Here is a 113,876-nt window from a genome sequence, read left to right as displayed (position 1 = left end):
AAGCCAAAGTTAGCACAGGCTGCCAGAACTGAGAGGTTCACCTGGCTGTCACCGTTGCTGAGCTCAAAGGCAAGTGGCCAACATGGGGCTGAAGCATCTTTTGCTGTGGATGTTAGCTGTGTTGCTGGTAGAGCTGAGCATCCGGGTTGCTTCAAAACCTGGAGCAGAAGTACCCTTGAGAGAGGCAGTTAAAAGAAACATCCATAAAATATGTGGCCCAGACTTCCGAAGAGCAATTGTGCATGCCTGTGGAGCATCGCGGTGGAAGAGGATGTCTCTACGGGGGAAAGGAAATCCATCTGTTTCAGGTATGTGATAAGGCAACTGGTGAGTCATTTACTCTTCTGCTGCTTGGATTCTTTTTTTCTTGTAGAGGCACCAAAATGGTGTCAAACCTGCACTTCATCTGTAAATGGACCAGTTGTGAGTGGTAAAGAATAATCTCAATAACTAATGTGTAGTCAATATTTCTGAATATGTGCATTTGGAAAGTGCTGTGGGCATCCAGTTTGCTTGCTTCCAGTTGTAAAAAAAGGATGTCATCAACAATTTGGGACCTTACTTTGGTAACTTCTAGGCTGGACTCATTTAATGCTCTTTGCAAATTACTCACTGCCATCAGCTAGAGGGGGTTTACGACACCCATTCAAAGACAGTACCACTGGCTTTTAGGTTCTAAAGGCTGGTTTTTATAATTAACAGCTTAAAGGTTTTGGACTTGGCGTACCAGAAGGACTATTCTCTCTTATCGGAGACTCTTTGTGGACTCAGGCCATTGGAGGTCAATTATGATCTCAAGTCCTCAGACTCCTGAAGTGAGGCTGTAAGTGAAAGCCAGTGTGGTGTGGTGGTTAAGAGTGTGGGACTGGGACTCAGGAGAGCTGGGTTCTAGTCCCACTTGGCCATAGAACAAACCGGGTCTCCTTGGGCCAGTCACAGACTCTCAGCCCAACCTATCTCACAGAGTTGTTGAGGACAAGTTTGAGAGCAGCAGCAGCGGAATGATGCAAGCAGCTTTGAGTTCATTGGAAACAAATGGGATATAAATCTAATAAATTAAAATAAGATAATAAAAATAGGGAACAAGGCCCTCTCAACTATGGTATTCCCCGTATTAAATCCTCTACCCAGAGGGAGTCCCTTGGCCTGTTGCTTCTTTTTGGTTTCAGCACTTATTCTTATTATTACGAAAGCCTTTATGAGAGCTTTGAGATTATTTTGAACCACGTTGTCAAAATAATCGCAAATGTCATGTTGACAGAGGAAGGTAGCCTGCCCTTTGATAAACTAGCCTCACAGAAGTCCGTACACTCTGGAAGCATATGAGCCAGTCCACCTAAGAACAGCTGCTTTCCCTTTTCTTATCATCTGAAGGCAACATGACAAGAACAAAATGCTTGTGAGGCAAGGCAACTGAGCAGCAGTAGTCCAAGGACGTTTCCAGACAAGTTTTTTTTATCTCACCTTCACACATGCCTCATTCATGACATTTTAGGGTGGCTCTCAATAGCAGCTTGCATTCATCCATCATCCTACTGTGGTTTCCAATTGATCCTTCAATCTTATTTCTTACTGCCAAAAATTGCTCATATTAGGAGGCCAAACTTTGGAAGCACACCAAGACAGATGTACTGGATTCCTCTAAACAAGATGAGGTAATGGAAGACTACATGGAAGGGGCAGCGGCAGAATGGATCGGCTGAAGCAAGAGCATTGAGTTGGACCCACTGCATGAGTTAGGGGCCCGGAGAGACAGTCCGCCTGCCTACAGACCTATCTAGAGCCCTTCAATGAATCATTTTCTTATGGGCAACGAAACCAGAAAGGGATTTTCTGGCCTAACCTTTCCCTAAGGAACCCTGGTAACAGTAAACACAGTTGCAAACAAATTCAGAGGCATTAGCAACACTTTTCTTAGTTTAAGACACAAAACACTAATGTAGTGGAGTGCTACACTCATACAGGTGTAGCACCAGGACTCTTTGATTAGCAAGAACAGCAACATCTTTAGAATTCCCTGTTCCTTTTGAACTTAACTGTAATTCAACAGCAAAAAGCTGGATTTTCTCAGCAACAATATAATCCTCCTGTGGTAAAGTGACAGGTTTTGAGGGCTTGATCTTCAATGGGAAATTCTGACCCTTTCGCTTCCCAAAAGTCCTCTTCCTGATGCACAAGAAAAGCGCTAGAACTAGTTTGATATGGCTCAGTTGCTTCAGTTTTCAGATTCTCCTTGAGATCACTGGGAACTGTCATGATGAGCAAAATGCACTACTACAACCATAGCACAAGATTCAGGATTATATTATGGATGAATTCTCCAGACCTAGATCAGAGTAGGCTTCAAACAATCTAATTTCACCGAAATAGCTAACCCTGGTCTTTTCTATTTAACTGTCTGATTTAACTGGAAGCAGAATAACCCAGTTTCATATTGACTGCGCCTGTGGCCTCCAGTGCCCCAGCAGAGCCAGGTAGGGCTGGAAAAATTCTTGCCTGATACCCTGGAGAGCTGCCATCAGTCAGTGTTACAATACTCGGAATGGACCAAAGGACCGATTCCCATTTAAGGCAGTTTCGGATGTGCCCTATGATGTTCTGCTGAAGGTTATACTGAGAAGCGATACTGAAATCATGTCCATGTAACATGCTCTAGACAGGGTAGGTCTGCCAAGGATGATTCAGCAGCATACATACATGTTCTAACATCATTTATGTATGTTTGGTCTTTTCTTCTATCTCAACAGGGTTAGTTCAAACCAACGGAAATGAAGGCATTGAGAATGTGAAGGATTATTACACTCAAGCTTCAGTCCAGCTTCAAGGGGACCACAAACCAAAGCAGAGTCACCATCAGAAAATGTTCTCAGATAAGGCTTACAAAAAGCATATTTTCGCATCTGCAGGTGATGTTGGACAGAATGCTGATCCGATAAGGACAGCCAATGCTATTGGGTCTGGTTTCCCACAGGTCAAGTATTTCATAAGAAAACGTCAAGCTGCTTCTGAGTTGGAAAACAAATGTTGCAATGAAGGATGCAGCTTTGAAGAAATTACTCAGGCTTACTGTTAATGTCAAGATTCTGGCACTCCCCCCATTTTAGAAAGTGATTCTGCCTGCAGTCGTACACAAAGGAGAAGCAAGAATAATTTTTCATCCCTTCTTGTCTGCAATATAATTCCTAGGTTCTCTAGTGCTTTTCCTGAGAGGCACAAACTAATTTTTCTGAGGAAGATGTTTCCACTTTTAATTAAATAAAAAGCTTCACAGTTTAATGGTTGGTGGTTGTGGTTTATTTTTCATGTATATTTATTGTATTTGTATGCTGCCCCATAGACCAGGGGCTCTCTGGGGAGCTCACAAGAAAGCAGAATGCCGGTTGCATGTACAGCAACATGAATCCCTGCCCAAGAGGCAGTTTTAATAAGCAGGTTGCAGAGGCAAAGGGCAGCAACTCTGGGGAGCGCTTAGACCTCTGCCGAGATGTGACCCCTTCTGTCTGCGGTGCAAGCCCTGCTGTAAACGGGAGGCCTCAACTTGATTTTAGCATTTATAGATCAGCACCCCTTGCTTTGCAGCTGATTCTTGGCTAATAAACATCCACACCCATACATATACCAAAGCAAAAACATCTAACCTGGACAGGGCCAGTTTTCCTAACACTATTTGAAAAGGACTTAGACATCCCAGTTTAATTTACACTGCATAAAGTTTTGCTTTGGTCTTTTATTTTTATTTGCAGCAGAGTTAATTCAAACCAACAGCAAAAGAAGGCTCCGGGAAGGTTATGTTTCAGTCAGCTCAAAATCCTGAATTACAGTAGCCCCAAAGTGACCGCTCAGCAGATGGAGTCCTCATGGAGGGATTCCTTTGATGTTTATAGATCTAATAATTATAACAGACAAATTGCTGTAGCTGCAGAAGACAGTGGCTCAAAGATCTGAGTGTGCTGGACAACCAGATCGTATCAGAATTTTCATAGGTCTAGCATGTGCTAGAAATGAAAAAAAATGGGATGTAGGGGGAAATGCCCCAGTAAAGGATGCAATATCCACATTTTAAAATGAACTTTCTTAACAATACGGTAGTACAGTACTTTGTTTTAGAAATGCTGGTCTATTTGATTACTATTTAAGCAAAGACGAGGATAATTTTAAATCACTTTTTGTTTGCAATTAGTTATAGGATTCCTAGGATCTTGTTAAAATATCTCCAACTTCATGTTGGGGTCAGGCTTTAAAGTACTACAGGAGTGTCTAAAAGTTTGGTTAGTATTTGTGCGCATGCACAGAGTTACTCTTCTCAAATCACAGAATCATAGACTAGTAGAGCTGGAGTCTGATGCAGGACTGCAAGTTAAAGCATCTCTAACAGATGACTGTCCAACTGCTTCTTGCTTGCCTCCAGTGTTGGAACGCCCACAACCTCCCTAGCTCAATGGCTCCATTGCTGTTGTTTGTTGTTTAGTCACAAAGCCATGCCCGACCCATCACGACCCCATGGTCAACATTCCTCCAGGCTCTCCTGTCCTCCACCATCCCTCAGAGTCCACCCATACCCACTGCCCCAGTGACTCCATCCAGCCACCTCATCCTCTGCTGTCCCCTTCTCCTTTTGCCATCAATTGTTCCCAGCATCAGGGGGCACCATTGCTACACTGCTCTGAATCAGGAAGGTTTTCCCTGTGTGCAGCTGGAAGCTGCCTTCCTGTAACCTGAGCCCATTATTCTGTGCCCTGCACTCTGAGATGATCAAGCAGCAATCCTGGGCCTCGTTTCAAGTATTTGAAATATGTTATCATATCTCCCATCTTCACTTCTCCAGGCTAAACATGTCCAGTTCTTGCAACCTTGCCTCCTAAGTTTTTTTCCCCAGATCCCAATCTCAACCAAGAATAGTATAAAGGACCAGAGGACCCCATTTTTCCAAGTAATTGTTCTCTACTTTTGGAAGGGGTCATAAATCTTAGGCTTCATTTAATTCAGCAAAAATTGATGATTCACGCATACTAGAAGCTGCGACATCTCATTAAGGGCTTAATTAAATTGGCCAGTTGTTGGAAGTGCAATGCCTCTAATGTCTTCCGTTAATATTCTTTGGCAATGCTCAACTGCAGCTTCCTTTTAGGAAGAGGTAAGAATCTGACTAAATCTTGTGGTATAAAATTCTTTAATACTGAATGCTACATGTCCTTTTGAGTTGCCTACTTCTCCCTTGGAATTTAATGCAAGATCAGTGCAAATAGATTCTCTGCACCCTTTTGGCAGCTAAAAGAAATACATTATTGGAAGTTTAAACAGCCACATACAATATATCATGACACAAGCCTTAATGAAACTCAATTTTTGAATGAGTGGTCTTCAGATGCTATTTACAGATGGATAATATAGGATGTCCCCAAAAATTGACATCATTGGCTATGTTATTAGACTACGAATGTCAATTTTTTGGGGACACTCTGTACTGTATATGGATATTTGGGCTGTTGAAGTTTATGAATAATTGTTTGAACAATGTGTTTTTGTTCTATAGCAGGGGTCTCAAACTCGCGGCCCGTGGCTGGGATGGGCAGGGCACGGGGGAGGGGCCCTGCAGCCTTCAAAGCGCCGGCGGCGCCCGGGCCGGCCTCCAGGAGCGCCGCGGGATGAGCGGCCCACCACCACCGCTCGATGCGGCCCAGCCTCACCGACTCTACTTCCAGCGGCCCCCAGGTAAGTTGAGACCCCTGTTCTATACTAATACATAGGGACATAAAACATAAATGTAACTAGTGTTATGAATCTTGTTAATTCTTACCCAAACAAAAATTTGCATATTTTACTCTGAGCATTATAATGGCTACTACACAGGAAGAGTGGCTATACTTCAAAATGACTAGTTAGAGTAAGATTTTTTTCCCTAGTCACATTATTAGGTGCTACAATATTTTAGGCAACAATTTATACTCAGAAAGTATTTTCAATGTCACCTCTGGCCCACAGTTTGCTCTTGGTGTTGACAAGACCTTTTTGATACCGTAGGGGACATTTTGTTCTCAGCGCATCATGTGTGCTGAATGTTCTGCTCACAGTGGCCATCAGTCTCAGACTTGCATAATATTCATAGTACTGATGTAAAATCATGTATGTGCATTCTCTAGGTGGAGTAGTTGAAACTTTCCACCTGAGCACATTACATCAAAAAGTTTAAGGTAGGCCTACTTCTATCAAACTTGGGGCTCTTTTTATTATTGGCTAGAGAAACAGGACTTGGCTTAGATTTAAATATGTTTCTAAATTATCATAAATGGAAAAAGAAGGGTGTGGGGACTGACCCAGCGGGCTCAATGTTTTTGATGATGGATGTTGTTTGTAGTTTTCTTTTTTTTTAGGATTATAATTTCAAATAAAACTTATTTAAAAAAAAAGTTTAAGGTAGGCCTGAAAGTCCTCAACCAATGGTTTTCTGCAGACATTGCATTTCCCAGTTCATGCTATTGACTTTCTTTAGCAATGAGCTTGTATGGATATCTTCTCACCAGAGCAGAGCTATAACAGGCTGTTGGGTGGTAGCTATCATTGTGATACCCTGTCCAAAAAAATAGAAGAAACTGACAGATTTTAAAAAATATTTAATATCTTGGTACAGCAATATACAGTAGCAAGTGCCCAAACACTGGAAGGGCTTTATCAATTGCAATTTGTACAAAATCAAGACCAGCTATTCATTTCATGGTTTTCTGTTCAGGCCACAGCTTTATGTAAACTTGCCCTCTGATGCTTAACAGGTGACTGTTTCCATTCTCTGGAACATATTAAAAGCAAGTTATTTTGAAATTCATTATAATGGACCACAGACCAGTTAAAGTAGGACATTAAAAAAGAGAGATCTGAGAAATGTTTCACGATATATAATCTATTTATATAAAAATTGTAGTTTTGTTTTTTAAAAAAATTCTAAAAAGCAGTAGTTGAGATAAAATTTTCACTTTACTCAAGAGCAGCACTCCCATATGTGTAGCAATTTTTCCACAGCAATTTTTGGTATCATGATAAACAAAACACGGTGGTAACTGAATGACAGCTGTGGAAAAGGAAAATAATGTTTAACTGCTTCTGTTAATACACTGATCAAATAATGCAATGTCAGGTAATAACTATGTCCAGAATTACCATCATAGTGAACAGAGCTTTCTGTAGTGTATTGATTGTTTAAAGGTACATTTGGTATTATCACTGCTCTTGAATGATGTGGACAGCCAACATTAGTGGCTCTAAGTCACAGTTGAACTGAAGATCTCGAACACTCAGAGGTGTGAGGGCCTCTGTGGGAGCCACTTGTGCCTCCTTGAAATGAGGGAACCCTCAAAAGTACAAAGGTACACAGCCAGAAATACTTTGGCAAAGTCTCCAGGCACACATGAAAGCACTGTTGCCAAATTCACAGGGCTGAATGCTCAGTTCCCTAAAAGGTAACCTATATTTTGATCATATTCTAACTCCTAAACTTCAAGCAGTCACACAGCTTCAGCAGGTTGAAGGATTCTAAACTACAGGTCTCCAATATGCTCCACTTATAGGAAAAAAGCATCCAAATAGATCCAAGAATGGAGTTCCCCTACTCCTCGCTGTGGTGGCAACTCTCTAGAACAGCATTTGATGTAGCATGGGTGGCTGTAACGGGGTGGAGGACTGGAAGAAATCAGAGACCCCACCCTTGCATGAGCAGATGTACCTTCCACTCCTACTAGGGCTCCACTGAATCCAAGCCAAAAACTTTAGTAGTAAGTTTCACATACCACCTTCTTGACTGTTCCATCCAGAATTGCAAACTTAGTCTCCTGCCCAGCAACATGAATCATGAACTCTAAGTACAATAAAACTTAACTTTTTGACAGACAATTCTATACATCTCTTAGAAACAAGTCCGCTAAAATCAAAGTGTGCAGAAGATTACAGCCTCAAAAACTCACAATGGCATATTTTTAAACATCCTTTTTCGAATACCTAAAATACAGAAATGCAAAAGCCTAACCTCTTGTGATCATGTTTAGGATATTAGAATACAACTCAACCCTATTATGCCATACTGAACAAAGATTTTTTTATTCACAAAAAACTCCACAACACTATGGAAGATCTCTTAATTGCATTTCACAAAATTCCCTGAGGTTGTTTTTCTTTTTTCTTTTAACATGGGACATGACATCCTTGATCAAATAGAAAATGTATTTCTGTTACTGCTGGATTGCTGCACTGTTTACCCTGATGCCTAAAGTTGCTTTAAACCTTATGCTACAGTTATTTTGGTTAACGAGGAACTTAAACAAAACCCATATACATAATATTCTACAAAAGCAAAAGACATTTACTTTACAATAGATTTCAAAATCAGCTTCAAAGCAATCAAAAATATACATTGGGAAACTGTCCTATTAATGCTAATTATTTGAAATTTTTGAACTGCTGAAGCCTATCATAAAATATAACTACTTATAATTTTGACCCCCAGATTCTGTCCCCATTCCATCCTGTTTGGCACAACTCTCTTAAAAACAAAAGAAAGGTTTCACCTAATAAAAGTTTTCAAGATAGATACTGGGACCTCTTTCATGAAGGGGATTCCTATCTCTTCCTACAAACTAAATTGTTCTGCATGCACATGGATTGCCAGAAGTGCACATAAGACACACCTGCTTGTAAGACAGAATGTGGAAGCATTTGCATTGTGGAACAGGAGCATCATGAGCACATCAAAGCCAGCAGATACTCCAGGTCCCACTGTGACACAAAACATTCTTAGTCTGGCACTGACAAGATGAACCTCTGCAACATTTTGAGGTACTATTTAATCCTATACAAAACTTACATCACTGCATCCTCTTCCATGTTTGAGGTAGGTAAATAAACTAACTAGGGTTGTATGGCACAGATGCCATCTCAGCCACATTCTGCAAAAGCCAAAGTACACTTCAAGTTTTCATCCCATTCCCAGAGTGAAGAGCAACTTCTTTCACCCAATTACTCCTTTGAATTTGGGAAGTAAGGACCTGTATCTGAACACAAATTTGCCAGAGATGAATCCCTAGCTTTTAAACATCTAAAGAAAGGATGGCCAACTTGTGTCTCCCACCATGCTTTGGGCTACAATTCTGCTTAGTCCTAGCTAGCCTTGCCAATGGTGAGAACTCATGGCAGGTAGGTCAAAATATCTAGAGGACCACAAGTTCCCTACTCTGGATCTAAACCAAGGGCAAGTGGTGGGATGAGGTGAAATATCCAGTGTACTTTGCTTCCACCGAACTATTTGTAAACAGCCGACATCCAAATCAAGACCAATGAGAGTTCCTGATGTGACTGCTGTTCAGTACTACCCACCTTCTTAGGCCAACAAACAGGAATTTGTGCCACTGAGCCTGGTATGCAAGGAGTTGCAGTAATCTTTAAATTTAGTTCACAATTGAGGCTGTGTGACATTGAGCAGGCAGTATCACATCGCTGCAGTTACACACAGCCAAATAACCTAAAGGTAAATAGTGCGAACAGATTGGCTGCATTTGCTCTTTGCAATATCGGAGGCATGACTTCCGTTTCTGGTTGCAAAACTTAACAAGGCAGCAGGGAAAACTGCAGCATCTGACAGGGTTGGCAAGGCTAATGAAGTTTCGCATCGGAATATAGTAAGCTGCTTGCTACGCGGGAGTTCAGCGGCTTGTACCTTTAGGAGACATGGACAGAGCAGAACAACACCCAGAGTACACATGTAGGAAAATAGACTGTTATGTATGTGTTCATCCCAAAATGCAGCTTTCAGCAAGTGTTTAAAAATATATATATCCTCTTATTTGTTCCCGTCCCTTCAAAATATTTACAGTACATCACACTGCCTCAACATGCATTGCTGCTTCTATTGCTGGCCACTGATTGGCTCAGACAGGCACACAGAAAGTTGTTCAAGCAACTATTTTGAAAAAGTCTGACTTACTCTACAGCATCGTGTGAAGCCATCGTGCTTTGACAATATAAAAACTACGAAACCCCATTCATAGGACACGAGCCCTTGCGCAATGCAGTGAAAAAGGATGCCGAGCCACTCTTCCTTCTTTGCAGAAAAGGTTAACATGCATTTGGCGGGCTCCCTGGGCTGTGGCCCATCGCCACTCAGGCTGGCTCACTGATGGTGCGCAAGCTGCATTCCTTTCGCAACTGAGCCTCTCTAACCTGGAAGGCTGGCACAGCAACTGACTTTTCTGTGACACAAAGGCTGTCTCCCTGAAAGTCACCGTTATTTTCTCCTCTCGCTACGAGTGGCTTCTCTGCTACACTTAGGATTGCATTTGAAAAATTTAAATCTCTTTGAAAATTATGCGACTACACACAACTAAAAAAATGCACATTTACGCAAGGGAACACGTATCTGAACTAGGTGAAAATTAGCCTTATCTGGTACATGATCACCCTTTATAGCAGGCAGGATGAGCACAAGTCGCAGGGGTGTGAGTGTGAAATGCAGGAGTGCAAGAGGAAGTAGCAATGCACAGTGATCATGACGGTGACTGGCACAAGGTGACTCTGGATGTCCATCTGCATTGTTCAGTTTAAGTGCAAATATTTGCTCCTCTTGAAAGTGGTGCAACTGGGAATGTGAAACCTTTCCGCAGCTGTGCTGGAACAGAACCTCAGTTGTTTCAGGTCATATATAAATTCTGCAGGTCAGCTGCAACTTAATAGCACAACCCCACACTTGTCTACTCAAAAGTAAATTCCACTGAAGTCAGCAGGGCTTGCTTATAGGTAAGTGGATACAGGATTGTAGCCTAAATTACTTTCAACTCAGTGATGACTTCAAAGGAAATTATGTAGACCTATTCTTCATCCAGTCTTCTCATCCATTAATCATTTCCCTGGTTGGCAACTTCTTTTTGCAACTGCCTATTAGGTAAATCACGGTGGTACTGACAGAACACATTTTACACTATTTTGCTTAAAAAAGCAATGTCTTTTACAGTCAAAGTGCTTTCTATCGGTGCATCATCAAGTCCTTCACCATCATGTGCAAGTTCTGATGGGATGCTTTCCCTTTCGGCTCTAGGCTTTAGTCCTTGAAGATGAATGTGTGAAGGGAAGGCCAACCACCCAAAGAAGAAAATGCATCTGTTACGCATGTCAATGTGTCCCTCTGGATGAACTGGAACACTTTCATCCACCCAAGCTCTCCCTTATGAGGTCCACTCTCTGAGCAAGATCCTTAAAAGAGGGCCGCAGGCTTGTATTATTGTTCCAGCACTCTGTCATGATGACATAAACCTTGGCAAGAGAAAAAAGATCAGTATGAGATGAGCAGAAATTAACAAGTGTCATGTGTCATAACAAACACTTATGGCAGCTGACGCAACCAGAGGTCTGGCATCGAAACACCACAGAGCATTTATGCACATCTTGTGCACAACCATATATAAAATTCTCTTTCCCAGCACATTCCATATCCTCACACTTTTTACCATACACACTCATTAGCCAACAGTAAATGAGGAGCTACAGCTATTATCCTTCTAGATAGTGGCAAATTAAAGCAGGGCAGGTGGTGGTGCAAAAGCAAGCATAGATTTTGTCATCCCACTGAGGTTTCTGGTATAGGACACAATTCTTTGGCTGACTCAGCTGTGTTAATTTTACAGCTTGTCCTACAGAGACACCTGATGTAATAAATGACAAATTCTAAGACTTCCCAAGTTGACAGCAAGCCTGAACAGAGAGATCAGCAGTACGGGAAGGCCAGCCAGGCGTGGTTTCCACCAACTAGCGTCTCTTTCCCCAGCTCTCTTGAAAACAGGGTTGGCTCAATCTGACCATTTTGGTTTCTTTCATTTTTCTTATCCTAAATTTGGATTGTCCCAAACTTTCAGAATAAAATTCGCATGGAAATTGTGCACATTCGTTCTAATATATTTTTGTCAAAAATACATGTTTTGCAGACAACGCATTTTCCTAACATTACGGTTTTGACTGAACCATTCTGAAAATTCAGAAGCGTGCAAAATGGGAAGGATGCCTGAGTTGCAGTTCATATGTAAGTTTGAACGTTTAAAGTTAGTTAAGATTGCATTAAAATGTCAACTGACCAATTTCTCTCCCATCCCTACTTGAAAGCTTCCTCCATCCCTAATATGACTAATATTGGAAAACATCAAAAGTCCTATTCTGTCAGAGGAGTTATTTCTACCTAAGACAGTCACTTGGCATGCTTAATCTAGGGCATTTCTGTCAGCTGTTTAAGGCCATTCCCAGTTTCCAAAGGGTTATTTATTTTTCCTTACAGTTCTTTTGAGAGAATCTTATAACATTCTATACTGTCCTTTTGAAAGGCCCCTGTCAAATGCAAAACTAAAAAACAAAGTGCTTGGCTCTCCTACCATAGTTCAGGCTAACTGGACTTAGAAATGCTGAAAGTAAAACAGTGAAGGCGTCCCTAATAAAATATCCACTGAATTCTTAAGAATTATCTGGAACACTTGGTTTGTAAAGTATCTGGTGGCAATGTATTTCTAGTCAACAACCTAAGATCTTACCAGTATTTTTTTTCATTTGTAAGCAGCTGTTCACAAGCAGTCTTTGTAAATAGAAAACTGCTAGTGGATTCTAGACTGGATTACATTTCTAAACTACTTTTTAAAAAAAATCTAGGTTACTAATGAGTTAAACATTCAACACTGTCTTGGTTTTGAACAAAATTAACTGCAAGATAGAAACCGACCACAATACTAGCTACCAGACCTCCAAGTAACACAAGTAAATATTTTCTGATGCAACAATTCCCACCACAGGAGCATCCATTTACAGGAACAATTGTGACCAGCAGAGGAACAGCTAAATAAAAATGTTATGTTCTAGTACCTCATCAGGACATCCATCAGGTCTCGGCAGCCTTCCATTATTCTTCAAAAGCTCTATCAAATGGAACACAATCATCTGGTTTTGCTTATCATTACCAATCATGCGCATGAACTCCTAAAACAAAAAATACACATTTCAATTTCTATAACATTAATAACTACTCGATGTGTCACAGTTCTAGGTAAAAAACTAACTTTTGTCGTCAAAGGCAATTGTTCCTGAAGCAGGTTATGATGAAAGAAAAATCAAGGTGTAGTTAGACCATACAACTAATAAAGCATAGAGGCTAAAGTATAGGCTAGCCATGTAGTCAGGACTGCAGTAGGCCTGATTTAGCACTGGACATGCTGGTCCGGGGCTTGTGTGAATCAGTAATAGGTAACAAACAGGTACTGGGTTATCCATCCCATACATTAAAAACACACACCCTTCAAAAATAAGTTAACTCTGGACTGGCGTTGAAAGACAGCCACTTGAGGGAGCATTTCTATACTGCTTGCATACAGAAGGAAATGATGGGCCTCTCTCTTCCAGGGCCATAGCGCAGCATTTTGCATTTTCTCCTAAAGAACACCCGTGTAACCATGCTGGCTCTAACCACCACCTGTCCATGAACTTGGCTGAGAACTCTCTAGCATTCCTGCAGGTGGGATTCTTCCTCTCCCTGAACTGGTTCCATTCAACCTTATCATTACAAAAACTCTCTGTTTTCCTCTTCTCTTCTCATCCCCTTTTTCTCTTTAAGTCATGTCTTTTAGGTTTTAAGCTTGAGGACAGGGATGGTCTTGTCTGTTATTGATCTCATGTAAGCAGAACAGCAGCACAAAAAGCTTCAAATAAAACAACACCTAGTACCTTAAGGCATAAAAAGCTGTGTTCTGTTCTCATGATTCAGAATATAAGCTGAGATGTGGGGCAAGAGTGGGGGAATGGATAGCATGCTGCCACTGACCTTCTATGCAATTTAAAGATGTGCCAATTCCAAGCACTCCATCAACACACACCACACACATTTACTAACCGTTGGGGGGCTTTTGTTCTTGTCTATATATGTGAAAAGTTCATACAGGACTACCCCAAAGCTCCACATGTCTGAGGCCACAGAAAACTTGTTGTCCATCAGTGATTCTGGAGCATACCTGTAGCAAAACGGGGCACTGGGATCAGTGTCAAAAAACTATAAAACTAAAGCATTTTAATGCAAGTTCTAGAATGTTCTTTCATGTAGCCCACAGTATTTTTCTAATTTGGATTCAAGCAGCAAAAAGAAACATACCAAAATATTGGACTTTCTCCTGGTTCCTTTACTTTGTAGTATTCTTTGTCCTGTGGCAAAACTTTTGTCAAGCCAAAGTCTCCAATTTTAACTCTGTTTTCATTCTCCACCAGGATATTCCGTGTTGCTAGATCTCTATGTACATATCTTTTAGAACCCAGGTACTCCATACCCTGAAAGTAAGCAACATTATGAAATCTAACTTAAGTGGCTTCACAAATACCAGAGATAAAGTGGAAGATATAATGACCTATGTAATTAGTGCCCAGAGGACATATGTCTCCCCCTCCCAGTATCAGAAGCTCAGGAACCTGTTAGTGAATAAAGCACTAACACTTCTGGCACACGTAAAGAGGACATTGGGCTGCAGTTCTCCAAAAGCTGGTACCATGGCCAACATCACACCTATTACCACTAGATGTCACCATTGTGTCTGCTGCCAAGTGACCAGACAACCTGCTGAGATAAACCTGTCTCCATGGCCCACTGAAAAGGTGGGTGTCTGTTCGGCGGCAGGAGCGGTGTTGCACATGCTTAACGTTCTGTTTTTTCTTTAATGGTATTTGTTTACATGATGCTTCTTTTTTCAATCTGATATGATACTGATATGATTCAATAGTAACAGCAGCCAAGGTTTTTTTCCCCCCAGAAATAGAGAGAAAAAGGGTACTGGAATGGAGATTACTGAGAATCTCATATAGGAGCAGGTTGCAAGTATAATACTTTAAATAAATGATAAGCTTTATCTCTAAGAATTATAACTATCCTAGTGCTGTTAATAAACAAAGTTAATGCTGTGATGCAAATCAAGTGAATATAATTTCACCAACTAACTGTGGTAAGCTGGGAAATGGAGGGGCAAGGGGGAGGAAGTGGAGGAGGAGGGGGAGTTGTTCCTCTCTCTCTTTGCCCTCTGATTTACCCTTCTGTTCAAGCTTTCCTCCCTCACTGGGCCGATGTGCTAGCCATATGGTAGACTGCCAAGGAGATTTTGGATGCCCTGCCATTAACAGAACTGGAGAGTTGTCCAGTCACAGCAAGTGGCCTGCAGTTGGTATCACTCTTGCTTTCCCTATGGGGCTGGTACCTTTGCACTTTTCAGCATTTGAGCTGCCTGCCAGCTGGCCCCCAATATCGCTGGGAAGCAGCAACAGACATCCAATCACTCAAGACTGATGTGGTGCTCCAAAGTGCATTCTGCCACTGTAGCCACCAATGCTCCTGCCAGCCACCCTGTGATGCTGCAAATGAGCCCAGATTTCAGTCGAAGGGACATGGTATTAGTGCACCATGAACAGGAAGCTGGGCCTCACTCAGAATGCCTTCCACCTGACATTTTAGTAACTTATAACAGAAGGGTCATCAGTTTGTAGACCTTACAGCTTCTCATGAAGACTATCCTTTTAAAAAAGCTATCCCAGGAATGAATGACTTGTGAAATTCAACGAGTCCCAGAAACTAGCAGAAACACTCATTTTCAGATCAAGGCAGGGGAATGGAGCTCCCTTCTGCATGCTCTGCTGACTTTCCCTTTCCCAGAAATGAGAGTTTCTGCTCACTTTGGATTGCTTTCACTGCTAACTCCTCGGAGTGCTAGCAGTGAGGCCCATTGGTGTGCAGGCAGGACAAGATACTGTCAAATGTCTTTATTCCTATCACTGACAAAAAGAATAGTGAAGTTTATGCAATGACTTGCATGCTTCATGCCAGGATAGGCTCCATTGCCTGATAACTACACAAATCTGAAATGAAACTCTAGAGCACAACATAACAATGTTGCTGCCATCTCTATACAACTTGCCAGCTAATACACACAGGCAGGTCCTGTACCATGTTGGAGGCATAAGCCAGTGAAGCTTCTTTCTTCAGTGCCTTCTCATGCACTGCACTCAGAGCAACCATCAGTCTATCTGTGCATCTAGAATTTGTGGGAAACTGTTAAGGCTGTGAGCAGTTCTCAAATTATGCCACAGTTTATTACCTTACATATCTGAAAAGCATACTGCAGGAGTTTCTTATGATCCAGGCAGTCCTTGTGCTTCTGAAGATAGTCACGTAAACTTCCATAGGGTAAGTACTCCATTATCAACTTGAGATTTCTCCGGCCTTTCCAAATAAACAAATGAAGACATTTCACGTTATGGATCACAGTGATTCCTTCAGAAAGAGGCTTTGTTCTGAGCTTCTCCCTCTTAGCAATGAAGTAAAACAGAACATATATCTGGCAAGCAGCATTCCACTTATCTATCTGGCCAAATGTCTAATTTAATTGCCTGTCATCTTCCTGTAGCATAAATTACAAACCTTGAATGTGAAATAACTAACTGTATAACTTTATAGGGTATGTTTGCTGGCTAGTACACAGAGCAGCTAACTTAACATTGGCACACTAAAGATAACATTCTAAACACCAACAGCCCAAGTGGCTGCACTGGCACATATGTCTTTGGGATGAGATCTAACACCTTTTTCTCTTGCACTGGAAGTTGAAACTACAGGGCGGTAAGAACTTACTGTATCTCTCACTGTACAGGGAGCAGCTACCACTGCCAATTCCAAGAGAGATGGGGCACAGCATGGACTGCAGCCTGTACACTTGGAAGACTGGCAACTTCTACAGCAATATGTGACCAGAGATGCAACCTGATTACAGACCAGCCCAAAAAGTTTAATTGCTGTAGAGATAATGCAGCTGAAGCCATGTAAATGCAAACTTTCTGTGTATGCTTGTTTCTGGGACTCTGCTAGCAACCTGCTGGATGGCAGTCAAAGTATGTAGAGTTTGTTGCACCTGTGCCGGCAAAGCGCTTTGATGCATAGATAAAGACATGGAGGTGGCAAGGAGGCAGCAAGCAGGGGATGGGAATGGGATATATGCACCCTTTTGGAGTAGCAGGCATGTCCTCAACAAGTGAAGCAAGCCTCATTAAAAAATCTCTTCCAGGTAAATACTTGCTCAAGCTCCAAAACATGAAGAAACATCCAGTAGATAATAAGAGGAAAGTACTTTGTCCAGAGACAAAGTATTTAAAACTTCAACTCTTCTGAGCCATGCTGGCATAATGAGTAATAGCTACAAGCTGAACAGAGGCTCAGTAACCTGCAAGAGCACACAAAACTACAGTATGGAACAGGACAAAAGGAAAGTGGCAGCAGTGCCAGTTCCTGCTGTTTTTTGACTAGTGGAACAAGAATTGCGGGGGGCACTTTCTCAGCACAGCAATGGCCTTCTGTGAAGTAAATGGTTAAAAGGAAAGGGTATCCATGCCTCTCAGGTGCCCTGTGCTATGCGTGGCATATACACACATGCATGCATGTGTAAATATGTTGCATCTGAATGTTCTCCATGTCTATTCATGAGCTTGATTGTTAAAGTAAACAAAAAGTAGCAAGATTAGACCAACTGAGTTTGAAATAAATTATTCTGCTTCTTGCATTGATCAGCCAATCAGAAGCTTTACAGGCAGGCAAAGCTAATCTCAGTCCTAACTGTGCATGTTCTCAAGCAAGTATGAATACATGCAAGGGACAAGATACATTCTTCTCTAGCACCACAGCAGAGAATCATTATGCAATCACCCTGATACGTAGATAGTCAATCTGCAGACCTTTCATGCAAGAAAATGTAGTAGTCAACAATCTCTCCAGGGAAGGGACAGTGAAATCTACTCAATTTTTTCATGCACATTTGCATGAAAGTAAATGATTGGAAGTACTCGTGAGATACATTTCATTAACTTCTTCCCAGTCCTGTTTTTTAGTAATTTAGGAGGAAGATAAGGGAGGAATTTAAAAAATGCTGCACTCCTACTCCTATACTAAAGAACTGCTTTTATGTTTCTAATGCCTAGGGGCCAGGCTGCCAAATACCACATTTACAAAAATACGTAGATTAAACTTTCCTTTTATGTTTGGGCTTTATGTGTCATTTTGCTTTACTCTGAATAGTAGTGTTAGTGTTTGCCTTTTGGACTCATGATGTGGAAATTAGTACATCTGTGCCATGCTACTGCTAGTAGATAAATTCTGGATAATGACTAAGATATAGACTTAAAATAAAAGGAAAACAATAATTACTATGACTATATCTGCATCTGGTTAATACATGGGGAATTATACTGAGTATAAACTATGGACTGCATAAACTTCCAAACTGTAATTGTGGTTGCTGCTATAAAATACAAAGAGGTAAGGTCAGATTCTAAGAGTTCATTCTGACTTCTACATTGATGGATTCATGCTAATCAGGAACACCTGATTAAAAAAGGTCATCAACTCGGAGTAGGGCCTTCTCTGCTGTGGCGCCCAGACTCTGGAATGTCCTTCCCAGAGAGAGTACGCCTGGCGCCAAGTTTATACTCTTTTCGGCACCAGGCCAAACCCTTTTTATTTAAATAGTATTTTAAAATTTAACAGCTTTTAAGTTTAATCACTCTGTTTTGTGATTTATTATTTTGTTCTATTATTTATTGAAATTGTTGTTTTGTTTTTAAATATTGTAAGCCATCCTGAGATCTTGTATAATAGAACGGCATACAAAAGCTTTTAATGAATGAATGAATGAATTGCTTAGTAAATAACATTAATGAAGAATGACTCTTAAATGCTCGCTATACCAGCACTGTAGCACACTCCTTTGTACTTGACAATGTTGTCATGTTGCAGAGATTTGAGAATTTCTATTTCTCTCTCGAAGTCTCGCAAGTGTTCCTCTGTGCTGTGCTGCAGCTTTTTAACAGCCACCACTTCCCCTGTGTTGTCCTGCAGTGGGTCATAGCGGCACATCTCCACACTGCCAAAATTACCCTAGAATGCAAATGAAAAGCAAGATTTAGGACAAAAAATGCCCCCCACAACAGTACACATGACAGGTTGCTCTCCAAGGCCAGTGTGTGAATCAAACCCACTAGCCATGAATGGTTCAATAAATGTTCTGGTTTTCTGCTAGCTTGGAATGGCATAGCACTGTAACATTTCTAAGAGTGTACAAAAGAATGACTGTTTTTATCAGTTTCTTTTTTTGGAGGATGGGTAAGAAGCAAGCCCCACTTTGCACCATAAGGAATAGTTTGCACAGCCCTCACACATTCAATATATATCAAAGTTAAAAGTAAACCAAAACCCACAGGAAAAGAATACTTTCTCTTCAAGGCAAATGCAAGCTAAGTCATGGAGTGAAAGAGGATAAATCTGCAGTGAAGGCTTTTTGAACCTTGATGGCTGCAACTAAACAAAGCTGAAAAGCTCACATAGAAACAGTAGCTTATGCTGAAGGCTCACAGATATACGAGGAAAGAATACAGTCCCAAATTCACTGTATTCTTCTTGTCAAGTAATTTACTGCGTAAGAGAAAGTTGACAACAAAGCCAAAAAATAAAAAGGGAGCAGACAACAACAGAAGAAGCGAGTAAATCTACAGGTAAACAAAATGAGTACTTTTGTTAAAAAGAATATAATGCAAGGCCAAGGGGAAGTGGCAGGTGTATCACACCTTGACATTCTTCAATATTGTAAGATTTCTGGATTTACTTCAGGATTTCTTTCTTTCCATGCTTCAAATGAACTTTGCTTTTAAAGTGCCGTTCCAACACGTAAGACCCAGTGGCCTAGGGGAGCATACATGGGAACAGGAAGAATAGCTGGGAAATTGTTTTTTATGAACTTCCCTGGAAATATTTATAATGAAAGGATGCATTTTAACAAGGATAATCGATCGTACAATTTAGATAGTATTTGTCTGGGAGGGATTGTGCTCCCTACATTAGGACAGCAAACTTCCTACCTTGCCAAGTTGCTGTAAGAACTTGAGGTGTCTCTCTTCAAAATATGTTGGGTCCCTGCTTTCAAAGGCCTCAGAAAATCCAAGCGCACCAATTCTCATGTTTGGCAACATGTCGTTCTCTGTCAAAAGCTCATAATCTTGAAATAATAAAAAACAAACACTACTGCAGCTACATTCTCCACAGGATCTGAACAGACACAGCTGGAAACAGACAGCTTAATTTTTATTAGCCCATGAACATCTGAAATCCAGTTTTCTGTCATAGAAACATTAAGTTACTAGCAGGCAGATAACAGAAACAACCCAGTCTTTAGTGTTTTTCTAGGCTCCTTTACTTGGATCTGCTCCACTCATTTTAACTTGACACATGCTAACAAATGTTCCCACGAAAATGTGAACTGTGTATTGAAAGCTGCATTTCCCTAATGGCCAGTATTCTGGCTTTGCTTGTTTCCTTTGGTAGCGACTTCTGCAAATACCCCTTTTTGTATCACAAGGCCAGCCTTGCCATTCAGCTTCAACATAATCAAGACTTTAATGAGAAAGACTGTCTGGCTTGATCTGCCTGGAAAGAGGGAGAGACCTGCCACAACTACTGCATGAGAATGAAAAGGCTTGCCTGTGTGAGTCTACAGCAGAGATCTGAACCCAGGTCTTCTAAATGTGTAACTCAGGCTCACTGTGCTACACCAGTTCTCCGAAAAATCATTGAGATGAAGACACCTTTCTCACCCTCAGTACTGCCTACACAGTAGAACTTGCTTTAACCTCCATTATATAATTCAAGGCTTCCAGAACAGCTTGCGACTGATGAAACAAGACAGTTCCTGCCCACAGGCTTACAATTTAAGAAGACATGATACACAAAGAATAAGGGATGGGTAGGGAAGAGGAAAAAAAATGAAGCCGCCTTAACAGATTGCACTTGCAATCAAAATTAGCCAACTTTTCCACATTTAACATACCTGGAGTAAACAAACTGTTAAGATCACGTATAATTGCTCTGAAAGAAGGCCTGAAGTCTGGTTCATAATCCATACAGTTGTTTATAAGATTTGCCAGTTCTGTCCAGTTGGGAGCAGGAAGCTGGTGCCTATCTTCATAAAACTGTAGTTTCTAGAATTCAAGAAATGATAAAGATTATAGAAATAGTTTTGGGGGACAATTCTAAGAAGTCTTCAAACTAACTTGATCCTTTCAACAGCAAGGGAGATTTATTTATGCCTCTGACCAAGCAACTTGTGCTATAGAGCTATGGTTCCCTGTCTCTTATGCAAACAAATGCAAACAAACTAATGGTCAAATGGCAGCTGCTGCCACACAGAGCAATTAAAAGTGGGCCCTGTGAGCTTCCTGTAATCTATTACCCTGGCCTAAAGAGCCCCAGGGTAGCTAACCTCAGATGAAGCTGCTCAAGGACCAAGGTTTAAGCACAAGTTTCTTTGCAAGGCAAAGGGATTACTGGGAGATGATTTGGTAACCGAAACTGATTTACAGGAGGAATTTTGTCTCTTTCTTATCTCAGTTTCTTTAAAAAAGACGTATCAAGCCTTGTAAATTCCAGTGCAAGTTAGCTACCGTATTTTTTGCTCTATAAGACGCACTTTTCCCCCCCTCAAAAGTAAGGGGAAATGTCTGTGTGTCTTATAGAGCGAATATGTGTGTGCAGTAAGTCTGTCAGATGTGCAGCCCATGGGGAAGTGATGGGGAATGTGCCTGTGATTATGTGCCCATTTGATTCAGAATATTTTTTTCTTGTTTTCCTCCTCTAAAAACTAGGTGCGTCTTATGGTCAGGTGTGTCTTATAGAGCAAAAAATACAGTATATTCCAAATAGCATACTCTTACGTAGTCATGAGAGGTTTAGTTAAGAACAGGTTCTTCTTTGTGGTTGTACAAGAAAAATGGAAACATGACTGAAGCCTTTCTCAAGGCTTGGAAAAAGGACAATGCAAGGATTACATCACAGATCTTACATCTTTCAAGTTCATTGTAAGCATATAGTGAGCCCTAAACATTTAACCAGACTTTGTCAGTATCTACTTTTTTTACCCATTACGGTAGGCCCATTACTGTGTTTCCACTATACATCTAGTGTTCTTCTGATGGAAAGTTTTGTCAGATTAGTTTTGTAAGCTTACAAGGAAGGGAATGATGGTAAATCAATACTGCAATCAAGTTCTGGAAATCTGTATAAAATTGCTGCTTTAGAGACAATGGGGCTTCAGGCTGATGTCTTTTAAAATTGCCTGTTTTCATTGTTTATACAATTTGCTTCTTAGATGTTAGTGTCAGAACAGACTACTGTTATCTAGATTTAATACAGATTAAAATGAGAAGTCTAAGGTAGCAACCCTATACATGTTTAGAGTAAATTTAAGCCCTACAACTTCCAGCATTCCCCAGCAAGAATGATAAGAGTTGTCAGTCTACACATTCATAAGCTTGTGCCCTCAATAACCTAGTATATGTTAAATGATGTAGAATCATCAATGGTTATTACTATGAAATATAACAGACATTGTGAAAACCTTAGTTTAGTGCTGTTTAGTGCATTCTATCTCCTACCCCAAAATGAAAATGCCCTCCCAGCATTAAAGGAACACAGCTAACGTGAGGGTAAGTGTGGGGATTAATTCGTCTTTGCTGCAAAAAATAAAGCGGCTCTGAGTTACTACTGATAAGAGAGACAAGAAATCATATCTCCCAGGATACCAAGAACTCTTCTTCATCAGAATAAAAATGTATCCAAGAGCTTGAACAGAATTTGTGTTGCTGATCACAACACACAAAAGCTCACTGCCAGCACCTCCTGACAGAAATACTTAGCTCCACATGGCTCTTACTCTCTGAGAATCCAGTGCACTAAGAGGCTTGTCTCCGCCACTGCAGATCTCCCACAGAGTGGTCCCAAAACTCCACTTGTCTGTTGCCAAACTCAACTGTTTGGGATTCTCAATGCATTCAGGTGGAACCCAGGGTATTCTTTCAAGAAGAACTAGACAGTTATGAAACAAGAAACTCATTAATAGGAATTCATTAGAAAACTTTAGTTAAAAGATCTTGAGGATATGTTAATTGTTGCTCAATGGTATTATGCAAATTTCTTCAAGAACTTTTGCTAAAACTTAGTATAGAAACTTTCCAAATTAAGATGCAAAATAAAATTCTGTAATGCTTTAAAATAAAACACACATGCATACATATGGAATGATAGTGTTGTAGAAACGCTTACTCAGAGACCAAAATATAACAAGCATGAGCTGAAGCACTAACATCACAGAGCTTTCAGGTTTTTTTATATCCATGATTCAAGAAGCTTGCCCTCCAGCAAAAATCAGAGATTCTCTGGCAGGTGCATAATTAGCAGCCAGCTATTGTGGTCACTGTACACATTCTCTCAAAAGTACTCTTTGTATTCATTACTGTTTCTTTTGTGTGGATTCACAGCTACTGTGGAGAAGCACCTACCTAATGTCAACATGTTTGCCAAGGAGTTCTGATGCCCAGCCTGGATCACTCTTCAAACTAGTATTTCATAGTAGGCCATTTCCCATGAAAGAAACTGTTTATCTTGTATTACATCATTACATTTATCCATAAAATAAACACTGAAAGATTATCGGTTGAACACATAAATCCTTTTATTTCAGTTAGCAGATCCTCAATAGTATGTTTTAAGCCCTCCACAACTCATACTAGAAGGAGAAGTGACTTTAATGCCGGTTTTTCGACTATCTCACCTACAGCTTCCAGTTTATGAAGATACAAAGATAAAGAGAAGTAAAGAAAGATGTGTTGCTTTGGCTCCTACAGTTAACACCAGCGTCCCAGTGAACTCTAAAAACTTTAAAGGGGAATGCCTCACATAATTAGAACAATAGTTCTCAATGTGTTGGATTGGATGGATGCTCTGAAACAGATCAACACCATCATTTTATTATTACATCATGGCCAAGACTGGCTTGATCTCCAGCATCAATAAATGTATCTACTAATTTTTTACCAGTGAACATATTTATTTGGTTTTGTGTGTGTGAGTGTACATGTGCTTGTGTGTGTATAACATCACTAGGTTAGAAAGCAAGATTAATTGCCAAAGGGGAAAAAAATGCTGGATTTGGAACAAGACATCAAGAATATTTTGAAGTCTTTGGCAAATCTTACATTTAATACTTTACTACACACAATTCTTTAAGATATGTCAGCATAAAATTGTTTGAGTCTGTGTTGCAATTCCTGTTATTTTTAGGTAATTGAGGGGATTATATTGTCCAATTTATTTTTATACTTGGACAGCACCCTAGGCTGTTCAAAGGGAGCGAAACAGAAACAAGCAAAAATGTTCATTCCCAGAACAGAACAAATAAGTGAGCAGAACTCACAGAAAGCGAGTTCCACAGACCTGTTTGTACTCATTTCTGAGGTAGCTTTAAGGAACATTAGTTCTCACTGTGCTGATGGCGGGTCCTGCTGGTGCTACAGAATTAGCAGAAGTGTAATAGGATACTGTCTCTTGTTTCAGTGCAACATTTGCTGTTCCTTTCATATGACCGGCACACTTTCTGGGTTATAAACAAGGATCTAAAATATTGAGTAGCAAAAGATGTTATGTAGCAGAAGTATGATAATGAGACCATGATTTAGATTTATGGGCATTTCATAGCCCCCACAACACACGCACAATGGTGGAACTCACTGGAGTAAAATAATCAGAGCAATGAAAGGAAAGAGCTATCTACTCACTGACATTTTCAAGGTATCCCACAAACTGCTGAAATGGAAGAATCAGAGACTTACTGTCTTTTGGCAAAACTGTGATGCTGATACCAGGATCACTAAGCTTGATAAAAGGAAGGTTCCCGGACTTCCTATCTTCTTCTCTGATAAGCAAGATATTTTTTGCACATACATTCCCATGAATTAGGCCTTTATCTTCCTGATAAAGACAAACACTATGGCTTAATTTTTTCCGCTCAAAAAAATCAATGGTCAAACTTTAACTGCATTTCTCAAGCAGACATTTTTAATTCAGCAAGCACAATAACTGTAATTTCAAAATACAGAGCAGAAAACATGGAACTATTACATTCCTGCCATGAAAATGGGTTTCTATATCCTGTTTTAAGGATCTGATTGAGAACTCCATGGCTGCACACCAATTGCTCACAGGAGTCCAATGTGCACTGAAGAAGCAGATCCTGTCCTATGGTCTTTGAATTCTAGGAAAGCTCTGCATAATGGGGGTAGGTGGGCAGACACAGAAAGGACAAAGTGCATTTTTTGGAAGGGACTGACTTTTGTTCCATAAGAGAAGAAATGGAATATTCACACTGACTCGTATTTTTTCTTAAATATCAATGACCATCTGGTTGACTACTGTGGGAAAGGAAAGCTGGATTAGATAAACTTTTGGTCTGCTTCAGTATGGCTCTTCTTGTTGGTTATATCCCACATAAGCATGCTTAGGATTGTATTAAAATATCCAAATGCTGATTCAGATATCTCCCCAATATGAGAAAAGGGCATGCCTTTTCTTCAAGGGACAACAGAGGTCCAGCAGTGGGGGAGAGGTTGTACCTCCAGTCCCATTTCCCAGAAATACCCGTATGCCAATTTTATCATATTCTCCTTGCGCAAGATGAATTACACTGACACACCAGAACACTGGCTTCCTGAATTAAGAATGGTTTTAGTTAGAGGTTTCTGAAAACTAGTCAGTCTGACTCAGAGAAGCCACTTCCCCTAACATAGCTGCTCCCTTGGCTCACCACCCCTCACCCCAGGGTTCAAGTGCCTGTGTTGCTTCTCTCTCCTCTGCCCCTTTGCTCTCTGTACATTACTTAATGCACACTTGTTATGGACTGCCATTTGTCACAGGTTGACAGGATCCAGAAGAAATTTTATTTGTCTTCTTCACTGGCCTGTGACAAATAACAAAATGCAACAAAACACTCCTTCCTCCATCAGTAGGTAAAACAGAAGTTTTCTGCATTTGTTTAGCAGCAACATTCAGATTACAGTATTATACACAAGCTGAGATACCAGTTTGTAAAAAAGTAATTTTAAGAACAAGATGCTTATGAAAATAGTCGTGTGCCTGCAATCAAAGTTCATGTAGCAGCACTCATGAAAAATCATGCAAAATCTTTACTAATTTCAATAATGGGAGGCAGGGCAGAGCAAGACCCTTTGATCTGGGAACGAAAACAAGGTACTTACCAGAAAATGCATTGCCATTGACAGCTGCTTTGCAACCTCCAGTTTCCACAAGATGTTTATAGAACTTTTATTCTTCTTCAAATATGTATCCAGTGATCCAAATTTTACATACTCCTGTACCAGAATATCTGATTTGAAATATATGTACATAGGCAATAATTAATAAAGCAAGTGATTACCTTGAAAGCCAACAATACTACAAAGGTATCAAGCCATTTAATTAAACTCTGAGTCATATTTGAAAAAACAGCTGCTCCTCTTTTTCAATTCCTAGGCACAGTTAATGTTCAATGGTTGTTGGGAATCTGACCAAACTCTGGAGAGATTTTACCTTACCATTATTGTTAATGTTAACGACATGATTTATTTTCAACTGTCCAGAGAATGCCACCATAGAAAAAGGAGCAAACAGACTAAAGTGCAATTCTATCATATTCTCTAGTATAATATATAGAGTACAATAATAGTATATATTGTATACTTTGCAACAAATATTTACATTTCAAGTTTCATATCAAACACTTCTCAATTACTTAAAATCCTGAATTGGGATAAGGTGTTATGACAAAAAATGGAAAAAGGCTACAAAAAGGCTACAGAAACAAGGAATATGGATGCATCACATTATTACTTTTCCTGTGCTTTGGAGAGTTATAAAAATCTCTGCAAGTAGTTGATAACTTCATTGATCAGTGAACCAAGCTACGATATAACAAAAAGGCAAGGACTGATATGTTTCTATCCTCTCCCCTACAAATTTGCTATCACAACAGTACATATAACTGACTGAGTTCAAACCACTCTGTCCTTCTCTCTGTGTTCTGTGAAGGCAGGAAGTTTGCAGAAATGTGAGGTTTCTGCAACTTCCCTTTTCTCATGGCGCAAGATCTAAGGAGCCTGCCAGGTGCAAAAAGGTACCCATCAGCCACTGAAGACAAAATAAGTGAGCAGTGGACTGGGCAGCAATGTCAATCCAGATTTGGGGCACGCATTTCTCACTTTTTATTACTGCATTGCATTCTTGGAGTTAAATGACCTGAAATGTGTAGGCTTACATGCCATTACCAGAGGTATTGTTACCTCTGAAGGCCTAATTTTTCAAGGTCTCAGAAAAGAAAGTATTTGAAATGTTGCTGCATTCAATTATCAAAGTAATTACCAGAAAAGTTTATGAAGCCACATAGATTCTTTCTAAGAAATCTTATGAAATCTAAGCTCTCCAGAACACATCAAGGGTTAACTCTGAAGTGTTTAGTCTCTAACCAACCCAGAAGGACTGGGTCTGGATATCACATTAACAACATACAATCAGGGAAGTGAGGAGTCGCTGGAGGCAGATTGCTTGTTTCTCCTCATACCTGGCAAATGATTTGTTCTTGGGTTAACTCAGAGTTGTTTAATTACTAAACAACCAGCAGCAGCTAGGTTCTGATGTCACAATTGCAACCTATAATCAGGATAATTCTATTAATTGAAAATGGAAGTGAGGAGCGTGCCAAAGGGAGCACTCCTTCTTGTGTCCAGTAAATCTTTGATGTTACATTATTTACAAACTGGCTTCAATACTTCAGACTGGTCACCAACCTCAAATCACTGGCAAATTGTTTTAAAAAGTTTAAAAGTCTAAGTTTAAAATTCACTAAGGAAGCTTTTAAACAAAGGCAACACCCAGGTGTAAAGCTACTGAGATTAGGGCAGAAAATGGAAATGGAATCCTTTCCGTTAAGCCAGCCAAGCAGTATGCATCTCCTGTTGTTTCATGCTAACACCTTGTAAGGCAATCTGTACTTGACAAAGATGTAAATAAATTCAAATATAACTATTTTCACAGACGGAAATAAGAAAAGTTTTCTAATCAATGTGCGCAAATCAATTATTTTAGCTTGCTTACTTTCATCTCCACAGACACACACTCCATAATTAAATACCAAATGCTTGTAAGAAAGTTGGCTCATCATGCTTGCTGCTTCAAAGAAAGACTGCAAGAGAAAGGGAACAACATTAGCAAAGAAAAGCCTAATGGGAATTAGATCTAATTAAAAACCACCTATATTTTCACCTAGTTTTATCTTCCCATTTTCTGCAACAATATTGAGTGATTGATTCTGCAGGATTTCGAAGAGGCAGAAAAACTAGAGATCAAATTGCCAACATATGCTGGATCATGGAGAAAGCTAGGGAGTTCCAGAAAAACATCTACTTCTGCTTCATTGACTATGCTAAAGCCTTTGATTGTGTGGATCACAACAAACTGTGGCAAGTTCCTAAAGAGATGGGAGTACCAGACCATCTTATTTGTCTCTTGAGAAACCTATATGCGGGTCAAGAAGCAACAGTGAGAACTGGACACGGAACCACTGATTGGTTCAAAATTGAGAAAGGAGATCAGCAAGGCTGTATACTGTCGCCCTGCCTATTTAACTTATATGCAGAGCACATCATGAGAAAGGCGGGGCTGGATGAATCACCAGTTGGAATTAAGATTGCTTGGAGAAATAGCAACAACCTCAGATATGCAGATGATACCACTCTAATGGCAGAAAGTGAAGAGGAACTAAAGAGCCTCTTGATGCGGGTGAAGGAGAAAAGCGCAAAAGTTGGCTTGAAACTCAACATCAAGAAAACTAAGATCAGGGCATCCGGTCCTCTCACTTCCTGGCAAATAGATGGGGAAGAAATGGAGGTAGTGACAGATTTCATTTTCCTGGGCTCCAAGATCACCGCAGATGGGGACTGCAGCCAAGAAATTAAAAGATGCTTGCTCCTTGGGAGGAAAGCTATGACAAATCTAGCCAGCATACTAAAAAGCAGAGACATCTTCGCAGCCTGAAAAGCTTAGGGCAACAATAAAAATTCATTCACTGACACTTGGGACTTTTCATCATTTCTTCTCTGTTTCCTTCTTTCTTACCAGAATAAAATGCTAGATTTCTAACCAATAGAAATTTTGCAGTGCCTTGGCAGAGTGCATATTCTTCCAGGCCATTTCCAACAAAGGATAATATAATGTTTATTTTATCTATATCTCACTTTTTTCCTTTCAAAGAACTCAAAATAACTTACATAATTCCCCTCCTCCTACCAATTTCATCCTCACAACAAGAACCCTGTGAGACAGGTAGGGCTGAGAGTCTGTGTCTGGTCCAAAATGATCCAGTGAGCTTCATGGCCAAAGAGAGACTAGAACCCAAATCTCCGGAGTCCCAGTCCCACACTCTTAACCACTGTACCACACTGGTCCCTGTAATGCAGTCAAGCCTACAAGTCCAATGTACTAATGAAAACCTAATTAGAGAGGTCTCTGACTTACAGCACCATCCCATGGCTGATAGACAGCATCTAGACAGCTGTAGGATTCTTCAAGCCCCAGCTTCAAACCTAGAAACTTTTACTCTAAAGCTAAAGCTGGGACTCCAAGCCTGGAGCAGCCTCTCCCCAGATCCTGCAGCCAGCACAAAAAGAACAATGCTTCTCTGAGGCTGCCACTGTGATCTGATTCAGGATGGCGGAGAGGAGAGAAGGAGGCTAGTGCCACTATAATATAAGGAATCCCAATGGCAAATCAAACTCCTTCCTTTGCGCTCCAAGGTGCAACATTCAGACACCCAAAATCAGCCATCTAAATGTTCTGCATGGTGGGAAGAGCACAGATATAATGCTTGTTTCCTTCCTGCTCAGGGTGGGAACAGAATTACAGGATTCCAGATTACACTGCACTGTTGATTACGCATTCACAGAACTCAGAAATTTTTATGTGTTGAGTTACTGCCTTTTCATCCATGGAAAAACCAAGGGAATGGCTGAAACTTATTTCTGTAAGTACATTTGGCTTTACTGGTTTTTCCATTCTGATGAAACACTGTCCTGCTGCATACTTTGCAACCCTGAGCATAAAAATGGAATCTGAAAGAGAAGCTGAGACTCCTGAAGTGCTAAACTCGGCAGTTAAATACTGTTGCATCAGCTGTGCATATTCATTCTGCCTATTGTCCAAGGAGTGCTCTAACAGATGCACAAACCTCTGAGTAGTTCCTGTGTACTTTATCCAGAACCTTAAGCAGGACTTCAGTCTGATACAGCTTCCCATAATCTCCTACTTCTTTCCTTATACCTTTGGATATCTTGGTGAAGGTGCCCTGCCCCAGGCTTTCAGTCTGGAAAAAAGGGAATACTGGGATGAGGAAGAACTAGGAAAAGTATAAAACCTCTTCATGTTAAACAATTATAAACAAATAATTCATGAGAATTTAAAAATTTAGTTCACGAATGGCAATACATGAAGAAAACAATTATGATATAGCTTGTTTTAGCCTAATAACTGACTAGATTAAAATGCTGCAGGTTGCAAAAGAGGCTTTCAACATGCTCCTGTGTATATTTACTGAAAATGAGTCCTTCTAAGTTTACTTCCATTTAACTGCACAGGGCACAGTCTTACTTGCTCATCTTCACCATCCTGTACTAGGAAAAGTAAATGTAACCCCGACATTGTTCCTGGTTCTCTAACCCCATGGTTTATCCTTTGTTCTGGCAGCAGCCCCATCTTGAGAAAAGCTGGTGCAAAGCAACTGCAATACGAGCAGAGCTACCAAGAATGGATGAGAGTTCCATTTTTGTTTCTGGAAACAGGATGGGACATGTGAAGATTGTGACCCTATGCAAAATTACACGAGGAGCAAGATCCACTGCATCCAACAAGATTTACTTCAGGGTAAATTGCCTAGCTAAAGCGGATGTCTCATAAATTGAGACTTCAGTAGTAGGTGGCATATAAATGGAAATATAAATAAATACAAAATAGCCATCCCTCTGACTCTTTCTTTCCTTGCTAGAGCCTGCACTGCTGATGAAGAAGATTCTTCTCAGGAATTCAGTGCATTATTGAAGATTAAAAGCAACAAAGCAAATTTGTTGTTTGCTTGAGAATGACGAATGAAAGGTGGGAAAAATCTTCACAAGCTTTTGAAAAGCAAGGTGAATAAATTAGAGTGACTCAATGATGAATCATCATGATAACAATAATGATAAATTATTAAAACATCATGTAGTTTCAGCTTCTACATTTATCAATAAAATATGAAACTACACTAGAATAAGCAAATAAAAACACATCCCAATTCTTAATTAATTTACTCATACAGCAAATTAATTTCATTTCTCGATATATAATGAAATGAACATTTGCACTCTGTATTCTGTGTGCATTTATCACAGTAAGAATATTCTCCACCATATGAATTATTCCCAGTAACACACATCTGAGAACCAGTTCTATTCCACTTAAATTAATAAGATTTCATTCAAAGGAGCTACATTTGGGATCAACGTGTTTTATGGACAAGGACACCAGCCTAGTGAACTTACAAAGACCAGGTCTTCATTCCGGATTTTGTGAAAAACCATCTGGTTGACATTATTCTGCCTCTGCAAAGTGGGTGATGTTGGCACATCAGAGGCTCCATTGCTCCTGAAGACCAGAAGGTTGGACTTACCTATAAAGAAAAAAGCCAAGAGAGGGTGTGTTCACATATGGATATACTTCACTTGCCACCTCCCAGTCAGATGTGCAGTTAGTCTCTATAGAAAAAGAACTATCTGAGGTGACAGCAGCATTGCAGGAAACTGTTTATGCACAGACAAATTATATCAATCTGGTATTACATATAGCATCCTCAGTTTCAAAAGTGGCACCATGCAGTATTTTGGGGTGCCCAAACCGACGGTTGAAGAAACATCAATGTCCTTGGATGTGTGCTGAAGTTGCACGATTCTTTAGATAGTTCAGAATACTGTTATCACAGCCTTCTTTTCATTTCAGCAACACTGAAGCTCCATTTTCAGCCACAAAATACAACAAAGCAGTTGCCTATCTTTTCTACTAACCTAAGAGAATGGTTCAGCCTCATTTTCACACTGTAGGACAAACAATGGCTAGAGCACTGGAGCTAATGCCTGCATCCAGAGTAGGCATTACTTAGTTTTCTCTCCTTAGTTTTCCCATCTTCCCTCTTCCTTGACCCCTTTTTCAGTCCCCATAGTTCTTATATGGTTAAGAAGGCCAACAGAACACTTCTTCCCCTTTCCCAAAGTACCATGAGAACCAGAGCATAAATGTTGATTACTGCATCTGTGTTGTTCTGTCCCCAGGGCCAAGGAGCACACTGTACATTTAAAAGTGTTCAGGGAGCACTTAACTATGTGAGCTGCAGTCCTTATAGGGTGGTATAGCAAAAGAAGCCATCTATTTACATTAAGATTACAGAATTCTCTAAAGTGGAAAATCAGAAAATTAACTTGGGAGCATCTTCCTTCTTATCCTCCATCGCAATACATCACAGATCCCCAATGCTTATCTTTTTGCATTTCCCCTCTTTGTAACAGTTTTACCTATAGCTGCTTTTATTCTTGTGGATGTATTTTGTTACAGAAAAGTAAGACCTAAAACAACCACAATGCTTGAGAAGTTATACTTTACCTTTTGGCTTTGGAGGGCAACATCTAGTAAATTGGAAAACTATATTATCTGATCGGACAGTTTCTGTTCGATAACAATTCAACAGATCCACGAGGTTTGTAAAATTTCTTCTAGTTCCAGTGAGATTATACTCTCCATTCTCATTTTTCGTTATCAAGCAATGCTTATAATCAGCAATGCCATTTTGCTGCAGAATTTAAAGAAGGGAACATATGTTACTTTAAAATTGCACTTCACAGAATCATAAGATAGTAGAGTTAGAAGGGGCCATGAGGCCCACTGGGTCCAACCCCCTGCTATTGCAGGACACCAAGTTACACCATCCTACTCAGATGGCTGGCCAGTTTCTTTTTGATTGTGCTATTTGTGCTTTGCTAATCAGGAATCATATATGCCAACAGCAAATCCATTCTCCAAATACATAATCCATGGCCATGGAACACTGAGTATCTGATGGGAAGGAAATGGAAAAATGAGGATGGGTACAGCATAGAGTTTCCTGGAAAGGTCATGGTTGGCTTGCTGGCATCCTGAACAGGAGAAGTCTATACTGAACATTTTGTTACAGGTTCCACTTGTACCTATTTGTATTCCTCAGTATCCCTAATAAAGATTTGAAATGTCACCACACAGAACTGCATACTTTGAAGGATGGAAGAAAACCTATTCTTGACTTACACTTCAGTCAAGCGTAATAGCAAGAGTTATAATAGCAGGGGCAGACACTGGAGGATACGTACCACCTGCTGAAATCACCAACATTTTTGTTGAAATGCAGTGTCAGAAAAAAAGCAAGATTTTCATTCAAAGCATGACACATAGACAGCACGCACTTCTAAAGCAAAAACACTCGTGTTCTTTTAATGTGAAAGTGCAGTCTTGAAAATCTCAAGGGAGCAGTTTTGCTCCCTGTACATTTTTTATTAAATAGAAAGTGTGACTTTGCCACTACTGAAATTCAGCAACAATCTGACTAAAAAGCATCAGCAAATTGGGAGCAGTGAAACCAACCAACCACAAAAAAAAAAAAAAAAAAGGAATGGTGACACAAGCAGCTGCTTGCAGGCAACACTTGGGTTCAAGGAGGAGTGTGAACTCTAAGGTCCAAAAGTCTTACCGGGCAATTTGGGGTCACCTAGTGCAGTCTGCTGCACCACTAATATGTATCAATTCATCCCGGGCATTAGTAAAGTGACAAAGTGGCTCTTTATCACATTTACACTAAAGGACAGATACTTTATAAGAGCTACAGAAACTATTTTTAAAAATAGATTTTAGAGGATAATTCTATGCAAATTTAAACAGAAATAAGTTCTACAACTCCTGGCACCGAGCATGCTGGGAATTGTTTAACTCATTTCTGTTTAAACATACATAGGTTTGTTCTTAGTTGGAATTGAGAATTTTGGGGCAAAGGACCTATTTTTGGAAGATAAATTTATAGAAATTTATAGACTCTATTTATCAGTAAAATAGGGAATTTATTCTTTTAACTCATTTGTGTTCAACACCCTTAACTTAAACAATGTTAAACAGTATCTAAAACATAGTAATTGCTATTCTGTCCCATGGCTTAAATTCTACCAGTATCCATTTTCTAGCAAAGCCTCTGAGCCAAGGGGAAGGCCAAGTTAATGAAGCTCTAGTTCTAGAAGTAAACACGCTTCTCACCTATAGTCAAATGCAGTTAATCATATTATTGAACCAATTTCAAAGCCAGAAAGAAAAAATACCCTACAAAAATAGGATTCTTTTGAATAATTTTTCAGTGACAACAAGGATAAGGAGTAAAAAGTAATAGATGTGAGGGCCTCAAAGGAATTTGACAAACACAGGAACTTAACAGATACACTCATTATCAAAGAAATTCTGAATGTCTTCTTTATCACAGTTAAAACAGTTGTGAATTTTGATCCTCATTACTTACCTGCACTGCAAAAGTAAGAAAGTACTTATTAAACTCCTTTGGACTGCAACGAAGAACATAACAGCCAGTTTGATTGTTGGCTTTCTTCAGTTTATTGACTGCGAAGTCCATGCTGTATTTTTTGTTAATGAAAGGAAAAACAATAATTAAAAAGTGCTATCAAGTTTGGAGCTCCACACCACAGCAATGGATTATCAGATTTTAATCCTACATATATGTTTTTCCTCTCAAATACAGGTGATTATCTACTTAGGACTACTTCCACCATCAGTGCACATGCTGCAGCCTCCTTTTGACAAAGTGAGCAGAAGTTTTACTTAATTGTAATTCAGATCCACATGTCTGTTCTCTCATTTAGAGGCATGGGGGCAGGGGGGAGAGAAGGAAAAATTGATATCCCTAATTTCTGTTCTCAAGAAATACCAGGCAGTGATTCCTCTTGGAGGAAGTCAGAACTGAATTCTGACTTAAGTGCTCCCTTCAATCACAGCATGCAGCAGCAGCAGCTCTTCACCCTCCAGCACTATTGTCATGTTAATTAAAAATAAGAGCACTCTGATAAGGAAATTGGGTCTTAACTGTAAGGTCATCTACCTCCCCTGGGGAATGTACCAGCATCAAATACTCACTGGGCTAGGTAGAACATTACTCTAGCATTAAGAGTTTGGAAACTGTCAAGAGTGTTGACCTTCCTTTCAATGAGACCAGAGCGCAATGTTTACCTTTGAGTAGAATCAAACCAGTGTCATTTCCCATGATTTGGACTTTATGGGCGGCACTTTAGTTAACGCTCAAGAACCTTTCTCACAATTAGAGAAAAATGCAATCCTGTAATGGTGAGGTTCAGATGCGCAGAAGCCTCCCACTCAGAACTTTCTGGAAATGGCCAGAATGCGAAATTTGGAAGTTATTTAACTAGCACTACATTGGCCGCAGATGCCTTGATTTCTGAAGCTGTAATGCCTGCCTCAAAGACACAGGGAGATTCCAGGAAGCACATGCTGTGGCAGGGGCCAGTACATCATCTTCACCCAGGCCTGTTTCTGCCAATAGTCTGAGCTAAAAAAGTAAAAGCTCTTCAGTGGGTGTGGTCTAATCTTACAGCTTCTCAGGGATCCTACTAGCAGAGTCTAGGATGAGAAATCAAAAGGTACACAAGAACCACACGTTCCTCCCCTGCCCAAACAGCCTAGTGAGGCACACCTGTGTTTATGACCCAGAGGTCTCAGAGACCAATGGCTGCGCTGCTTCACACCTGTACCAGTGCGGCTTTACTCTGACCAAAATGGCTGAATGGCTTGGTTGAGACCTCTATGCCAAGTGTGCTGGTGCACTCCTGCCATAAAGAATTGTGAGCAGGAGGAGAGTGGTCCAGTCAGGACTTAAAAGATTACGTTTTTTCCTTCTGTCTTACCGAGGGGTGGGTAAGACAGCAGTTGATGCTCAAAGCTGTTCAAATATCCATGATTTTCGTCCAGTTCCAATGGATTTTTTTTGGGGGGGGGGAGTTAGACCATGTTTTGTTTCCTCAGCTTCCTGCCATGAAGACAGGAGGGGGATAGAACTAAAACAGGGTAGTTCAATATTGATCAGCAGCAGTCTTCGATCGTAGGACAGAGAATGGGATGAAGAAAGAAGGAAGAGAAAGAATAGCATCCAGTGGGTGTCTTTCCACTGATGGAAGATATCCAACAGTGGAACTGGGAGGAGCTAGTTTCAGCCTCTCACACATGGTTCAAGAGTACGTGAAAATGCCAACTCCGCCGCCAAAGCTATCTTCCATCAACAAAGGGAACCCAACAGGAAAATACCAAAAGACAGTAGTGGGGAAGAAGGTCACTCCACCCTCCTTTTTCCTCTGATACTGTTTAGTGCTCAAATCCCCCGCCAGATGGAGTGGGAAGGGAGGGGAAAGCAACAAGGAACTTTGCAAATATAAAATGAAGACAATAAAAAGTAGATTGCAAAGAAGCCCCAAACAAACTCATAAACCTTGGGCCAAAGTCAGGCCCAAGCTTTGCAGATGTGGAGACTCCTGCCCAGAGGAACTCAGAGAGAAACCTTGCATTCTACTGGTAGGATTTCCTGAAGATGGACACTGTTCTCTGGCTTCAATAAATCTTATCCTGTGTAACTCTGTTTTATTAAGCATGGTTATCTTAACTAAAGTGCATCACACAAGTTCACAACAAGGAAAACAAGGAAATGCTATACAAAAGTACATTTGCATAGCCTGGAACAATTTCTTCCCAAGTCCATACAGAAAAGTTAACAAGAAATTAACATTTATACCAAAAGCAATTTCCTTTGCTAGCAATTTTCTGTGCTCCCCCACAATTATTCAGGATACTGATATCTGATTTCCCTTTTCTTTCTCCACAATGTAAATTCTATTTCTGCTAGAGGAACACATTAAGAAGTTCTCTGCTTTTGACATTATACATCAACCTCACAATTATGACTGGGGATTCTTAAAGATTGCGAACAGAACAGAGAATGTAAGCACCTATTTAAGACTCTGCATTAAGTTTTGAGGGTGAATTAAACAAGATTGAGTGTATTGCAAAAGGAAACAGGGAGACCTTCCCTAAAAGCCCTTTGATGTTTCTGCTTATAGAAACTGATTCTGGATGGGGATAGGCACCTACCCAATTAATGGGGCACAAAATGAATGTTGTAAGGCACATATCTAGGTCAAAATCTGCACTGGCTACATGCATGAAAGACCAATTTTTCAACCCAAATCTTGATTGGAAAAGGGAAATTATAGAAAGTAGAATTCCCTTTTCCTGTGGTTCTAGGAAAACCCCTTGCAAAGTGTTAACACAAATTGCTACTTACGAAATTGGCCCATGGCAGTTGCTCTGGATATTTTCAAGAACTGAAGGAGGTACTACTTCTTTACAGAGATAATGATGAGAATCTACAGTTAATCTATAGTATCCATCAATTAATGAAACAAAGGAAAGAGCATCTCTTAATGAATGAAATTCAGCTTCCTGCAAAGATAAGGGGGAAAGACAGAGAAAGGACTTGAGACATATTTTATTAGGTATATATAAAACTTATATGAATATCATATGTATTAAATTGTTGACTTGCCCATGTACCAAACACTGAAAAGAGCAGTCAATAAATTTCTAAGCTGGCATCGGTGAATTCTTCTTTTGTGAGTAGATTAAGATTTATTTGCTACAATAATCCTTTATTACACTAGAGAAAACAGACGTTTTGAAAAGCCTAGATAGATTGAAGGGCAAAGGTTTGTTTATGTTTCAGGAGAACAAAAAAATTATCAAGATAAAAACAAAAACCTTCCATCATGTTATTGAGTAATGTTGAACTTAACACTGAGTACCAGTAAGAGATTTGAACAGCCTGCATGAAAAGCATGAAAATATTTGTTGCTCTAGCAGAGCTTGGACATTGTATCAAAACAAAGTGAACAAGTTCATATATCATGCTAACCCAACCCTGCCAATAAGCCATGGTGGGTCACCATGGGTCGTTATTTCCTTGCTTCCCATTCAGTACTCCAGACCATATCCCAGAGATGCCACAGCTTAAGCTGACCTGTCTCCTTTCCTTGCCATAACTTCAAGCCACTTTTGGCTTACCACAGCTTTCCCCCCTTTTTTCTTTTACTTTTTCTTCTCTCTCTCTCTCTCTGGCAATTGCCCTTTGAAATCTCCAATTTGACAACTGATGATATTCCCTGCAAACGCCCAAAAGGCGCATTAGGGAGGGTTTCACTAGATACACCCTCTTTAATTGTGCTCCAAATGTGCCCAAATTGTCTTTTTATAAAAATTTGTACAAGTGTCTCCTGCACATCAGCAGGTACCAAGAAGCTGTAAGTTTATTTTTTCTAATTAAAAATAAGTCTATTTTAAATGTTGCTTTCCATAGATAACTATCAAAAGATGAGCTGTCAAGGGAAAGCAAAGTCGTGAGTAATCTTTGCTTGTGAAAAGGAGCAGCAGTGTTTTCCCTTCCTTTGCAGTGAGATCCTCAGGAGTTTGAGCATTCCACTTTGGTCCCGTTGTTCCCCACTGTCCCCCACTCCTAAAACCCTGGGTGCTTGGGAAGATGGAAAAGTACATCACGACCCATTTTTGCTGACACAATTGATAGCTGTAAGATTTTATTTTATTTTATTTTTTTGGAAAGAGGGATTTAGGCATGGAATGATAGGGTAGTTTGGAGAAGAAAGTATACATATGAAATCTGAATGCATCAGGTGGGTTGCTGCCCAGAAACAAGCTACTGTGCTGAAACTGGTCTGAGTTTACATGACATGGCAATCCAGAGTGGCTTGTCACCAATGATGGGTAGCTGTACTGTGTAAACCCAATCTACATAACAGAATAATGCAAATTACACAAAGCACTCAGTCCAATTTAGCCAATTAATACATACAAATACAATATAACCAAAAGAGTAAGCTACTATACCAGATTCTTGCTGTCTTGCTTGTGAATGGTTACAATTCTACTCTCACCAGAGCCTTCCTGGCTTGCTTGCTTAATACTGACATCAATAATATCAGGAAAATCGCAGTAGGATTGTATGTCCTAAGAAAGATAGAGATTTATTGCAGAACCATTTAATTATGAGTGTTTAAGCTAAACGTTTAGAAGCTACTAACTTAAATGGATACAATTCTAACATTATATTAGATAGCCAAGTTTCCCATTTCTAAAACAAGCAGCAGAAAATCTTATACTTATGTATCCCCTTTCTTCTGTGCTCCTGTGGCTTCAAAACAGTACCAAAAACTTCTGTTTTCAATTTTAAACTATTTGAAATCAGGAAACTGTGGTTTGTTTAAACCATTATTTAAGGTAAACAAGCATCTGAAACCATGATTCAATCCTAACTAGCTTTCATTAACCATAGCTTAAACAAGTCACAGTTCCCCAATTAGATGCCAGAGGGAAGTTAGTGTCAAATCAAATGCTTATCCTCCTCGGAGTTTCCAGTTTGCAAAGAGGAGAAAAGTGGAGCACATGAGTCCATGACTCATCATGTCCCCTTTAATAATGGGAAACCATTATTTCTTATTAGGCCTTAAGTGAGCGATGGAGAGTTTTTCCACATCTTCCAATGAAAGTCTAGCCTCATAGTTGCTTCGGCATTTTAAAACCTATCATTTTACTTCTAGAAACATTAATAAATGCAGAGACAGAAAGTGAATGCCAAAAATTCTAGGGGAAAAATATGCAGATGCAATGGATAAAAAGCTAACCACACCATGCCCATGTCCTGTGCACAGAATGCCCTATTTCAAGCAATGCTGACAGAAGATATGGCCAGCTTATGTTCTTTCTGTGGATGTCACTGAGCCCTATCTAAGGGGATAGATAATAGGCATGAATGGAGTTGTTGTTCAATTCCTCCTGTTCATACTTGGATGTAATGCTATATATGGGGATAGGTATAATAAAGAGCTATTTTTTAAAATCCACCAGTTTCTAACTAGCCATGTATTGGCTAATATCAGTGATATTTTATAAGACTTTATAGTAATCGATATGAAACAGCGTTAGTAGAGATTACTTGTTCCGCCAGTTCTTCACAGTCTTTGTGTCTCCCTCTGGAGCACCGAATCCCATCATTTCCAGATATAATAATGGTTGCAAAACCATCTTCCTCTGAAGGTTCTTTCCCAGGCTCCTTTACTTCAAATACTTCTGAGTAGAAAGCAGACTGGAGGTTCTCCAAATTAATGAGATACTTCAGTTTCAAGTTTCTGGCAGTTGCTTTGCACTGGCTAAACTGCTGAATAAATTTGCGGAACCTGTATCGTATTCTCTTTCGTGTTAGAATATGATAATCTTGGATTTTCTCTCTGATGCATTTGGGCAAAAACAGTTTGTAGCTGTGAATACAAAACCAAATTCCAGTGAGTGGCAAAATATCCACGATAACGGAAAAAAGTGCGCATGCATGTGTTGGACAAGGGGTGATCTCTTTCCTATATTTTTCAACCAAACCATCAGATCTCTTTAAAAATAAGGATTTATGTTTACTGCACCAATGTGCTTGGGAAAGGGTTAGAACAACATGTATTTTGGAAAATTGGCTTGAACCCTAATTTCTTGAACAGAATGGGGCTACCTCAACTCTCCTGTCCTAGCATAAGCCCTAAAACCCTCTATCTGTTTCTAAGGAATGGGAAGCTCTCTAATACAACAACCCCAGTAATTGGCATAAGATACTGCTGAAGGAAGAAGGAACAACCAAAAAACTGTGGACTTTCCTTTCTGTTTCTGCAACTACATATCTGGATCTTGGCCAACAAATCTGAATATTTCATCTATCATTTCTGAAAGATCATTGCAATTGTCAGATACAGTAATTTTTCTAATCCTCGTGACTGTATAAAGGGATTTTTGTTGGCAAATTCAAAACAAGGATTAGTAACTGCCATTGGACAATTCTGCATCCCACCCACATCCTACCACTTCTGTCCATCACTATTAGAGATGTCTTTAGAAACCCCATGTATGCTCCACTTTGTACCAACACCCATGTATTGGTGGAAATGTTCCATTTGGATTGCCCAGATGAGGAACATCCCCAAGAGGCATTTCACAGGGAATTTCTTTGGAATATGTATGTGTATTAGGTGTACAGCTGCAAAAATAATTACCTCATAGAATTGTAGATGGCTAATGGAGTTTGGTCCGTTTCTTTAGCTCTTCTCATCATATCAAGAACAGCCATGCCAAGACATTCTTCTTGTGATTCGTGAGTAACAGGCATCTTTACCCAACCATGGACAAAATCATCTCGCCACTGAATGCAAGCAGAGGGCAAAGAAATGAGGATTAATGCCTGCATGCCTCTCTTTTTATTTACTTTTTATTTCAGCAGTGATTGAATCAGACAGAAGATAGGAGTTTTAGAGAGACACAAGAATCAGTCCAGAACTCACAGTACATCAGTGTATTGCTGTTACTCTTAGGTCTGTTCTGTTTTTTTTAATTCAATGAGATAATGGCCTACGAGTCTCATGAAACCATCAACACTCCCTGGGCTTCACTGCAAGGCCCACACACACTACTGGCAGCCCATAAAAGCTTCCAGAGTGCCCCAACCTTTCCTTCTCTCTGCTCAATTTAAGAACATGAACTGGGGTAAATCCTGCCCTCATGTGCCAGGAAGATCTGCTGCCACTGCCACAAATTTCTCCAAACCCCTACACACACCCTCTGCAAATCCTCTCAGACAGCACCAGCATGCAGCCAAGCTCTCCTGAAGAGCTGCATGGGCAAGAAAGGTGCCCATGCCGAAACAGTTCTGGCTCTAACAGTTCTTTCCTTACAACCAGACTTTGCAGTACCAGGAATATTTCTGGAGATCCCCTATGCCATGGTAAAGTTCCAGGGGCATCCCTCCTTCCATGGTTTAGGCAGGTGAGAAGAGGGAGACAAACTGGCAGGCAGGTGGATGTGGAGAGGGAGAGGGGAAGGTGGGGAGAGAGAGAGAGAGAGGGATTGTAAGTCGTCCCGAGATGTTCTATAGGGGATAGGATAGAATAGCTTTTAATTAATTAATTAATTAATTAATATGGAGGTGGTAAGGCAAAGAGCAGTTCTCATACTGATTTTCTTTTTTTGCCAGAATTGTTTCCACTCGGAGAATAATGAATAGCCCTGGTCTACCAAGACCTTCTAATTCATTAGTAAAGGCACAGAGAGCAGACCCAAATACATACAGACTCAAATAATACTATTTCATTCAGTGTTACCTGAGCATACAAATAGGACATGACAACATCATCAAGGACAGGATTCTCTGTGCCTCGGGAAACTCCATACCGATACGCTCGCTTATTGCTGCTGCAATACCAGTGTGGAAAATAAAACCTGTTGGGAGACATGCTGTGTCATATATCCATGTTTGTACAAGATGAGACATGATCAAACATGATGCTAAAATAAAACAAAGGCTACTCCTATATAAAATTCAGAATCTGTGTATTTTCACACACTTTCAATTTGCCACTGAATTCAAAGCTGTGCCTGTTGCTTTTAAAAAATGAAGTCTGAATTCAAACTCAATGCTCATTAAAGCCAACTATTACCGAGCTTACACAACCAGATTAAGTTTCAGTTGAGTCAAATTCTACCAAACATCAAGTATATAAAGCAGGGGTCTCCAACACAGTGCTCACAGGGACCTCTGCACCCACCTGGCAGAGCTGAGGCACCCACAAAGTTATTTTCACTTCTCAGTACTCCTATGAAGAACTACTCCCTGGGCTTCTATATGGGAGCAAAACAGCTGACCTGTAGAAAAATGATGTGGGGGGCGTTAGGTGTTTTGTGGTGGATGGCCTTTTTAACCCCCATGCAAACAAATGGAAAAATTGCTCCATTCAGTTACATGGGCATGGGGAGAGAAAGGTGAAGCAGGGAGGGAGGAAAGAAGACAGACAGAAAGAATCAGAGAAAGTAAGGAGGTAAGAAGGGAGGGCCAAAGAGAGACAAAGGTGAGGGAGGGAGGGAGGGAGGGAGGGAGCGAGGCTAGAGGAGAAACAGAAATAGACCTGATGTGGGAAAGGAACCAGAGAGGGAGTGAGGAACTCAGGGAGGCAGAGCAGCCAAAGCGATCGATGGAGAAATGGAAGGAAGGGCCGAAGGGACAGAAAGAAAGGGGAAGAATTCAGGAAGGAAAACAAAGCGGTGGTGCTGGGGGGAGAATCTATGTGTAGCATGCACAAGATGCACATCCATGAACACACACTGGAACTCCTAGTTTTGTGATTGCCACCCCAACAGTCAAGCTGTAGTGGTGCCTAGGGAAATAAGAGAGTTTGGTGCAGTGGTTAAGACCACAGGACTGGAACTCAGGAGACCTGATTTCTAAATCCCTGCTTAGTCATGGAGCCAATTGGATGACTTTGGACCATAGATTCTTGGTTCAACATACTCGCAAGGTTGTTATTGTGCAGATAAGACTGACAACAGAAGGAGGAAAACTATGTAAGCCACTCTGCCTTCTTCGTAAGAAAAAAAGGTGGGATATAAATCTAATAAATAAATAAATATATAAACTTTAATCATGTCAAATAAGCCCACAGGTTTTGCAGACAAAAAAGGCTGGAAAACCCCTGCTGTGCAGCAACACTTTATTCATCAGAATAAAAACAAACCATAAACAAATGGTGCTAATTATGAAAAACTGTTTCCTGGAAAATGCCAGAATTCACTGCCTCCCAGAAAATCTGTACCAGATCATGTGGAAACTTCTTATTGCCACAGCAAAGATGTTGCACCATGATCTGATTTATGTCACCACCATAAAGCAGATTTATTCATCATTTTGTCAAACAGCTTGGCCTCTGCCAAAGCTACTTTTAGTTCATATCTTTCTGGCGTTGCCTGATAGCAATAGCAAGATTGTTCTCTGTAGGACTCAGGATCGCATGGAGGCATACTCCTTATTCAAGAGAAGGCTCACCATGTCCAGGGAGTGTCTCATGCTTTTTTTCCTAATTAACACAAACTGACCAGGTTCATATAATCGGGAAATGAAAAGATGTGACGATGGCTTCTTTTTCCTGCCTTGTAAATGACAGCCACACACTGCCTCATTTCCACGTGGAGATTGCTGCACGCATAGGAACTGACTAATTTGGCAATACATCAAGGCATACTTTTTGAAAAAAAATCTCCAATCACATTTATATTCACATGCTGTGAAAGCTGGACCATAAGGAAGGCTGACCGCCGAAGCATTGAGGCCTTTGGATTGTGGTGCTGGAAAAGACTCCTGCGAGTCCCTTAGACTGCGAGGCAATCAAACCAGTCCATCCTAGAGGAGATCAACCCTGACTGCTCTTTAGAAGGCCAGATACTGAAGATGAAACTCAAATACTTTGGCCACCTAATGAGAAGGAAGGACTCACTGGAGAAGAGCCTAATGCTGGGAACAATTGAAGGCAAAAGAAGAAGGGGATGGCAGAGAATGAGGCAGCCAGATGGAGTCACTGAAGCAGTTGATGTGAGCTTAAGTGGACTTGGGGGATGGTGCAGGACAGGAAGGCCTGGAGGAACGTTGTCCATGGGGTTGCGATGGGTCGGATACGACTTCACAACTATCAACAACAAAAAGCTGTGTTATTGTTGAATTGTGAGTTGTCATTACCAGCACACCCTGCACTATTATTCAACCATGTTAAGAACCCAGGGTTCACAACCAAAGAACCAACCATGGGTTTTATTCTTGGGTTTCCCATGATTAGCAACCCACAGCTAAACCACAGAGCAGGGGTTGCATATAATGATGACCGACATAGAATGACAATTAGCTGTTAATTAACTGTGCACTGCTTGGTCCAAGATTAACCCACAATGCCCAGGTCACAGAATAACTTCTAATTGGTTATTGTATTTGCAAAATGGTGGCAGCACATGCCAAGCACATGCCCCAACAAATCACAGCTAAATAACTCGTGATCTGTTGCTACCATATGCTAACAGAGACATAATCTCAGATTAAGATTGCTACTTGAACATGTGAAGCAGCAATCTAATTGCAAATCAATGCAATGTTCTAATTTTACACATCAATGCATACATGTGCGCATACATGCACACACACTATAGATAGTATGCATACATGCATGCATATGTGTCTCTCCTTTGGGCCTGACTGCTTGGGGAGGGGTTCCACTCTGGAAGAAGAAAACAGCCACCAAAAGCAAAGTGGAAGAAGCTAGCTCAGTTATTAGAGAGGCTGCTACACATTCTTGTTGCCTTGGCAACATGGCGAGAGTCTCAGGTAAACCTCAAAGCTTTGAGGGAGGCCAAAGAACACAAACACACACAAACAATAAATAAGGGAGGCAAGCTACTAAGCAGAAAACACCACCAGTTCCTCTCTCACCCCTAAAAGTTGTGGAAAGAAGGTGGCTTAGACTTCTTCAGCCACCTCAGTTCATTTATGTCTTAATTCCAATCTGAGGTAAAAGGAAATTAAGAAAAGGGACCCAGAAGATGGCAAGTGGGGATCTTCCCAATCACTAGGCACCAAAAAAAGTGTGCACACTAGAGTATTGTGATCCAGCTCCTAAAATATGCTGATGAAAGTGACCACAGATGCTTTCCCTGCTCAGAGTTCCAAGGTCTATCCCAGCTTCTCCAGGTAAACCATCTCTACTATCAGGGCAGGAAAGATCCCTGCCCCAAACTTCTGAGTGTTTCTGCCAGTCAAAGTAGACAAGAAGGGACTAGAAGGACCAAATCTCTCCGTAAGACAGCCAGTATGTTAATATATAAAAATATTCCATAGTCATTCTGACTAAAGAAATGTTCAAGTCTGAAAACAATCCATTAATTGACACCATGATACATTTGATAAGAGCTAAGATCCTTACTCAATCCTATTGAACCAGGCTATATTAGCCAACACAAATATTATTCAGAAACAGCACCTTTGTTACCAGAAACAGAAAGCTGCAACCTTACACATACTTCTTTGAGAATAATTTCTACCAAATACAATCTCATTTACTTCGAGGTAAATATTGCACAGGATTGTAGTGTAACTGCAATTCAAGCCACCCTGTGTTTCACTAAATTCGATGTATCCATAAAAGAAATTACTAAATGAATGAACGCAAGTACTCTTGATTTAAGCAAGTCAGTAATGGGCTATGGCTGGCCATAAAATGTAAATAGAATACATGGATAAACAGCATAATTCCCATTATAAACCTCGCTGAAAATGAAGTGAAATGAAAAAACATAGATTACAAGAATTGTTTGATTTCTTATATTACCCTTTTAAAAAAGACAACTGATTAACAAATAGTTATTTGTACATAAAGTACCAATACTACCTTATTCGGTATAGTACAGTGAGAGTTGCTGATCCCTCTATTTGGAAGGTATGATTTGGAGGATACCAGCTTCGGTCTGTCTGATTCATTAATGCAAACATGTTGTGGTACACTGGCAGGATACCTGGTAAATCAACAGAGGAAAAATGTCTAGTTACAATGTCCTTTTAAAAATATGGTACTTTTAAAAGTAATATGAAGTGTGTTGACCTTGGTAGCACTAGCAAGGATTCACTATTTTCAGTTGGATTTTAAATCTCAAAAGGCTACCATAGTGAAGCTTAAGAAAACACTCAGATTACAATAAATTTAGTCCCTGTAAAGGAATAAATGGAAACATTGATCAGTTTTCACACAGGTATGGTAATCATGGTCAAACTTTAGAGAGAGTATCTTGAGAGACATGCTCAGCTCTCAAAGTAGCAGCCATTCCATAAAATGCTGTCATCACAGACTTCAACTTCACATGTTAGACATACTTTTGCAACTCAAAACAACAGAAATTAAGGGTACCATCCTAGCATATTTAGATAGATAACAGTCTTACAACTTCCAGCATTTCTTTTTTCTGCCTAAACATTATTCTTGGGGAAGGTGTTTTATAAACTATAGCCCACTTTATCAAATGTGTGTAATGTTAATCTCAAACTGGCAGTTTTACATACACATGTTGGCAGGGGCAGCTAGAGTGCAGGGAAGTGGACATGTGCAAAACAGTGGATGCCAAAATACAGGTGCAGCTATATGGAAAGCTTGCTGGGAGTTGTAGAAGATTTTCTGTGTAAATATATGCAGGATTATAGCCTAAAGCAGAAAGTTCCTCTGCTGACAGAAAGTGCTCTGAGCCAGCTTATTTCTGTAGTTTGTTATGTGTATGACTTTCCAACATTCACCACTCCCCTTGCAATTCCTGACTCCTCTGAATCTGCTGCAGCTGGCTGAAGACTCCTTTAGAATCATGTGGCGCGCGCTCTCTCTCTCTCTCTCCCTCTCCCTCTCTCTCTGTACGTGTGTGTTTAAACTGCCAAACCTGACAGAAGCTTCCACTGCATCAAGGTACATAAACATGTGAGCCGCCCCGAGGCTTTGTTATGATGGGGGCAGCATAGAAATGTTTTAAATAAATAAATAAATAAATAAATAAATAAATAAATAAATAAATAAATAAATGATATCTTTATTGTCAAAGCAACAATAACAAACACCCATGAAAAAAGAGAAACAGGAATCATTTTGGAAAATTATTTAATATTTAGTAAAATAATCAATTTCACTGATGATCATGCTGTCCCCTACTCTAGCATCTAAGAATTTCTCACATCATCAACTGACAGAAAAACTCTATTTTCTGTAGATGAGATGAGCATCTGACTATTATCCAAATCTGGACTAACAGCAGTGGCGAGGAGCACTTTCCTCCAGCTTCAGCTGATTCATCAGCTGCACCCCTACCTGGAGTACGACTGCCTGGCGACAGTGACACATGCACTGGTGACTTCCCGTCTTGACTTCTGTAACGTGCTCTACGTGGGGCTACCCTTGAAGACGGTCCGGATACTTCAATTGGTTCAAAATAGAGCTGCCAGGCTGCTGACGGGGACTGGGCGTTATGTCCACATGACTCCAGTTCTCCGTCAGCTTCACTGGCTTCCCATTGAAGTCCGGGCCCAATTCAAGGTGTTGGTGATGACCTATAAAGCCCTAAACGGCTTGGGTCCTGGTTACCTAAAGGAGCGCTTATGTCCATATATGCCCAGCTGCCCCCTGAGATTGGCGGGAGAGGCCCTTCTCCAGGAACCCTCCATGAAAGAAATTAGAAGGGTGGGTACTCGGAGGAGGGCTTTCTCTGCAGTGGCGCCTAAGTTATGGAATGCGCTCCCCAGAGAGGTCCGCCTGGCGCCGTCATTATTTGTTTTTCGGTGCCAGGCGAAGACCTTTTTATTTAAGCGGCATTTTAAATGTTAATATTATTGAATTTTATCTGGCCAGGGCGGCTTATTTTATATTGTATGTTTGTATTTTATTCTAATGTTTATATTTTTAATTTATTATTATTATTTAATTTATTGTTGTAAGCCGCCCCGAGGCTTCGGCGAATGGGGCAGCATAAAAATGTTTTAATAAATAAATAAATAAATAAATGTTTTTTCAGTCTTGTAAACAGGACAACTGATCAAATAAGGGGAGAACTGATCAAATAGGGCATGTTTGCAAACAAATAAAGAATAACCATGTTTTAAAACAGTTTCCTCTAAAATACCTTCCAAGGCAGAATCTAGGCATTTTTGAAAATTAATTGTTATACTTATTGTTGGATTTGAACTTGAAAGACCTAGAGGCTGTTTGGCCACAGCCTATCATGTTGGTTTTCCCTTCTTTTCCAGCAGCTTCTAGTGTACCCCTTTAAATATATGATCTGTGAAACTCAGGATAATGATAATGATATCCTGATGGTAGGCTTTGGCATCTACTGAAGAAACTCACCACAGCAATGCTGAAACATCATCCTCTCAATTTGCCATTTCAAAATCTGAAATTCTCCAACAGCCTTATTTCCTCAATAGCACTATTTGGCCTCCACAAAGAATCTGCATTGGATGAATCAGAATAGGAGCAGCCTTTCAGTAATCAGAAGGCCTGCTTTTGAAATACTTTAACTAGAAATCTGCACTTAGTTGTTAAAACAAAGACTGGCATAGTTCCGGGCAGCCCATGGATGTATATGTAATTTTCTTCTACCTCCTCTGACTGGAGAGAAAAATGTAGCAACTGAGCTATAATTCATCAGTTATCAGGGATCAAAATCCACACTCCACCATGTTTGAATTACATGTGTATATGCATTAAATCCATTTAATATATTTATTTATTTCATTTTTATTTCACCCAATAATCAATTGTAGGCTGCTTAGGGATTCAGTATTGAAAACGTAACTGAAGAATAGGAAAAAAAAATAGGAATATATCTTCTGCCTCTTTAACTAAGACACAGAAAGAATCAGAAATCATGCCAAAAATCCTGAGACATGTTTTTATCAACCATCACCTTATAAACAGTGGGCAATATGATTGCTCTGGGAAGCAGATGACCGCCATTTTGTCAGGCTCCCACAGCCAGTCACAGCCCCCCAACTACTGCTCAGGCTGTGGTCTTTTCACAGATCAACATGCCTCTGCCCCCACAGTCCCAGAAGAGTAAGAAAGAGCTGGAGAAGGAAGTTAATAACACATGCAAAAAAGACGGCCAGATACTTCAATATACATGCTAAGTTATCTAGAAAAGGAAAGAGCATATGTAAGGGTAACTCCAATCTACCTGTTCATCATACCTACCCATCTAGCCTAAGTCTTTGAACTCCACCAGGTTATGATGTGACAGTAGACTAAAGTAGTCAAACCTAGGCAGAGGTAGTGGTAATTTTTTCCTTTAACTTAATGGATCCTCATACTTTTTCTTTCTTTATGTTTTCTTATAACAGCTGTGCCTCTTGTCCACTTGGGGTTGGGTGCATGGTTTGGGGTAGTGGCTGCTCACTGGTGGAAAAACTCAGCCTATATAATAATCCCCTGAGAAGATAAGATCAACCAATTCAGCAACAGGTATTCAGCAAAGGGCAGGCTCGTTTTAAGTATCAGTGGTCTGCACTAATCAGCATGTGCAAAAGATTTGTCTGGCAAGGTCTTGTTTCTCAAATCAACTATTCATGCCTCCTTACTATTCCTCCAGAAATATACATTGAATAAAAAAAGAAAAGCTGCAGGAGGATATGTGGAAACACTAATGTAGGAACAATGCTTGACTTTGTCAGGACCAAGTGCAAAGATGTACAGTACTAAATGTGCCCTTTTAAAAATATCAAATATTCAACTGTTTCTCTTTTGGTAGAGTCTCTTCACATGTTGCATGGATCTTTCACTGGGCAAAAGATGACTCATTTGTGAGTCACTCTGGTCATCAATTCAGCGAACAGCCTTTATCAGATCCAGAGCAATGAAGCTTAAAAAAAACTGCTTACTGCTAAAAGAATGGCAGAACTCTGGCATTCTTTGGACTTGAGTCCAAAGAATGGACTAAACACCAATCAAGAAGATTATTTTAAATTCAGGGAAAGTCAGAGCTTTATATGTGGATGACTAATTAGCTTATAATCCTACCTGAAGCAAAATATTCCAGAACAATGACAAAAAACCAATCTAAGTTTAACTAGCAATTGACATAAAACATATTCTTTAACCAACTGGACTTCTGACTTAAATAGGATTTTTTAATAAAATGTTTTTTGAGGAAAAAAATTATCTAAAGATAGTTTTCTATTTAAGATACGTAATAGTTCCAAGGTTATTAATCAGGAAATAAGGATTAGTTTTTAATTATGTAGCATAAGGCTGTATATTTATGCAATGTTTAACTTTTTGATAAATGAATTCCATTAATCTGTTCACAACGCCATGCTCTTCCAGAGGTTTCTGTAAGATTACTGGGCAATTTTTCTGTCTAGAAGATATTATCATAGATGCTTGGTTTTACAGTTCTAAAAACAGTGAATTTGTGTCTTGAAAGATTACATGACTCTTCTTCACAGCAAAAATTTTATACCATAAACATACAGAGTTGATAAAGACCTTAATCCCATTGTTCCTTTGCAAATCAATGTATACAGAATCAACCCCTTGCCTCTTAAATGCTGAGTTTCAAGAAATTCAGTGATTAGAAGATTGTTGGGAGTGATCTACACAAGAAGCGAAGTGAGAGAGAGCAGTAAAAATGAAAGTGAACCCTTTTGAGCAGAACACTCTCCAAGGCTTTGGATCCTTTTGTGTATAGCTTGAGGTTTATCATATGATTCCTTCCATGGAGGGGAAAACCTATAACAGCAACAGGTCATAAAAGAGACCCAGTTTGGGAATATTTTAATGAAGTTCCTCTACCTACTGGCAGACATGCATGCAAATTCTGTAGAAAACCATGATTTAAATCTAATGACTAGTGATTTAAATCAATAGGATTTAAATCCAATCTACCCTTGGTTCATCATCATGCTAGGCATTACCTCTGCCTCCAAGATGGAGTGGCAATACAAGTTCAGTTAGTGATGGACACAGGGATTGTTAAGTCTATTAATCACAAATTCTGTTCCGATTAAGTGTATAATGAGTCAACTACTAATTTGAGAGGAAATTTATACAAGAAACTAAGAATGTGAAAAACATTTGTCCCATGCATCCTTCTATGCCAGTCAGGATAGGCTTCTGAAACCCATGCATAGTCCTTTAGTATGTAAGCAGGTGTACCCTAGCTTTCTATGGGCTGCAGCTTGAGTGGAAAAGCTTAGGCTTAGGGGCCAAATTCAGAATTTAGGCTTATAGATGGCCAAATCCAGCCATCCAGGGTAGCCCACCCTCTTTTCCTTCACCCATTAATAGTTGGGTAGTTTCTGAGCCTTTGAGCACAATAATCCCTATTCTAAAATTTTAAAATGCTTCTCCTAGTCTATGACAGAAATGAATGAATGAATGAAGGCAGGCTTGGTTACCACAAGTAAGAGTTTTAAACGAAAAACCTTTTTGTATGTTTCATCCCACTCACTGTCTTTGCCTGTTCCCACCACTGGAATGTAGCTGCTGAGAACTTAACAGGGTGAAAAGGGTTCCTTATCCCTAGCCTGGACACCAGTTTTAAGTAATAGCTTTCTGCATGGGAACCCACGTCTTGCACAAATTGGCACCAATAAAATGCTACTGGAGCTGTTTTTTAGAAGCAAAGCCTCCAACACAGCAGCATAGCAGACCAGTAAGTTATCTACCTTAAACAACTAAATGACTGACACAGCTGTGGCCTTTACACAGATACTTATGAGATCTTTAAAGGCCACATTACTTTGCAAGGTGGAAAAAATCTGTTTCAATTTAATGTCTTATTAGTCTTGAAAATTCACACAAGACACAAGCAAGGAACTGAACTGCTGATCAACAGACCGACCTGCTGGCTTGAAATACAAGAAAGCTTTTGTCAACCTCTGTACTTCAAGTACAGGTTTTGCACTCAAGTCCCAATGTTTGAGTTCAGTTTGAGCATTCCAACTGCAAAAGAAACACATGGAAGGACAACATCCTTGAGGTAACTACACCCAACTCTCTCAAATTAGCAAAGTTTTTCCGCTCCTGCCTAAAATATATAAATTACTCTCAACCACACTTTTGTTTTCTTCATCTGGATAACGAAGCAAATAAAGCAGGTCTGTTACACACGCACGCACACACGCACGCACACATGAGGATAACTTAAACTATTTAGGACACAATCCTAGGCACTGGATTGACAGAAGAAAGCGTGGCAAGCTGGAGATTACTATCTGCAGGGAAAAGAACCTGAGGTCTAACAGACAAATGGTAGTCTCCCTTGACAGGCTGATGATTTTTCTTCAGTTTAATCATAAAGTAGATCAATATATCTTTGTCTACATTTTGGCTCTGTGGCAAGGACTTTGTTAGCTTGAAACACATACAACAATTTATCAAAAATAGGAGCCAGCACCTTGACTTAATTTGGAAAACTGAAGCAAAGACAATGTTTGGCAGATAGTGAGCTACATTTTTTTGCTGCTTCAAGAAATGTTTTATATTGGCAACCAGATGGACACAATATAGGCAGTCCCCGGGTTACAAATGAGTTCCAGAGAAAATGGGAAATCATCTTTAAGCTGAATTTGTATGTAAGTTGGATCACATTTAGTCAGATCTCCATATTCAAGGGGGTTAGGGGCACAGGACCCCTGTGAAACTGCAAAAAATGTGACTAAATCTTATCTTCCACCACCCAGACTCACCAGTACCTCTTATTTGCAGCTAGGAAATGCAGAAGAGATTTCCCTCTCCAGATGGGCAGGGCAGGAAGCCATACTCTGGAGGCTTCCCTCTTTCTCCCCTTTCACTCCCTTTCTCTCTACGGCGATGATGATTTTCCACAGTAATTTTTTAAAATTAATAGGCTGTATGGCAGCTTGTCTGTACGTACAGATTGTTCTTAACTCAGATGTTTGTAACTTGGGGGCTGCCTGTACGCAAGACAATAATTAATAGCTGCAAAGAAATTTAGAACATGTTAAGCCACCATAAGTAATAGTCCAGCCTGAGAGCAGATAGCAGTGTGGAAGGAAGGATTAAGGAATGGAAGATTACAACCATTTTTTCATACTAAAGAAATTGCCCCCCTTTATTTCTGCCTGGCACACAATAGCTTAAAGGTACAGAAATCTTGCAGCAAAATTGTTAGAAAGACAAGTGACTTTTCATCAGTCCTATACTTTTCTGGGAACACTGCCAGTGGAATCCAATGTTGCATAATTATGCTAAATACCCAAACCCCAATATGTATTTTGCAGAAGGCTTTAAAAATAACTGAGTGTAGTCCATAGAACAGAAAAGAATTCTTATGTGCTAAGATTATCTATCTGGAATGACAACCAAGTCAAGCTGAGGATTAAGATGTGTCTGTGACCTCTAGCATTCTTGTCATCTTTTCCCACAGCCAGCTAGTTTCACTTACAGTTTTCCATAACAATTGCCAAAGTGAGCAAACCTTGTTTTGCTATTGCAAACCTTGCTATCTGGGTTAAGAACTGCTCTAAAATCATGGATGGGTGGTGGTGAGTCTCCAATCAACACCCCCCCCAAAATAAAATTTATTCTTGTTCATAACAAACTTGTTACAAATACAGTTCATCCTAAAATCTCTGCAGTGTTGGATCATTCTGCTCCTATTCTCATCTTTTTCAAGGAGAATGAATATTGTAGACCAAGGGCAGGAAAACTTATTTAGCCCAAAGACTGCATTCCCCCTTCTGGAGGACAGATACCAGCAGTGGCAGGGAGCCAAAATGATATGCACACTGCATTTACAAACACAAATATGAAAATCTCTGTCACGCACAGGGTAGTATCCAATGGAGCACTGCACTGGTGTAAATTACTTGAGCACAACACCAATAGTGTTAGTGCATCAATTGCCCTGTTGATTTTGGTGAGCAACTGCACCTTGTTGCATGTTTTCCTAGCAATTAGGCTTGAAAAAGCTGCCTCAAACAGGCAGAAAACCCTACTGCAGGAGTGTTGCATTAAAAAAAATGTTCTGTGCTGTTGCTTTTAAAATACACTTGTCTTTATCATTATGCATTTTAAATTCTGTGCTGTTATGAAGTTGAAGCAGAGCCCTGAACCCTGAATAAAGAGGAAATGATAAGCTACGGGAGTACTTGCCAACTTCCATCTCAGCTGCCATAATACAGGGCAAAGGCCAAGAATACAAGGAAGAACACAGAGGTATAAAAGTTAACCGAAGCACCTATAGGCACAGAAAGGGTCACATGACCCAAGACACAATGCAAAGCATGGTTCAGACGGTTAGCATAAAGCCTGAACTCAATGGATAGTCACATACCACACTTCTAAATGGTGCAATACTCAGCAGAGAAGAGGCAGAATACAGGCAAGGAAGAAAATGACTAGCCTCCTTCAAAGAAGCACTGGCAGAAGAATAGATAGGTCATACCCACAAGTCCTGACCAAAATAAAATCACAAGAGTCAGGAATGTGCAATGCACCTTCATGCAGAGATGAATGCTAACTTAATGTAGAGAGAATTGCCATAATCAGAGGCCAAAAATATGGCTAAAAGGTAAAGGTTTCCCCTTGACGTGAAGTTCAGTCATGCCTGACTCTAGGGGGCGGTGCTCATCTCTGTTTCCTAGCAGAGGGAGCCAGCATTTGTCTGCAGACAGTCTCTGTGGTCATGTGGACGGCGTGACTAAACACCGAGGTGCGCGGAACGCTGTTACCTGCCCATCGAAGTGGCACCTTTTTATCTACTTGCATTTGCATGCTTTCGAACTACAAGGTCAGCAGGAGTTGGGACGGAGCAACGGAAACTCACCCCGTTGTGCAGATTTGAACCGATGACCTTTCAATCAACCAGCCCAGCAGCACAGCGGTTTAAACCACTGTGCCACCTGCATTCCTTAAAAATATGGCTGCTACAAGATAAAATCAGTTTGTGTAAGCATAACACAAGGGCAGAGGCAAAGGAGTCAAAATGCAACTACTTGTGGTACCTGTAATCACACTGTAATATTTTTTCTTACTGTTTGCTCACTCTTGTGCATGTGTGCACTCTCTCTCGCTCTCGCTCTCTCACACACACACACAAACACGGATGTATGTACAGAGAGAGGGGGCATTTACATGTACTAAATAGGCATTAAAGTATTATATATCCTGATCTTCTTAAAAGAGTGAGTTCTAAGATTAGCCCATTCTATCTTTGCAGTACCACTGAAATGTTGGTTAGCAGGAGATAAATGCAAAACCATAGTTTGCACTAGCCACAGATTACATCTCCAGCAATGTGAGCTTCCAAACATACAACTGACAAACTGTACAGTGGCTTGCCTTGTTTTTGTCTTCCCATCTTGTGACCATTTATGTTCATAAATTCACTCCCATCTCCAGAGTGCAGCAGCCTGAGGATGCAATGTTGGCAGCCATAATTACAGTCACTCAATTTGTACATCTTGCTGACTCATTCTTGACACAAATTCTACGTGGCCCAGCTGATCAGAAAGCATGGCTTGTTAGTTGAGAGATAATGCCAGACCACCATTCATCTTCCTTAACAGTGGTGAGGTGAGCCATGATGTCTGAACAGCAGCACTGTAACTCATCCAGGGCACTCTGAACTTTCTGTCTGAAAGTGATCAAAATTCAACATTAATCCCTCTGTGCCAACTCACTGCACAAATCTGTTTGCAGTCCTCAAACACCTTGTCATCCAAGAACCAAGCCTGACAAGGCGAAGCACAGACAGGAGCAATGGCACGGACACTCACTTGCAGAGATTTAGTGAAAACAGACTTCCAAAAAAAGAGCATTCATAGAATCATAGAATAGTAGAGTTGGAGGGGGCCATGAAGGCCATTGGGTCCAACCCATTGCTGCTGCAGGACACCAATTTATACCATCTCACTCAGATGGCTGTCCAGTTTCTTTTTAAATGTCTCTAATGTGGGAGAGCCCACAACCTCTTTAGGAAACTGTTTCTACTGCCATATTGCTCTGACAGTGAGGAAACTTTTCCTGATATCTAGCCTTTTCCTGATATCATTGTATTCATGCAATATATTTTGGGTTAAAGCAAAGCCTTAAGGCTCAAATGAAGTGCAGTCTGGTGAAAAGGGGGAGGGGGGCGGAGTATGCAAGAGTATTATTTTCTTTCTGTTTGATATAGCCCCACATGCGATCAATTTGGGATTTTGATTTTAGCTGGTGCGCATAAAGGCATCTGATTTAAATACTTACCAGGCTTGAAGGGGGCAGCTGAATTTATTTATTTGATTTGTGTGTTGCCCAATTAGCAATAATGCTCTCTGGAAAGCTTACAATATAAGCAATATTTATTGAACTGTACAATAAAATCAACAGTTATGTAAGCTGTCCTAAGGCTTTTGCAATAGGACAGCATATAAATATCACAAATAAATAAATAAATAATCATAAATTGTTTGTTTACAATACAATAAAACCAAGAATTATGATAAAACCAATAATAATGAAATGAAATGAAGTGAAGTGAGAGATACAACATATTAGACCAATTAAAACTACCAATAACATACAAGCAGCCAATCATAATTAATCCTTAATATTGCAAAAATATAAATTATAAACTGGCAGCAGCAATTAACATTATTCAAAAACCTTTAAAACCATCCATTAAAATTGAGCCAATGGATTCAACCAATGAAGTGCCTGCAAAGCAGGAGAGTCTTTAGTTGGTGCCTAAAGAAATATAAGCATGATTTCAACCTACTCTCAAGTGGCATTGAGTTCTATAATTGGGGTGGCACGATTGAAAAAGCCCTTCTCCTTGCCACTCCCCCTTCATTTCATGGGCGGGGGGAATGCAGAGAAGGGCCTTGGATGACAACTGCAGTGACAGGGTAGGTATATATGAAGAGAGGCACTCCCTCAAATAGCCCAGCTCCAAGCCATTTAGGGCTTTATGTGTTATTGTAAGCATTTTGAATTGGGCCCAGACAGCAACCAGAAGCCAATGTAGCCTGGGTGAGACCAGCATGCCATACTCACAAATGCCAATCCTTGTTAGCAGGTGTGCTGCCCAATTTTGGATGAGTTGCAGTGTCTGGGCCATTTTCAAAGGCAGCCCCACGTAAAGCATGTTGCACTAATCCAAGCAGGAGGTTACCTGCACATGGATAAACATGGCAATGTGCTACTTGTCCAAGTGGGGATGCAGTTGATAAATCAGCCAAAGCTGATAAAAGGTGTTCCTGGAAACTGAATCCACCTGAGCAACAACACCTAGGTGTTGACTTAACACCCAGTATTATCTACAACCCAATCCTGGCAACCTCAGAATCATAGCTATGGATGGGACTTCTGTGGTCATCCAATGCAATGCCCACTCGTTCCAAGAAATTCAGAGCTGAAGGGACTTTGCTTGTAGAGGCTCCCATCTAGTGAGGGAAAGCCCAGTAATGGACTACATTATCAAATTGTCCTTACCAAAGGTGTAGTGGAGAGGGCCATGAGAGGGGACTGTTGGATCCGTGAAGCCAGGGTCATTGTCCCTCCCCCTGACCTCCCAAGAGACTTAATTTTGCTGGTTCATGGCTGACAGCTGCCACTGTGTTGAAGTCCTGAGTTGAACTGGTTAAGAACAAGGGTGTTTTTTCAACAGTTCCCAACAGTTAGGGAACTATCTATCTGGAGAAGCCTGCCAGGTATGCATATGTGCTTTCTGTGACACTTTCTCTCATGTTTAGCCTCTGCTCCTTGGCAACATGCAGTCAACTTGCCTTTGCTGTTCCAAAAACTCCCTCCCATTCCCCCTGCACTCACACCACACATCTATAACACTCCGATTCCACTTTAAATAGCTGATATTTCTCCAAAGAATCTGGGCAACAGCAGTTTGTCAAGGGTCCCAATGTCATTAGTGGACAATTCCTCACACAGAGAGGCAATTTCCAGAGTTCCTAGGGAAGAGGGATTGACTGATAAAGCATTCTGAAAATTGCAGCTCTGTGGGGCAAACAGGGTGTTTTCTAGTGACTCTTAGCCCCAGAATTATTTAGGAGAAATAATGGCTTAAGTGGAATAAAGGATCGTAACTGGGGTATATTCATTTGAATCAACGGGAAAAAGTAGCCATGGCTTCTGATAGCCTTAAGTTCCTCTCACTTCATTGAGGCTACTTTATGCATGGTTCAGCATAGATCCAATGAGAGTGCAATACAAGATGACTGGATATTTTGAGAAACTGGAACCCCTAAACTATGGACTCTGGATCTCCCGCACATATGTACACTCAAAGTCATTGCTTACAGAGGCCACAGAAAATTAAAAGAAACTAAACAGTGACTGTCAATCCAGACTGCTGCTCTTGGAGAATATAACTACATAGGTTTCCTTTTCTTCCCTCCCTGTTCCCTTCCCTTTGTATGTCTTGTTTTTACAAATGAAGCCTGTGGGCAGTAACTGCCTTATTAATTCCACATAAGCCATTCTGGGAGCTTTTTGGTTGGAAAGCAGGGTACGAACATAATTTTAAAAATCATTCATTCATAAGAAATAAGATAATAAGAGTTAACTTCTACAAGCTGTCATTGTTTCACCTCAAAAAAGATACCCTCATCTTGCATTCATTACTCAACAGAAATTCAAACAAAGAGACAAAACTCATTTTTACTGTATAATCATAGGTTGCATAATCTTGAAAACAGGTGTGGCTTAAGGTATGTGGCTTTGATGAGGGGGTGGCTTTGAGATGCGGCTCAAACTATCATGAAGCGTCCCCCCACACATACACTTTAAAGTTTCCATTGCACCATTGCCCTTACCAGATTATCAGATTTAGTTATGCTTGCTTGGGAAAGAGAACAAGTTTTTCCCCTCTCTTTTATGTGAGTGTCCTTCAGGTATTTGAGGAATACAGTGATATCTCCTCTGTTCCTGACAGCTGCCCAATTCCTTCAGTCTTCTGTTCCCCAGGCTAAATATAATTTCTTCCATCTTTCCTTACAGGACTTGTTTTCCAAAACCCTGCATTGTTCCTATGATGCGCAAACCTCACAAAAATCTCTGGGTTGGTCAGTGCTACACAATCCAGAGTGCTGGGTCCTCGTGTCATGACAATAATCCCGAGTGTTCCTGGCTTGCTTCTGAAATGGGAAGTGGTGGGAAGGTGGGAGGCTGTGCACTCACTTGCTTCCACATAAACCATGCCAATTCCTAGGTGTTTACTCCAGAAATGTGCAATCCAAGTCAATGGCTAAGACAGCAAAGCCCACATGTATGATGCACAGAGACCACAACGAAGAATTTCAGTTTTCCAATAGGCTGTGAATCCACCAATAATATCACCATCTGACCACAGATAACCAGTTTAATAACCAAAAAAATGAAGAACTCAAGTCAGGCACTTCATAGAAATAAAGTTAAGTTTTGCCTTGACAAATCTATACGAATTTGTACAAATCACTGCATTGTAGTCAAGAAGGTTACAGATTAACTTCTTTATCATCTGTTGTAGTATATTCCTTGCCATTATAATCAGGCTGACTAAGCCCGGATCTCCCTTTCCTCCTGTCTGAAGGAAGAAAGACATTACATTTGCCAGTCACATGATACTTTATCTGTTCTCCAGGAAGCAGAATGGAAGTTCTAAGGGAAGTGTAGCACCTAGGAATTTACCCGGCCCCATCATTACCTTCCCAAAAAGGGTTTAAAACAGCCAAAACCTGACATGTGCCTCATCAGAAAACACCTGGTAAAGTTAAATAAGAAATAGCCATAAAGGAGTTGCAAAGAGAAAGTATCTAGCAGCAGATGATATTATGCTAAAATATGATTTTAACAGAGATTTTGCATTCTATAAGCATGTTCCATGATGGAAATACTTTAAAATGTTTTAGAAATATTTTCTACAAAACAGAATATTTTTAGTGACTTCAGCATGCCCCTTATGCTGGATAGTTTTGCTCAAATAGTGAGCAATAGTGAGAAAAATGTGCAGTCTCCAGGCTCTATTATACCTTCTACTGAACACATGTTGAAAGGATGCAAATTCTTCCTCAGTTGCTTGAAATTTTGAGATGAGGGAAAGTTAGGTATAGCTTGCTGTCACCTCACCACCCCCTCTGATAAACAGAGGGTCTTTTTTAAGTATCTTTTTTCCCTTGTTGACTGTGAACAATATCCCGTTTTATTCAGAGAATGTCAATTGCTGCTAGAATAAATGGAGTCCAGGCTTTCAAAAAGAGGTCACTGTTTCCAAAAAGCATGGGTTACAGTGGGTACTGCCTGCAGCATCTGCTCTTTTCCTTTTCCTTCCAAGAGGACAGACAAGCATTATGTTTGGATACCACACTAAACCATGGTTTAGCATTGTATGCACCAGCCTTGGTCTAGTACATTCCCGTCTCCTGTGCCAGCACACTCATTTTCATAGAATCATAGAATTAAAGAATAGTAGAACTGGAATGGGCCAGAAAGCCATCGTGTCCAACCCCCTGCTATTGCAGAACACTAAGAGTTGAGCACTTCCAACTTTTCTTTGTCATCTGTTATCATTGTTCCACCATGGTGAGTAGCTGAACTCCCTTCTCTTTCATCTGTCATGTGCTTTGGATGTATTTGAAAAAGGTTTTGTTGTTGTTTTTAGCTACCCTCACTAGCCTCAGTTCATTCATCACTTTATCCTTCCTGACGTCATCCCTACAGTTCCTTGCTACCTGCTTATATTCCTCCTTTGCAGCCTGGCCTTCCTTCCACCTCCCATACACGTCTTATTTTTCCAGATTATCTCTTACTTTTTTGTGAAGCCACATGGGCTTCCTCTGTTATCTACTACTCTTTTTCCTTGTTGGAACTGTAGTTGTAGCAGTTACATTGTCCACTATGTCTGCCCTGTTAGTTAGAACTGGGTTGAGTAAAGCTATATGTCTCATTCCTACTTCTACTTTCTGCTGGAGTAAGTTATCAACAACACATGTTAGGAATCTCTTAGAAGGGCCATGTTTGGCAGAGTTTGACTCGCAACAGATATCAGGGAAATTGAAGCCCCCATAATGACAACATCATGCCTTCTTGAAATACTAGCAATTTGATTTTGGAAAGATTCATCTTTATACTTGACTGGGTGGACTAACCAGAGATAATTGATTTTGACTAACCACAGACAACTGTTATAAACAAACCCAAACAAACTGGGTTAGTTTTATCTATGATTTACTTTAAAAAAATCCACTTTAGATCATCATTTATGAAGTTAACTTTTACACTACAGCACAGTTTACATTAGATTTATATAACTAATAATTTTAAACTATAGTGAATGGAAGTTACCCTCTGGCATTACCAGAAAAAGAGGTAAATGCAGACTCCAGAGGTTCATCCCTACAGTGTTAAACCATAGTTTAGTATTTCATCTGAACAAATCTCATTTATTATGCTGCCAAATAGCAAACTTAACAACCTCAGAGAAAACCTGAACTGAGCCACAAAACACAATTGTGATATGCATTTCTTTTCAAATCCCCACAAAAGCAAAATGCAATGGCTTTACCAGATAGAAAATTGGCTATGATCTTACCACAAGCCTCACAAGCAGCAACACAGATCTCTTCAGCAACATACTGCCCAGCTGGAAATTGCAGATAATTGCCTTCAGTTTTTCCTGGGGAATGATAAAGATAAACCTGAAAGAGTGGCTCCATTTGTCTAGAAATGGATGGATTGCCAATGATGCCACCATTCTGGTGAATAGTAGACGATGCTGTCTCTTCCATCTCTGTCATTGTAAGGCAGGCCATGATATCTTTATGTTCTGTTCAAAGTATTCCCCTGTAAGATAGTAAAAAGAGATGCCTTAAGAGGGCAGTAGCAATATTTTGCATTAGTTTGCAATAGCAGAGAAGATGTAATGCAATACCACTGAGCTTAGATTCCACAGGTGAGAGTTTATTTGAGATTCAAGTGCTGCTCTCTCATGGCAGGTTAAGTTATATGCTCCTCTTTAAGCTCCATGTGGGAGGTGTATTTTGTTTACCAGTTTAGAAAAATATGGGAATGAAACGAATAAAAGTTCTCTATTCTAGGTACATAATGTGATTAATCTGCTTTGTTTTTAAAAATTCAAGAAGTCAATCATCATCATCATCAACATTGTTTTAAAAGATAAAGTTTTGGCTTTCTGTTGGCAAATGGGCTGCTTGCATTGTTGCCAATTTCCAGTGGCTATTAAAGAACAGGAAGAAGAGATTAAAAATAGGGCTCAAATCTTAAAGACGAAAAAGAACTTGGGCATCTGTGACTGCAGATTCAAGCTGGGATACAAGTTAGAGCAGCTGAAACTCTCTGGGTGGTTTATAACAGCTCATAAAATACTAGAAGCCTACATTATTGAAAACAATAAAGGTAAACAGTCATACAATTATACTACAAATTATAAAAGACAGATTTAAAATTAAACAAGTATAATAAGTAACACAAATTAAGACATAAGACCTGTTAGACAGCTAAATATATACCCTAATATTTTATTTATTTATTTAGCACACTTATATGCCACCCCATTCGCTGGAGCCTTGGATGGATTACTTGGGTTGATTAAATTCCCTTTCAAAGAGGACTATCTTAACCTGCTGCTGAAAAGATAAGTAAGAGCCCTGGAATACAACTGGTTTGCAGGCTATGAAGCAGACTGGGAGATGACAAGAGCACAGGCGGAAAAAAACCCCATGCTGAATCTGACCAAATGTGTCTTAGAGCTCATTACTGACCCTATACTCTGGTGGGTGAGGGCAGTGACAAAGAAATTCTCTGCTAACATTGCATCTCACAATGTTATCCAGTGGAGCTTTTCTGAGTGGTTCACGGTCTTGTACATTCTGGGCCCAAGATGGGTCCTGTTGAATCCTTGGGGACCCAGTATACCAAATTCACAGAGCATTTCAAGGATAAAGTTGCTCAGATTCATCACAAACTGAAGTCTACAGTTAGTAATGTTCCTGTAGCGGAGGTGTCTAGTCCACCTTTGCTGGATAAGTTTCAATGATTGAGGCCTGAAGGTGTGGAAAAGGTGCCTGAACAAGTTCAACCCACCACCTGCAAACTTGACCCTGGCCCTTCATGGCTAATCAGCAAAGTCAAGGAGGGGCTTCATGCCTCAATCCAGAAAGTAGTAAATGCCTTTCTGACAGAGGGACAAGTGCCTGTCCCTTTTGAAGGACGTAGTCATCAGACCTCTGAAGAGGATGAACCTGGACCTGGAAGTTGCCACTAGTGATAGGCCAGTGGCCAATTGTTTGTTTGTTTATTAGATTTAACATGCCCCATTAGTCACACAGCAATATCCCCTTTGTTGGGCAAAGCATTAGAGCAGGTGGTAGTCAGCAAACTTGAGCTGCTCTTGGAGAAATTGATCACATGGATCCACTTCAGTCCAGCTTACAGCCTGGTTTTGCCAAGAAAAAGACAAGGGAAATATGTCCCTGTTGGTTCTCCTGGACGTCTTGGTGGTTATTGATACCATTGACCATGGTATCCTTTTGGATAGGCTGGCCAAGTTGGGAGTCAGCCACTCCTATGTGGCTGGCCAATTTCCCAAAGAGGTGCTGATGGATTAAGGCTCTGTGCCATAGAGTTCCACAGGGTTGCATTCTATCCCCTACACTATCTAACATCTACATGAAACTGCTGGGAGAGGTCATCAAGAGGTTTAGGCTGAGATGTCAGCAGTACCCTGATGACATCTAGCTCTATCTCTCCTTTTCATCTACTCCTTTTCAGGTGAGTGGTGATGGTTCTAAATCAGCGCTTGGACAGTGTGATGGACTGGATGAGGGCCAATAAATTGAGGTTTAATCCAGATAAGATGGAGGTACTGCTGGTAGGCAGGTCACCTTTCCTGGTGAACTATATTCATTCTGTGCTGGATGGGGTTGCAATCTCTCTAAAGGACAGGGCACGCAGTTTGGGAGTGCTCCTTGATCCAGAGCTGTTTCTAGAATCTCAGGTGACTTCTGTGGCAAGGAGCACCTTCCACCAGCTTTGGCTGGTCCATCAACTGCATCCTTACCTGGACAGACAATGCCTAGCAACAGTGATTCATGCTCTGGTAACCTCCTGATTGGACTACTGTAAAGTGTTCTATGTGGGGTTAACCCTTGAAAATGGTTTGAATACAGAATTGGTACAGAATAGAGCCACAAGACTGCTTACTAGGACTGGCAGTTGAGATCACATAACACCAGTCCTATTCCAATTTGACTGGCTTCCAATTGACGTCTGGGCCTGATTTAAGGTGATAGCTTTGACATACAAAGTTCTAAATTGTTTAGGGCCAGGATATCTGAAGGGTTATCTCCTTCAGTACTTTAAGATCTTCCACTGAGGTCCATTTTGGGAAGCCCTCTTTGAAAGAGGTTAGAAAAGTAGCTACCCAGGGAATGGCCTTTTCTGTGGTACCACCTGCCTATGGAATCTGCTCCTCAGAGAGATGCATCTGCTGCTGATGCACCCCTTTATTCATTTTGGTGCCAGGACAAAAGGTATGAGATGTCTTGGTCTTTTGTAAGCAGCCTAGAGATCCATTTTCAGATGTACAATGGGAAAAATGTTTTAAATAAATAGGGTTGGTGCCACATGGGCCACAGTGGAAAGTTTGTTCCATGCTTGTGGGGCAGCCACTGAAAAGGCCTTTCTCCTAGTTGTTACTACCCAAACTTCCCTCAGAGGTGGCAGAGGCAGGCCCCAACTGGAGAAGCATTCTGTTATGTCTTACGGTAACAAGTCTTTAGGGTTTAAGGGTTAAACTAGGACCTTGAATAGGGCTTGGAAACATATTGGCAACCAATGCAAAGTGGGCCAGAGGTAGTGTTATATGTTTGAATCTTATGATCCTGATTATTATTTTGTGCAAGCTGTTACTTCCAAACATTTTTTCAAGGATGGCCTGAAGTAGAGTACTTTGCAATAGTCTCATTTAGAGATTAAGGTAAAGGTAAAGGTTTCCCCGTGACATTAAAGTCCCATCATGTCTGACTCTTGGGGGCAGTGCTCATCTCCATTTCCTAGCTGAGGGAGCCAACATTTGTCCGCAGTTTCCATGGTCATGTGGCCACCGTGACTAAACACCAAGGTGCACAGAACACTGTTACCTTCCCACCGAAGTGGTACATATTTTTCTACTTGCATTTATATGCTTTCAAACTGCAAGGTTGTTGTCAGAAGCTGGGACAAAGCATGGGAGCTCACTCTGTCATGTGTAAACTACTAAAACCATGCTATCCATGTTCCGATAAAAAGACTTAACTGGGCCACTAGCCAAAGTTAGCAGAAGGGATTCCATGCCACTGAGGCACCAAAGTCTCAAGTGAAAAAGAGGACTCAAGGAGCACCCCCAAGCTATGAACTTGCTCTTTCAAAGGGAGTGCAACCTCAACCAGAACAGACTGAACTTTCTCCATACCACATTGTTAAGACCCAATCTTTACATTTATTACTTTGCCAGAAAGTACATAATTTACTAGAAGATACAGAGAACCAAATTAGGTTTTTTTAGGAAACAGCTAACCTTGTTTTTAAGCAAACATCTTTGCTCATGATGTCTTGGTTGGGTTAATTTGCAAGGAATTGTTAAAATCTGATCTCTGAGAATACAGCATTGCACTCAAGCAATTTAATTGAAATGTGGACTAAATGAAGATCTTAACAAGAATGCGTCATCTTAACATTTCTGAAATTAAGTTAATTTGGGGGAGCCTATACTATTCCAATGATGCACCATTTTTTCTGGTTAAACTTTCCTGAAAACTTGAGATATTTTGCAGGTCTCATGAATATAATTTGGTAGCATTTAAAATAAATATGATGAATGGGAACCCCAACTGAAATGGTTAGAGCAGACTTCTATCATCTCCACTCTTCCTTCTGCTTCTGAAGCTCACTCCTTAGCCAATAGTTAGCAGATATCAGGCAACTTGGATTGCATCTCTTGCTAATTTTCTCTCTGCTTGAACAAGACACTATTATACACAATGGGCCAGTTCATGTAAACAAATGGCCCACTGTGGCAAGCCATGATGAGCTGCAGCACAGGCTGGGAGTTATTTCAAATGCTCATGTTGTAGCCAGGGCTTACTGTGGGCTGTGGCTTACGCAAGGGTTAAACCTGACTTACACACAAAACCCATACTTCCTGTATTTGGAAGACATGAGAAGTCACAGCTTGAATATTCAGGATAGCACTTGTGGATGCCATATAAGCCATGACCAAGTGCATGGGTGAACCCAGGGTGAACCCAGTCGTTGTGTGATCCTACCCAAGGCCATACAGACAGAGGACATTCCTGAGCTAGTCTACTGTTTCTCACCTTACCATTTAAGCAATCTGTAGCAACACTGTTCCAAGTTGATGGATTTCTGAAATATGCTTTTTATGTGAACTTCCTCATGTATAGAATACACAGATGCTAGAAGAACACATTATACATGGCATGAGCAAACGAAAGGGGAAATGGTTTTGGCTGTTATGCTTCTGTAGTTGAAAAAGTGTTTTCAATATTTTGAATGTTTTCAAGAAAATATTTTAAAAGGAGTTAATTAACCAAGAAGAGAGTATACCTAAGAATTTTAAAGTTTAAGTATTAATTAAATTAAGTACTTAAGTATTAAATTAATTACTAATTAAGTATTTTAACTCTAATGGAAATCCATCTTTGAGACTGACTAGGAGTTATATGACTCAAGATTCAAGAAGAGTCTCTAAAGCTGCTTCACAAACTCTTCCCATGTAAGGAAGCTAAACACAGAGGCAAAACAGATCCCACATGTGCATGTCATAGATACAAAATGGTTTTTAAATGGCAGCAGTCATAGATTCTAGAAAAGCACAATTGAAGAGTTTTATTTTATTTAACACTGAACTATTAATCAAGCATTAAAGGTACTGGGGAAGTACTAATGATGTACTCATCTGTTTTGTAACTGCTGTAGAAACTATAAGGGCCAAATACCTTGGGAAAATGTTCCCTAAGATGTTGCAATTATCAATGATCCAAATAGTTCTGACACTTTAGACTGGCTCATTACAGTCTAGTATTGATAGTCAAGTGAAAAAATGTGCACATACCGCACTGATTATGAAATGCTTACAGCAATTTTAAGAACAGACTTTCATTTCAGAATTCAGAAGGAAGCAGCAGAGAATTAAGCCTCTGCTTGTATGTATTTTTAAAAAGCATAATAAATCTCATTTGTTGTTAATATTCATCCTTCACAGCTCATATGCTACATAATTATTTTGAACTTGGGTATTCCCAGCAGCCAGAACTTAAGTTTTCACAGAATTTTAACCTAGTTTCATGCCATGGCTATACTTCAGGAATTTGTAATGTAGTTCCAGGAGCACCAAAGACATTTTGAATTAGTATCATAATCCATGGTGCTCAATTCATAATAGTTTAACAAAATGATTGCAAGATTGTGCCAACTGTGATCAAAGTTTTTGGCTTAAAATTTAGCATGCACCACATATCAATTAACAGTATACGATATTCATGTTGTAGAAAAAGCATGGTAACTGATAATCTAGAATAAGTTATTTCTCTTAACATGGGTATTACATTCAAGATTAATTCCCCATTTCATTAGACAAATGGCTTCCTCTGTTTTGTCAACAGATACTGAACTATTAATCACATATCCATTTCTTTCATAATGTTCTCCCCTACTATATTAAATAACACTTAGCAATTTAAGATGAAGAAAGCAGGGCTGGGGGGATTCAGTGAGGAACAGATATTCTTCACTTTTCACTGCACCTGCCTGTGAATGACTTGACTAGGAGCTCCTTTTCCTTGCCACATGAAGTTGGCACTGAACTGGCTTGCCCTTAATGCAACCACTGAAGTGCAATGACACAGAGCACGACTACATTAAAAAAGAACAGTACATGGTATCCAGATCCTAATGCTTAAGAACCACATCCATAGAAATAAGAAGTGGTAGCACTGTGCAATGTGGGCAGTTCATTGCTCTGATAACCAAGGCTTCCACAAGTCACATAAATTAAATGAAATTTTTAAGCAGCTTCCTCTTTTCACATGGGATAAGGGAGCCACATGGATCCGGCCAAATGCCAACCAGCCCTGTGTGTGTCTCTGAAGCTTTCCCTTTTCTGGCAAAGAAACTGCCCAGAGCAGGAGGGGTGTACTGTACATGTTTCTTATCTGTCCCTCTTCCTCAAGATCGCACACATCCATGTGCAGTTTTCCTTTTCTTTCATTTCTTTTTAGGATTTTTAAATTCTGTCTTCTGTTTGCTGTTTTCTTTCTTTCTTTTTTGTATGGCTTAATCACAGTTTATTTGCTGAATGGTTAGAATAAATGGAAACAAAATATAATTGTTTAGACATCATGAGGTTTTAAACACATTGTGAACTAACAGGATTTAATGCATCTGGAAGACAAGATATTTTAGTACATAAAAACACTTGTGCATATGAATCCACTTTGTAATTATTGCAGGCCAGATAAGGTCTCAGTTAGCCAGTCACATGGCTTTTATGAACCCTAAATGCAAGTTTCACCCTTCATATGTTTATATAACTTCCATAGTTCATAAATGACTTTATCTTTTTAAAATAATAATTATTTTTACTAACTTAATACCACACCATACTATATCAATAACAACAAAAAATTAGAAAGAGGGGGAAAAGCTTACAATACAAATAAATTGTATCATATAAATCAGTTGAAAAAAAATAATTGCTTGCTGCAAACAGCTGGGTTCCCCAAACAGGATAATGCCTGCCTCTAGTGTGTGCATGGTGTAATCAGGGGTTTATGCTACCACTCAACACACCAACCAACCACTTTTTCAAAATAACAAACATCTGAAGTTTTCAGGGAAGAGCATGGATATGTATTCCATAAGGTTTGCAAAGTTTTCTCATCCATTCTAAGACTGGCTCCTTTCAAAAACAGATACGACAACTGCTCTTTGAAAATTAAACATATGCATTCAAATCAACTAATAATTTTTGAAGGATGAGCCATGAGTCACAGAAAGCGTTAAATAAATCTAATTGCATTTGCATAGAATACTACCACTAGGTTGCTGTTAAAAAGCTAGTCCTGCAACTGCAGAACCTGAATTTTCCACACTTGAATTTGAATTATATCCAGTACCATATCTGAGTTAGAGCTGACATTGTCCAGTTCTCCAAAGCATGACAACCTAATAAACATATTATGGTAAATACTGGCCGATTATGTAAATTTCACTGTTCCTTTGTGTCTGCTACTGACAACAGTTGAAAGAATCTTTTTAACTAAACATTTGCTCCTACCAGGATTTGATTATGCTTTTTTCTCAAGCACTGCCAACACAGAGGTTTATTTTATTCAAATCAAATGTCTGGTGGTATGAGTAATAAATATAAAGCTACATTTGCAATGTTCCATAGTTCAAATAAGAGCTAATGGGGAATTTGTACTGAATTTACCTGTAGGCTGCACTATGTCATGGAATCATGTAATTGGGAGATAAAGAGCATACTCAATGGTAAAATGCAGTTATCTGATTTTAAACAGGAGGGATCACTGTCTAAAACTGAACATACATGCTTAAGTAAACCTCTGAGTAAGCATGAGAATCTGAAGTTTTAATGGAGGAAAAGGATATTAGACTAATTTGCACATGAATATTTCTTATATTTCTATACTGCCCAACAGCCAAAACTCTGCATGAGCGAGGCTACAAACTTAAGCATGCTTTTGTTGTTGTTAGTCGCGCAGTCGTGTCCGACCCATCGCGACCCCATGGACAACACTCCTCCAGGCCTTCCTGTCCTCCACCACCCCCGGAGTCCACTTAAGCTCACACCAACTGCTTCAGTGACTCCATCTAACCACCTCATTCTCTGCCGTCCCCTTCTTCTTTTGCCATCTATTGTTCCCAACATTAGGCTCTTCTCCAGGGAGTCTTTAACTGGTGGTAAATCCAACTGAACCTAATGGGGCATACTTCTGAACAGACATGGATAAGACTGTATTGTAAGGAGGAGACTTTAAGCATGCTTACTAAAAGTGCATTTCAGATGAAGATGGGAGACTGAATCTTTGAGTGTACAATAGTGTTCACAATTCAACAGTCTAGAAATGAGGCTTCAACACACAAAATTAAGAAAGGTGTACTGCTCTAGTTCCTATGTCAATATAATAACTAAAGCAGGTAATCATCACAAGTGTTTCCTATCAAGCATGCTCCCAGCATACACCTATTCTCTTTGTAATAGATCAGTGTTATAATTACTGATGACGATACAAAACCTCAGTGACTGCATTACTCAACAAAAGTTTTGTCTTTTCTAATTGCTCCAGTGGACTATTCAATTAGCCTCAATATATTAGTAATATATTTTCCAGTCAACTTGTAATCAATGGAGGTGGGTTGGTCAGTGGCCCCTCTGGAAAGGCAAGGTTACTTTGCATTTACACAAAATGGTCATGCATTGGACCAAGACACATTACAATCCATGCACAGGATTCTTCATAGATGGAAAACATCTAGCGGTAGGAATCAAAGAATTCTACAATCTGTGAAGGCACATCACAAATAGATACCAAGAAATAGCAGCATATGATCTAAAGTATGCCTTCCCTATTCCTTTAAGAACTTGCTAACACACAATTGAATGTCAACTGTGCAGTTTGTTGTTACTTAGGCAGTTTGCACAGCCATTTCATAATGGATTAAAAACAGGAAGGAAAGTATGGGTGAGGCTTGTTCAAGCCTTTATGAAACAGATTTTAAAAACACATTTTCCCCACAGAAGACCTGGATCCTAAAGTGCAATGTAAATGTTTACTAAAATGTCAATGCTTAATACAACACCATTCTTGAGCGCCTAAGAGATCACTGAAATACTAAAACCTTTTTCCTTGGCTGCAATTCAATAAAACAGACCGCCCTGATATGGGACACAATGAGCAGTCTCCCACTATTCCAGTCAAATGCAATTGGTCTCATTAGGGATATAACTTCATATATCCATTTTGCATTTCTGATTGGAGCAGGGAGTTAGGAAGGCTGTCCTATCTGCATTGATTTCAAAAAGAAATTAATTGTGAAATCATCAACTAGGTATTGTCTTTTCAACATCTGCAACATTTCTCATTAACAGAGTGAATAAAGAGTTAATATCTTTAACAAAAAATGTCTGAACCACAGTTAGTACCATACTTCTCTTTTCTTGTATTTCAAAGAATTTATACTGAACTTTGTATTTCAGAGAACTTATACTTTTCCTGTATTTCAAAGAACAAACCCTAACCCTGTACAACACAGGCAGGGAACTCACAACCCCCAGAGCTTACTAGACTACAATTTCCTACCATCCCTGATCATTAACCAGGCTGGCTGGGACTGACAGGAGTTGTAATCTGATAACATATTCAGGGCAACAGGTACCCATGTTCTGCCAAAGAACCTCCATCACGTGTACTACAAGGTACAGCAAGGATTTCACAGAGGTGACACAGTTAATACCAAGTGCAATCTTTCAAGTGGTGGCAACTCTTCTAATAGGAGAAGATGACCCATGTGCCAAACAACCAATTCTGAGGACAAATAACCAAACGAAGTGCAAAAGTGTTGATATATGAAGTCCACAAAAGTACAACATACAATGTTTTATAGTGGTTTATTTAATTCATTATTTACCCCTAGTGGACTTGCTGCCTATCTAACAAGACCGCTAGCTCATAATGTAGACAGAAGACAACTTGCATGGCAAAGATCACCGTTATCTCTAGCAGTGCAGCTTGACAGAAAATGGAAAACCACAAAAACAAGCCAAGGCTCTGGAAATAAACACCACTTGAAAAAAGAAAGAAAAAGAGGAGAGTCAACCACTAATGTAAACACTTATTGTAAGATTAACAACAGTCTGCATTGCATTAAATGTACAGAAATTTAATAAGCTTATTTTCTTCCTAAAACTGCCTAGTATGTTAAATAGAGTCAAATGAATATGGAGAGGAACTTCTGGTTTTCAAAAAGCAGCAATACTGTAGCTGCATCGTAGCTCTCCCAACAGTTAAAAGTCCTTTTATAAGGAATTTTGATGAGTCTGCTCACCAAGACTTCCCAGTGACAGCCATTTCCACATCTAAACCAAGCAATCTGTATTTACCTATGTATCATCAATATGGTTTCGCTAGAGCTTATTTTGTAAAAGCAAATACATTGTCAGCATACAGTTGCTGTTTGGTCTGGTTCTTCTTGTAAACAAACAAAACATTAACTGAGTGGAAAAAGTTAATGATTTGGAGTCTTTGTCCTGAGGGTTTAAAGTACATTTGCAGGCATGCTTCTAAATTGGGACATAACACCCTGTCCAACAACTTCTTAATGTCATCTATCCTAATAAATATTACAATACTTAAACGTGACAGCTTGTGATCCTGACACAGAATGCCTCCTAGGCCTCTCATCACTTTGAAGAGCCTTTCTTAATAAGATTACTCAAAAATGCAAATAGGGCATTGAGTTTATGAATGCCATATGGATTATATCAACTACCTTATACAGCCATCAGGGTCAATGTGATTCCTGTGCTGCTGATAAGGCTTAATTATGAGACTAGGTAGGAGTGCCTCCCTTTCTGCTTTTATCAGCCCTCTCCTTAGGATCAGGCAATGGAAGTCAATCCCTCTATAAAAAGGTTGGAGGTGAATTATTCCTTCTTAAGATGTTTGCAGATGAAGTTGCCCTATCCCTTACTAATCCTGTGGTATCAGTTTCACTGATCCAGAAAGAACAAGAGAGGAGGTGGCAGGATTCAAAATTAATTATACAGTACTAAATCAGAACTACTTTTCTTTAATACCCCTCCAGGAGGCTAGTAACAAATCCACACTCTACCAGGCTTCACTATAAGTTAAAAATGGTTGAAATACTTGAATGTGACTATTCTTAAGAACCTTTCCAAACTAGAATGGCTTAACTCTCAGTCATTCCTGTATCAGATAGAATCTGACCTTAAAAGGCAGGGAAAGCAAAACATATCCTCGTTGGTGTGATGGGCTGCAATAAAGGTGACCTTGCTACCAAAATTTACTTTCTCCTGCCAAGTGCTGCCACCAGAAATTTCTGACAAGGAACTATGTGGTTGGCAGAATATATTTGATATCTTCATATATAAGGGAATCTGAGCAGGGCTCAGAAAAGCTACATTAAACAAAAATGTAAAACAATGTGGGCTCAGGTTCTCTAATGTTCATAAATACTGTTAGTACAGTTACAATTAATTCTTATTCTCTCAGAATGCAGCATTCCAAGGTGGAAAGCTCAGGCTCCAAAGGTGAGCTAGATGAAGAAGAGGAAGGGCTGGAATGCCTTACTGAAATGACAAGGTTAACAAGCCAAGCAACTGGTGAAACCACCTCTGGTTCAGGAGAAGCCACTGTAGAATGAGGAGGGGCAGAGGAGGAGGGATCTGGGTTCATCAACCCAGTGGTTTCCTTGTCAAGCCAAGTAAGCAGACCAATTAAGTATAGTCAAACCTCACTTGTGTGGGTTTAACTACCCCAGGATTTGATTATTCATGAGTTTGCCTTCAATAATTAAATGGGATTTTTAAAAAAGTTTACAGTCAACTGTGGAAAATCTTCATCACCACAGGAGAGAGGACATGCAAGGTGAGAGAGGGAAGACCTTCTTGCCCCATCCATCTGGAGAGAGAAATGCCTCCGACATTTCCTTGATGCAAAGAGGAGCAACTCATGAGTGACAGGGATGTAATAATGTAATAAATGAGGAAGGAGAGCCCTGCTGGATCAGACCAAGCTCTAAAATATAGAGGGAGAAGCAATCCAGTACATGCATGGTCAAGAGTATTAAGCGTTAAGGTTGTGTTAGAGTTAGGGGTGGCCCAAAGATATTCATGGTTTTTCCATTTGGGCAGGAGTCCTGCACCCCAACACCTGCCAATGCACAGGACCAACTATAGTATCTGATCTCCCATAGTCTGGTCTACAAGCCGCATGTAGGCCAACACCTATGCCTGCCTGCCTTTGCTGTAACCATCAATGTTACACCCACTGTGGAGCAATGTAGCTTCTGGTGCTCCTGTTGACACCCGTGAGCCTCCCCCAGTGCTTGTATGGAGAGAGCACCAGTGCCAGGGAGAGGAGGAAAGGGGCACGGCCATAACAGCTGCTGCTGTGGAGTGGTGGCGGAGACCAGGTGGAGCCCTCAAGTGGCTGCTCCTTCATAGCCAGCCACTGCACAGGGCAACACCAGTTCGGAACTGGTTTGGGTGTCAGATTTTCTATCAGGGTTACTGTGGGTTTATTGCTCTTATTTTATTGTTTTTTCAATATTGATGCATTATTTATTTTGATATTGTTGATTTGTATATTGTTTGATATTTGTTATTCTTTGATATTGTTGTATTTTTCATTTTGATTCATTGCATTATTTATCATCACCATCATTCAAGTTTAAGAAACCATGTGACCCCAGATTTCTAAGGTTCTTTTTATATAAAAAGTCTTGCACTTAACTGAATGTGCTATTTTAATATTCTTGCTGACATCCAAGGCTTTGTTGAGCAAGTTGAACCCTTCTTCATCTCTTCCACAAAATTGCAACAGTAGAACATAACCACAAAAGCTCAGTTTCTGCAATTTTCTTAACAGTAACTTTTCTGGCACATTCAACTTTTAATTATAAGGAAGCCTCCCCCCCACAGCTTCTTTTCAAAATAGCAGTCAAGAACCAGGACAGGGTATTTCAAAGACAATGAGCGAGAGGGTGCTGCGTGGGCCACCATTTTTCCATTGCAAATCATGAGACTTTGGGGCATTCCATTACCCTCTTCTGAATATGGAAAAGAGGTAGCTCAGAGACCTCCTCTACTTATTCCCTCTTTCTACCTTCACTTGTTCAACAATTTATCCCTTGTATCATTCCCTGACCTAGCATTATGCTTTGGTCTTAGGGCTAGTTTGCACTGAGATGACCTCAGAGCCAAAGCAAGACAGATTACCTCCACACAGAAAGAGAATTAAACTAAGTTTTACACTGAAATATACGCAAAATTAATGGCTGGAAAATAAATGGTGGAATAAATTTAAGGGCTGGGAAGTCAATGGAAGGGAGATTTGTGTACCTGTCAGGGAACTGCAATAACCACAGCATTATGTGGTTAAAACGAGCTGTAAAGAGAGGGAGGGAGTTAATCTTTCTACTTTCTGGACTAGCTGGAGACTTGGGGAAATGCTGAAATGGTGGAGGCACTGAAAAGTGTCAGAAACATTTAAAGCAAAGAGGATTGCATTGCTAACTGGGTATTATTGTTCTTCCTGTCTTTGGTGCATCCTCCTTTTCCACTTTTCCCCATTTACTAGTGTTTTACAAGTAACAGCTAGGCTGGGATCTATGCAGATTAGTCTATGTAGAGTCATGGCATGTTGCTGTCCATATACCTTTCCTACTTCCTTTGGCAGCTGAAACAAATAAGGAAATTGCCCATGTATGGCTAAACATGCAGGACGATCATAAAAGCACACTTGTGAAAGACTGCCAGAAAGAGGAGGAAGAGGAGGAGGAGATACAGACACACTTGTGCAGATGTCAGATTACAATTAAAAACATATGACCCCCCAACTGCACTTTTTTAAGGCCCCTGGGGAAAAAACAAACAAATCCTAAAACAAAAACAAAAAGAAGACAACAAAAAGGGTAAACAAATGGACCAGGGAGGCTGAGACAAGACTGGCTCTGCCCCAAACGACACTGAGATACCAAGTGGAAAACAAAGACGGAGGACAATCCTTGGTGAGCCCAATTGTCTGCCAGGTGCACCATGAATTTTTCCACAAACAATCTACACTGGGTAGCTTATGTGGCCCATTTTTTCCAGGTAAGCAAAAGGAGAACTCATTAACCTTGTCATTATTTTTATCAAAATTGGCAAAAATACACAAACCCTTTTAACTGAATCATTGTTTCTCTTCTCCCCAAAGGAATGGGGAACTGGCACTGGCAATCAGGAAAAAGTGTTTTGAAAAAGCTTCAATAAATCAAGTTTAAAATATTCATACTCGCTACTATATAAAAGGCAGCAGCAACATTTTCCAAATTACAATGTGCATCTGGAAACCCATGCAATTAAAAAGCAGTTAAGTTCATAGAGATGGCACCTGTACTATGACTTACTTTTAAATTGGATATGCATCGATCAAGCAGTAAGCACACAGATGTTTCTGCATCTGGATCTCCCTTGGCTGTCTTGTGAAGAGACGAGACTGGGGACAACAGTCAAAGCACCACTGATCAAGTATGGAAACTTCTGCACTGAGGGGATTTATTGGATCCAGAGTGAGGGAACGCTACCTGCCAAAGGCTATTTTCCCTTTTAAGTGGGTGGGAGAAAGCATTTATACCTTTACCCAAGCCTGACAGAGATTCAGGAGCAAGTGCCAAGTTACCTTCCCCATGAAAACCAAATGAGATCATGATCTTGCTGAGAAGGGTAGGCCAATCCCATCAACTGTTGCACCAAATTGTTGTCCTCTTTTTTCAGAAGAACAGGAAAAGGGAAAAAAGCTGCACTGAGCCCCAAAGGGCTAACAGAGTGGGGAAACTTGTGCCAGCTGCCCCAGGTGGCCCCGGTAACTGCTTAGCCTCCATATTTAGCCTCTCCATTATCATCCATCCAAAAGCCTTATAAGACATGGTAGGTTATGTCATATAAGTCCAATCAGCATGAAAACAGCGGGAATATACAAGGCATCAGTTCTCACTGTCTGGGTATGGAGCTACTGCAAGTCATAATGTTGCTCCAGATGAATGGAGGAACTTTCTTTCTGACTTCTTCCTGATTGCTCCTTCTGTTGGAGAGCTACAGCGAGAAGGCAGTTACTGAAGGCAGAAAGCAGAAAGGGAGGGACAGAAGTCTTTAGAAGAGCATAAGAGAATTCACATACATACATGATCATCGCTGCTCGCCACAATGCAGCCACATGGCACTGCAGCTACTTTTAGAAGTGAAATGGCATTATGCATTTTAATGCTCTACCTTCTAGCTTGAAAAGTTGAAGGCAAAGATGTGGCTCTGTTAACACACTCTCTGCTATGGTAGCTGCTGATGTGACCAATTTGAGGAAAAAGGAAAAGAGGGGAGGGGGGAGATGGCAATTAATTGAAAAGATAGTAGTAATGACTGTGTCAGAATGTCCTTCCAGAGCTAGCAGACTTGGCTTACAAGTCAGACAAAAGTAAACATCAATACAGACAACACCAGTCAACAGGCTGTTCCTCTAGCTTAAACAGAAAGGGCAGTGAACTCATTTTGGCTATCTGTCTTTACATAAGAGGTGCATTCTGTGTGTTAGGAAAGAAAGGGCATACAGAAATACAGAACCTCACACCTCATCTCTAATCCTTATACAGGAAAGGAGACCAAAAAGGCCCTGTAGTTCCCCATAATGCAGAATCCAATTTAGGATGTAAGAACAAGAGAAATGGGAAGGGATAAACTGTAAGCTTTTAAAAAGTTCACAGAAAGAAGGGATCTTCTTATTTTATTATGTTTCTGGGACTCAATTTTTAGACAACCCTGTAAGGATTAAAAATCCCCTTCTAATGTTAAGATCGTCTCTACTTCTTCAATCTGATTAAAAATAGAGCAAGAGTAAATTCCACTAGTTCCCTGTTCAATCCATTTGAATACTTTCAAAAATTAGAAAGATGGCTCATAATATTTAATCACGATGTCTCTTCAAAAAGCAACAACTTTAGTACTTCCAAACTTTCTAGATCCTGTGATCAATCTAGTGCCACCATTTCCCTTGTTGTGTTGGTGCCTCACAGGACTCTAAGGATAGGGACCTGTCAAGCCTTTTCTTTGTAATATACCAAATAGATGGCAAATGACATTACAAACCACCAGTCCAGGCCTAAGTAATCCCAGTCGAGACTATTTCACCATCATCCCCTATGCAGAAGTGCCCACTAACCAGATTTTACTTTCTACAAGCTTTCCTGCTTCCAAGATTTTTTAAAGATGCACATTTCATTAAACTACTATTTCACTGTTTCTCTCCAGAATCTGGCTCAGCTTCGGCTCAAATTTATTTTCTGGCTGCAACAACAAAGTCAAATATATGGGCCACTACAACTTTGCTGCTTTTTTGGAAGTGGGAGATACACCCAAAGAATGGGTTCTAGCATCATCTGCTCTTTGTTTGTCATTGTCAGCATTACAGGACTGTTCTGTACCCTCCAATTACACAGTGGATATTGCACAGTTCGTACTTGCTTATCTCAGCCCTTTCAATTCACCTCTATACCAGCATTTATTGACTTGTTCACATGTAATGACAACCCCCAATATGCTGAGTATGCATTTTTGTTCAATTATGGGTGGTCATTATTTGTGAACCCTGCTTCATTCATTCATTCATATACGTCCCAATAACCAAGGCTCTCTGGGAAGTTAAGAAAAGTTAAAACTAAGCAAAAATTAAAATGACACAATAAAATTAAAAGAACAAAACCATAATTGCTGTTGCTATTATGCAGCATAGAAGCACAGCAGCAGTTCAGAAATGAAACTGGATATAAAAGCAACATTTAAAAGTTAGATGGTTAAAATGCTGGGAAAATTTAAAGGATTCGCCTTACAACAACAACAACAACAACAACAACAACAACAACAACAACAACAACAACGTAGGTGCCTGGCATACCTCTTTGGAGAGCTCATTCCAAAAATGGGGTGTCACAATTGAAAAGGCCCTCCTCCTGGTGGTTACACACCTTACTTCCTTTGGAAGTGGCTTCTGAAGAAGAACCTCAGGTTCTTCTCCAGGCAATAGGTGGAGGAGGCAGTCCTTCAGCTAACTTGGCCCCAAGTTGTTTAGGGCTTTGAATGTCAGTACTAGCCCTCTGAATCAGGTCTGGACTTCAACCAAAAGCCTGTATAAGTGGAAGAGAACCAGGGTGATGTGTTCTCCTATGGTTTAACCATGTGTTGTTAACCATGAACAACTCAGGAAAAGAACTCATGGGCTGTAAATGTTGGATTGCTCACAACTAACAAACCATAGTGAAAATATAGTGCAGGGTTCACATGTAATGACAATCCATGATTCAAAGAGTTGACCCCCCAATTCTGTGTGCATACCTGATCAATGAAAAGAACAGAAGCTTACATTGACTCCATCCATTTTCTGGGTTGTCATCATGTACATAGCAAGTCAGTGGAAAAAGTATGAAGTCATATATTCTCTCTTATCACAGAAAATAAGAGTAATCCTTACAGATATCATTTCAAATATAATTTAAAACACTTACAAGCCTTCTACAAGTTGCACAGACCTGGTACTACAAATGTAAATCTTATTCTATATGCAGCTGTACCCATCCAAATGCATTTCTAAGGAATTGTTTAAAATAAATTGTCAGTTATTTATTTTAATCACTTGTACTACTTAGAATGCTAAAGCATTTTAGGGTGCAATTCTTTGCATGTTTACTCAGAAAAAATGCCTTACCATTGATGGCATACCCCAGCTGCAAAAGATACTAAGGCTTTGCCTCCAACAAACACTTGGTGGAAATGCCAAAGCCAAGGAACAGATTCTGCAAATATCTTTATCAGCTTGGCAAGAACTCAGAAAGGACAGTAACCCATTCCCCCATCTGGAAAGCTGTTTCTGGACTTAGGTTTGTAAATTTGCATTGCATACCACTGTTCTAAAAAAGATATCATCTGTAACTATTTGACAGGAGAAACTTAAATAAGAATGTTTTCTCCAATTAAAATAGGGCACGAAAAAATATTTGCTAAGGCGCTGTGTACACATTTGGCTGGCATATTCTAATTTTCCATCTTAAAAGTTAAACTTTAGAAATGTTTAACTCACATATACCACCATCACATCTAACCACTTACAAAGTAACAGTTGTGTTAAAGAGAAAAAGCAGGAAGGTAAAAACAAGAAGGAAAATCTTAAAGCTTCATAACATATGAAAAGACAGATGTTCCCTCACATAGCGGTGGTATGAAGCCAAATATTTTCCATGGCTGGAACAAAGTAACAGAGATCCTATTTTAGTTATTCTTGAAATGGTTATGAAGTATAACAGTTATCAGATTAAATCCTAAGGCAAAGAGGCTATTTATCTAAAGGTTAAATTATTCAAAAGCTGTACTTGACATTCGTTACGGATTTCACTGTAATGCTGTCTTGTTTAGCTAAACCCTCACAAAGTTATTTCTTTTAAAGTCAAGATCTGCCAGAGGGCTGAGGTTTGCACACACATCAATTTACATTTGTAACCAAAAAAAAAAAAAAATTATATAAAGAAGGATGTATCAGTTGCACAGCTTTTTCAAGGATTTATTGACATATTATACAGGTTAGTGTTCAGTGCTTCAACTGAACATTTGAAGTTTGTCAATCAAAAGGAGACTACCAGCAGTTGAACTGAATATTGTAATCTCTTATTACATACATTTTTGTGGGTCCTCACATCATGTTTTAGCCACAACTGCTGATGTGTTACTTATTAAACAGATATTCCCTCAACAAACAGTGTGACTTGTCCACTAGCATTCATCACTGGATTGTCCTTGCTGCATACAATTTATACTGTGGCTAACCATATTAGCTTATATGTCAATATAGATATTGATACAGTCTCATCATCTCATAAAAGTAAACTCCAACTCTGTTAAAAAAAAAAAAAAAGCTCAAGGGATCACAAATAGATTAAGCCCCAAATGATAGTTCTGGTTTCAGGATTAATCAGTCTATGATAATCTTTTGTTACTTTGGAGTTCATTAGCCTTGCAACGAAATACATTGCCATTTTCAGAATCGCTTAAAGTTTCGATAGCCAAGATTGTCTAAAAGAGTGGCTTTCTAAATTTTAATTTCCAAGGTATACTTTCCACATTTACTTGTTTTCACTGAGTAACCACCAATCAACTTATAAGAAATCTCAAAGTTCCTGGCCACACAATTTGTTTACCCTTGGTAGTCTAAGAATGCTATTTCACTCAACACTATCAGATTCAATTTACCCTACAGGAATTAGTCGACCATTTACAGAGCTGTTCTTGTTGCTGTGTGATTTATGGTGACCTCCCAAAATGTCTCATTCATGACATTTTGCTCTTGTAAACTCAAGTCTGTGGCTTCCTTTCTTCTCCAAAAGTCTTGCCTTCTCATGACAGAGGTACAACAGCTTCAGTTTCGCCCCCCTTGCGTCCATGGAAAGTTCTGGTTTGATAATCTTGGACCCATGTTTTGTGTTTCTGCCAATCCAGGGTATTTCCAAAGCTCTCCTTCAGCACCATGTTTTGAACACATCTTTTTTTCTGTCAGTTTTCTTCACTGTCCAGCTTTCACACTTTTACACAGTGATCAGGAATATAAAAATATGAATGACTTTGCTTTTGGTCTCCAATAAAACATCCTTACACTTGATGATCCTTTCTAGTTCTTTTACTGCTGCCCTTCCAAGTCTCAGTCTTCTTCCAATTTCTTGGCTACAGTCTCCCATTCAATCGATGACTGCACCAAGGTATGCAAAATCTTTCACAATTTCAATTTCTTCGTTGTTGACATTAACATTGTGTAACGCTTCTGTAGTCAAAATTTTTGTTACCTTAACAGTCAGGCACAGTCCTGCTTTTCACTTTCTTCCTTCACTTTTATCAGGACTTCTGGTTCTGGTTCCTGACTCCTAGCTGAGCAGAACAGAGGAAGCTGCTCCAGCTGGTCTAGGACTCTGGGATACAAGCAGCCAGAGAATGAGCAATCACAACGAGTGAACAAGGAGAGTTAACACAAGTTTAGTGGCACAGTTGCAGCTGAAGAAGAGACAAAGGCAGAGGCAATGGGGTGAGGGGCCTGGACTAGCCCAGCTAGTCTCTTCCAAGAGACCGTGTACTCCAGTGAGCTGCAACTGAAGGGGGGATGTCCTGAAAGCTGCAACTGAAAGGGAATGGCCTGATTACTTTGTTTCAACATCTTGAGTATCACTTTGCTTGCACTGGAATTTAGTGCAATAGTCCTATCGATGTTGCACTCCTTAGTATCTCCTTTCATGAGAAGTGGAATGTATGTGAATGTTTCCAGTCTGTGGGCCACTGATTTGTTTTCCATATTTGTTAGCATATTCTTCTTAGGATTTGGACCAATTCAGTCTCCATAGCTTGAAATACTTCTAGTGGTACCCTATCTACCTTAGGAATTTTGTTCCTTCCAAGTGCTTTCAGAACAGCTTTCACATCACTTTCTAATATCACAGGTTCTTCTTCATAGGATTTTTCTTTGACGGAGTCTGTCATCCTTTTATCTCTTCTGTATAGTTTTTCTGTATACTGTTTCCACCACTCTTTATTTTATTCTGGTCAGCAAGTTCCCCTGTTGGCCTTTTCACATTCTTGATCTAGGTTTGAATTTTCCTTGGAATTTCACTTGCCCACAGCAAGAGGGTATTTATCTAATACACAAATGATATCTGTTGTATAGAAAATGTGTTACCAGGTTTCACAGCACCATTATCAAACAGCCTTAGTGCACAGGGATAGTGTTTGTTTGTTTCCCATTTGCAATAAAATTTAATTTTACATATTTAATCAAAAGCATGAGCAAAATCTCAAAATGCAATACAATATGTCAATTTCAATTTTATTACAGCTTTTGTCAGCCTACCTGACACCAAAATAAACTGTCCTGACCCAATATTGGTTAAACTCCAGCAAACCATTTAGAAATGAAAACAGGGCTGCCTTTTTTGTCTTTCTCTTAGCAAAGCTACAGTGCTTTTGGCAACTGCCAAAAGCTGCAACTGCTTAGCTGCAACAAGCAGATGCAATGGGAAAATAAACTAATCACTGCAATGATAAAATGGCAGCTCTTTCACAGTTCATTTTCTCTTTGGGTGCCAACTGTTAAAACAAAAGAAGTAACTTTCAGTTCCTTGGTTTAGCTTTCTTCTGCTATGTTATGAATCAAACAACAAATAATTAAAAAGCAAATGCCAATTATACTGCAGAAGTCAAATATCCAGATTCTATTAGTTTACCAAAAAATGAATCCTACTTGTGCAATGGTAGTGTTGCTTGGTATTAAAGCAGCCATTTACTTGTGCGGGTTTGGAACCAAAGAAACCCTCCTCTAAGAACTCCTCTCCCTGCCTTTTGTTGATCTTTTCTTCCTGCTATAACTTCCTGAACTACACTCCCTGCAATTTTGGATAAATTCTCAAGCTGTAAGAGTAGCTTCTCAGTTAGAGCCAACTAAATGAGCTAATTTCAGAGGTGTAACCTTTTTTATCAAGTCTCGTTTTGTGCCTAAAGAATAACCAACAGATATTAACAGGTATTATCCTCATCTGACAAGTGCAATATAATGCACACACACTGCATACTGCATGGGTCCAGAAATTATAAACAGGGCAACAAGGCATGCAATGCAGAATGCAGAGTACAGCAGGTAGTCTGCAGAGCCGAAGTGCAGATATAAGGTAAGAGGATGGTCACTATGGCAATCATTTATATAAATAGATTTCTACTTAACTCATTTGACAAGCATGGAGGGGAAACTAGCACAGTGAAAAATTGCAAGTTAAATAAAATAAGCTTTGTTCATAAATTCTAATTCAACATTTTTTTCTTGAAGTATAGTAACTTCCAGAAAAATAGTAGAGTATGAAAGGCAGAGAAGTTTTTCTACTGGCTTCTGAACATTACCACAGCTGTCATACCTGTGTCCATTTATTCTCTTGCTTAAAGATGAACTCTCACTGCCTATGTATGCAGCAGATGGCCACTGCAGGCAACTGTTAGCATATTTCACATTAGAGGATAAGCAAGCAAATTAGCAGCTAATGGTAACGGTTGAAATCATTAGGTCTTATAATAGTATTGCTTGAATGAATTTGGTAACACAATTGACATCAGGGTTTGTTGCAGCTGCTTAGTTTGTGTCTGTTAAACGGTCAGCTCTTGCTGGAAAAGTGCCTATTTAGATTAGGAGGTTATCTGCAAAGGGGGACAGTGCTACCACTCAAGTTCCATTTGAGAACTGTCAGTGCTTTCTCTGTATCTGTGTATCTACAGACAATCACAGTCCAGCCGAGGCTACCATCTTACAATGGGTTCTAGTCCAGAAAAGCATTTATGCCACAGTAAATGCTAGTCTTTAAGCAAAACCCAGTTTTTCAAAGTCAATCTAGCTCAGACTGTTACTGTTATTTTCACTTCAAGGTATTCTTTAGTAGACAAACCCTACATGTTTAATCAAAAGCATGAGCAAAATCTCAAAATATATTAGCGTGATACCTTTATTAAACTAAAGGGTTACCCAAAATGTGCAAGATTAGAAGATCTCCAGAACTCTTCATCAGACAAGGTAGTATACAAAGGAGGTTGCAACCCTATCTCTAGCAATGGAAATCCATGCTCTGGTAATCTCATGTTTGAAATGCACTTTACATGGGGTGACCCTTGAAAGGAGTCTGGAAACTGCAGCTGAGCAAAATGGAGCAGCCCACCTGCTGACAGGATGGGCCGATACAAACATACAAGTCCTGTCCTTCACCAACTGCACTGGTAACTGCACTGGTTACCAACTGAAGTCTGGACCCACTTTAAGGTGCTTACATTGATGTACAAAGTCCTAAAAAGCTTAGGAATTGAATATCTAAAGGAACACCTCCTCCCATATACACCTACCTGGACCCTAAGATCATCTACGGAGGATCTTCTCCAGGAGCCACCTTTAAAAGAAATAAGGAAGGGGAAGGGCCTTCTTGGCTGTGGCACCCCAACTATGGAACCAGCTTCAGGGAAGTGTACCTGGCAGCAACCTTGTATACATTCTGGCACCAGGTTAAAACCTTGTTATTTTCCCGTCATTTTAATGGACAAATAGAAGATTCTGATTTTATACTGGTTTTTATTCATATGACAATTGGCTGCTTTGGATTAGTTGTTTTATTATTATCATTACCTGTTATTGTATTAGAATTTTTAAAATTATTATAAATATCCTTATGGTTCTAAGTTTTACACTGTCTTAAATGTTTGCACACTGTTCTGAGAGTATTTGCTAAAGACGGTACAGAAAAACTTTAAATAAATAAATAAATGTTAAAACTTAAGTAATTCATAGGTATTTTGAATAGCTGGGGTATGTGCCAGCATCATGTCATATTTTCTTGATACATACAAACCATGTGAGAGTGAATTGTTTGTGTGTGGCAGTCCATACAAAATCCTAAAACAGGCCATAGATTCTGGATAATGTGTAAACCAAGCGAACAACTCCCCACACACCAAATATTCTAAAATAGCAGCCATAGCTGCAAAGTCAATTCCCCTGTAACAATGCATCCAGTAACATGTGAACCGAGTCTGTGCCTTTGAATATACCATTTGTTTTGAATATTGCATGGTGCTACTCCGTAAAGTATAGTTCCCTTTTTTTAAAGCAATCCTAGACCTAGCCTCTGAACCATCAAGTTCTGTATTTCCTTTATTTAAAACCTGTGACAGCCTTGGACTTTAAACAGTCAATGTGCATTTGCTTTGCTCCTTGAGTGCTTTAGCACTGAAACTAACCTTGGATCCAAATGGCTTTAGTATCATGCCTTATTACTCCTTCCTAGTATAATTCTCTGTCCCACTCTGTCAGCAATTCCATGTTTCCTTTTGCACTTTTCTCCTGAGCTACCTTATTATTTCTAAGTCTGCTCAGAGAGAGATAGAGAGATTTACTAATATCTACTGAGTTAGAAATGTGAATTCAAACATACAGAAGTGCAGTTTGACCTGTGAGGTGACACAGGAACAAGGTAACCTCTATGTCAGGTAGTCAACTAGTGAATCTAATGTATTGGAAGCAACTACCGAACAGTTTCAAGAAGACCACGACTTTTTGGAAACTTACAAGGAACTTTAAGGAGAAGCACCACTGGTAGGGCTCTATTTCTAACCACAGTGGTTGGTCCAGTGTTCCCAATAATAAAGCCTCCATTCAGTCTCTCAGTTACCACCCATCCAAAAGCCTATCCTATTTTAGAAAGGTATTCAATTTTGGTTTCATATGATACAGATAATGACCTTGTGAATAACGAGGCCATACTTTTTGACTCTGATTCAAAGAAGATATTAAGAACTCTCATGGGCACTCTTGTGAATCTAGCAGGGGAATCAGAGAATTTTGATCACAAAAATAGTAAAAGCAATTTATTATATGAAATAAGAGGCAAATCACAGGTGGTTATCTCAAAATGTGAGAGAAGGCTAACACAAAGAGCTAGATCTGTGGGGAGCCCAGTGAAAAAAAGCACAAAATCAGGGGTGTTTTGACAGGAGCAATTGGCCTGATTGATTTTTCTCCCAAAGGAAGGTTTCTATCAAAGCTCCATGCTCCTGTAAATGGGGATGGCTAGCATTTTTCCTCCTTTCTGAGCACCTAGAGTTTTGAAAAAGGGTAGGAAAATGCAGGATCAGGTCCAGAAAAAAAATAGAGGTTCTCATCACAAAGGAAGCAATTTAGTGGCTTTTTTATGAACAAAGATCACTCACAATATGGAGAAAAAGTAACGTTCCACTGTACCAGCAGAAGTCCACTCAGTACTCATTACCCAGACAAACATATTATTTGATTTTAGGAGCCAGGGACTAAACAAGATTACTCTGTGGGAAGGGGAGAGGTTGAATATGAATGTGGCTTCCCACAAAAAAGTTAGAACAGCAGACATTCTGCTTGTGTTTCCTATGCATGCAGACTTTGAACACTATAGGATTTATTTTCAAGAAATACACACAGAATTACATCTTCAGTCTGCATAATCCATAGCTAACCTGCAACCTCTCTGTTGCCTTATAAAATTCATTTAATCCTTAATACAGCTGTAATGACATTAAGAAAATTTCTCAAACCAGACACTGCAGACACTGTTTAAGACAGCATTCAGACCACTTCTTTGATTTTATTTTCTGATGAAAAACAGCAACAAAATGCAAGAAAACTATGCATCTTATAGAAGATTTTTTGAAGCCATTCAGTTTTTGTCATGGAGTTGAGCACCATAATTAGAAATCAAACGCTTTTTTAATAAGCACAAATACCAAGATTTCTGCAACATATTTGGGAAAATACAAGTGGCCTCTTTGGAAAGGAAAGTATTTTCAGCAATGCACTGGACATAATAAAAAAAAATTTCAGCCACTTGAGAATATCTTCTGTTTTGGGATGCTTAAGTGCCTATACCTCTCGGCATTTACATAGCAGTATAGGCTGAAAGGAAAAGCTAAAAAAATACAACTGCACACCTGCTTTTCCTAACAATATAAAGACAGATTTAGCTTCATATCAAAAAGGTAAAATCAAGTATTCCATACAAATACAATGTATTCATAATAAACAATTTAAGCAAAGGCTCATTCTTAGAGATACTCAAAACATGGAAATTCATAAAGAATCTACATTAGAATTACACCATGCACAAATATATTTTAAACACTAACAACTGATCTAATGGGAAAGAAAACCCTCTTCCCACCCACTATCACCAAAAAGAAAACCTCAAACATACAGAGTGTCCCCTTATGTTCCTCCTAATTTTTTATGAAAAATCCAACCACAAGCCTCACTGGAAACCCTAAAATGTGATTTTTCCCCTAGTTTTGACACAGCAAATCAGATTCATTTCTGAAATTGTGATCACCACATAAAATCTTCCTATAGAGAAAATGGAAAATACATTAAAACTCCAACTTCAATTGCAAAACCATGTGCAAACTCAACCCAAACCACACTATCTGCTTATTTACACACTTTTCCACATTCTTGTATTGACCGTCACACGTTTTTCACAGGTGGATATCCCATGCTCAACACAGTGAAGTCATCGCCTCTCCTTCATTTCAAAAGCAACTCTTCTTTTCAGTCCCAAGCCTGGCAAAACTTATTGTCAGTGTAATTATGGTGCAGACTAAACAGTTTTACCGGTTCTATTTCCAGAGAGCTCACTGGCATGTTTGCACTACTTGGCAGCAAATCAATGATTAACACTTTCATAGATTGTTAGTCTGACACCCCAACTCAGACACTCTGAGTGGTTTATGGGTCAAAGAACCCAGAATTATCTTAAACCATGCTTTGTCACAGCCAAATCAATATTTTAAAAGGCAGGGTGGGGGCAAGGTCAATCCAGATAATCCCTCCAAGACCCACTGACCCTTTTTCTCTAGCACATATGAAGAAAAGATGCACAGGGCATCATGGCATACACTGAAAAAGCCAGTAGTAGTTAGAGTGCTAGACAGGAGAGACCCCAGGTCTAGCTGCCAGTCTTCTATGAAGCTTACCAGGTGATCAAGACAGTCACTGACCTTATTTATACAACCCAGCAGACTCATCGGGGCTTGTTTAACCCATGATAACCTGCAGTGTATGCCTGCTACATGCAGGCAACTTTATGAATATGCAAACCCATACTAGGGTTGTTGTGCCATGCAAAACCAGGCACTAAAGCTTACTGTGTTAAAAAAAACCAAAAAACCTATCATAACTGCCAGTGGGCAGGTTTGTACAATGCAGAAAAGAGTTGCATACATCAAGCACACACCATGTTTATCCTGGATTACCTAACCCACAGTGAACCAACCATATTGTGCAAACTAGCCCACTGATTATCAGCTAACCTCAAAGGGTTCTTGTAAACATAAAATTGAGTGGAGGAGAATTATGTATGCTGCCTTGAGCTCCCCTGAGGAAAAGGTAAGATATAATTAAAATAGATCAAATAACAGTAAGTAGAATTCGAGGGTGACCCTCAGTTGTTATCTTGTTTGGCAAGGGAAAAAAAAACCAGGCTAGGCTACCATGAAATAGAATTCAGTGGCACATGTGTTAGCATCAAGGTATTCACACTCTCCATGACATATCTATACATTTTTCTGGAAGATTAAAAACAAGAAATGAGTTAATGTGTGTGAACCACCATCTCAAATCCAGGCTGAATACATGCAAGCAGCAACTGCCTTGATACACTATATAATCCTTCAAGTTAGACCAACCTACAGAGCCCATTCAAGTTCAGAGGCTTCTGGTTATGTAATGCAGGACAGGAGAGAGGTGAAGGTGATGTTTGCCCATCTTACCACCTTGCATTTTTCATTAAACATATGACAAAACTTCGGGGATGGAGGGAAGGAAGCTGGAAAATGTTCCACTCGTACCCTATACCCTCTGGTCTCCCACCCTCCCTGCCCGCCACACTGCCATGTCCCCCATCTCTGAGGTCAACTTTCCAACCTCAGAAAGCAAGCTGGTGCAGTTCTTTTCACACTGACTGCAGCAGAGTGAGGTAGGAGCTGATCTCCAACTCCCCTTCCAAGGTAAGAACACAGCCTCTGATTGTGGAGGGGGATTCCCCATTTTCCTATGTCAAGCAGTGTCTAGAGGTCATCAAATTGCTCTACAAATTTGTTTGCTTTAAGATAAAAGAGGCAATACAAAGGAAAATTTGGTCAGGAAAGACACTAGCAAATGGGGAAAATGAAGCTCAAGTCCTAACATATCTTTATTTTGGTATCTTTAGAAGAAAATACCTGAAATATCTCTTCCGCTCCCCACCCCGCAGAGTGTCCTCTCCAATGTCAAAGTCTACATTCAGAGAGACAGCTGGCTCAGAAAGGATACCAGCTGCAAAGTGGAAGGAGGGTGCTCTACAGTTAGAATCACAGCTCCCACTTAAGGGCACATTTCTGAGGTTAGAACTCCAACCTATCCCATGGTTGTCTAGACCAGTGGTTTGCAACCTTTCCACAGCTGGGAACCAGTGAAAACAGGAAAATTACCTCGGAAATCGCTGAGGCAGCAACAAAAAGGACCATACACATAATACACTATTCTATGTATTAGTTTCCAAATACAGTACCAAAAAGGAGGGAGGGAGGGAGGGAAGGAGAAAATTCTCCAAAACAACCAGAAACCAAACAACCAAAGAACAAAATACCGAAATCGGCACAGCATGGCTCCCAGCCGGCTCCCAACAAGCTGTCTCTCCTCTCCCTGCCCCCCATGGCATCAGCACCCCCACACACACAAATGCGATGCCAACCAAGGAAGTGGTGGTGGAGCACAGCCAGCCCCTGCACCAGTCCGCAGTGAGTGGGATGCAGCCCCTCAACAGACCAGCAGGAAATCTCCAGTTCATGGACCAGGGCCAGTCCATGGACTGCTGGTTGAAAACTATTTTTCTAGATCCGTGGTTCCCAAACTGTGTTCCATGGAATCCTAGGGTTCCACAAAAGCCTTGCAGGGGTTCCACAAAAAAAAATCTCAAAAATCAAATTTAAAACAGATTTTAAAATGAAACCACACAAAGCCAACTATTTGATTGTCAGTTGGCATCCAAGCAGCAAACAAGGAAATGCATCATGTCATTTGGTTCCTAGAGCTCTATTGTGTAGTGTTGAGAATAATCGAAAGAATTCATTTGGGATATTACTGTATAATCATTCATTCATTTTACTTAAAATGTTTTCTCTTTATTTCCAAAACTACTACATTATGCAAAGCACTCAGGCAATAGGAGCAGATGAAAGAAGGAAGAATGTTATGCTTAGTCACAATGATTAGTAAAATCAGGGATACAGATAGGGTTCTATGGGGAAAAGATGTCTTCAGAAAAGTTCTATGACTGAAAAAGTTTGGGAAATTCTGGTCTAGACAACATTTAGTACCCATAGCATTGCAATAGATAATGAATATCACATTTTGGGGCAGGAAAAATGTTCAAATATTAGATCAACTTTAAAACTCAAGAAGTTTAGCACTCCCCTGATTAAATGCTATTAAATTGCTTCTATGCTGTTTACCATCAAATCATGGTATATACCAGATAAAAGCACAAGGTAACAAAATATAATTTATCAACTAGTATTGAAAGCACACTCTGGTTTCACAATAAAATATATAATAAGTGATTATATTATCAATGTATATAAAATCTGAAAAGTATACAAGAATAGACTGAGCTCATTCTTACCTCTTACCACTAGCAATTATAATGAACAAACCTGGGTAATATGATTTTTTGGGGGGAAACATGATCTAATAGAGCTTAGAGATATATTTAAATAGTTACATTAAAATCTATCAAGACATGCATGAGGAAATAAAACATAATGAAGTCTTAGTGTTTCAATATTTGTACATTAGGCAAATACTATCCCATTTAATATCTAAATATGGGTTGCACTAACTTTGAAGCAATATTAGAATATTGGTTACATAAGAGAAACATAAGTCAATTTTATAAAATTATAGCTTAATATAATAAGGAACATCTATTTGACTAAATGGGAAAATGATTTAGGGCACTGTCCAACACAGAGGATTATGGGCATCAAACAAAGCATAGAAATAGCACAGGGCAAGGAGGGAGGAGGCCACCTTCATGCTTCTCCCACCCTGCAATTCTCCCACCCACCCAGAGAATTCTGGCTACCTATGTCTCTTCCCCGTGCTCTCGAGGAGCAGGTGCTGAGGCACCACTAGGACTCTTCATATCCCAGCAAAGCCTCACTCATCCCCTTCCCACACCACAGAACAGACTCCTCCATGTCAGGTCCAAAGTAATAGTTAAGCCTTTAGAACCATGGGCAACACAGAAGGAACTGTACCAGCTGCAAAGACAAAGGAAGGGTGCTCACCTCTTCCAAGGTGCTCACAGTTGGCCATCTATATAGCCAAAGAACTGCAGTCTTAGGAAAGCAAATTACACCAGATGCTTGGGATTTGGTTAAAGGGAACAAAGCTGAAAGAATTCAGTCTGTATGGATTTAAAGAGAATTACTCTTTGGATGGTACTCACACCATTCAGGCTTCATAAAAACCTTTACAGTGAAACCTTGGATTGCAAGTAACTTGGTCTGCAAGTGTTTTGCAAGATGAGTTAAAATTTCTAAATTTTAACTTGATAAATATGCAATGTCTTGCAGTATGAGTATTACATGTGCTTTGCCTGCCGAGCGTCATGTCACAACTGAGCGCCACTTCTCTCTCTCACTGCAGGTGGGAGTACAGCATCGTCTCCCCCCTCCCAGTGCACCTGCTTCAAATTTTTGTGATGAAAAAAAAAAAGTTACAGAACGGATTAACCTTATTTTCATTGGACCTTATGGGGAAATTCGCTTTGCTATACAAGTGCTTTGGGCTACAAGCATGTTTCCAGAATGAATTATGCTTGCAATCCAAGGTTTTACTGTATTGGCAGGTTGAGGACAAGTATTGGAGATGCAGTTCAAGTGAGTGCAGCAAGTATAGAACATTTTTTGGTCCTGCCATAAATAGTACACTTTTTAAAGAAAATAAAAGATGAAATTGTGAAACTGTAGATGTTAAGTTTCCTTTGGACCTGCTGATATTTTTATTAGGATATATTAAGTATATAGTTTTAATTAATGATGCAGAAATGAATACATTCACTGCCATCTGCCCAAAGTGGAGCAAGTTCACAGTCAAAGAATTAATTTTCTAAGAATTGATGACTCATGTATGATGGTTTTGGATATGGTCTTAATTATGAAATTAACAAATATGATTAAAGTCAGAGAGGGATGATCCATGAATGATTTATTTATAAATATTGTATCTTTATTTTATATTATTTATTGTTAGAGCCCATTTAACAACTATGGGCATATGTTTATAACTCTTCTTTGTTACTGTTCGTAATTATGAATCAGTAGAAGATGAAAGGTTTTCTTTTATCTCTCTACTGGGAGTTACTTCTAACGAAGCAGCAAATAAAGAATACATGTGCCCTTTCATCATAGCTGAGTAAGCTTCACCTCTCGTCTATACACAACTGCTAGTATTTTACCAACTGTAAGAATAAAACAGAGCCAATGTATAACCATACAACGAGAATGAGCTAGTATTATGTAATTAACTGTCAATGATGAAGATTAAACATAACCTTACATATAGTAACACAACAGACTTTTGGTCATTTTCTATATATGGGCATATCTTAATGCCACAGAATATAGAAAGAATTCCTCTCAAGATCATATAACTGCCCTACATTACTGATACCGGCAACCCGACAAAAGCAAGTATGCTGTAACACACTTTCATTTTCCAGTTGATCAAAGCTATTGCTCTGTAAGCTGTTTAAAAGCTTTCCTTCTCAGCTTCTCAAATGGTACTTCATCTTCTTGAAAAGCTTAATGCTTTATACAGTATCACTGTCATGAGCCGGGGTTCCTCCTGCATGCATTCAAAAACAACAGATCTTTTTCCTTGTAAAGCATTCTTTATTGACCAAAAAGCACAAAACATTCAGAAAGAATCTCTGAGCATGCACAGAGCAGTTTCCTGAGCCCAACTCTCCCTATGAGCATAAGGAGGAGCCTTCTGAAAACAAGCACGGCTCCTTTCTGCATACTGATTCTCTAACTGGGCTGCCCTCCTCTGCTGATGCTGCATCATGGGGACCAGAGCCGCCTGGTCTGTATCTACAGAACTCCCCTGCTCCAAGTCCCCTCCCACCAACTATACATCTTGGCTATTCGCAGAGACTGCCTGTGACCTGGGGAGTCTGGCCTTGAGATAAGCTGGACTCCAGGTCTCTCAGCTCAGTCTCTCAGGATGGGCCACATTCCCAGCTCTACTTCTGATTCTGATTCCTCTGAAGTCCAGCCAGCAGTCCTTGAGAACAAATGTCCAAAACATTCACTCCCATCATGACCAGGCAAATCTGTGAAGCCACTCACTGTTTGTGCTTAAGAGAAAGATAGTTCAACTACAGCTTTTCATGCCATTTCATGAGCTTTAAAAATCCAATTTGCAAGACTAGTTTACTTGTTTCTATCGACATCTCTCCCAACTTTTAACAGACAGCTTTAACAAATACTCTCAGGACAGTTTCCCAAATAAAATGCACTCTGCAATCTTCCACCTGTTGCACTATCAAGAGTAACATATGCAGGAAGCAAGATAAACTGTTTCATGTACCCCAGTAACAATTGTAAAGTTCTTGCTTGCTGCTTGCAATGATAGCTCACAAGGAAATAGCTAAGGCGGTGGTAACTTATCAAGCAACAAAGCAATAATCGCAAATGTTATGGATGTCAAGAAGATGCAGTAGATGAGGAAACCAAAACCTTATCTTCTGATAGCAATCCCAGTCTCTCATTTTTATGCATGAAGTGTATAAATATATTTTTCTGACAAATACATGAGGATTGCAGTTTTTACAACACAGCTGGAAGACCAAGCTAGCTAGATGCAACACTGGACCTGGATCACTTATTTGGGAAGAGTTTTAACCCCTTCCTCCATGTGCTTTCCCTGACACAGTCCACACATACAAAACTGCAGGTATCTCTCTTTCCCTCTTCCACAGCTATCAGCAGTCTGAGTGGGAAGAGCTCCAAATCAGAGGCCACCTCAAGGCTATTTTTAATCAAAGGAAAATGTTAGATGATCTAATTATCTGTTGGCCTGCCTCACATCTAATTTGCCACTGATTTTCACATTGGAAAACTGACAGTTCACCTAGAGACTCAGCTTTGCTTTTTTAAAATTTGGAGACACTAAAAATAAATGTACAGAATTACACAATATTTTCCAATTGTTTTCATTCGCTTCTGACTATTATTTTTCTCAACAGTTACAAGTCAGCAATTTAAAAGAAATCTCCTTCCTAACAAGCAGGGAAAGAAGGAAACTGGACCGATCAAGCAACAGGATGGACAGCCCCCCAACCTGTGCCATCACAACTATGCATTCCATTTTATTTCTTCTTCCCACCTACAGACAAAAAGTTAGTCCTTCTCCCCCAAAATCTAAACTTTCTGAAGAAAGTGAATCAGCACCTAAAAATAAGCGAAGTATCTAGTAAAAATAAGCAAAAAGGCAGAGAAAAGAATCCATTAAAAAGGATAAGTGATGGTATTTAGCAAGGTGTAAAAGAGAGAGGCAAAACTCATTAACTTCTAATGACATGAATACACGCCATATTTTGAAGGTGTGTTATGCACCAAACACCCCCCGCCCCACACACACACACACACACACACACACACACAAATACACACCTTGAGAGAGAAGGAAGAGAATCTCCTTCTGTCCATGAGGAGAGCGTTCACATCTCCCTTTCTCAAACTGCCACGGCAGCCTAAACAAGAGAAACAGTATTTGAAAAAAAAATACGGCTCTTAAAAAGTGGAATAAATGACGCCTCTCGCCCTCCGTAACACTTAGCATGTGCTTCTTCTACCACTTTTGATAGGATTCCGATTCGGGTTCGTCTGCACCCCTAGACAGCGCGAATCTGGAAGGGACTTTTTCGGCGTGGGTGCGAGAGCGGATGAGAAACCCGCAGCCGAGGGTTCTTTACGAAAGCCAAAAGCCAAGCCTAAGCGCGGCTGTGCGAGAGCGCGGCAACCACGCTGTCATCCCCTCCTTCCATCACCCACTTTCGTCGCAAAGCAAACTCTCGGCGGCCCCCCGAAACCCCTCGGCCTGAGGAGGGAGTGTTCCGCGCGCGCGCCGCCGCCCCGAGCACGCCCTTGTATGTGTGCAGGGGCGTGTGCGCAACTCTGTGCAAGTCCATACATAACCAGACAAAACCCCCCAAAGCGAGCGAGCAAGCAAGCAAGCATCTGTGGAGTTTTCCACTTACTCCCCGCTCGCGCTGCTGCTCCGTGCCGAGGTTTTCTCCAGACTCTCGGAGGCGGGCAGGCAAGTTACCCCAAGCTCAGGGGTAAGAGAAAGAACCACCCGGACTGCGCCAGCCGTTCTTCCCGCACCGAGAAAGATTCGCGCTCGGCCTGCGCCGGTAGGCGGCAGTTGCTTCTTCCTTCGCCTCGGCTCTCCTTCTCCGCTCGCCTGCCCGAGCGGGGAGAGACCGCGCCGCCGTCCGAGCCGCGCCTAAGGCCCAGCGAGGCGCCAGGGGCTCGGCGGGCCTGCCCTTCGGGTCCCCAGTGAGCGCCACCAAGTGCGTCACCACGCAGCGGCGGAGAGCGCTGCGGAGGGCGGCCCCGGGGCGGGGCCAAGGGCCGGGCTGCCTCCGCTCCGCCGCTGGGAAGGGGCGAGGAGGAACTGCAGGGGCCCCTTCGCGGGAGCCCCTCAGCGGCGGCTGGTGGCATGCGCGGGGCGGGTGGGCCTAGGCCGCCGCCAGCCTCTCGGCCGAAATCCCGAAGGGGTAGCCGTGTGGCGCCTTAAGAGCAAGGATAAAGATGCCCTTGGCTGCACTTCCATGCAGCCCCCCCCCCCTTTATTAGGCTAGGCTCAAGAGCTGGTTTAATCATGGCTCCTTAAGTGCCGAATGAGCCAGCTAGCCAAAAAGGAGACGGGATTCTTCCTAGCACGTGTATGGGACGATTTATTGTGATGTGAAGTACAAAGCAGTTACTTGAAAAAAGAAGAGAGAAAAGCACTAGTCAGACCTCACCTGGACTACTGTATCTGGTTTTGGGCACCTAGGTTTTAAACAGATGGAGAAAAGTGAGAAAGAGTACAGGGGAGGGCAGCAAGGATGATTCAGGGTCTGGAGGCTGTCAGAATCCTGGAATCTCAATTTGAGAAGAGGAAATAAAACTTGGGTTCGTGGGAAAGATCAAGCGTCCAGACCATCTTGGCCTTATTGCATTACCCAGGTTCCCGTGGTATACTCACGATAATGCATTACCGGGCAGGCAGAGGTAAACTCTGCTGCAAAGCTTCAATACCATTACAGGGCATTTATACCCTCCCAGGTACAGAGCAATTGATGACAGAATGTAGACATTACAATAAGGTTCTGAGGTCATCAGATGCAGAACAGATAAAGGAATGTCAGTCAATCATACAGAGACAATGGGATTACAATATTTCTAACTTCAGTGTATTGACACTTTAGTTGAGTACCTTGAACCCATCTCCAGGTCTGCTTAGACATGTAAATTCAAGCTACTGAGAAACTATAAACTCAGACCCTTATCTAGACTCTAGACATTCTGAATGACCAGGGCACATGAAGCCCTCTGGGCTATCAAAAGATATTTCCTTGTAAACTGTGAATTCCAACAATGATTATTTACAATCATTGGCCTGTCTACTGTAGCTTACAGCTAAAGTGAGAGGAAGGAGCGGGGGATGAATGCCATTTTAAACAGTGACTTGGCTTGGTTTGAGAAGGGAGTACAGGATTTGATCCCACAATGCAAAAGCACACAGAAGTAATGCTTTTCAGACAGGATTTATCCAAATTTTCCCAACAAGGCAAAGCCCTTTGAGGAAAGATTGACAGAAACAGGCAAGTTCAGTCTCGAGAAGAGACAAATAGGATGGGATAGGATAGCACTCTGCACGTACCTGAAAGGCTGTCACAAAGAGGAAGGAAAAGATCTCACTCATCCCTGAATGTAGGACATGGAACACTTAAACTGCAGCACCTCAAATTCAGGATAGACACCAAGAAAAACTTCCTCATTGTCAGAGCAATACAGCAGTGGAAGCAGTTGTCAAGAGAGGCCGTTGGGCTCTCCCACACTAGAGACCTTCAAGGTGAAATTGGATAGTCTTCTGAGTGGGATGGTATTACTTGGTGTCCTGCACCAGCAGGGGGTTGGATCCAGTGGCCTTCTTGGGCCTTCTGACCCTACTATTCTATGAATCTGTGAAAGTCATTTTTCCATTACTTTTCATGATCCAGACAATTTCTCCTTGCATGATATTCAGCCTCCTTCTAATAAGCCAGAGTGGCAGCCTGATATCTCTGGTGAAAGTCTTGAACGATTGCCCACCTTACATCTGGCAATGCACCAGCTCTGGATTCCATACCTGCCAATATCTCACCTTGAATGGTGAGCAACTTTACTTTCAACCTTCTTCACTCTTATTAATAGAACCAGGAATATTTCAGATATGAGGAACAAAGCTGTTATAGTTCCTGTTCCCAAAAAACAAAATAAGACCCTTTTAATTACCATCCCATCAGCCTTCTATCAGTAAGAAGGGAACTTTATACCAGTTTTAAAAATGAAAGCATCAATCCTGGACTGAGGATCAGAGAATAATTAGAGAAGATCACATTGAGTTTAGAACTAGTTGCTCAGTTTTAGTTGATTGCTACTCATTAACATATTTAGCTGAAAATTTTACTTCAATTTGTGACAGGAAGCTTTTTTCCTCCCATTATTGGCCATAAGTCAACTTTTGTCCTGGTCCCATGAGAATTACTGTGGTCAGAATTGTAGACCATTGGTTATGATTTCTTATTAGATGTCTATATGTTTCATACCTTTTATCCAGATTTATAAAGCCGTGTCCTTGACCCAGCTTACATTTGGTATCCCAGTTGGATTTCTGGGTTCAGCTCTCAGGTACACCGAGTTCAATGGTTTCCTTAGGAAGATTCTGGGTTTACCCTCCTGTGTGGGGAATACAACTATTTACGTGGAACTGGGGTATTTGATCAGCTGAGCATCACGCTTGGACAAATGCTTGAAATTTTGGCTGTGGGTTTTTTTTCAGCTCCCACTGGTTATATTTAATATACTACTTTCTGATTTCTCCATTAGTTGGTGGGTTAGGGAGGTGAAGAAGTCAATGTTTAGGTTGGTTTTCCTCTGAAGATTTAGGCAATTATGTGTTGATGGGAATAACTGTGACTTATGCAGCAGCTGGTTGGTTTGAGCTCTAGTGTCTGAGATCCACAGTTAAGTCTTGTTCCCCATTACTTCTGAGTAATTGTTTAAAATATGGAATTGTTAGAGCTTCATACCAATAAATATCGACCGTCTCCAAATACAGGAGAGCTGTCAGGCTCACTCATTTCCAAAGTGCATCCTTCTGCACAGTTAAATGGACAATTCAGTAAGATCCTGATGTCTGTCTGTGTCTATGCCAAGTGGGTGTAACAGAGTCTGTTGATTATATGCTTCTGCATCAGAATCGGTAAGAAGACTTCAGGGAAAAACTGACTCTCTTTTTATTAAGAACTGCTCCAGGATGACCTTCTGAATAGCTGGTGATATTTTGTTTGAAGAATGACTCATCCTATAACAATAAGAAAGTTTCTTATTTTAATGTAAATGACCGGGGGGGGGGGGGATCTGTTGACCTCATTTTAACATGTTTTATTTTAATCTAAGTACACTTAATTGGTTGCATGTGTTGTAAAACTTTGTTTTATTGTAAGACCATCCTGAGACTATTTGGTAGTGGACGGTATAGAAAAGTTTTGAATGAATGAACTGTAGTGATCCATGACCGCAACAGAACATTCATTCATTCACTTCCTTAGAAGAGCTGGTCCAAGATATTTTGCTGTTTGAGTTGAATGACAAAAATTTCCACACCCACAAAAATTTATTTGTTCATCCATTCATCCATTCAATTTGCATGTCAAAGCTATAGCCAAAGTTCTCAGAATGACATACATAATAAAACAGATACAGTAAAACCAGTTAAAAACAAACAATACACATTGTTAAAATACGGCATTCAGAAGCTAGCTGGACTGGCAGCTGAATCTTACTTCAGTGCTGGAGGTGAGGCAGCATCCTCCAGTTCCCCCTAGGGCAGGGGTCAGCAACCTTTAACACTCAAAGAGCCATTTGGACCCGTTTCCCACACAAAAGAAAACACCGGGAGCCACAAAACCCTTTTGACATCTAGAATGAAGATAACACTGCATATATCGTGTTTTTTTTTTTTTTACCTTAATGCTATGTATATCTTCATTATGATTTAGCTGCAGCTTTTGTTCAGTCACTAAAAACTGTTATTTTTAATCTTACATTATAAACTAGTAGGACTCCTGTCATATATTTTGAATAGGAGAACAGCTTCCTGAAGAGTCAAAGTCAGTGCTAAAGGGCTGCATGCATTAAACAGCAAACCCCATAAGTTCGGCAGTAGTAAAAGCAAGTGAATCTACCTACATATCATTAAATGTTTGGTTTTCTTCAGAAACTTTTCTTCAGTTTATCCATGGTTGGCCTACCAGGGGAAGTCGCAGATATAGGTGTGTTTAGTGACTGATTAGCAGATAAACAGTCAAGTGATGTGAATTGTGACAGGTCCCAAGCACAGCTTTTATCATTCAGAGGAAGGAGATTACATTTGGGCAAAGAGAATCTTTTCGGCAGCTTTTTTTTTAACATGAGTGCCTGCAGGAAGCTTGTTCCACTCTTTCCCTGCAATGTCGCAATTTACTTGACCTGCTAGCTCAGTGTTCCTGAGTGGATGCCTCATCATCACCTATTGGTATTTTGTAACTCGGAGCCTCGGTCGCAGATCAGCGGCTATGACGCGTATTTTGGGCAATGGAGCCACCGCAGAGGGATTCAAGAGCCACGTGCGGCTCCTGAGCCATGGGTTGCTGACCCCTGCCCTAGGGCCTAGGGCAGGGGTCGGCAACCTTAAACACTCAAAGAGCCATTTGGACCCATTTCCCACAGAAAAGAAAACACCGGGACCCGCAAAACCCTTTTGACATCTAAAATGAAGATAACACTGCATATATCGTTTTTTACCTTTATGTATAAAAAACTATAGTGTGTTGCATTTATGAAATCAATGAATGATTCTTTTATAAAACTCCATCTGTGAGCGGCTTCCCGTGCCACAAAACTAGCATATGTAGTTGAATTTGCAGAATTTGCAGACTTCTGCATCAGTTCCAAAATGGCTTTTTTTTCTCTCATCTCCATCCAGATATTTTTCAGCAAAGGCTGCGTGTTTATTCTGGAAATGCCTTGCAACATTCGACTTTTTGTTGTTTGCCAATTTCTCGCCACATATTAAGCATTCTGGTAAACCAGTCCCGTCAGCAATGAAAGCAAATGAATCTGCCCACGTACCACTAAACATTCTGTTTTCTTCTGAAACTTTTCTTTTCTTGGATTTATTCATGGTTGGCCTACCTGGGATTGAAAAACTCAATAAATCATATGCCGGCGGGTGTCACACATTGGTGGTTGTGACGCATATTTTGAACAACAGGGAGCCACAGCAGAGGAATGAAAGAGCCAGATGTGCCTCCAGAGCTGTGGGTTGCTGACCCCTGGCCTAGGGGAACAGGTTAGCTTAGGAAGCACAGATTAGGTTGCATGCCAGGCAAAGCTTTCTCATCCAGAAGAGAAATGAGATGCCTGAAGTGTTACCCTTGTTTGGCAGCTGTGCAAGTGCATTTATGGACACGGAGGGGAAAAGGCCACAAAAAGAAGAGTCTCTGATAAAAATCTGTGTAACATTTATCATTAGAAAAAGTTGCCATTCAGAGCAACAGTAATTGAGGATAACACTCCTCCCGGCTTTGATTTTTAATGGAAACCTGTAGAGGGACCACTCATTGTCTTCATTCAAGCAAACAAGATTCTCAATTTCAAGATTATTAGTTTTGGTTATATTGCTAGCTGTTAGGATCAAGTCATGAGTGACCCTGCAAATGCCTGCAGAAGCAGGAGCTCCTTTGCTGAGGAGCAAGTAGGCCTGGAAGGCCTGGAGATTGGCGTAAAAGGCTTCCCTGCACTGCCGCTCTTTGCCACAACAACACAAGCTGTCCCGGTCACTCCCTTGTGCTCTGGTGCCTTGCCTCACCTTGTCTCCTGGTTCCGCCTGCCTGCCTGATTCCTGTTCAGCTTTAGCCTGTTCCATCCTTGTCTCCAGTCTGACCCTGATTCCCAGGTACCTGGACTCCTCATCCCTTCCTTCACCTTGTTCTTGAATATGACTCAGAATCTTCTGTTTTCAGTCACTGTAGAACCATGTTATGTTATGCATCAAGAGAGAAGAAGGATGGACAAGCTAGTACCACATTTAACTTGATGGAGAAGTGGTACAAAAGGCTTTAAAATGTATGCAGTACTATTTGGACAGCATTTGTATGAAAAACTGAACAGAAACATTCATAATATATTTCCCTAGAAGTTTTGAATGTCTAGTGTCTTCTTAAATTGTTTTCTGGTTTATCCCAACTGAAAAGCAGTTCATTTTAATTTTAGATCTAAGGAACCGAGATAGAAAATTACTCGTAAAGACTTTCACAGGGCTGCCCAGGGAGTCCATACCTGAGTCAGGCAGGAATTAGAATTCAGGTGAAGTCCAACTTCAAGATGCTTTCAATTAAGTTTTGGCCAGAGAAAGTGAATGACAGCATGATCCTAAATATGTTTGCTTGGAAATAGAGATGAACAAATTACTCTATTCCATACCGCTTTCACATATGCTCATCTACAAGGTCAGTTCGCATAATTTTGACCATTGCTCTGTTTGTGTATTAATCTCAGTTTTTAAATTCTGCATGAAAATGCATTATTTAAATACATATTTTACATGTATGTTCCTCAACAATCATACTTTAAAACAGCTTATACATTTTAGTAGCAACTGCAAATAAATGTTCTTATGTTTTCATTTCATTGTACTACCATCCTGGGGCTTTTTGTGAAGGACGGTATAGAAAAGCTTCAAATAAATAAGTAAATAAATAAAATGTTCTGAGAACAGTCTTAGAATGGCTTGGAAGTACAAAAGCTGGGGGATAATAAAGTTTTGATGATCCCATTCATCTGGAGAAAGCGCAGGCTGGATGAGTTCACATTAGGATTCAAATTTTCCAGCCATCACTGATTGAAAGCGACTGAGTTCAACAGTGTTATTTTGAAAAATGAGTACTTAGGATTTCAGTTTTAGATAGGAAGACGTTTGGAATTAGCACCTGTATGAAACAACATACAAATCACTTGAGAAACTAACTTATCCAGGTTAGTGACTATAGCCACCATTTAGGCCTAGTCCTATGTTATAACATGAACATCATAAAGTATAATAGAGAAAAGCTAAAAGTAAACCGTAAAAATACCCTATTTTCTTGCTTGTTCTTTATCTGCTTTGTATCCCTTCTTTTCAGCAAGAAAAATGGCAGCTTACAATCAAACAAAAAACCAGGGTAAAACAATAATAGAACAAATACATTAAAACACATCAATAACAGAATAAAAACAATAGATGTGTGAAATCTATACTTAGCTTTAAAACCATGCGTAGGCAAAAATCAGTCTATTTAAACATTGACTGAAAGCAGGTTAAAATAGTTCAACAGTTCCAAAACCAACAGCATAAAACCCTGAAGATAAGGTAATCTGAAACAAATAGTGTTGAAGTCCTGAACTTTAGGGGCTGTACTCAGATGAGTCAGAAGGGAGTTCCACAGCAGGAGGAGCGACAGTACCAGAATGACTCTGTCACTTACACCTGCCAATTTAATTGATCTTGCATGCAAAGTAAGTTTGTAGGTATGAAGGCACTGCTTCAAAAAAACAGACCCCAAAGTTGACACCAGCATTGAAGTGGGCTTGCAAACACACTGGCATGCATTGCAAGCGATTGGTGCCACATGTACCAGCCACATCTTCCCCCACTAACATCTGATCTGCCATATTCTGTGCTGTCTGAACCATCTTCAAAGGCAACCCCATGCAGAACACAAACCAGCCTGAACTAGTCCATCAAACCACCAATGACACTTGTGCCTCCACTCTAGTGCAGAGACCAGGAAACCCCTAAAGACATGAAGATCCTTGAGGTGGACTAAGATGAGTTGCACACCTCCATCCAGTTGGGTACCTTCCCTAATGAAAGTATGGCCATCTTAATGTGATTGTGTTTCAGCCTGTTCACGGTAATCCATCCCAAAGCAACCTCCAAACATCTATTCATGCACTCCACAGCCTTGCTAGGATTTGAAAAAGAGAAGCAGAGCTGCATGCCATCATTAGATGTTCTTGCTATAGTGGTGCTGCATTGCCTAGGTACTTTTAGTTTCTATTTAAAAACAGAAACTCTTCAAGCAGGCTGAAACAGGTTCACAGCTAAGTAAACCCAAGTAAACCCAACAGCTAAGTAAACCCAACCCTGTTAAATGAGTTCAGTATGGTTTATATCCTGCCCAATAGCTGAAATTCTTACCACAAGAATCTGTCATGCTAAGTTTGGGGCTCACTGTGATTTCCAAACTGAAATAGGTTAATCAGTCAATGTTCTGAATTAGAGTCATCAGGGAAACATAAACTGACACTTGGAGTTGATTTGTAGAGAACTTTGTTATGAAGTCTTCATAAAGTAATGCCTAATCAATAACAGAGAACTTGGAGTAATAAGGGAATTAGGATGCTTTTAGATGAGGTTTTATTGTGTAATAAACAATGACTTCCTTTGCCGAATTTTGCAAGGGTCCAGCTGATGTTATCTTCCATTTGTAGTCCTCCATTTTAGAAGCACCTTTTCAAAAAGATATTGAGTAAAGAAATGGAAATATTTGAAGTCTGGGAGCAACTGTTAGCGCCTATACATCTAAGTTCAACTCTCAGTGCTGGTGAAAGATTGGAAATGTTTTACACAGATTTTTTATTTAAGTATGGGAGACTGGATGAAAGGGTTAGAGGCGACACAGATCACCTGCACCATGGAACTGTCTTCCTCATGGTCCTCCAGGTCACATGAAAATCTTCACAGGGGAAGGGGCACCAGGCTGGGGAAAGCTGCTCTGTGTCATTAGGTGTTTTAGGGTGCTATCCTTGTGATTCTTCCCCCATGTTGATTTAGGGGGAAATGCAGCAAATGTACAAAAAGTACCATCTCCATGTTGTCGTCTTCTTTTCTTCTTCAATAATATATTTAGCAGGCAGAATACATAGCATCTTTGAAGCATCTGTGAGTCAGCTCAGAACTTGAATATTACATCAAATCAGAATAACTTCTCTCAAAGCCATATTTTATGGCAAACTGAGTTCATGTAGCCCTTTGCTTCATGACACCAATCAACTGGAACAGACTGAAAAGGTACTTGAACATATTTCTATGCAGTACAAAACCTGGGCTGGCTTTGCTAGAGGGAGAACAGAATGTTCTATGCAGACTGATTGCTCAGAGGAAAGTTGAGCTTCCAGCTCAGTTAAATCAAATGTACCTGATCATTCACAGTTCTACTGCCAGGGATACTGAACCACCATTGCTAATAAGTGCAGTTCAAAGTATTTTTTTCTGGCAGAACAAATCTTTGTAAAACTGTTTTAAATTAAGAGACTGGGTAAAAAAAAAGATTCAGTGCACCAGGAGGAACAACTAGTTACAGCATAGCTATTTAATAGCAAGAACCATTCAACGAGGAAGGATGATCTATCTTTTTTAAATTGAGGCTACTTACAGAGGTAGCCCTCTTTTCACCCTGTAGCATTCTCCTTTCTTTTAACTTTTCTTCCCTGCCTTATATCTCTTGTCTTTAGCCTCAAATTGTAAGGTGGGGCTGGTGTTTCCAAAGTAGAATAAATGCTAAATAAAAATAAATTTGTACAATATGTAACAATGTTAGGCAGTAAATAAACAGATCAACAAATGCCATGAAATAGTCTGAGAAATATTGTTTTGCCCTCTCTTTGGGAACACAAAAAGCTACAGTGTGAGTGCAATGGTAGGTTTCACATATGAGAAATGTAAGAATAAATAGGATTTAAACATTAATACTCCTTCCCTGGGTTGTGTTTCATCTAGCTCATATCCTAAGCTTTTGTTTTTATAGGAAATAAACTTCAAGCCTTCATGGGTAAGGGGCTTGAGTGTAGGTTGCCTGACTCTCAGCAGAATGTAGTACCCACCTACCACTTTCTTAGCTCTAGCTAATAAGAGAAAAGTTTGACAGGGATGCCAAGAAAGAGAATTAGCAAAGAACTTTTCTAGTTCCTCCATGTTTTGTTTTAAATTAATTTTTTTGCATGTGTCTTTAACTTTTTTAAACTTTAACTTTTGTTAATTGCCCAGAGAACTTCAGCTATTGGGTGTTATAAAAATGAAATAAATTATATTGGCCTATGAACAAGGGAGATGGTCTCTTCTAATTAATTTGCTTAATAATGTTGAGATATTTATTTCATTGGCTAGGTATCTAAAACTATATCAGATATCAGAGTTTTCTAATAGAGGGTGGAAATCACAAAAACAAAAACCCACCATTGCAGCAATAGTATGTAGAAATCAGAAGTAGGGCCCCTTCCATTACTATCCTGGTTATTCATGCAAAACATATTATCATTGTTGTGGCACATACGAACGGATTCATTATGGTTTGCACTGTGTTGAAAATACGATCTTGTGTCACACAGAAATGCAACTGCGGGAGAAGCAGGCGGTGTTGGAAGGGGATGAGTCAAAAAATGCCCTTTAAAAAATCTACATTCAGTAAGCTAGTGGATATGTGAAAGAATAAACCAGCAGAGATGCTTCTGGGAAAGCAAAACTTCAAAAGCTCTGAAGAGTGTTCCACTTGGACACTCACCCAGAACCACCTGGAACGCGGAGCAACTACCTTGTAGCAGCTGGGGTTCTCCTGGGCACATTGTGTTATCAGGATTCAGATGAGACAGCAATCCTGTATGTGGCTACTCTCAATCCATGGTATACTAGATAGCTTATAAGCAGGTTTGCACAACATGACAAGCCCCACAGCTTATAAACCAAGGGGGTTGTTGTCTCATGTAAATTCAGTTACAGTTTCACCCCACACCTGCTTAAGTGCCTGCTCAGAGAAAAGCTGCAGTGCCAGAATACACTGTAAGAGTAGAGTCTAAAATTTGACCAGGTTAGACTTTTTGAGCAACCTCCCACTTACACATATGCTAATAGGCGGACTTTGATATTAAACAGAATTTCAAAAAATCTCCTATAAAAAGTCTGAACGATAGTCCCATCACACCAGAGGTCAGTGCTCTGACTCAGGCAAAAGCTGTACTCGGAGCCTGACTTTTTAGGGCAATACCAGAGTTCTTAAAGCAGGAGTGCAGCAACTCTTTCAGCTAGAAGGTCAGGTTCCATTTCAGGGATTTTACATTCCACTGTTGAGTGGAGGAAAGAATCTGCAGCCAGAAAGACCAGCACTTCAAACTCTTACTGCTGATAAATGAGCTTTAGGAGATACAGCTCATCCTTTTAGAATGGAGGGACACTGCACAGAATCTTGGAAATTACGGAATAATGGGTGGTTGAGGAAATGGGGCTCAGATCTAGATCCTCAGCCTTAGGTTCTGCACCCTTGTCTAAAAGCCCTATCACCTCTATTGTTAGTTCAAGATTGAGTGAATTTGGTTGCAATCCTATTGTGTTCTCAGCTGTGAAACAATCCCATTGAATACTGTGGGATTCAGTATATATGCATGTGTGTGTGTGTGTGTGTGTGTGTGTATGCATACACTTATCAGTATATATGCACATGTCAAATCTTCTCCAAATATTATGGAATGGTATGTACTCGCTCTCAAGGTAAGTACAGTATTGTATACTTGAATGAGAACATTTTTTCAGATGAACTGAAAGTGTTTTTCCTGACTGGGTTAATAAAGCAACCTTCTGAAGTATGAACTAACAATGCAGAATATATATAGCAGCAGCTGAGAAGTTTCTACCTGTTCAGGTTTTGGAACCTAGGCCTAAGTATTAAGTGAAATATTCTCCTAGCTGTACACAAATGGAATCCTCAAACTTCTGGGCCAGGGGGTCTTCTGTACCCTTCCAACTTGGTTTGTGTGCCATTCAAACATACAAACCCCTCCATCCCCTCAAATCTACAAAAAGTCTAGAAGGGCAGGCAGGAATTAACCTACCTAGTTCAAGTTTTCTGGTTTGTTGTTGTTCAGTTGCACAGTCATTTCTGACTCTTTGTGACCCCATGAACATAACACGCCAGACAGTCCTGTCCTCCACTGTTTCCCAGAGTTCACCCAAATTCATGTTCATTGCATCAGTGACACTATCTAACCATCTCATCCTCTGCCATCCCCTTCTGCTTTTGCCTTCAGTCTTTCCCAGCATCCCACATAATGAGTTCTTCCCTCTCAAAATATTTGCATTTCAGCTTCAGTATCTGTCCTTCTACTAGAAAGGCAGGCAGGAATTAACATGCCTAGTTCAAGTTTTCTGGTTTTCAGAAGTGTAAAGGTGAAAGTGTGGTGTGTAGTAATAGTGTTGTATTGCCCCTCATTACCCCTTTGCAGTGGGTGCTGAGAGTTCTTTGAGATTCCAAGGAAATGATATGCAAGATCCAGGTTTATTTACAAGGAGGAAAGCTCTTTATTGTGCACAAAATACAAGTTAGCTAGCTTTCAAAAGAGTTTAGAGGCAAGTTACTTACAATGCACAGAGTGAACTTGACTGCAAGGCAGGCTTCAATCAGCTGGAACAGATGGTCAGAGAAGGAGCCTGTGAGATGTTATTGGGAAAATTAGGATAAATCCTGTCTGAAAAGCATTACACTTGTGTGCCTTTGCATTGTGGGATCAAATCCTGTCTACCTTCTCAAAACCAAGCTGTCACTGTTTAAAATGGCATTCCCCTGCTCCTTTCTCTCACCTTTAGCTGTGGGCTACAGCAGACAGGCCATTTTAGCCCAATATACATTGTAAATAGTCATTGTTGGAATTCAGTTTACAATAATCTTTTGATAGCCCAGAGGGCTTCATGTGCCCTGATCATGCAGAATGTTTAGAGTCCGAGATAAGGGTCTGAGCTTATCATGAATAGTTTCTAGTAGCTTGAATTTGCATGTCTGAGCAGACCTGGAGATGGGTTTAAGTTACTCAACTAAAGTGTCAATACAGGCAATTAGAAATATTTTAATCTCATTGTTACAGTGTGATTGACTGACATTTCTTTATCTGTTCTGTATGTGATGACCTCACAACCTTATTGTAATCTCTGCATTCTGTCATCAATTGCCCTGTACCTGGGAGGGTATAAATGCCCTGTAATGGTATTGAAGCTTTGCAGCAGAGTTCATCTCTGCCTGCCTGGTAATGCTTGCATTATCATGAGTACCGCGGGAACCTTGGGGGTAAAAACAATAAAGCCTCAGATGGTCTGGACACTTGGTCTTTCCCAGAAACCCGAGTTTTATTCCCTCTTCTCAAATTCCGGGATTCTGACAATGTCAGAGTCTGGACAAAGCAGGCTTGGCTAAGCACTTGGCTAGGTATACACTCTTTCCTGTTGATGCCATGATGCCTTCCAATCTAAACAACCTGAAAGTTTCTCACCCAAGGAAGTCCAGCTGTAGCTAAGCAACATATTGATAAGCAGGAATACAGGGAGGGCTGGCAGATTCTCACAGGCACATAACCTAATTAGGCCTTGGAATGTAGGCTTCGTTAGACTGTTTGATAGCAAATGCCTGCTCATTAATTGGTGTTGATGTTCCAAGGTGTCTGTTGTACATCTTCTCAGCTGAGCCAGGATTTTTGGCTGATCCAGACAAGATGGAAGTTTTGCTCACAAAAGGAAGACACTCACAGCCAGCCAAAGTATGTGTACGTTCTTGGACTGCATCTACATTGACTAAGTCAAAGAAGCAGGCAGCACACCAGAGAGAAATTACAGATCCAATATGGAAGACACAGCCATAGCTGTACCAGAGCAGAGAAAGCAAGCACAGAGGCTGCAGGTGTACTATATTGTGACATAACTTTTATTGGTTTTCGTGTCTGGGCAATATGGTACATCGGGGTGGGGAAAATGAGGCCTTTTGGCTTGGGCTTGTTGATTTGCCAGCTTGCACAGAAGAGTCCTGCAGATAGTTGCATTCTGCATGGTAGATCCTGCACTGAGCAGGGGACTACAGGAATTCTTCCTCCCCACTCTGTGATTCTGTCTAACATGGCTTCTTCAAACAGAAGCTGATCATGAAGCCGGCAAGGGGCATGGCCAGCCTGCATGGGGCACAGACAGTAGGTATCCTGTGGCATCCCCCACCCTCACCATAGCTAGCGAGTGTCAACCAGAAAGTCTCCTTCAGAGTAACTAGAATGGTGCTGTTTTCAAAAAAGTCTAACCTCGCTTTAGCAGTAGAGGCATGAACTAACCAATTTTTTTTTTTTTGCTAACAATGCTGCATGAGGTAGAAAGCGATGAATGAGACTAAGCCAAAGTACATTGGAAGAGTCCATGGAGAGATCCTCTGTTGGCTCCTAGGAATACAGGGACTGTCTTTGCAGAAGAGACAATTGCAGGAGGCACCAATACATGACGTTACACAAAGCTGTGGGTTTTGTAAGATTGAACAACATGGAAAAGCTTGACAAGGGAGCTGTATTAGTGTTCAGGGTAAACCAGATGAGATGATGGAGCTTTGTGGATGCATCTTGCAGTGTGGGAGAAGTATGTGTGATCAGCACTGGGACTGGTGCCCAGGGACACCCTCCCCCAACCGTTTTGTGCACTGAAAACATGCCTGTATTATGTTGGGGGGAACGGGGGTCATTTTGAGTGGTCAGCCTCTCCGTGGGTTCCTCCAAGTCGAGGGCTCCTGCTGCTACCAATTAAAAGACACTGTGGAAATACTGCATGTTATCTCCTTAATAGGTTTGCTGTGGTAAGAAAAAAATACAGAACAGTAGAAAAACATGGAAGGGTTATGATGAGTCCATTTCTCCATAAAACTTGGTGAAGGTGGTGGGGTGATAGCATGTTGAAAGCACCTGCTACTAATCCTGTGGCTACTAGTAGCAGCTTTACAAGGATGTCCTTGGGGGCAAAACATGGCTGAGCTACACAGAAGGAAGGCATCTTTCCATCTTAAGGAAGCTGCAGGGCATGCTGAGCGTCTCAACTGTACCAGAAGCAATGCATACATTTTCCTGCTGTATTTACTTGTAGGGGACAGTGTCATCCAAACTTTGGTCTTGCTAATCCACCGGATTGCTTGGGGCTTCTCGAACTCTGTAATGTATTGAGTTACAGCCTGCAAGCATTTGTATAGACCAGGGGTCAGCAACCCGAGGCTTTGGAGCCGCATGCGGCTCTTTCATCCCTCTGCTGCGGCTCCCTGTTGCTCAAAATATGCGTCACAACTGCCAATGTGCGACACCCGCCGGCACACAATTTATTGAGCTTTTCAACCCCCAGTAGGCCAACCATGGATAAATTCAAGAAAAGAAAAGTTTCAAAAGAAAACAGAACGTTTAATGGTACGTGGGCAGATTCATTTGCTTTCACTGCTGACGAGATTGGTTTACCAGAATGTTAATATGTGGTGAGAAATTGGCAAACAACAAAAAGTCGAATGCTGCAAGGCATTTCCAGAATAAACACACAGCCTTTGCTGAAAAATATCTAGATGGAGATGAGAGAGAAAAAGCATTTTGGAACTGATGCGGAAGGTTGATCTGAGCAAAAATCATTTCAAGAAGTGGATTAAATCTGCAAATTCAACTGCATATGCTAGTTTTGTGGCCACTCAAGAAATAGTCAGGCACAGGAAGCCATTCACAGATGGAGATTATATAAAAGAATCATTCATTGATCTCATAAATGCAACACACTAGTTTTTTTATACATAGCATAAAGGTAAAAAAAATGATATATGCAGTGTTATCTTCATTTTAGATGTCAAAAGTGTTTTGTGGCTCCCGGTGTTTTCTTTTCTGTGGGAAATGGCTCCAAATGGCTCTTTGAGTGTTTAAGATTGCTGACCCCTGGTACAGATCAAATAAGCAAGTTAAGCACATTTTCGAATACAGACGCTATACTTTTGCTCCTCTTTCTGACCCCATATGCAAACTTGGAATGAAGACTAAGGATGGGTGTGCAAATGAGTTTTTAAGTACACAAGTTTTTAATCCTCTCATTAGCTGGTTGTGATGCATCACAATCAAATTAGAGGAAGCTGAGGCATTGTTTAGTTCTTTCCCTGTTTCTGATTTACTACTTTAACAATATTAAGGGGTTTTTTCCCCGATTAAATAGGAAGCTGGTAAATGAACTGGGTGAAAGGCACCTCCTGTTCACCTATCTGCCCCAGCTGTATCTAAAGTTCATGAACTGAACACAGCATTTTGGAGAGGCAAAGCTGGAACATGATTTTGGCTGCGTGCATCCTGCAGCGTCTTTCCAAAGAATTATTCATTTTGCTGAAGAGACATATAGGATGGGGTTGTACATAATGGCATTACCGTAAGTCACTATTAAGTGACCAAGATGACCCTGGCAAATGATGGGTTCTCTGCTTCCTCCCTTCCCCCCGCCCCCCATTTATCCTGGTGGCATCCCTGGAGACACCGCTGGGAGGAATTAAGTTCTTCTCTCTGGCATCTGTGATGGTGCACCACCTTCAACCAACCACAGGATTTTAATCCCATTCCACTTCAGGGCATGAACCCTAGTTGCACAATGGGAAAAAGACAACAAAAACCTTTCTCCCTACTGCACCCAGAAGCATAACAGAGAGGACAGTGGAGCCTCTAACCTCTTGCTGAAGAGGTCTTCTTTTGAGGTGGAGATACCAAATCCATTCCCGGCTGTTGCCCTCAGTGCAGGATGCTGGTGTAGATCAGAGACAACATCACTTGGAGTAGCCAGATTCCCTCTGTTGCACTGCCTGCCTGATGTGGAATGGATCTCCGTCTCCTTAACTGGGAGCCTTACTTTCAAGCAGGGGTACCATTTCCACAGTATGTGGCAGTCCCAAGCAAGGAACAGTGGTGTGGCGTAGAGAGGTCATCTCTGCCTCCTGCTTGACAGTAGATCTCTCAAGCAGGAGGTGGGGTGCCACCATTGCTCAGATCCCCAGCTTCTGCTTGAGAGGTCTACTCTTGAGCTTGAGGCATCTGGCACTGCATCAGGGGGATCACTAATCCTTGACTCCTGCACCACAGGCTGGGATAACCTGTCTGCTTCACTGCAAGGGCAGCAGTGGATGACATGACAATCCACCATAAGCCAAACAAACTCTTCAACAAATAATTGGTTTTAATCATGGCGGCTGATCACAACAAGAAACAATGGTTGCTGTGACTGAGTTCACACAATACTGCTTTGTTGGTTGTCATGTGAACACAGAACTAGTAATGAGCAGTAGAGATGGGCCAAAGAAGTTTTCCATTATATCCTATTGCAATCCAAGTAAAAGACCCTCTTGCTTGCAACAGAAAATAAAGGAAGTGCAGCCAGTAGAAGGTATGGGTTTTAGAACATATTGACTGGGTTTGCACATTACCATAGCACAGTTCTGGTGTGTGACAGTGGCTATTTCAAATAATCAACTGGGGTGTTCAATGGTTTGTCCTGTTCTCTCAACCTAGCTGACAGGTTTTTTTTTTAAGGGTTAACCCACCCATATCATCTATGGAAGAGTTGTTTGATCCTCAAATAACCCCTGCTTCCAGGGTTCACAAGACAAGTGCAAACCCTTGTAATGTCCTCTTAGGGGCTGAATATTCAAAAATAGCTGTGTACACACGCCACAGCCCATCATTGCTTAAATGAGTAATGGTGCACTATGACGATCATACTAAC

At 40.3% G+C, this 113,876-nt stretch overlaps 1 protein-coding gene across 3 annotated transcripts; it reads right to left on the bottom strand.

Annotated features, from left to right (window-relative positions):
- Positions 1–6,596: 6,596 nt before the first annotated feature.
- On the bottom strand, positions 6,597–96,514 carry JAK2 (Janus kinase 2). 3 transcript variants are annotated; one of them, XM_044446693.1, is made up of 25 exons: positions 96,238–96,514; positions 95,651–95,730; positions 62,078–62,328; positions 46,411–46,534; positions 42,313–42,430; positions 41,212–41,357; positions 40,116–40,437; positions 39,011–39,130; positions 37,398–37,555; positions 34,557–34,668; positions 32,630–32,816; positions 31,519–31,646; positions 30,174–30,308; positions 28,046–28,133; positions 26,155–26,282; positions 24,733–24,871; positions 22,779–22,930; positions 20,898–21,048; positions 19,933–20,069; positions 18,766–18,955; positions 16,131–16,255; positions 14,150–14,322; positions 13,895–14,012; positions 12,874–12,987; positions 6,597–11,286 (listed from the first exon to the last, which is right to left on the bottom strand). In XM_044446693.1, the coding sequence occupies exons 3-25, from the start codon at positions 62,295–62,297 to the stop codon at positions 11,179–11,181; spliced, it is 3,393 nt and encodes a 1,130-aa protein (XP_044302628.1). In that variant the 5' UTR covers positions 62,298–62,328; positions 95,651–95,730; positions 96,238–96,514; the 3' UTR covers positions 6,597–11,178. The 3 variants fall into 3 exon arrangements, with proteins under 3 accessions (XP_044302628.1, XP_044302629.1, XP_044302630.1); XM_044446694.1 differs by lacking the exons at positions 95,651–95,730; positions 96,238–96,514 and adding an exon at positions 48,895–48,998 and having other exon boundaries at positions 62,078–62,154; XM_044446695.1 differs by lacking the exons at positions 46,411–46,534; positions 95,651–95,730; positions 96,238–96,514 and having other exon boundaries at positions 62,078–62,209.
- Positions 96,515–113,876: the final 17,362 nt, after the last annotated feature.

The sequence above is a fragment of the Varanus komodoensis genome, unplaced genomic scaffold (assembly GCF_004798865.1).
Source record: "Varanus komodoensis strain SLA01 unplaced genomic scaffold, ASM479886v1 scaffold5, whole genome shotgun sequence".
Taxonomy (NCBI): Eukaryota; Metazoa; Chordata; class Lepidosauria; order Squamata; family Varanidae; genus Varanus; species Varanus komodoensis.
The sequence above is the reverse complement of the archived record's forward strand: the minus strand, read 5'-3'. Positions and strand labels throughout refer to the sequence as shown.

Excerpts from the sequence above, each read along its gene's own strand:
- JAK2 (XM_044446693.1), bottom strand. The coding sequence starts at position 62,297 with ATGGCCTGCCTTACAATGACAGAGATGGAAGAGACAGCATCGTCTACT. Across the intron at positions 37,556-39,010 it reads AGCAAGACAGCAAGAATCTG|GAAGCTGAATTTCATTCATT; the intron begins GTATAGTAGCTT and ends TTATCTTTGCAG. Across the intron at positions 18,956-19,932 it reads TCTTACAGCAACTTGGCAAG|GGTAATTTTGGCAGTGTGGA; the intron begins GTAGGAAGTTTG and ends TTTGCATTCTAG.